At 35.1% G+C, this 139,718-nt stretch overlaps 4 protein-coding genes across 7 annotated transcripts; 1 reads left to right on the forward strand and 3 right to left on the reverse strand.

The window, feature by feature from the left end:
* Positions 1 to 48,384: 48,384 nt before the first annotated feature.
* On the reverse strand, positions 48,385 to 120,222 carry LOC120423486 (long-chain-fatty-acid--CoA ligase 6). 4 transcript variants are annotated; one of them, XM_039587320.2, is made up of 8 exons: positions 119,669 to 120,222; positions 108,589 to 109,150; positions 90,266 to 90,420; positions 60,208 to 60,381; positions 54,407 to 55,590; positions 54,118 to 54,346; positions 53,881 to 54,054; positions 48,385 to 50,302 (listed from the first exon to the last, which is right to left on the reverse strand). In XM_039587320.2, the coding sequence occupies exons 2-8, from the start codon at positions 108,677 to 108,679 to the stop codon at positions 50,165 to 50,167; spliced, it is 2,145 nt and encodes a 714-aa protein (XP_039443254.1). In that variant the 5' UTR covers positions 108,680 to 109,150; positions 119,669 to 120,222; the 3' UTR covers positions 48,385 to 50,164. The 4 variants fall into 4 exon arrangements, with proteins under 4 accessions (XP_039443254.1, XP_039443255.1, XP_039443256.1 ...); XM_039587321.2 differs by lacking the exon at positions 119,669 to 120,222 and adding an exon at positions 109,236 to 109,388; XM_039587322.2 differs by lacking the exons at positions 108,589 to 109,150; positions 119,669 to 120,222 and adding an exon at positions 99,093 to 99,264.
* A 3,685-nt stretch (positions 120,223 to 123,907) lies between these two features.
* LOC120423488 (gastrula zinc finger protein xFG20-1-like) lies at positions 123,908 to 126,126 on the reverse strand. The gene is made up of 4 exons (XM_039587325.2): positions 125,921 to 126,126; positions 124,717 to 125,819; positions 124,435 to 124,654; positions 123,908 to 124,371 (listed from the first exon to the last, which is right to left on the reverse strand). The coding sequence occupies exons 1-4, from the start codon at positions 126,037 to 126,039 to the stop codon at positions 123,963 to 123,965; spliced, it is 1,851 nt and encodes a 616-aa protein (XP_039443259.2). The 5' UTR covers positions 126,040 to 126,126; the 3' UTR covers positions 123,908 to 123,962.
* Positions 126,127 to 126,947: 821 nt separating this feature from the next.
* On the forward strand, positions 126,948 to 128,415 carry LOC120423489 (zinc finger protein 568-like). Its single transcript, XM_039587326.2, has 3 exons — positions 126,948 to 127,782; positions 127,841 to 128,060; positions 128,127 to 128,415. The coding sequence occupies exons 1-3, from the start codon at positions 127,056 to 127,058 to the stop codon at positions 128,254 to 128,256; spliced, it is 1,077 nt and encodes a 358-aa protein (XP_039443260.1). The 5' UTR covers positions 126,948 to 127,055; the 3' UTR covers positions 128,257 to 128,415.
* A 2,037-nt stretch (positions 128,416 to 130,452) lies between these two features.
* On the reverse strand, positions 130,453 to 135,290 carry LOC120423483 (zinc finger protein 234-like). The gene is made up of 5 exons (XM_052707059.1): positions 133,862 to 135,290; positions 133,266 to 133,803; positions 131,328 to 132,076; positions 131,042 to 131,264; positions 130,453 to 130,980 (listed from the first exon to the last, which is right to left on the reverse strand). The coding sequence occupies exons 1-5, from the start codon at positions 134,772 to 134,774 to the stop codon at positions 130,602 to 130,604; spliced, it is 2,802 nt and encodes a 933-aa protein (XP_052563019.1). The 5' UTR covers positions 134,775 to 135,290; the 3' UTR covers positions 130,453 to 130,601.
* Between the last annotated feature and the right edge of the window lie 4,428 nt (positions 135,291 to 139,718).

Below are 139,718 nucleotides of genomic sequence, written 5' to 3' on the forward strand. Positions count from 1 at the left end.
TTGAAACAGTTCGAACTTCAAAAAATAAAAAAAAGTCTAAATATACTATTAGAACAACCCCAACTTTTGCATGCTGGTCAAGAAGGGTGAACGGGATGAATCGCGAGACTTTTCTTTGTTGCCAACAGTTCTTTTTTGATTATTTTGCATTACAATTTGCTACCCAGTTTATTCTGACGACTGACCAGCTACATCCCCAGAGTCAGTGACGAGAGTTTTTTTCATCTTCTCTGATGTTCAGGTTGAAATTGACCAACACTGAGTTAAAAGTGGGAGTTGAGACAGGGAAAATTTGCATAAATAAATCAGCCGGTTAGAGCGTCAGGCGGAAAAATTAACCCACGTGAGTGATGTTCAGCGTACTCAGTTGGAGTTGGAAGCAAATGAAAGCTGGGGCACTAGTTTTGAGGTTAGTTTTTTTATTGTTCAGTGGTTTTAAAAGAAGATGATTGTTCTCTAGAGGGCACTAACAACTAGATAAGTAGTTTAATTGCCTTATTTATGATTATAATTTTTGAATACACAATCACAACGTGATTTTTTCACAAAGTTTGTTTATCGTAAGAACTAATTATGATTGATTCAACTCTGTGGTATTGCTTAAAAGTGACTTTTCCCATACAAAATTCGTATATTTTCACTCTTGTTTTAGTTCGAGAACATTCCAGAACCAGAAGTGACATGTCGTGTTTCAATGCACACAAAATTGAGTTTAACCACGACAAAACAAGATGGCTCTAGTTGAGAACAACATAAAAAACATAGCAAAAAAAACTAGCAAAGGTGAAAAACGCGGCCTGTCCCGGCCCTCGTCCGCACGGAGTAAATTATTTAGCAGATTAAATAATAATTTATGAACCTGGCTCGCGCGAGCATGCAAAACTTGCGCTTCACAATTTAGGCCTTCAAACATGCAAGCAACATGGGTTCTGTGCCGTCAGTCGTCAGCCTGTGAATTCTGTACGTGCGAGCAAGCAAGCATCAGAACATAAAACTAAACTAGTGTTGTGCACAACAAAAGCATTCGCGTTTTGCATTTAACAACTGCACGCCACCGGCAGAGAAAGAGATTCGTGTGATAAATGCATCGCGCGTTCACAATTTCTCGATTGCTGATCTGGGCAGGGGAAAAGTGGTGTAATGTTTTGCAAGTTTGAAGAAACTTCAAGCCAAATTTCAGAAATTTTGAAACAAAACACTTAACTAAATGCTTAGTTTATTGCAGGGGTGCCCAACTTTTTCTGATCTGATCTGATTTTTCTGAAGCAGTGGTGGGCCGGAATCAATATTTGATAAAAGTTGAAAAAATAAACACATTTTTTCAATTTTCTTATGATTGGGTTCTTTTAAAGCAAATACCTAAAAGAAATAGTGTTGCTTATATGATTCATATATAAGGCTACCAACTGTACGGATTTTTTCCTTACCATACGGATTTTCGAATCTCTTCGCGGATTTTTAACAGGCCGGAATTTTTGTAGGGAATTTTACGCATAATACGGATTTGTACGGAATTTTAACAAATATTTAATGATTGAATTGCTTTTTTGATTTGGTTGAAGCTTTTGTTAACTAGAAATTTGTATTTTTCTGTGAATTTGATTTAACAATGGAGTTTTCCTGGGTTTCCTCAATTCAAACTTGATTATCAATAATTCTAGAGTTTTTGAACTATTGTCTTTGATATGTTTATAGTACCTTTAAAAAAACTCTAGAATTGTTCGTTTAGAAATTCCTTACTAAATATATTTATCTATTTCAAAAGGCTTTCTAAAACTTCTAAAAACATTTGAACATTTGAATTAGCAAATCTAGAGTTTTTTTAAAGGTCCCATAAACTGTTGTGTTTCACATGTTATAGGACCTTTTCAATAAAAAAAACTCTGGAAAAGTGTTCGTGAAAACACTAAGAACGATATTATTCGTAAAAGCAAACTTGACATTTCGTAAACTTTTAAACGTTTAACAAAAAAAATGAAGAACATAATAATTTGATTCAAATCACGGTTTATTTTATGAATACTTTTAAACGTGCAAGTCATAAGCACTCTGATAGCATTTTGTGAAGTTTGTTAGCTTTAAAAACGACACAGTTTTATATTTTTAATTCTCAAATTTATTAAATTTAATTTATCTAAATAATTCATTGACAGTTTTTATTATACCATGGTGCCATATCGACAAAGTGTACGGATTTTTGCTCAGCAAGAGTTGGTAGCCTTATTCATATACCTTGATTTTAAAAATGATAAACATAGATTAGGGTAGAGTAGTCATCAATGAGACACGGGGAACAATGATAAAATGGCTCTCACAAGTCGTAGTTTCAACCAATCAGGCTCATATTTGGGGGAAAGGTGTGTCTACTGGATACACGTCTGCCATAATAGTGGCTTTGGTTATGGACGCTCCCTTGAAAAGTTATTCATAAATGTTTGATTCTGGGGTGTAAAAGTAAATTATGGACAAAAATTACTTTTTTGCTCGTAGGCTGCCATTAACACCAAAACTAATATTTCTTCAAATTTCTTTCGACGTTCCATAGGGATTGAGTTGGGCTACAATGTCCTTTCATTAGGTTTGGCAAAAATTTAGAATATACCCAGTATCCAGGACTGTCTCATTGTTCCCCACTCATTTCAGCTCATGGGTAACAATGAGACAATTTGATTTTTGTTCATTAAACTTTTCAAAATCTATGGAAATCTTTCAAAACATAAATTAAAAGTGATTTTTGGCATATTTATAGAGTTTTAACTTCATTTAACCAAAAATACAAAGTTATTTGGTATAAATATACGAATTTTACAAAATTTAAATACTTTTTAGTATAACTTTTGTTAATTAAAGTTTCATGTTGGCAAAATTGCTCTAAAATGTTCAAGGGAAGTTACCTGCAATGGAACGATACAAAAACATGACGTTTTACTAGAAAAATCTTGATTTTCGTAGTGTGTCTCATTGTTCCCCAGCTGTCTCATCCTGCCAAGTGCGTCTACAATGAGACAGTTGAATAACTCTGGCTGTAGATGTCGAATCGATCTCATATTTTGGTCAATGTTAGAAAACATTAAAAGAAAGAAAATGCAACAAAAAGCTCATTAAAACATGCTGATGAAAAAATTAGAAAAATCTTTGAAAGTTGAAAACCAAAAGTGTCTCATTGATGACTACCCTACCCTACATTCAAAAATGTGTTTATTTGACTTATTTTAATTTTTGCTTTTTTAAAATCGTATCGATATTGTTTTTGACGATTTAAATAAAATACCTTGATATATATATATATATATTTTTTTTATTAAAAAAAACATTCAAATTTAAATGATAGTTGCAATTTTTTGAAGTTTTTGATACATTTTTCAATATTTTAAAAATATTTTGAGCGATCTATTTAAAAAAAAACCAAAAGAAATAGCATTTAGTTTCTTTTTACATTTTAAGACAACAATCCAAGTTTTTTTTTCATAAATTTCACAATTTTACGGAATGTATAATTTTGTTTACCTGCACATTTTTTCAGTTCAAAAATATCAATATAAAAATTATAAGAATTAAATTCAAACATGAAGAATGTTTTTATAATATGTTAAAATTTGATCTCAAAAAATCAAAATTTATAAAGCCTTTTTTTGCAATACATGCTGAAATAATCCTTATATCAAGCCATGTTAATAGTCTACAATCAATTGAACAAGTTTTTAGAATGTAATGTTCAATTTTTATCAATGGTTTTTACCCCTGATATTTTAGGAAATTTCAAAAGAGAAGGACAACTTGGAATAAAATTATCATTGGCCTTAAAGTAAATAAATGAAAATATTTTTCTATGACATGACTACAGCAAATAATTATGAATATAATTAATTTATTCCACCCTTCTTCTTGATGTTTAAAAAACACAAGATAAAAATAATAATAAAACTTAAAATTGTGAATGTAAAAAAGGCTTGAATTAACAAATGATTTTCGTTTCCGAAAAAGATCATCTCAGTTCTGTTTGAAAAAAAAATAAAAATCAAAACAAAATGAAATTAGTTGAGGAAGAAAATTTAAAAAAAGCTCTTCAGAAACAATAATCATTTTCAAATTATTCAAAGAAAATATTTTAAAAGAAAATTTAAAAATAAATAATATTGAATTATTACTATGTCTTATTCTATGGAAACTGCAACAATTTTCTTGGAAGAAGTCTACAAATTTACCCTTTTGAAAAAAATAATACAACTTAAAAACATTGGAAAACATTGTATGTATTTATGACAAATATAAATAAAAAAATAAATTCAGTGTCTCATTGCTTATTTAAAAAAATACATTCTAAATTTTGTTTCTTTTTAAAACTATGGAAAATCCGAAAAAAAGCTTATTTTTAATTTGTAAGTCAAATTTTCAAAATGTCTTGTGTTCAATGTGTTATTGTCGAACGATGAAACGGTCATTTTTTTCTATTCAAAATTACAGAACTGAGAAGTAATACTACTTTTCTGCAAAAAAATGGGTGCTGAAAAATTTATCATTTTAGCACTTTCATCGTAGCTCTTTTCAATATTGGTTTATGATTTTAACGATGCATTGACTGTACAGAATCTGGTACATTTCGCCAAAAGTTATTTTGAAGAATTATACGCCACCACTTATAACCTTCAGACGCCTAGAAATGAGCAGAAACTTGCAACAGAGCCCACAAAAGACCCGGTGTCGTTAAAGTGCTTGCTTTTTTTACGTTTTGTCAAAAAGATATTTTGACGAAAGTGATTTTGCTTTAAAATTATAGGGATTACTCGTATTTTAATTTTTATTTGCATCGTCCTTTTTTGTACACAAAACAAATCTCACAGAAAGAAATGTAAAAATCACTAAATTTATAAATAATAAAATTGAATAAAACACAGAACTTCAAAATGTTTAAAAAATTGCAAAACCACCTGAGCAGTTCTCTCAGATTTCGGTCATTCGATTTTTTTTGTATTTTTTTAATCCGACTGAAATTTTTTTTGGTGCCTTCGGTATGCCCCACGAAGCCATTTTGCATCATTAGTTTGTCCATATAATTTTCCATACAAATTTGGCAGCGAAAATTCAAAAATCTGTATCTTTTCAAGGAATTTTTTGATCGATTTGGTGTCTTCAGCAAAGTTGTAGGTATGGACTACACTGAAAAAAATTATACACGGTAAAAAATAATTTGGTCATTTTATTTATTTAACTTTTTGTCACTAAAACTTGATTTGCAAAAAAACACTATTTTTATTTTTTTTTATTTTTTTGATATGTTTTAGAGGACATCAAATGCCAACATTTCAGAAATTTCCAGGTTGTGCAAAGAATCTTTGAGCGAGTTATGAATCTTTGAATCAATACTGTTTTTTTTTCAAAAAATCGAAAAATTAGTCGCAAAAATTTTTCAACTTCATTTTTTGATGTAAAATCAAATTTGCAATCAAAAAGTACTTCAGTGAAATTTTGATAAAGTGCACCGTTTTCAAGTTAAATCCATTTTTAGATAACTTTTTTGAAAATAGTCGAAGTTTTTCATTTTTTTAAATTATTGCACATGTTTGCCCACTTTTGACAAAAATATTTTTGAAAAGCTGAGAAAATTCTCTATATTTTGCATTTTTGAACTTTGTTGATACGACCCTTAGTTGCTGAGATATTGCCATGCAAAGGTTTAAAAACAGGAAAATTGATGTTTTCCAAGTCTCACCCAAACAACACACCATTTTCTGATATCGATATCTCAGCAACTGATGGTCCGATTTTCAATGTTAAAATATGAAACATTCGTGAAATTTGCCGATCTTTTCGAAAAAAATATTTTCAAATTTTTTAAACCAAGACTAACATTTCAATCAAATGGAAAACTTCGACTATTTTCAAAAAAGTCACCTAAAAATGGATTTAACTTGAAAACGGTGCACTTTATCAAAATTTCCCTGAAGTACTTTTTAAATGCAAATTTAATTTACCTTCAAAAAATGAAGTTCAAAAATTTTTGCGACCAATTTTAGGATTTTTTGCAAAAACAGTATAGATTAAAAAATTCATAACTCGCTCAAAGATTTTTTGCACAACCTGGAAATTTCTGAAAAGTTGGCATTTGATGTCCTCTAAAACATATCAAAAAATGAAAAAAATAAAAATAGTGCTTTTTTGCAAATCAAGTTTTAGTGACAAAAAGTTAAATTAAAAATCACCAATTTTTTTTACCAATTTTTTTTACCTACAACTTTGCCGAAGACACCAAATCGATCAAAAAAATCCTTCAAAAGATACAGATTTTTGAATTTTCATACATCATTTTTGTATGGCCAGCTGCCAAATTTGTATGGAAAATTATATGGACAAACTAATGATATTTAAAAAAAATCGAACTTGAATTTTGAAATTAATGCAAAAACTTTCAGAAAATAATAAAGTCATCTTTTTAATTGTTGGAAAACTGGTCATGTTTAAAATTATTCAAAAAATATAGCAAATACTGAACAATAAAAAGCATATTTTTTGTTGAATTGAAGATAACTCCGACTCCGGATTATCAGAAATTTGCGGCTCCGACTCCAGCTTATAAAATTTGGCTGACTCCGGCTCCGACTCCAACTCCACAGCCCTGGAAAAAACGTCCCATTCTTCGAAACGATCATCGGTGGAATGTCCATCGGTGAAAAGGCTTTGGTCGAAATATTCCGCACCGGACTCTTGACTTAAAACTCCTTTTAAAGGATGCTTTTCGAATTGCAAAAAATGTTTTTTTTTCGAACTTGTTGTATTCACTCGGTGGATTTCGTTGGATAAATGTACGACTCGTGCTGAAAAAACTTATTTTTACAAATTGATGGTCTTCTGAGATAAGTTTGTTTAATTTTTTGAAGCATATAATACATGCATTATAATACTGGAAATTTTCAAATAATGCTAGGTTTTTTTTAATAGAACTGATTAAAATATTCCTTCGTAAAGTGAATTACTTCAAGCCATTTTCATTAGACGAGGAAGGCGGGCAAGGTGTTTAGGCATAATTTTCCTCCCTCTTACTCTCCCCCTCACTCACCCTCAATCTCTTTCTGCCCCACTCTGTGTCGTGAGTGATTTGTAGTCATTTTCATAATAAATTTCGGGCTCACTCTAGTCTTGTGGCGTAGACGTTCTCGTGGTCTTCGTCGTCGTCGAGGTGCGCTGTTTTTCAGGTGAAATATGAACGAGAAATGCTCGGCTCTGCTGCCGTGAGGTGGAAGCAAATTAACTTTTAAATGGAGCTCACTTTGCACCGCTCCACCGTCGTGCAGCAGCAGCAGTTTTCTGTGGGGGGGGGGGGGGGGGTTGGGTACAGGCTTTGTTCTTGCCAGGGGTTTGAAAGTGCATGCTAAATTGGCACCAATTGAAGAATTTAACGATATCGCGAGGCTGCTGCCTGCAAGGGGTTTGGCGATGGCGTGCAGCAAACGTTTCAAGTGTGGATGGCAGACAATTTTGAAGAAATTTCAGGCATTTAGCACTTTTGCTAGGATTAGTGATTTTTTTATTTGTGAATTGTCTAAGATTTGTTTAAATTATGTTTTACTTTTGAAGATCTCTGATTAGGCTTTTGGTCATAATATTAGTAATTTAAATTTTATTTAAAATGTTTGTCTCTTGACTCTGATCAAAGTCTAAGGGAAGCGAGAAAATATTAATGTATCACTAAATGCTTTATACACGTAACATTTCTGGAAAAACATTTTAAAAGGCCGCAAAAAAAAATTGACAGCTAGAATTATTTCGCAAATTCCAAGACAACAGGTGAAAATTTAACAAAACCTGCAAATGGTGAGTATCAATTAATAAGATTCTGTTATATTTTTAATTTGTTTCATTAACTGAATATTAAGCACCTATGTCTCGAGCAAAATGTACAGGGAACTCATTTCTTAGAGAAAAATTTGCCCAATATTTGAAATTACATTTTTTATGTTGTATTCCAAATTTCAAGGCAATATGATCTCTTGACTGTGATCGCAGTCGAAGAGGGACGAGAATCTATTCGATTTAGATATTCAATTTGTGCCAACGTGAAAGTAAAATCTTAAAATTCCAATTTTAAAAATTAATAAGAACGCTACTTTAGCCATTTGCCAAAAGATTATTGATCAATTCTTTACGAAAACGGCCGATTCCGACCATTCTTATTTTTTGTTTATTTTGATTTGGCTCAAACTTTGTGGGGGCCTTCACTATAACCAAAAACGTCAACAATATTTTTTTTAAATTCAGTCAAGACTAACATTTCAAAGGGGCCAAACATTCAATTTTACGCCTTTTTTAAATATTAGTCCTGACTCAAAATTTTTAAAAATATTGTTTTCGAAAGGATCGGAAAATCATTTTTTTAGGAAATTTTGTGAGAAAAAAATGTTAATTAAAAAACCTATTTTTGTCTTAATAGTCCTCAACAATACCTACAACTTTGCCCAAGACACTAAATTGATCAAAAAAATCACTCAAAAGAAACAGATTTATGAATATACACGTACCATTTTTGTATGGACAGCTGCCAAAATTGCATGGAGACTAGTTTGGGTGAACCAATAGCACAAATTAGCTTTTTTGGTCATAGGGAAGGCCCTCACAAAGTTTGATCCAAATCAAAAAATACAAATAAAATCCATTTCCGGGTTTGGCAGAGAATTGCTTTATTAAACTTCTAGTTAGCTAGTTGAAAAAAATAAAATGTTGTCCCTCAGCTTCAATCAATTTCGTTTGCTGCACTACTTTTCAATCTCAGTTTTCAAAACTTGATGGCAAAAAGTATTCCAAATTGCTTTGTACATTGATATAGTTTTAGTTATTTAAAGAAAATCCTGATAAATCTAGTTCCATTTTTTGCTACAACAAATTCAAAATACAAAAAAAAACGTTTCATTAGAAAGAATTTCAAAAAAAAATTGTGAAGGGGCCACCCCCTGTCAAATATTTGAAATAAAATTAACTAATTATACTTGCAGTTATTTTAGTAATATGTCTTAATTTATAATTCGAAATGCCATTTTTCATTTTTTTTTCATATTCAATCTAGGTTACGTGTAAGACAGAATAATGACTTCATGAAATAACAACTAATTTCAAAAAAAAACACAAGAATTACAAGAATCGCTTTAAACATGTTTGTAAAAAAATTAAGAACATAAAAAAAAACCAAAAAAGTGTTTTAAAATATTTATGATCGCATTTTGATCACCTTGAAAAAAGTTGGAAATAGCAAGCTTTTTGAAATATAAATAAAAAATTAAATAACTCCACAAAATTTTCAGATGTTTTTCTATTTGAAAAAATGTACAAATATTTTAGAAAATATAAAACATTAGAAGCACTGTTAACTAGGGCGAATCAGAGCAATGTGACGAATCCTTACATCCACTATCGATTGTTTGATACCTTTTTTATTATTTCCCGGGAACTCTCAGAATAAAAAAAAATCATTTTTTTGGATTTCATATTTTTTTAGATTTCGGAAAACAACATCAACATGAAGTTCATTTGTTTGTCCATGTTTGATAATTTGAAAAAAATAGTTGAAAGATTGGCAAGTTAAAAGGTAACATAACAACCAAGGAAGTGTCTTCTTATTCCAAAATTGTTGAACTTACTAACTCAATCTTGAAATATTTTGATTGTAAAAAATTTCAAATATTGTTGTAAATCTTTTTGGAAATAGTAGCTTAGGGGATTAATACAAAATTATTGATAGTTCCCGTTGTTTCGAAAATACTAAAATGTTTGTAACAGTAATCGGGGTGCTAAAGCTCTGGTTGGTGTACACCGTTAATACTGTAAACTAAAAATAGGGGGTAAAACATTTAACATTCATACGGAAACAACAAAAACTTCGACTGAAATTGATCACCACATAGCGGTTTGCTATGATTGATTTTGAAATAATGAAAAAACGTCAATGTTTTATCTGTCATGTTATCTCAGAGTCAATTTTATTAACTGCAACCTCGATTCAATGGAAATATGATAGCCATCACAGGGAGAAATCGCTAAGTGAATAATGTACACACCAGAGCTTTTTTGTCTCTTCGTTTATAATTCTTTTGTTTTCTGTTGCTCTCTCTCTTACCTCCCTATCTCATCCCACTCTGGTACATGAATGTTTATGCTACATTGTGTATTTTCACAGCTCGCTCTCTCTCTCACACACACTACCATCTTCTTCCAGCTGAGCCGATATAACCAGGTCGATTCCCGGTGGCCGGCACCCGATCTTCCCGAGAACCCAACTTCAGAACTGTTTGACTGTGTGTTCGTGTGAATGCATACATAAACCGGTTTGAACCGGAGTTTCCACCTTGTCCTCCACCATCTTGACCCACCGATCGCTCGCCGGTACCTTGGATGTATATTTATGTGGTCGAAAGCCGGCTAAACCAACACAACCGAAGTGCAGGCCGCGAGGGGGGGTTGGGGAGACCCATCCAAGGTGTAGATGCGCACAAAACAGCCGATGCACCTCGCAGTTGCTAAGGGCACGTCGTTGCACCATCACTTCACCACCACCAATGTAGCTATGCTCACCATAGCGAGCGAGAGAGAGATGAGCATCATAGCGTTTTTCACCACATCGACCGGCTTCTGGCGAGAACAAAGAGGTGAAAATTTTGCAAAAAGTGGAGATTATTGGTAATTTTTGCATAGACTACAAACTTTGACCAAACTAACCTGAAACTGTCAAAAAATCCGAAAAAGTCTCACAGTTTCCACAATTTTCCACCGATTTTCCTGTTGCTATGCGGATGCATCGCTTTTCCCCGCTGGAAAACGCTATACCGGGCAAACATATGAGCGATGGCCCCCTTTTCCCCCTCTCGACTCACCACCCGGCAGCAACCACAGTTACCCACCTCGCCCCACCAGCTCGTCCACCGTGTATGTGCACAGCGACCTTCGAAAGCGAAGCCGATTTGTGCTGGTGTGTGCGCACGAACTGTTGCTTTGATCGTCGTGCCGAACTTCGTGCTTTTCTATGTGGCCCGAACAGCAGAGTTCATTGGGTGGTGGGTCCAAGCAGGCCGCGAGGAGAGGGGGTTTTCCTGGCGGTACATAAGCATCAGCTGAGAGCTGTCAAACCGGCAAACCGGCGAAAAGTGGGTTCGCCGATGGGTGTGTGAGTGTGAACGATTGCCGGCTTGTTTTTTTTCTCTCTCTCTCTCAAGTTGGTAGAGGGGTAGTGTGGGTTGATGGGTGGAAGTGGGGTTTTATGTATCGTTTTTGCTTGCTTTTGAAGCAGAAACGGGAGGCCTCCGGCGTTTTTCCAGCGAGGAGGGTTCTTGGGGGTGGAGGATTGGGGATGAAGGTGGTGGTGCCGGCTATTGTTTTATTATCTGTTAGGTAGATTAAGTGGCTAAATTTGTGACATTTAATGATTTTTTGAAGATGGAACAATATTGTTTTTGTCAAAACTAATGTTTGTATTTTTGTATTTTTGTATTTTTGTATTTTTGTATTTTTGTATTTTTGTATTTTTGTATTTTTGTATTTTTGTATTTTTGTATTTTTGTATTTTTGTATTTTTGTATTTTTGTATTTTTGTATTTTTGTATTTTTGTATTTTTGTATTTTTGTATTTTTGTATTTTTGTATTTTTGTATTTTTGTATTTTTGTATTTTTGTATTTTTGTATTTTTGTATTTTTGTATTTTTGTATTTTTGTATTTTTGTATTTTTGTATTTTTGTATTTCTGTATTTCTGTATTTTTGTATTTTTGTATTTTTGTATTTTTGTATTTTTGTATTTTTGTATTTTTGTATTTTTGTATTTTTGTATTTTTGTATTTTTGTATTTTTGTATTTTTGTATTTTTGTATTTTTGTATTTTTGTATTTTTGTATTTTTGTATTTTTGTATTTTTGTATTTTTGTATTTTTGTATTTTTGTATTTTTGTATTTTTGTATTTTTGTATTTTTGTATTTTTGTATTTTTGTATTTTTGTATTTTTGTATTTTTGTATTTTTGTATTTTTGTATTTTTGTATTTTTGTATTTTTGTATTTTTGTATTTTTGTATTTTTGTATTTTTGTATTTTTGTATTTTTGTATTTTTGTATTTTTGTATTTTTGTATTTTTGTATTTTTGTATTTTTGTATTTTTGTATTTTTGTATTTTTGTATTTTTGTATTTTTGTATTTTTGTATTTTTGTATTTTTGTATTTTTGTATTTTTGTATTTTTGTATTTTTGTATTTTTGTATTTTTGTATTTTTGTATTTTTGTATTTTTGTATTTTTGTATTTTTGTATTTTTGTATTTTTGTATTTTTGTATTTTTGTATTTTTGTATTTTTGTATTTTTGTATTTTTGTATTTTTGTATTTTTGTATTTTTGTATTTTTGTATTTTTGTATTTTTGTATTTTTGTATTTTTGTATTTTTTGTATTTTTGTATTTTTGTATTTTTGTATTTTTGTATTTTTGTATTTTTGTATTTTTGTATTTTTGTATTTTTGTATTTTTGTATTTTTGTATTTTTGTATTTTTGTATTTTTGTATTTTTGTATTTTTGTATTTTTGTATTTTTGTATTTTTGTATTTTTGTATTTTTGTATTTTTGTATTTTTGTATTTTTGTATTTTTGTATTTTTGTATTTTTGTATTTTTGTATTTTTGTATTTTTGTATTTTTGTATTTTTGTATTTTTGTATTTTTGTATTTTTGTATTTTTGTATTTTTGTATTTTTGTATTTTTGTATTTTTGTATTTTTGTATTTTTGTATTTTTGTATTTTTGTATTTTTGTATTTTTGTATTTTTGTATTTTTGTATTTTTGTATTTTTGTATTTTTGTATTTTTGTATTTTTGTATTTTTGTATTTTTGTATTTTTGTATTTTTGTATTTTTGTATTTTTGTATTTTTGTATTTTTGTATTTTTGTATTTTTGTATTTTTGTATTTTTGTATTTTTGTATTTTTGTATTTTTGTATTTTTGTATTTTTGTATTTTTGTATTTTTGTATTTTTGTATTTTTGTATTTTTGTATTTTTGTATTTTTGTATTTTTGTATTTTTGTATTTTTGTATTTTTGTATTTTTGTATTTTTGTATTTTTGTATTTTTGTATTTTTGTATTTTTGTATTTTTGTATTTTTGTATTTTTGTATTTTTGTATTTTTGTATTTTTGTATTTTTGTATTTTTGTATTTTTGTATTTTTGTATTTTTGTATTTTTGTATTTTTGTATTTTTGTATTTTTGTATTTTTGTATTTTTGTATTTTTGTATTTTTGTATTTTTGTATTTTTGTATTTTTGTATTTTTGTATTTTTGTATTTTTGTATTTTTGTATTTTTGTATTTTTGTATTTTTGTATTTTTGTATTTTTGTATTTTTGTATTTTTGTATTTTTGTATTTTTGTATTTTTGTATTTTTGTATTTTTGTATTTTTGTATTTTTGTATTTTTGTATTTTTGTATTTTTGTATTTTTGTATTTTTGTATTTTTGTATTTTTGTATTTTTGTATTTTTGTATTTTTGTATTTTTGTATTTTTGTATTTTTGTATTTTTGTATTTTTGTATTTTTGTATTTTTGTATTTTGTATTTTTGTATTTTTGTATTTTTGTATTTTTGTATTTTTGTATTTTTGTATTTTTGTATTTTTGTATTTTTGTATTTTTGTATTTTTGTATTTTTGTATTTTTGTATTTTTGTATTTTTGTATTTTGTATTTTTGTATTTTTGTATTTTTGTATTTTTGTATTTTTGTATTTTTGTATTTTTGTATTTTTGTATTTTTGTATTTTTGTATTTTTGTATTTTTGTATTTTTGTATTTTTGTATTTTTGTATTTTTGTATTTTTGTATTTTTGTATTTTTGTATTTTTGTATTTTTGTATTTTTGTATTTTTGTATTTTTGTATTTTTGTATTTTTGTATTTTTGTATTTTGTATTTTTGTATTTTTGTATTTTTGTATTTTTGTATTTTTGTATTTTTGTATTTTTGTATTTTTGTATTTTTGTATTTTTGTATTTTTGTATTTTGTATTTTTGTATTTTTGTATTTTTGTATTTTTGTATTTTTGTATTTTTGTATTTTTGTATTTTTGTATTTTTGTATTTTTGTATTTTTGTATTTTTGTATTTTTGTATTTTTGTATTTTTGTATTTTTGTATTTTTGTATTTTTGTATTTTTGTATTTTTGTATTTTTGTATTTTTGTATTTTTGTATTTTTGTATTTTTGTATTTTTTTATTTTTGTATTTTTGTATTTTTGTATTTTTGTATTTTTGTATTTTTGTATTTTTGTATTTTTGTATTTTTGTATTTTTGTATTTTTGTATTTTTGTATTTTTGTATTTTTGTATTTTTGTTTGTATTTTTGTATTTTTGTATTTTTGTATTTTTGTATTTTTGTATTTTTGTATTTTTGTATTTTTGTATTTTTGTATTTTTGTATTTTTGTATTTTTGTATTTTTGTATTTTTGTATTTTTATATTTTTGTATTTTTGTATTTTTGATTTTAAATTAAATTAAATCATTTGACCAATCTGATCTGGTATAAAAAAACCTAATTAAATGTCTGCCGAAGATATGAAAACAATATTGTTTTACTATTTAGTCTTAATTTATAATGCCACTTTTTAATATTAAATTTTGGTAACAAAAAAGTTATAAAATCCAAATACGCTGTTGCATTCAGTTGCATATCTCTCCTGCTTTAGTTGCAATAAAGTTCGCCTGCCGGTTTGTTGTATGTGCTCACAAGCTCTGCTAAATTTAAATTCATTACAAGCTAATTTATGCCGGCAATGTCATTGGACACATCGCCACAGCAGTGCTCAGAACCTTATAGAATATACAGCACCATCACCACCAACCAACCAACCAACCCGGGGCAGACAGTTTGTCACCGAGCTGGCCACAGTCGGTCGAAGCCGGTGCCGATGTTGGGCTTCTCGATGGGGTTAGGATGGCGTAAGGGACGAGGTCTTGGAGAAACTTGAAAAGGAAGATGAGTTCGCTGAATTATGGGCATGGTTTAGAATCGAGTAGGTATGAGCGGTTTTGTACGGGCAGTCGACAGCCGCGGTCGATTACAAATTGCATAATGTAGTGGGCACTGTGTACACTGTACATTACACACAGATGGCTGATCTGTACTGAAGAGAGGGGAATGAGGAGGGTGAGTTGTGGACATGAAGATTAATTTCTGTATGGAATATTAATTGGGTATTTATAATTTAGTGAGCAGCCATAAACTGAATCATGCGGTGTGTTGCCTTTTAAGTGAAATATATTGAATGTATCTGTAAGGTGAACTAGGGTCATGTCATACCAAGCGGAACATCAACGGTAAATAACTTTCTCTATTCAAGTCCAATATTTTATTTTTTTTGTTTCAAGACTTTTTTTTTCGTAAATTCGCCTTAACTCATGATGATTACAAAATACTAATATGCATAATTTTTTTTGTAATTGTCTGCTCCACAATTTTGTGAAACATTGCTACACTTTAAAAAAATAACTTTGCAAAATATGAAATAAATTTTAAAAAGAAACATCTTATTCAAATGTAAAAGCGCAACGTTTAAAAAATCAACTGTCAACAATACTTTTTCCAAAAAAAACTTGCTGATTGTACATTTTATCGACTTTAAAAAAAAAATCGAACAACACTAAAACAAAAAAACTTCTATCAAAACAACTAATCCAAGGCATGTGAAATAAGTTATTACGATTAAGCTAAATAAAAAATACCAATGAACAACTACTAGGTTTTGCGAATTGCAAAAAAATGCTATTCTTCTGAATTATTCGTTATAATTTTTTGTTTCAGAAAAACAACAAAATTTTTGCAAATTATTTTATTTAAGTGTTGATTTATCGAAAAAAAATGACAATGAACAATTTTGAAAGAAATGATAATTTTACCACAATTTTTAACAACAAAAAAATAAGCAAAAAACAAATCTTCCAAACAACACAACAATGTCAGTTTGTGTGACACTTGAAGCGCAAAATTTATGGGAATTGGAATCAGTGCAACGCAAGCAGCTACGTTCACGTCCTGGCAATAAACTGATCCCGACGAGATGAACCTGCCTTGACGACAGCGGGTTGACAGACAGAATGTGCATTTCTTTTTTTGCTTTTTCTTTTTTTTCTCCGTCACAATGAAAATGTATTGAAGTGAATCGAATTTCATGAAAGCCGAGGTTGTACGGTTAATGGAGTCGAGAGATGATTTCTGATTAAATGGTCATCTGGTTGGGAGATGAACTTGAGCTCTTTAGGAGATGAGAGAATATGGAAAAAAATGAAGTTTGCGAATAAAAGATATTTACAAAACAAAAAACAAATTAAATTAAAATATTCTCAACCACCTACAGCACCCACTGCCATGCCATGCCATGGTTGTTGTTGCGTTACACCAGCTGATGCAGGCAAAAATCGATAACTGCCTTCGCTCTCTTGTATACCAACGCCGGGTCTATGTAACAACCTACCGAGCTGCTGCCGAAAGCGTTCCGAATCCATCCTGGAAAAGGGAAGTCCTTCTGCCGCACCGCAGAGGAGGACCTCCGGGAGGAGGTCGCGGAGACAGCACAGCTGAAACACGAGCTAAATTTAGAACCCTGGAACGCTGATGCTTCAAGGATAAATTTGGCTAGCTTAGATTACAGAAAAAAAAGAACTGAAAATTGTCCGGAGGCGATTAGAGCTCAATTTGCAATGAAAAGCAATAAAAACGATAAGGAATTTTGAACAGATGCTGAGTTCTCAAAGAGTTGTGATTTTTATTATTTTATTCTGTAGTCTTTGTTTAGTCCTTGTCAAGATGTTGAAACTTTGCGTTGTAGTTTTGCTGTTTATAGCAATTCATTTCTGTTCTTCGAAAGAAATTTTGTTACAAACCTCTGTTAATTCTGAACCGAGAAACTTTGATCAACTACGATCTTACCTTCAAATTGTGATCCTCGATTTGCTGAAACAAAACCCTCAAACAACAGATTTGATCACTGTAAACTTGGGACAGACAAAATCAAGTTCCACGATAAGATCGATCGTAAGGAATGTTTCAACAGAAGTTAAAATTGCTAAAAGTGAGGGTACTTTTGGATTCAATGTTAAAAGAAGTTCGATAATTCTACTAGACGGAACAAATCCACTATCGCTATCCAAATACCTAAACCAATTTCTCGAAACGAACGACGAGGACGAATCCTACTTCCGGTACGTACTTCATCGTCCCCTTCAGTATTTCATTATCGTATCGGACCAACAACGGCTTGAATATTTCAACCTCCTACACAAACTGGGAGTTACCAACTGTCTCTACATTAGACCTATCAACAAACCCCCAGGATTCGAAATATGGGTCACCGATCTAGCTTACAAAAATGTCTACCCACTGAAACCACCTCCCAGGGCACCTTTTAGCCGCGTTGGACGTCCTTGGATCGACGCCTCCTACAAATTTGTCCACGCAGGTTACCCACCGTACGCAATCATTTCGCAAAGTGGCACCGAAATCAAAAGTTTCGATTTGGATTTGTTGCGAGAGATCGAATCACGCACAGGAGTCAATTTCACCCAGCGACGCCTTTTGGCGAATATGAAAGGGCTGATGGAGCAAAAGTTGCAGGACGAACTGGACGCTCCGTACTCGAACTTTGCGACACGATACGTGGGAGTTTTTCCGTCGTCGCGAAGGATTACGCTGCCTGAGGTAGGTTCAGTTGAATAGGTAAGATGCGTTCATCCATTCTTATTAAATTCGATTAAAACACGATTCTACACTCAATTTTTATTACCGAATTCAGTAGTAGAAAAATCATTAAAATAAGTATCCGTAAACCATCTAAAAGTTGGATTATGACTAAAAGAAATATTTTCTAACTATCGATATTTTTTTAATTTGTTTTAGGGGTTAAACAATATTTGTTTAGGTTTTCAAAAAATCTGTGTTTCGTTTTTCAAAATGTATTAAATTTTTATATATTTTTTTTTCTATAATTTTAATTTTTGTATTTTTTTTAATCCGGCTGAAACTTTTTTGGTGCCTTTGGTATGCCCAAAGAAGCCATATTGCCTCATTAGTTCGTTCATATAATTTTCCATACAAATTTGGCAGCTGTCCGTACAAAAATGACAAGTGAAAATTCAAAATTTTTGGTGATTTCTAATTTCACTTTTTGTCACTTAACTCTTTGCAAAAGAACACTATTTTTAATTTTTTGATATATTTTAGAGGACATTAAATGCCAACTATTCAGAAATTTCCAAAATGGGCGAAAAATCTTAGACCGAGTTATGATTTTTTGAATCTATACAGATTTTTTCAAAAAATCTAAATATTGGTCGCAAAAATTTTTCAACTTCAGTATTCAATGTAAAATCGAATTTACAATCAAAAAGTACCAGGGTGAATTTTTGATAAAGTGCACCGTTTTCAAGTTATAGCCATATTCAGGTAACTTTTTTGAAAAAAGTCACAGATTTTTATTTATTAAAATCAGTGCCCATGTTTGTTGAAAAACATATTTTGGAAAAGCTGAGAAAATTTTCTATATTTTGCTTTATTGAACTTTATTGATACGACCCTTATTTGCTGAGATATTGCCATGCAAAGGTTACAAAACAGGAATATTGTTGTTTTCTAAGTCTCACCCAAACAACTCACCATTTTCTAACGTCGATATCTCAGCAACTAATGGTCCAATTTTTGATGTTAAAATATGAAACATTTGTGAAATTTTCCGATGTCTTAGAAAAAATGTATTAAATACTCAAAAACAAAACAACGATTTTTTAAAAAAATGTTTAAGTTTTCTTCAAATGTATCAAATGATCGGAATTTTTGCATAGTTTTCGAAAGTTAATATGCTTTTTTGAGAGCGCTCAAAATCTTCGCAAAACTACGTAATTTTGGAAATAATGGGTTTGTACTATATAGGTATCAAATGACCAAGAACTTTTCATACATTTTTATAATAATGATATTTTTCATATACTGTAATTTTTCTCAAAGCTACATATTTTCGAAAAAAAAGATGTCTGTGCATTCCCCATATGCTGAGCTAAGCCAAGGTATGCTTGTACTTAAAAGTTGCTATAACTTAAAAACGAAACATTTTATAAACAAAATGTAAAGAACTTTTCGAATGCAAATTCGATGTTGCTTTAAAAAACCTTTTTGGAATTTTTTTGATATTTTCCAAAAAACACACGCGCACTTTGGCTCAAAAGATGTATTTCAGACATCAAAAATTTTGAATATTTATAAATACGTATTTTGGAAATGCATGTTTTAGTTATTAGAAGTTAAATAAAAAAAGGTAATTTTCCGTGCACCTGTTTTTTTCTGAAAAGTCCTAATCATAAACTACAACTTTTGATGCAAAATGGCTTCTTTTGGCTTTTGATACTTCTTTTGACATCGTTTTTATGGACAAAGTGTCAACCAGATAAAAAAATCAACAACTCAAATATTAAATAAAGGCATTATCACAAAATTAAGTTGTGTAAAACGAAACAAATACTGAATACATTTATAATTCCAGGAATCGAGCTGGTGCATTGTAATCAACTTCAAACCATCATGGAATTTCACAGAAATTCTGAACAATCCATTTGAATATGTCGTCTGGGTTTCAGTGCTAACCACGACAGCCATAATCGTCCTGTTAATCAAGCGCTTTGAGTTAACTTACCGCTTCCTCATACTACTAACGTTATCCATCGTCTACATAGCTACATCCGCCTCACATCTTTCGGTGGCCAAGTTCAACCCGGGTCCGCAAACTCTCGACGACTTTTTCAAAAGCGACATTGATATTTACGCCCATTCAGATAGTTTTGCAATATTTATGACCAAAAACCAGCTGAGACTCAAAACCTACGAGGCGTTTTCCAACGGTTCCAGCCAGTTTGCTGAACTGATGCTATGCTCCGAAGCTCACTGGAAACTACGACGAAGCAGCAACAGCGATCCCAAGTTTTACATACTTCGGCATCGAATCAATACAGCTATGGGAGGATATTCCACCATGAGAACGTTTATATTTCAAGCCCAGCTTGAGCAGTGCATTTGGGAGTTGTTTGAAGTTGGAATCTATCAAAAGCTTAGCGAATACTACGCGGAAACGTTGTCGGGAGGGATCATGCTTCGATTGCGTGCTGATCCGGTGTTACAACTTGAGGACGTGAAGCATTTTTGGGTATTTCTTGTTGGTGGTTGGTTTGTAGGATGTTTGATTTTTGCGGTTGAATTCACTGAATGGAAGACGTACCTTTGGACCGGATAGGTAACTCGAGATGAGAGGCGTCCAAAAGAGGCGTCAAATCGGCCATCTTCAATGGAACAAGCTGAAGCCACTGGGGTAATGGAGTTGATGTAAATCAGTGTTATTTTCTGACTAAAAAAATAATAAGGATGCGTTTTGAATCACAATTTGTTATAATAAATTTGGCATAAATAAATTTTTTATCAATTCTTTCCTTAAACTTCAAGTTTTCTTAATATATCTGCAAACCCTCGCCCTGCCATTCATCCTCAAATCAACAGTAAATTTTAATCCTTTCTCCCTTCGTACAGCTCAAAAACGTCGTAGAAAAGCCATCAAAAGTCGGTGGCTGGTCGAAACCCAACTCGAGTCAAACGATCACTTCAATTTATGAATCTGATGTTAATCACCTTGAATGTGGAAATCGTAAAAATAAGCTTCCACCCTCTCACTCAGCTCACTCACTTGCAATGCACTAAACTACACTCCCAACCTTTTTGCTGAGGAAAAGATAGCCACCCTCCCGGGGAAGGCAGCATTTATGACCATCGTCAGTAAGGTGGTTGGCGGTGGTATCTTTTCCCTTTCAGCAGCAGCACTTTAGTCCTTGACGACCAAGGTGGCAAAAGGGGTTTGCAGTTTACGACCGCAACAAAAGCTACCCCCTCCACTCACTGTTACCGTCCAGCCTGATAGTTGAGAACCTTTTTCGTGAGACTGGGCAGCGCCCTGCAAGCCAGCGAAGGAAACTGGAAAAATCATCATCATCATCTTAGGTTTCACCCCTCGTACCTGCGGTGTGCAGTCCAGCAAGTTTACGACCGATGTCGTTTTGAGGGTTTGACGATGGAGTCAATTTGTGGGGAATATGGGACAAAATTTGGAGCATTTTAGCAGGTCGTTTAAAATTTTTGATCGATAATAATTCAAAAATCACTACAGTTAACGTATTTTTTTACTACAACACGTTGAGCTTTAAAAGCCCTTAAAAATACTGATATTTATTGAACAAGCAAAGATACAACATCGATCAGTTGAAAAAATGTAATAAGAAAGAATTAAAACACAATTCCATAAAAAATATTGTTAAATAATTCACCTTGACTAAAGTTGAACCGATTTTTTCGAAAAATCTTTTTAAACACTTTTGAATCTAGCAAAATGATATACCTAAAACAAAGTTTGTTTAAAAAATATTGAATGACTTCACAAAAAAAATCAAGGAAGATTCAATTGATAAAAAAACTAAACTGCTTCAAAGTATGAACATATACCTATTTGATGGAAAACTTTATCAATGGATTGTTAACATTTCAGAATACATATAAAAAAATATTATTCAAAAAGTTTGTCTTTTTGTCAATGAAAATTATCTCAAATCTCAGTATTTTATAAATATTTTTGAATCCATTGCAAAATCAATGCAAGAACGTTTGCATCAATCGGATTTAAACGTTATTTAGAACATCCGAGCCCTTTTCAAAATGGACAAAGACCCAGCGCGTATAAAGTTGGTAGTAATAGTATTCCTAATTCCAGTTGAAGCTCATCAAGTCGCGATGGCCTAGTGGTTAGCATTTTTGCTTACCATTCTAAAAGACGGGGGATCGAACCCCACCTCTCGGGCGACTTTGATTTTTCGTTCATTTTCAGTATTTCAAATATTGTTAATTCTTAAACTTTCTCATTGGGAGCAGATGGGCATCGAACCCAGGACCATTTGCATACAAAGCGAACACCGTAACCAGTAAGCCACGGCCGCTCCCCTAAAACTTTTTCAACTGAGTATTTCATTGAAAATGAAAAATAGCATGTTTTCCTACCGATGGAATAGTAATAAAAGGAATGTTTTGAAGCTGAGACTTTGAACAACGAATGTTTCATGTAATTTAAATTTGCTTTAAACTTTGTTGGTACTTTCCATTTGGCAGAATAAAACTTTCTATGCCATTTGTTTGTCCATAAAAGCATGGATACAACAAACTTCGATTCAAGATAACAGTCGATACAAAAATGCTTAAAACATATTCGAAAGTCTGTATCTTAAGATCGATTTGGTGTCATCAATTTTGGAATCGATTTTTTTTTTGATAAAGTGAATCGATGCACAGTGGATCCTCTCCGAACAAAGGTGTGACAAAATTAAAAAAATGTCAGGTATTCTACCAAATATGTCATATTAGGGTAATTTTGGGCAGCTGAATTCAAAAAACACATTTATTTTTTCATGAAATAAAATCTAAGTACATTAGGGTTCAAATATTCAAATATTTTTAATTATTTTTCAAATATTTTTTTTTAATTGCTGAAATTGTATTTTTTTATATCAACAGTAGCTTGGAATTTTGATTGTGTGTGTGTGTGTGTAAATCTTAACAAAAAAATGTTAGGGTGGTACCATATCACATTGATCCATAACCGAAATTTTGTTAAATCAAATTCGTAGATACCACACTTTTAAATAACAGCTTTGTCATCTTCCGAAAAGTTGATCAGGATCAGTACAGTAGTAACGTTAGGGTGGTCCAGTTAATAGGGTGTTCCAAATTTTGTGTATTTGAGGAAAAGTGTTATTTGGCTTCTATGAGATTATCATAACATTTTAACTGTGCACATTTTAGTAGTATCTGTAGTTTAGGTAGAAAAAGATTAGAAGACATTTCTAGAGTTTTTTTAAAGGTCCTATAAACATATGAAACACAATAAATTAAAGGACCTTTAAAAAAACTCTAGACTTTTGTTGAGGCCAACAAAAACTTCATTTCAAGTTTTCATCTCGTTCCCCTTTCGAATATTCTCCAAATACTAGGGTGCAAAACAAAGATAAACCTACAAAATTAATAAATCATAAACTTTTTTTTGCATTAGAGTTATTAATTAGAGTAATTTGTGATACATTTTCATTAAAAAGGTTGAGAATAAGGTTTTGAATTTTATTTTTTTTAATTTCCTATCTTAAGATTCCCTCTTCTCTTCATCCACGACTAGAGCCAAGGTCTGCTCTGCTTTTTATGTACTAAGCTGCACATAAAAATATGTAAGGTAGAAACTGCTTTAAGGAAGACTTTTTGGAAGATTTTTTGGGACAGTTGAAAAAAAATCTTGCATGGTTAGGATTCCCACAAGAAAATCTATCGTACCAAAAAAAAGTATGTACCGTCATCAGGGGTGACATTAGGTCATACAAATTTTAGCAATTTTGTATGATTGTATCTCACCCACCAGACCCAATGTCACCCTGATGACGGTGCTCATTAAAATGTTTGCAATTGCTAATTAACTATGTTTATCACTGCTCGCATCACTTTGTTCCAATAATTCTCCACGCAAATACACATCGTAGCTTGTGTGCTATCTTGTGACACGTCCTTTCTTTTTCAGCAGACGGGTCACAAGATAGCACACAAGCCCATGTGAAATTTTACAATAAAAAGTATTTGCGCCGTTGAAGTTTTCAGTCATTCCAAGAGGAATATTTAACCAAGTCATAAAAAAGACGAGTGAGAGGGGGGGGGGAGGGGTTCTTGGTACACTAAGAAATCCAAAATCCAGTATTATTTAGTAAATTTGTTGCATTCTTGAATATAAAGAAAGATCAAAAGGCGATTGCCATATCTGACTTATTGATCCGATTCGTGAATAGAGTAGAGTACTTTGACTTTTTTTAGAAACATGCAAATTTTGATCTTTCGAGCAAGTATGAGCAAAATTTGCTATACACAGTCTGAAAGTACATTAAATTTCACGACAGAAACTGCATAGGAGACTTTGTTCACACCCGTACAAAATTGTTCCTGAAGGGTTGAAATTCGAAAAAATCTTGAAAATAGTTAATGCTATCTTTCCTTTGAATAGCTAAAAAGGGGGGAGGGGTCAATCAGAATTCCAAGAACAGTAAAATTAACAACTTTTAATTACCTTTTCAATGCAGCCAGAAGAATCAAATTTGGTTGAAAATTGGCTGAGTTATGCAAGTTTTAAGAAAAAATATTTTTGGCGAATTTTGAAGTTTCAGTTACTAGAAATAACAAAAATGTCTGCACTCTTAAAGCCGCCAAAAATTCAAATTCCATCCAATCTTGCTCAAAATTTGGGAAAGAGTTTTTGAAGGTATGAGAAAAAATAGAAACATACTAACACTACTGAAATTTAACTTTCATTTTTTGATTTTTGTCACACCTGGATCCACTGTGCGATGTCATGATATAGCCACTTAAAGTTTAATTTTAACTGAAAACTCCAGTTTATCAATTTTTTAAACAGTGTCCATGAATGTTTATTCCTAATACAGCGAATAATAGAAACAGAAACAAGAAAATTTAAGTTTTTTTTTAAGTTTTATTCAAACTGCCTTTTATTTCCAGTCTCAGAAAATAAAGGTTTTTTTTCGATGTTATAAATTAAACATTTGTGATCAGCGATGGAATAATCATCATCAAAAGAAAATCTCTGGACGTTCATCAAGAGAAAAAAATCTGAAAAGAGCATGGCTCTCCTGTCTCGCTCACGAAATATCGGTAAATAGAATCTAAAAAAATCATCATCTTGATTATTCGGTGGAATATCCTTTTCACTAATACACTTGCAAGTGTACCGTCACACGTCGAAAAATGACCTGTCACATTTTGTAGTGGGTCTCGTGGCGCAGGGGTAGCGGCTTTGGCTGCCGATCCCGATGATGCTATGAGACGCGGGTTCGATTCCCGCCTTATCCACTGAGCTTCTATCGGATGGTGAAGTAAAACGTCGGTCCCGGTTTCTCCTGTCTCGTCAGAGGCGCTGGAGCAGAAATCCCACGTTAGAGGAAGGCCATGCCCCGGGGGGCGTAGTGCCAATAGTTTCGTTTCGTTTTTTTTCATTTTGTAGATGGGCAATGTGTGTAAACAAAGTGAAATAAATATTATTAAGTGGTGCTGACAAGGAAATTCACAAAAAATAATCAGCAGATTGATTTTGTTGGAGATTTTCGGGAGCGATTTTCTTTTGCGTGATTTGCCTGCTCTCTCTTTCGCGGATGAAGAAATTTCGCAAGCGAAATTGATTTTTTTTTGCAATTTTTCCATCCCTGTTTGTGATATTTTCTGAGCTTTTCGAATTAAACTTTTTTTTTAATTTTGGAGTCATGACTAACATTTTCCCACATCTATTAGCTATTTCGAAGGTTATTTTTGCATTTTTCCTTCTCTGTCCAATTCGTTCTCCTTAGTACCAGTAAAATCTCTCCCCATTTTGAACAAATCAGCTGTTGAAAGGTAGTCCATATCTCAGCTCAAGATAACAACTGCACCAATGTGATTGTTAAAGCAACCTAATAAAATGAAATGAAATGAAACTAACACTTCGAAAAGGTTTAATATTCAATATTATAATCTTTTGAAATGTAAGAGTCCTTAAAAATAAAAAAAAAGTTTTTTATAGAAATCCAATCTGTAATGGCTCTAGGGCAATTCAATTGTGAATTGTATCAACATTTCAAATAAAATATTAGCTGGAATTGACCTTCTTGAAAACGGTGCACTTAACCAAAAACAATCTTTACAATATTTTTCGATTGAAAATTGCATTTTACATTTGAATTTGAATCCAGAAATAAATTACAAATAGTTTTTTTTAAACACTTTTTTTTGAAAATTTATATTAGGCAGAAACATTTTTATCCATACTTTTCTATGGCTCAAAAGTTGCAGTTATTTAGCAGAAAAACTCAAAAAATAAAAAATGTGGGTTTTAGGAAATGTGACTTTTGAGAAAAAAGTTAAACAAAAATTATAATTTTTTCAGTGTAAATTTCCTCATCGATACCTACAAGTTTGTCGAAGACACTTAACCGATCAGATTTTTTTTCAAAAGATAGAGATTTTTCAATATTTACTTACCATTTATGTATGAACAGCTGCCAGCAATGTATGGAGCCATGTACAAAAAATGGCTTTTTTGGTCATGGGAACGTCCTCAAAAAGTTTGAAAAAATTCTAAAAATATAAATAAAATCCATATACGGTTTTGGTGGAGAGTAATTGCTCTTCAGCTCAAAAATCCCACACAAAAATAAATAAGCAGAACATTTCTGGAAATCTTCTGTGTCAAGCTATATATCATGATGGGCAAAATTCATTTTGTTTAAATTAATAATTTTTCGGAAATAGTGAAAAATTGCTGGTTTCCATTCTTTGTACGTGACACTTATTTTCGTAAAAAAGACATAAAATAAAAAGCTACATAAAACTTGTCGTGACAAAATAACATTTTGGAATATCTCGATTCATAGGTTTAGTGCCCTAATGAAATGGAAAGCACGAATTGTTACTTTTTCAACGTGATAATTGGATATCACATATGTATTTTTTGAAATATTAATTTTATTGTTTCAAAAAACTTTTAAATTCAAGGAGCCTAAGAATCGATCTATAAAGCATTTTACAAAAAAATCAATAAAATGTCCATGGCTTATAACTCCATTTTTTTTTCATTGGTAATAATTTGGCGAAAATCAAGATATTCAAAAAACTACAACAAATTCATGTGCATAAATTCCGTCCTTCCAGATCTTCTCCCCAAATAAGGAATATTAAAGAATAATATTCAAATTATTTGCACCATTCTTAAGTTATTGAAATCAAGAGAATGATTTTGCTTTAAAATCTCAATAAATTAACCAATTTATGTCACTGTCCAGCTCGTCATCGCTCGTCTTGCTCAGGTCATAATCATCAATTCCAAGATAGAGGACTGGCCAGTTTGCTGAAACGAGCCAACCAGCACGGAGCGATTTAATTGAAAGGCTGTCATAAACACTTTTGCTGCACACGATTTGGCTGCTGAATGATGGCTGGCTGGCTGGCCTTACCTTTCCACAAGGACGACGATGAATGATGGCAAACAGGGTTGGGGAGGACGTGTCCTTTCGCCGCAGGACCTATTTTTTATGTGCACATTACATATACGTACATATTTCTTCCATCGGGAGCTTCCAGGTCGTAAAACAAACAGTTCCTCCCACCCACTCGCCTAATAAAAACGGTAAATACTAAGCTAATGGGTTCCGCCGAAAATCGACGAAATCGACGTTGACGGCGGCCGAGGCGACATTGGGTTGCGAGCCCGTGACACGCTTGATGAACTGATTAATTGAGTTAATGGGTGTAACGAACTGCGCGCTCCAGTTGGTTCCAGAAAACAGCTATGAGGCACCCGATGGCGCGCGGGATTTAATTAATTTATTGACTGGATGTGACACAAACACACACACACATAGCCGGGTAATACTGGAATTGGGAAATACAACCCCGTGAAAATTGATGAGATTCGACTGAAAGTGATAGATTTGATTAACTAGTAGCTAACTAATTTCGACGAAAAATTTGATTCATGATATCTATAAATGTAAAAAGAAATATTTATCATAAAAAAGCAAATTCAAATGAATCACTTAAAAGCAGCAATCCAAAGCAGATTACAACCAGTCGTAATCGATAAAATGCTAAAAATGTGCACCCCACAAGATAGACCCCAACGATTTCCGTCCGTCCAACCAGTAGTACTCTCCAAAGTAGACAAGATATTTGCAGTCCCAGATACTCACTCGTTTGATACCGCACAAGTGTACACTTTTCCTGGGTGACGACGGCGACGACGACAATCAGGGGAGATGCTTTCCAAGATTGCAAAATGTGAAGAAGGACGACCGACGACGACGATAAATGTTCATCGCCGGTCTGCTCGTCCTGATGGATGGGTGGTGCTGGAGAGCGACCGAATCGTCCCAAGCAACAACCTTGGGAAAGGTGTTTTTCCCGGGACTGTGGTGGATGGGAGTGATTCTCTGGAAAATTTAATAAAATACAGTCGACTCTCTGGCTTCAATTTTCTCGATATCAATATTGCTCCAGCTGTCAATACATTTTTCAATCCCTTAAAGAAGCATTCTTTGATTTTTCTTTTTATAATTTGGTAGGTACCTCTCGCTCTAGAGCTAGACGGTCCATTTAATATCGACAACAAGATAGTTCACTGTGTTTCGAAAACAGCCTAGATCATAAAATGTAAGTTTTTTTTCTAAAAATGTAGAACTAAATATTCTGTTTAAGTACAGTATGTTTGTGAAATAAAATGATAAAATTCTAAAAAATATCGAATTCTATTCCCAGCAATTTCATGCATTTTTTTTAATTCAGTTAAACTTTTTCCAAACGAACATTCTCGCTGTATAATGTATACATTAGGATGTAACAAAACGAGTCAATTTTACGGGCATTTCAGGGCATGATCCCCTAGGTGTACTGAGTCCCCCCCCTTCCCCCGCAGACCCAATGTCACCCCTGATGACGGTAATATCTTGACAATTTTTAGCCTATTTTTCAATAGTTATTTGGCAAATTTTATTCAACTATATTCCACACACTTTATTTGCTTTTTTTTGTTTTAAGCTAGCTCAATCCAGGAAATTTGTTAAGAGCAACATGCAATCTACGAAAAACAATTTAAAACTCACTTTCCAGCTTTACTATTATTCACAGAAAAAAATAATGTAAATTTGGAAGCTGTAATTTTGGAAGGTTGAATATTACCTCTTTTATGATGTAATTTTACCTCAATTTAGACTGAAAAAGTGACATTACACCAGAAAAGTGGTAAAATTACACATTTCCAGAGGTAAAATTACACATTTTTTCTGACATAAAAGATTCCCAGATGTAATATTACCATGATTTTTTTTTTCTATGTTCGATTGCAAATTTAATTTAACATGGAAACAATAAACTCGATACACATTTTTCACGTTTTTCACGCAACACTGTCAAATAAATTGTGATCAACTTGGGGGGGGGGAACTGGTAGAAGAAATTTTCTTCTTCTTTTCTTCTTCTTCCCTATTTTCCACATGTCTTCCAAAAACGGCTACGGGTCTGGCTCAAAATTAAATTAAAAGTATTGGTCATTTTTGTTCCGATTGTAAACATTGTTCGCTGAGAAATCCTAAACAATACCTACAATTTTGTAGAAGAGAGCTTATTGACGAGCAAATACAGATATTTTAATATTTAATAAGCTTTTTGTATGAACAGCTGTCAAAATTATTTTACAACAAACAAACTAGGACAAACTCATGATTCCAAAAAACTTCATTGGTCGCAGAAAAAGTGCACACAAAGTTTATCCCAAATAAATAAAAACAAATTTTTATTTTTATAAATTTACTTACTGTTGGTAGAATTGCCTTGCCACAAAATATTCGGAAATGATTTTCAACTGAATTATCAACATTTTAAAAATCAAAATCGGAGATTTTTTTATATGGAATCAACTTAGTCCGCTCTCATTAAATAGATGACTCTTAATGGGTTGCCAGATTTTAGAGCTTTAAGGGGTTACATATAACAGAAAAAAAATCATGGTAATATTACATCTGGGAAGGGGTACATCTTTTATGTCAGAAAAAATGTGTATTTTTACCTCTGAAAATGTGTAATTTTACCACTTTTCTGGTGTAATGCCACTTTTACAGTCTAAAATCTGGTAATATTACATTATAAAAGAGTTAATATTCAACCTTCCAAAATCACACTTTCCAAATTTCCACATTTTTTTTCTGTGATACACAGAAAAAAATAATGTAAATTTGGAAGCTGTAATTATTAAAGGTTAAATATTACCTATTTTATGATGTAATTTTACCTCAATTTAGACTGAAAAAGTGACATTACACCAGAAAAGTGGTAAAATTACACATTTTCAGAGGTAAAAATACACATTTTTTCTGACATAAAAGATGTACCCCTTCCCAGATGTAATATTACCATGATTTTTTTTTCTGTGTACATGTAGAAAATCACAAAATTTCATGTTTCAGAAAATGTATTCCATCAACTTAAAAGATGATGTTCAAACACTCCCGAATGTTTCATAAAGATATTCCATAACTAAACTGAGTAAGAGACGATTTACGCTCAAAATTTTGTCATAGGCAAAGCCAACTGTCAAAGTTTGTGAACGTTTTTCTCTGAACACCGAGTTGATTAACGGTTGCCACGATATCTCGAGATGGGATGGACCAAATTGACTGAAATTTGAGGTGAAGTCTTGCATGACGAAGCCCGCTTTTGAAATTTCGCATTTAAAAAAATAATACTAAAATCAAAAACTGGCGATTTTTTACATGAAAAACACAGATATATTTTTATCTGTTTTTCAAATAAACTTTTTGGTCAAAGCAGTGCACAGTGGTCCAGATCGCAAAATTAAGTGGAAAATGGATTTTCCGTAAAATGATGAAGTTTTGGAGCTTTGGTGTCTTCAGAAGAGTTGTTGCATATAGAAAGGGGCAACTTTTAGTTTGGTTGAAAATTAGGGTGGTTCACTATTAGGGTGATTTTGAAAATCTAACTTTTCAGGAATATTTTTGGGAATTTTTTGTCTTCTAGAAAGTTGTTGGGCTTGCCAATCCAAGCAACTTTGTCCAAGACACCAAAATTTTATCTCGTAATCTACGCCTTCTACGACCAAATTTATAGAAAGCATCTGAGCAAACCTTCAAATATCAGTTTTTTGAACGTGGCAATTCAGGGTTATGTTTTAGAGAAAAGTGGTATTCGTAGCACTTTTAGAGCTCTAAAAACCAAACATTTTTATTTTTTGACAAGTCAATTTGGACTTAAGGGTCAAAAGTTACAGCAGTTTTTAGGTAAAAAACTAACTTAATCCACCTATGTGGTTGATGCCTTCCTCACTTTTTACCAACAATGGGTAATATGAGTGGTTTGGACACATATTTCAGCTATTTTTTTAGGTCCAGAAAAATAAGTACACAGATATAACATAAATCAGGGGTGACCAAAGTATGGCCCGCGGGCCAAACGTGGCCCGCGAGGTGATTTTTTGTGGCCCGCGGACCCATTTTGAATGATCGTGTAAAATGGCCCGTCGACCACTTGTAAAGTGGGTTTATACTTTTTCAAAATTAAGGTTTATTTTAAACTTTTTTGTACTAATCTTTTTTTATAGTTTTGTAATTAAAAAACTAATGGATTATCAATATATTGATTCCTATTTTATTTTTTTTTCTTTGTCCTCTATCTTAACCTATACCCTAACTGGCTCAATCGGCCTTGCCATCACGGAGCCGTGCGTCTATTTATAGATCCGAGATCTATTGTTCTTCGTCTTGATGGTAGATGATGATCTCCTGGGGGTCTTGTTGGAAGAGTCTTCCTTCCTTCCTTCACTCGTTGTGGTGTGGTTGGTTGGTCATCTTCCCGGTCAATTATCCACTCAACCACCGCTATCTATTTCTAGCGGGGGGAGCGGCGTGCGTGTGTGTGGTAATTAATTACCGAGGTTCTGGTGCTCCCAGAGGGAGCAAGGGGGTTCAATTGCCATCGAAAAATCGGTGGCGAGGTGACCGGGCGGGATTCGATAATTCCTATTTTAGTTAGAACACAAATATTTTGTTCAAAAATTTAAATAAATTTTACGATTCCACACGTTTTAATGTGAGTAACTTGTAAATATCATCAAAACTCTTATCAAACATTTTTGGAAATATTGATAAAACGTTCAAACGTTGATTTTGGTAGAAATATGTAATAATTGCAAAAATATAAGTATTCTATATAAATTTGAAAGTCATAGTGACTCTTTTATCAACTGACCTTCAAACTTACTAAGCACTTAGAAACCTTCCTTCAGGATTCGAACTCAAATCTGATTGACTACCATCTGATTAAGGCAGACAAAATGTTGAAATCGGAGGATTAAGTCTGTTGCAAAAAATATTATAAAACTTTTGTCGACAATCCTTCCCCTCCCGCATTATTGAAAAAAATTGCTCGAAAAACCTGGAGCAAAAATATTTTTTATAAAACTTCAAAAAAATCAATGGAAATTTAAGTGCAATCGTTTGAAATCAATTAAAAATGCAATCCTCTGCGGTTAGAATCATTTGAGCATGTTTGAGTATAATAAACATAATGAATTTTGAATCAATAAATGTTTTTCCGCTAAAATGTATTTTTTTGGGAAACATTTTTTTTAAAAAAAGATTGCAGTTTAACTTAGAAATTCTGGCAAAATTCTACCTGAAACAATAAAATCAACAAAACCGATAGAAACTGCCATTTTGTGTTTCCTATTATTTTGAATTAACGGAAATGTAAAAAATTAATAGAAATTAAAATAAAACAAGTTATAGACTTTTTTTCAATTCTATTAAATAAAAAAAACTTAATTTTATTTTTTTAATAACTAATTTTGTGAATTTGGCCCGCAAGCTCATTTGAGCTTCAAATTTGGCCCAGTCTCCAAAAACTTTGAGCACCCCTGACTTAAATTGTCATAACTCGAGACAGGGTTGCCAGATTTTCAATTATATGGACTCGTTGGAAAGGTCTCTTGATTACCTAACCAACGATGGATCGGATGATGGTTCCGGACATCGTTTACATACAGTGAGATCCGGCTTCAAAAAAGTACATAAATATCCCTTAAGTGGTCATAACTCGAGGCAGGGTTGCCAGATCTTCAGTGTTGTGGACTCGTTGGAAAGATCTCTCAATTACCTAACCAATGATGGGTCGGATGATGGATCCGGACATCGTTTACATGCATTTAAGTGAGATCCGGCTTCAAAAAAGTACATAAATATCACTTAAGTGGTCATAACTCGAGACAGGGTTGCCAGATATTCGATTTTGTGGACTCGTTGGAAAGGTCTCTTGATTACCTAACCAACGATGGGTCGGATGATGGATCTGGACATCGTTTACATAGATTTAAGTGAGATCCGGCTTAAAAAAAGTACATAAATATCACTTAAGTGGTCATAACTCGAGACAGGGTTGCCAGATATTCGATTTTGTGGACTCGTTGGAAAGGTCTCTTGATTACCTAACCAACGATGGGTCGGATGATGGATCTGGACATCGTTTACATACATTTAAGTGAGATCCGGCTTAAAAAAAGTACATAAATATCACTTAAGTGGTCATAACTCGAGACAGGGTTGCCAGATTTTCAATTATGTGAACTCGTTGGAAAGGTCTCTCGATTACCTAACCAATGATGGGTCGGATGATGGATCTGGACATCGTTTACATGCATTTAAGTGAGATCCGGCTTCAGAAAAGTACATAAATATCACTTAAGTGGTCATAACTCGAGACAGGGTTGCCAGATCTTCAATGTTGTGGACTCGTTGGAAAGGTCTCTCAATTATCTAACCAATGATGGGTCGGATGATGGATCCGGACTTCGTTTACATGCATTTAAGTGAGATCCGGATATATGTGAAAACACATTTTTATACATAACATTTGAACTACTTATCGAAACTTCAAACAATTCAATAGCGATGTATGGGACCCTAAACCAAGTCGAATGCAACTGGTTCGATCAAAATCGGTTCAGCCAGTGCTGAGAAAACTTGGCAAGATTTTTGAACACATACATACATACACACACACACACATACACACACACAGACATTTGTTCTGTTTTCGATTCTGAGTCGATATGTATATATGAAGGTGAGTCTTCGAGCTTTTAATAAAAAGTTCCTTTTTAGAGCAGGATTATAGCCTTACCTCAGTGAGGAAGGCAAAAGATGAAAATTTAAAACTTTAAATTTAAAGAGAAGATTCAGCACTACAAACGTTAAAAATTCTCAGAGGTGTTTTTCTTTGAACTCTAGATATCTTCATTTGAAAAGTCTAATTTTCAAGGGAAAACCTTATGGGAACACCCTATCAATTTTCAAAAATTGTCCAAATATATGTTTTTCCATGTAATTTTGCTCGCTGAATCTGAATCAGCCCTCAGAATAGACCCAAAGTGTCGAAAAATCGATTTTTGGACATATTTTAGGTTTCCATGTAAAATTATCATTTAAACTCGCTGTAACTTTTGATTCTTAAGTGCCACGTTCAAAAAACTGATATTTCGTCGCCATCGTGCTAACTTGTCGTACGTGCATTTTGGGCCAAATTGAGTTAAGAACGCCATTTTGTGCAGCTCACAATGCCTCACCTTTTGACCTTCACAGATCCCCAAAATTCGATTTCAATCCTGAGATATTCAACAAAAACCGAAAAAACTCCGTGCATTTTTGTCACTTTACATATGAAAGTAGTTTCAATCTTATCGTGCTATCTTGTCACTCCATGAAAATTGATGTAAGTGCGACAAAAGGCCAAAGGGATTTCAGGCCAGGAAAGTCAGGATGCGTTTGTCGCACGTACAAGCTAGACTACCGTAAACATTTGTAATTATAACTCGGGACTCCAGCAACCAACTTCAACCAAACTTTGGGACAATGCACAGAATGGTGAGCCAAACAAAACGTGTTTGTTATTGTTTACATTGCGTGCTCTCGTTTTTTAATATTCAAGGTCAAACATTAAAACGCGTTTTTCTCGGAACGTCAAAATGGCGGGTGCGACAAGATAGCACGACGACGTCGATTTGAAGGTTTGCTCAGATGCTTTCTATAAACATGGTCGTAGAAGGCGTAGATTACGAGATAAAATGTTGGTGTCTTCCCAAAAATATTCCTGAAAAGTTAGATTTTCAAAGTCACCCTAATAGTGAACCACCCTAATTTTCTCTGCCTCTTTCCATATGCAACAACTCTTCTGAAGACACCAAAGCTCCAAAACTTCATCATTTTACGGAAAATCTATTTTCCACTTAATTTTGCGATCTGGACCACTGTGCAGTGTGGAGATATCATGACACCCGTTTTTTTAACTACTAACTTAAAATAGCTATATCTCGGCAATTGTACAACCAAATGTTTTCAAATTTATTTTGATAATAGTTAAAAATTAAAAAGATTAAATGATTTAAAAAAGGTTTAAGTGTGTGCTCAAACCAACCTCTGAAATTTTTGCCGATTTGCATGTATGTAATCCCTTAAGCCTGGATGGGCTTTTGACTACCTTTCCAATGATAGGTTGGATGATGGATCCGGACAAATTTTTGATATGGATTAGTAAGATCCTGTTTCAAAAGGTGAATAAATATCGCTTAAGTGCTCATAGCTTGAGACAGGGTTGCCAGATCTTGATTTTTTAAAAGATATGTCTTATCTAGATACTGGTTTTGATTAAACTGTTTACCAACTTATGACAAAGAAATTTTAGCTTTCATAAAAAACCGTTTTGTGGCATTTTATCATCAATATTTCGAAAATTATTCATGAGACATAATTATTCACCAGTTTTTTCCTAATATTTACTTTTGTCTCTGGGACGCGCAAAATGTGTTTTTTATATATATATTATCTTATATTTCATAATTTAAATATTATCCAAAGCATAAATCTTATTTCAGCATTCCCAGAGATTCCCTTCAAACGATGCTTTTATCAGTGCTTCTCCCGTGCTAAACATGCCCAGATTCCGGACCATCACGAGCGAGTCCTCTTGCCGAGTTGAGCCCGAGATAAAAGTTTGTGGGCATCAGGCGCCCAAGAATGGTGATGGTGTGCCATTTACAGCCTTCCAGAGCGGGCAGGATGTTGTTGAGGTTTGGTGCTAGTTTATGCACCAGACAACACCTTCCCCACCACCATCAACCCCGCCGGCTGGTTGGTGGAATTAGAACTGTACGAAAGTGTCATCTCTCGCTAGCATCGTCGTCGTTTGCCGGAAATCTGGCACTCGAAATGGAGAATCGAGCAATAAAACTAGCAACACTGGCAATTGGTAGGGGGGCAGGAAAAGCCTGTCTGTCGAGAGGCAAGACGTTGATAAATGAACGAAATTAAGGATCAAAGTTGTATCTCTCGATTTGAACTCGCAGGATTGGTGTGTCTTTTGAAGGGGAAAGCACAGAAATGCCAGGATGTAACGTGAGTTATTTTGGGAAATAAATTTTCGTGTTGTGGGGGTGGGTTTCGCACACTCACTCGCTGGCTTAGCAAGTGCCGGATGCTCCAGGGGTGATAGACTGCAACTATTTGCATCTGAATGTGCTACATGCGGTGAATGAACCAGGTTGAGCGCTTTCACGGATCAGAGAACTTGAATTTCATTGATTTTTGGTGTAGAACTCTGGTTGTACACTTAATCATTCTTTGTTGAAGATCAAAGCTGTATCATTGATTTTTTTTTTGTTTTGGTTATGTAAAAAGTGTTTACTACTAATTGATTACTTGAATTTTTCTGTTGGAATTATTCTGTCTTCAATCTCCAAGCAACCCTTTAAAAACGCTCTAACAACTCGCAATAAAAACGGAAACGCATCTCAAAGACTGGAAGAGGCAGGAAATGTACGCTGCAAAAAAAGAACCTCTCTCCTGAATGCATCCCATAATCTACAGCCCAAGTTGTTCTTACTACTTTGTTCAAACTCTTACGTCATTCGACTTCCTCTCGGGAACACGTGTCTGAGGAAAAGGTAAGAGCATGCATCTCCAGGATTGACTGAGCTGCAGGCGACGCAAAAAAGATGAGGTACGAACGAAGTAAGTTATCCTTTCAGGAGTTGCTGTGCTTGGTGAGAAAAGTTCTTGTACTTTGAGATTTCCTAGAATTCGATCATTGTCACAAGATTTGTAAAGATGCTCCAGTTAGTATAACTCTAGGCGCAATTCTGTAGTGACTCTAATGTAAACGAAGCGTTTGTCACCCCTCTAGGTGGATTCAGCTCAGCAACTCTTCTTCACACAAGTAAAAGCACAAAGTCAATATACATGAACCCCACCGGTGGATGTTCGCAAGAGACGAAGTTGAGGACGCTCAACTTTTTCCCTTTCTATTTTTTCCCCTCTACCAAGTTCTGTACCATTTTCCGATTACGTGTACTTTCTTTTCCTGTTCCACTCAGGGCAAGCCAGCTCTCCCGTACGAACTCACCTGAGCTAAGCCGAGAAAGAAGCAAGGGTGGAAGCAGTCCTTAAGTCCCGGTTCCACTCGTACGAGCAGCGGAAAACGAAAGGAACAAGAAAAGATTTTCCTTTCAAGCATGAAAGTACTTTTCCTCCAACTTGGCGGCTAGGTTTTCCAGCGTGAAGAAGTTCCTTCGTTCGGTTTGTTCTTAGCTCCGGAAAATCTGCATGTTATAACCCGAGTCATGTCCGTGTCCTTTCTTTTTGTGCAGGACGAGGCAGCTCTTGCGGGAGTAAATGTTGCATAAGTAACGGACGAATTCATTCTTTGGCTAAAGCGGAAAAATGTTTGGAGCGTGGGTGGCTGCTCTGGCTTTGAAGCAGTTTCAACTTTTGCCAGGGATGGACTAACTAGTGGTTTTATTGTTTTGATGTTTGTTCGATGGATATTTAAATATTTTTTTAATTGCCTATTGCTCTAAATTATTTATTGAAAAATGTCTCCTAGGGAACATTAGTTGGTCAAGTTTGTTTTATAACAAGGGAATTTTCAAACAATATTTTTACCAATTCATACAAAAGTTACCTATATATTTTTCTCAAGTTCCACTGAAAAATGGTGACGAATGATCACATTTTTATTGAAGTCACTTCAATAAAATAAACAACAACTTTTTTCAAATCACAAAGGATTTTCAATGATCTTTCAATATTTTATATTTTTTTTCAAACAATGCATCAATGCATGTGGAATAAATTCCATTGATTAGTGAATTATTGAAAAAAATGTAAATAATATTTGGAAAAAATAAAATTGCACCAACAATTTTTGTTCGCCATTTTTTGTGCATTTAAGAGTGCATGGGATTTTAAATAAAGCCTCTTGAAGCATGATTTTGAAGACAAATCATCAGTTTTTCGATTTTAAAAGTAGTGCTTTTGCTGATCAATTTAAAAAAAAACAATGATTTCACCAAAAAGGTTGGAAAGGTCTGCCCTTAAACACATAATATCACATCAAATTTTATCAATAACTAACATGCCATCAAAGCTTAATAAAAAAAACATCATTTTATTTATATTCAGTTGAAATCATGAAAAAATTATAAATAGAGCAATTCCAGCTCAAATCAGGATTTTTTCTGGTACTTTTGTACCCGACCTTCTCCGATTTCAATGAAACTTTGTAGACATGTTATCCTAGGCCTATATAAGTCATTTTTATGTATATGGAGCCAATAGTATTCGAGAATAACATTTGAGAAGGGCGTAAGAGTTTTAAATATTTTTGTATTTTGCAATTTAAAAATTACTGTATCTCAAAGCCGTTGCATCGTATCAAAAAGTGGTCAAAGACAAACTTGTAGGAAATTGGACGGGCTTTCTGATAAAAATACACTGAAACAAAAATACACGCCACTTTTATGTCATTTTTCAATTTTTAAGTTTAAAAGTTAAATTTGAAGGTGATGTCACGATTTTTTTCGCTCAAAATTTTTGAGGAAATACCCTAAGATGTTATCAAAAGACTGACGAAAAATGCAGGATGGTATGTCTCTCGTAAAAAAATACAAAAATCATTTACTAAAACTATTTTTTTTGAAAAGTGGTCTAAACGTCGAAATTTTCAAAAACCGGTAGTGGGAATCGATTCTGCAGACAATTTTACATAAAAGTCTCCATATTGACCATTGTCCTATGTGCAATCCTTGGGAAGATACAGTGGTTTTAAAAATAAAAATGTTGAAAAAACGGGATTTTTTGTGGTTTTTGGCATTTTCTATATGACAGACTTGGTTTTTCAGTCTCGTAAATATTTTTACCGGAAAGCTTGTCCAATTTCCCATAAGTTTGTCTTTGACAGCTTTTTGATTTATATCGTTTTTATATTTACGTAATCAAATTTACTATCCTGGTTTCTACCACACTGAAAAAAATATTCTATATTCAGTTATAAGCAATGTAATTATGCTTATATCTGTATGCCCTTACATCCAATTAAAATGCTGTCAAAGGCAAACTTATGGGAAATTGGACGAGCTTTCCGTTAAAAATATTTACGAGACTGAAAAACCAAGTCTGTCATATAGAAATTGTCAAAAACCACAAAAAATCCCGTTTTTTCAACATTTTTATTTTTAAAACCGCTGTATCTTCCCAAGGATTGGACATAGGACAATGGTCAATACGGAGACTTTTATGTAAAATTGTCTGGAGAATCGATTCCCCCTACCGGTTTTCAAAAATTTTGACGTTTAGACCACTTTTCAAAAAAAATAGTTTTAGTAAATGATTTTTGTATTTTTTTTTAGGAGAGACATACCATCCTGCATTTTTCGTCAGTCTTTTAGTAACATTTTAGGCTATTTCCTAAAAAATTTTGAACGAAAAAAAATTGTGACATTACCTTCAAATTTAAGTTTTAGACTTAAAAATCAAAAAATCTCATAGATGTGGCGTGTATTTTTGTTTCAGTGTATTTTTTTCAGAAAGCCCGTCCAATTTCCTACAAGTTTGTCTTTGACCACTTTTTGATACGACGTAACGGCTTTGAGATATATATACAAAATACAAAAATATTTAAAACTCTTACGCCCTTCTCAAATGTTATTTTCGAGTACTTTTGGCTCCATATACACAAAAATGGCTTATATAGGCCTAGGATAACATGTCTACAAAGTTTCATTGAAATCGGAGAGGGTCGGGTACAAAAGTACCAGAAAAAATCCTGATTTGAGCTGGAATTGCTCTATGTCAAATTTATGAAGAGCTTTGAACATATTTATGTAAGTGCAATGTATAAAAAAAATTTGGAAGTTTTTTTTGCGTAAGTCGAAGAAAATTGAAAGGATGAAAAAAATAGGAACCAAATACAAACTATTAATAAAAATAAGTTACCTATAATTATGAAAACATTGATAAACAAGACTATTTAAATACTCATAAAATCTCATGTTTTTCAAAACAAATCAAAATGAGTTCAAACCGGATAATGGACTGTCCTATCTGATTCATTGGCTATTTTTATACTAATAATAGCTAAAATTAGTTTCTAGGTTACAAGTTTTGAATGTTATTTAAACAAATATCGAAAATATTTTCAGATTTATAGGCATTTTCAGTAGAGTTTTTTTCTACTAGGCATACTGTTATTCTTTTTATAAAACTTGGAACATTTTTTCTACTTAACCACAAATTTATCTGAACTTAATTAAAAGTTCATAACCTTAGTTAAATAAACATTAAATTGAGTGTTTTTTTTAGCAAAACATTAAAGGAAACCTTACTAATGATCAATTTGACGGAATTGATTCAATTTGCCCACATTTAGCAAGAAATTTTTAATAAACATGGTGACACTCAAAGTCAAACCAGTTCTTAATAACAATTTTTAACAAAACTATTGAAAACATCCTTTAAAAAAATCATGGATACTGTGTAATCTAGCTCATTACATGATTTAAATATAAAAATCATAAGAAAAGTCTCATTGGTTGAAAAATATTTGAAATATACAATGAAATCCTATCAATAAGCTGAACAAATCAAATTTTGCAACGAGTTGACCACAATATTTTTCTGAAATTCCGGAAAACACTCTTTGAATGGGTTTTTTTCGGTGAAACATTTGTGCCGAACTCCAACATAATATAGAGCAATTTCAGCTCAAATCAGAAATTAAGGTACTTTTTTCTAGACCCTCTCCGATTTCTATGAAACTTTTTATACATTTTTGTGTATATGGGGCCAATTTAGACATTTTTGTGTATATGGAGCCAATTGTACTCAAACAAGACATTTGAGAAGAGCGTACAGTATGTAAAAAAAAGTATTTACACCCCTTGGACACTATGCACATTTTGTGATGAAACAGTGAAAAATTTAAAGTTTGACAGGAACCTAGTACTACGTTTTGTTCAGAAACTCATACCAAACATTTTGCTACAAAAAGCTCATGAAAAGATGATTTCTATAAAAAGTTATATAACAAATACTATTACGAAAATAAAAAAGGTGCAAAAAAAGTTTTTACACCTTTCGAAAAATTAACATAAATAATGTTATTTGTTGACAAATCACCATAAATCCAGTCTCCCAACTCCAAATAGGCATCCTTGACTGATTAAAAAAATAATTTGGATTGAATATAAAGTTTACTAACTACTTAGTATAAAAGTTCATACAACTCTGGAAATTCTATATAAAACGTATCTAAACTTAATTTTGCAAACTTTTAAGAGCGAGTCCACGAACAGGGCATACCCCTTTGTATGGGGCGTCGTTTGGACCTCAACAAACTGCCTGAAATTTTCAGGGGTTGTTTGTACATATAAAACTAGCATCTGGTTTGTACATATAAAACAAATATGAGCACTCTAGGTCAACGGGAAGTGGGGCAAATCGGGACACAAAGTTTGAAGGTTCAAAAACGTCAAAAATCTTAAAAAGGCTATAACTTAGGCAAAATTAAATTTATTTTCAAAATTCAACATGCATCTGAAAGGGCTTAAAAAATGCAACAAAATGCAGGATAGAGCATCCCAATTGGTTAAATCAAAAGGGAGTTATTGGCATATTAGTGAAAAAATAGCATAATTTTCAATCTCAAATAAAAAAGTGTTCCAGCCAGATATCAACTCGGTTCGACCTGCAGCTTGTAGAGGACATCTGGAACTACCATCTGAGACAGAGAACGCTTTGGGTAAGGCTGTTTAACCTATTAAATAGACACTTTTACTTTTAGTGAATTTTTTGGTTGTAAATTTTTGCTCGGGGGACCCCTTAGATCCCATTTTCTGTTGATAATTTTATCATATTCGTGTTTCTGAGACAATTTCACAATAGAAACATGCATAAAAATGTATATTTTGATCCATTTTAACCCTTTAAAATTAAAGTGGAATTTCGTACCAACCCGGAATTACGTCGTAGGAAAATCCGCCGGCATCCGAACCGGTCCACGATTCACAAGTCAACCTATGTGGAATCGGAAAGGGCATAAAATTTCCGATCTTTTGATACCCATACCACTAGGTTTTCTATAAAACCTACGTTTTTAAATACCTGGGCAAAAACGTTGTTTGGCTTAAGTTTCATTGAAATCGGTGAGGGACGGGTGGAATTGCTCTATAGAATAGTTTAACTTTTTGATAGAGGTGGTGAATATTTGAAATTTTCAGCACTTAAATCGATGCTTAAAAGTACTTTTCAGTTCTGTTATTTATGGCGACGGAAAATAGATTGTTTAAACGTGCGAGAATGTTAGGAAAATAAGTATGTAGTTCCACAGTAGAATGCGAGATTTCACTTAATCAAAAAACTTCCTACCTTAAATCCAGCCCTGCCAAAGGTACACACAAAACATTTCAAAAGTCAAAGGTAAGCCCGTCCAGCGATCTGAATAGGACATGTTAATGGCAAGGGAATGGTGGAAAGAGAGGAATCACAAATCCGTATAAATAATTTCAAGATTTTTCAGGTGTAAACCGAAAACGCGATCAAAAATTAAAATGGAAGAATAAGGCTTATAACTGCTTATTTAATTGTCGGTGTACAGGACGCCGCACTGTTTAATCATTTTCTGACGTCCATTCAATTTTGCAGTCCAAACCCAGTCATTGAATTGGAAAAATAAAATCTTTTTCAAATTTTCTTTAGTTGATATGTGTGCACCTACGTCGAAGACCAAGATTGTTTACTTTTTGCTCTTTGGTCTGACAGATTTGGTCTGTCAGCTTTATCATGGATTTTGGTCTGGTCTAGGCGAGGGATAGGACACAGCACCTTCCTGGTTAATGGTTGTCAACTTATCCCCCTCAGAATGGAGCGAGAGAACCCTTTTGACCCAGAGCTTGCCTTTGACTTTCACTGTGGGGGATTGCAATTTTCCGGAAAAACTGAAAACCATTCACTGACGCAAATCTTCCTCTCTCTCTCTCATTTGTGGCGTGTTTCCCCTAGCCATGTCCTATCAATTCCAGAGACCGGCCGATGCTCGAACGATGCAAGTTCTAATTGATGACAGGTATTCGCTAACGAGGGTGCTAATGGAAAACCAAGCGCATTTCGATTAGAACCCACAGCGTACTAACGAGCGTACTAAGTCGCTGCTAATTACTATCGACTAGAGGTGAGGTATCGTGATTTTCCACGACCGTCGTGCGGGCGAAAACAACAAAACGTTGCTACTACTGCCTCTGCTATGCCGGTGCAGTTGGAAGGTGTTTGGTCAGCCGATCTTGCTCCAGGTATTGATTGATTGGGACGACGAAAGGTCAGAAAGTGGCGTGATTCGGATGGGATGAGTGCATTCGGAAGTGTGATGCAAGACAGGTGCTAATTTCAAGTGACTAGAAGAGATGGGATTATAGAATGGAATTGTACTGGAGATTTGGGCAAATTAGAGATTTTTTAAATGTGTCTGAACAAAAATGGTATTTATTTAAGAAGATAAAGCTGTTAAGAATAAACTTATTAACAAGAGATGTATAAGAGATATGTATAAGACATATTTAAGAAATCAACAAAAGGTTGTTTAATAATGCTCAATCATTTTGAACAAATAGAACTTTTAAATCAAATAAAACTAATAACACTGTTTATTACCCATTCCAAACACATTTTAATCATATTCCAATACAAACCCGTTAAAATCAGCTGTGTTGGTGAATCGATAAACTCAAACTAGTACTGCAACCGCCATCTGTACGTCAAATGCGCCGATTGCATTGAAATCATCGCCATAACTTATCAAACACACCAATCTCTCTGGCGATGATTTTAGCTAAGACACGCACCATGGTGGTTGTGCTAGGCAACGGTAAAAGAGCCGGCCGAAAAGCGTTCGCAACCAAACGCTTGGAGAATGTTTTGAAAAGAACCATGCGTCTCCTTGAACAGTACGCACACTAAATGATTTTATGGAGACGTCAGGTGCTTCAAACTTTTTACGCATGCTTTTGTGGAAGAAAATTTTAGGAGCGTATGTACATAGCTGAGCAATTCTCTCAGTTTTCGGTAATTCGATTTTTTTGTATTGTTTAATCAGGCTGACACTTTTTTGGTGCCTTTGGTATGCCCAAAGAAGCCATGTTGCATCATTAGTTGGTCCATATAATTATCCATACAAAACTGACAGCTGTCCATACAAAAATGATGTATGAAAATTCAAAAATCTGTAATTTTGAAGGAATTTTTGGATCGATTTGATGTCTTCGGCAAAGTTGCAGGTATGGATAAGGACTACACTGAAAGAATGATACACGGTAAAAAATGGGTGATTTTTGATTCCACTTTTTGTCACTTAAACTTGATTTGCAAAAAAAAAAACAAATAATATTGAATGTTTGGCCCTTTTGAAATGTTAGTCCTGATTTAAAAAATTTGAAAATATTGTTTATTTTCATTAAATTTTGAAATATTAATATTTTCAAGCCTTTTCGATCCCAAAAATCACATAAATCTGTATAAACAGATTTTTTTTAAATGATTGTATTTGAAAATTTCAACAATTTAGTGATTGAATTATCCTTTTTATGATTGAAAAGCCGAAATCTACTGTTAAAAATTTAAAAATGTCTTCCATGGCTCCGAATTCAACATGAAACAGATAAAATATAGATTTATTTTTAACCAAATACAGATCTGTCATAAAATAATCTGACATCGTTGGTCCTATCCCTCGCCTAGTCCAGACCAAAATCCATGATAAAGCTGTCAGACCAAATCTGTCAGACCAAGACTGTCAGACCAAAGAGTAAAAATTAAACAATATTGGTCTTTGACGAAGGTGCACACAAATCAAGAAAAGAAAATTTGAAAAAGAATTTTATTTTTTCAGTTCAATAACTGGTTTTGGCTTGCAAAATTAAATATACGCCAGAAAATGATTAAATAGTGCGGCGTCCTGTACACCGACAATTTAATAAGCAGTTAAGAGCCCTATTCGTGCACTTTAATTTTTGATCACGTTTTCGGTTTACACCTGAGCAATCTTGAAATTATTTATGCAGATTTGTGATTTTTCTCGTTCAATCATTCCCTTGGTATATTCAAAGAAATTTCGATTTTTTCCGTGTTTCTACAGATTATCAATGAGTTTTCGAAAATTTAAAGATCAAAAAAGGTGTAAAATATTTTCATAAATTCATTAAATTTTACAATGGGTAACTAACGTTGAAAATCTCGATTATGCTATGTGTGATGCATCTCATGAAATAAAGTTTGGAGAGATTTAAATGAGCAATTCTCTACCAAAACCGGAAATGGATTTTATTTGTATTTTTTAATTTGGCTCAAACTTTGTGGGGGCCTTCCCTATGACCAAATATGCTATTTTGTGTCATTGGTTCACCCATACAAGTCTCCATACAATTTTGGCAGCTGTCCATACAAAAATGGTATGTAAATATTCAAACAGCTGTAACTTTTGAGTGAATTTTTTGATCAATTTGGTGTCTTCGGCAAAGTTGTAGGTATTGTTGAACACTTTTGAGAAAAAAAATAGGTACACGGAAAAAAAATTGCAGATTTTTTGATCAACTTTTTTTTCACTAAAACTCAATTTCCCAAAATACATATTTTTTTGATTTTCGAGATTTTTTGATATGTTTTAGGGGACAAACATCCGCAACTTTTGAGCCATAGAGAAACATGGTCCAAAAATCTGCCGCCGAGTTATGAATTTTTGAAAAAATAGTTATTTTTGGAAAAAAATTAAGTTTTATGCAAAAACAAGTTTGACATTACTTTTTAATGCAAAATTGAATTTGCAATCGAAAAGTACTGTACAGATTTTTTGATAAAGGGCTCCGTTTTCAAGATATAGCCACCGAAAGTTTGATTTTAGCGAAATATTTGCAGTTTTTCAATTTTTAAAAATAGTGACCATGAGTGACCATTTCTAAAAATATTTTTTTTGAAAAGTTCAGAAAATTTGCTATAAAATTGTCTAAGAGGCATTGAAGATTGGACCTCTGGTTGCTGAAATACAGCGGCTTAAAGAAAAAGAAACACGAAAATTTAAGTTTTCTAAGTCTCACCCAATCAGCCCACCATTTTCTAATGACGATATCTCAGCAATTAATGGTCCGATTTTCAATGTTTATACATTAAACATTCGTGAAATTTTCCGATCTTTTCGAAAAAAATATTTTGAAAATTTTTAAATCAAGACTAGCATTTTAAATGGGCAAAATATTCAATATTTGGCCCTAGTGGGGCAAGACGAACAACCCGTTGGGGCAAGAGGAACAACGTATGAAATAACATGTTAATTTACTAACAATTGAACTGTTATCACTTAGATGTATCAGATTAGAATGTAACGTTTCAACGTTTCTTTCATTTTTAGATTAAATAATAATATTTTACTATAAATTTGATTATTTTTTACGAAAAAAAGATGATAAATAGTAAATTTTCATTATATTTCTCACTATATTTTGTGTGGACAATTTTTTTAACAACTGTTTATCAGTTTTTAAGTATTTTTAAGTATTTATTTCCCAATAAAATATCTTGATACAGCAATTCGATATTTTTTTTCATACCGTAAACTGGGGTGAATTTGATAGCCCGGGGTGACTTTGATAGGTTTTTAAAATGCCCATCAAATTAATATCTAAACATTTTTGAGAATCATGAGTATGCAAGCATTAAGGGACAGCTTATTAACGAACATATAAGCAAAAATGTGACTGTTACATTGGATGTATCAAAATTAGTGGCCAAATCAGATTTCTATCAATGTCACCCCGGGCTATCAAAGTCACCCCAGTTTACGGTACTAAAAAACCCATATGGTACAGTTGTCCACCTGAACAATATTTTTTAAAAGCTCTCAACAAAAATAACTAAAAGATAAATCATACTTCATAATAGATGCAAGTCATTAGTAGGGACACTACTGATCTAGGAAAAATAGCATTTTGATAAAATGAGCCTTAAAACGAACCCTAAGCCTTATTTTGCACTTTCCAAAAATTAGAAGAAGAATATGGTTTTGAAAAAAAAAACTTCATTCAATCTTATGTCCAGTGGCGTTTACGTCGTTTTGGCGTTTATGTGGTAGTAGAATCAGCTGATTGCATTGCTAGCAACAATTCCTCATACTGAAAATAATCAAAATTGTAAAAATTACGGCCGTACGAGCGATTGTTCCTTTTGCCCCACCTTCCCCTACGATTCCAGAAGTGCTCTACAGTAATTAACAAATTATAGATTCAAGATAGCGGACTAAATGGCATTGATTGAATGTTGAGGAAATGGATTTTCGATGAACTCGAATTTAATTCTTTATTTGACAATAGGATGCCTTTGTGCTTTCTTGTACTAAGCTTGCTGGTTTTCCTATTTTGTTAGCATAAGAGAGCAACGAGAGCCGTTCACGTCGAATAGTTATTTATCAGAAATGACTTTAAAACATTCGGATAATCGAGGCTCCGGATAATCCATAATTTTTATTTTGGGAAGGTCTTTTTTTAGCAGCTTTGAATAATTTTGGTGTTTAAAACATGTGTTTTTCTAAATTGCAATTCTTTGCAAATGCTGTATTTCAGGAATAAAGGAAACAGGACTAGCAATAACCTTAACTCTATTATTATGAACAATGCAAATGAGATTTTTCTGAGCGAAAAAATCAAATCAGTGTCAGAAGTCTCGACGGCTAATACGACGTGTTGCAAACAAATTAGAAAAATTAAAATTGTTTCCACTTAAATCCAAACCAATAAAATTTGTGTTACTTAAAAACGGTCTATTTTATCAAAAAAAAAAGTACTTTTCAATGCAAGTTTTATCTATAAAAATACATTTTTCAGAGTACAGAGTACTATTTCTGCAAAATCTCCTTCAATTATTTTTTTTTAATGCGAAAAAACTGTACATACTCTTTTGTGGCATTCAAGTAAGGTGTTTGAGAATTCAAAATAATTGAAAAATCCTTTTGTTTCGCAGATAAATTCTCAGTAAAATAACTATAACAATGTATAAAGCATTTTATGATAACTTTCAATGCATTTAATAACTTTTAATCAATTTTTATATATATTTTTAAGCTTGAAATTGTTTTTTAAGACTTGACCAAGTTTTGCCAAAGGACAAAAACATTAATAAAATTTATACTAGCTACATAGACACAAATATTTTTTGATGTAAATTTTCTTTGAAAATGTGAAATTCAACAAAAACTGATTAACCAGCTTCAGATGTAAAATTACACATTTTATCATCTTTTTTTCGGTGAGCCTCATTCATTTTCTCAATTTTTCCATTTTTAAATAAAACCAACAACTCACGTGTCTAATTTTGACCATCACTGTTTTTTCTTCTTCAACTAACTACATATTGCATTTATTCTAAGATTAAATAGGCGCCCAGTAAAAAGTATTTTTTTTTGTTTTGTTTTGTTTTACTTATTTTTTCCATTCTTCTTGTAGTGTGTGTTTGTTTGTAGGTGTTGTGTTGCCTCAGAGCTTGTTCGTTCTATCAAGTATTTTTTTCTTTCTTGTTTGTTAATAATAATATCCCTTTAATCGTTTTCTTTTGCTTTTCTTGTTTAAGATGAGAGTGTTTTGCTTTATCAAGAGTGTTTGTGTTCTAACGATTTTTATCTAGTCGCGTCCTGTTTTTTTTTTTGAGTAAAAATGGGTCAGTTAAATTGAAAATCAATCGGTTTCGTGATGATTTTTTTTTTGTTTGTTTTTCAGAGTTAAACGCGCACTTTAATGGAAATGCCTTCTCATGGTTTTCAAGGGGGAGGAAAAAACGTTCGCCTCTATTTGATCAATTATACTATCCAACTGCCTTTTTTAAAGATTTTCTTGCCTTTTCTCTCTCTCTTTTTCCTTCAAATTCGATACTTCAAACCACTACTAATGTGTAAAATTCAGTTAATGATCATCGTAATAATCGTAATATTGTCGCATTACCTAGACTGTTGTGTGAGTTGTATAAAACGAGCCTAACTTACTGGAGAGGAAACAAAAAAGGGGGTTCGCTCTCAGCAGGAAACAAAAAAAAAACACTTGACTAGAGCTTATCAACTGGAAAATAAAAGTTTGCTACTTGGTTCAAATCACACACGTGAAATGAAGGGGGTAATTTAAGTTACGAAAAAAGGAATTTGCACCGCAACATTGCCGCTATCGTTTCGCTCATTCTAGGTTCCACTCTCACACGTTCCTCTTCTTCTTCTTTTAAGTAGTTTTTAATTTCTTCTCAATAATCAGTAAGTAACGTCATAAGAATTTGAAATTGACTCAAATGTCTACGCGACGCGCGACGCAGATTTGTGTCTACCTTTGTATGTGTGTGTGTTGTTGTCAAGTGTGAAGATTAGCTTACCTTTTTTTGATTTTTTTTTCTTTCACTTGTTTTATTCGATATTGGTTCCTACTACTGTACAATTGCCATGCCATTTTTTCTTGGGTTTGCTTCTTTTCCTTAGTTAAGAATAATTTAATTTTCCTACGATTTGCAACTTTTGGGTTTTTTCTTAAGTTTTTGATCCGTTTGATTGGTAATAATTTATTAAGTAACAACTAAGTAAATTTTGGTATCGCTGTCAATAATTCTACGAACGAGTGTGTGTGTGTTTTTGTTTAGTTGGTTTTGTTTTACTTGAATTAGTTAAGAATGGTAGCCCCTAACTGGTCACTAGCCAACGCGTTTGGAGAAAGAATAAAAAGTAAGTTGGTGTCGCTAGTGTTGCGTAGTTTGGTTTTAGTGTGATCGCGACGGAGCAAATCTGCTGTTTTTAAGCACATTAGTTTCATAATATTATCATAACCTTCCTGCCTGCCTATCTGCGTTTGCCTCCCTTAAAATCTGTGTAGTCCATTTAATTCTGGGGTTAATAATATCTGTACAAAGCACAATGAACGCAGCAGCATCAGCAACCTCCCGTCTTCGTCTCAAGATATTCCCCGCGTAGCCTTGAGGTGATAAACTACGCGTGTTTTCGCGCACACACACACATTCACGCACACATTCACTCGAGGAAAACAAACGGAAAATAAACGAAAAAACCTTGCAGGCAAAACCGCGGACAGACTCTGATCACTGACGGAGCGTTTCTGTTTAGTCCAGATGTTTGTACATGTCGTCCAGCTGGGGCGCGAAGTAGCTCTTGATCTGCGGCCGCCGGCTCTTGAACGTGGGCGTCAGCAGGCCGTTCTGCACCGAGAACGGGTCCGGGTGGAGGTAAATGTCTTTGACCTGGGGGGCGACGGGGAGAGAGAAGACGTAGAACAATAAAATGTAATGTTTTAGATGACAGAGAAATTTTAAATATACAGTCTAGACTCGATTATCCGAAAGCCTTGGCGAAAATTTATTTCGGATAATCGAAACTTCCAATTCGAATCATGAAAAAAAGTTTTTTTTTCATTGTCTTGTTTTTGATAATTGAGCCTCTGAACTGCCGTTCTACGCATAATTGTCCCATGTAATTTTAGTAGATTTTTACTTTTTGTCATTTTACGTTTAGTTTGACGTTTACTTTTTGAAAAACAAATAAAATCTAGTACATACTTTGTTCGGAAACTCATTGAAAACAACACCAAGTCTGTCTTTCCCATCGTTACGCATAATGGTCCCACCAAGGTTTTTTTTTCACGAAATTATCAATTTTACGAAATATTGTGTCTTGTTTGCCTATTGTATAGCAAGAAGATTCCAAATAAGAGTGATAAACTGCTAGCTTGGATGATAAGGGACTTATGGGGTGAATAGGGACTCACGGGACAATTATGCGTAGAAACACAAAAAACGATCGAATATTGAAAAGCATTTTTCTCAGTTGCACTTTCTTGAACATGGGACAGTTATGCGTAGAACGGCAGTAAACAACCCTAAAGTGATTTAAAATTTGTAAATCCAAGTTGGCGGCAAAAATGGCGATGATGAAATATTGAAAAGAATCATTTTTCAATTTAAGACGCAATCAACCATTCAAATATTGACTAAAATGGGGTCGCAGAACACGAATTTGATGTTAAAAGCAAGAAAATATTATTTTTTCGTGATTCGATTATCCGAAGTCTCTTACAAACAGAACAACGGATTATCGAAAGTTCGGATAATCGAAAGTTCGTATAATCGAGTCTGGCTTGTATTTGAACAACACAAAAAAACATATTCCATTTTTTTTCGAAAAGGTCCAATAAACCAAATTTCCAATTTTTGCTGGAAATGCAAGAGAGCGTTCTTTTATTACGTAACGCAAAAATCGAATTTTTAGACCCCCTCCCCCCCTCGAAACAAAATTTCCATCAAAATTTTGTATTTTTGCGTAACACGGCCTCCGACCCCCCCCCCCTGCTTTATTACGGAACATAAAAAAACGCTCCCCAAGTTTTCAAATTTGCCTGTTGATTTTCCTGATTCTCAAAGGGAAGCGATATATTCAAGATGGCGTCAAATATGGTGGCTGAATGGAAAAATCAAGGTGTTTATAATTTTTTTTAAATAAATTTAAAAAAGTGACGTTTATTTTTAACTATTTTTAAGAAATAATTTCCATTTCCATCCAATGATTTTATTTTTTCAAAAAATAATGGCCTTTAAATGAACTTTGACTTGCAATGATTGGGATAGTAGAACAAAACAATCAGAAGGCAACATTTATTAAAACATTTAAAACGATAATCTTTCCTCACCATATTGAGAAAATTTAGATGTTGTTTATCGGGCCAGCTGGTTGCTTAGATACAGCCTCTTGAAATTTAATTTTTTTTTTCAGTGTCATCTAATTAGCCCCTTTTTAAACTATTGTTATCTTGGAAACTATGGGATCGATTTTCATGATTAAAAAAGAGTTTTTGTGAAATTTGCTACTCTTTTCTTTAAAAATCATTTCTCATTTTAAGAATGTTTTTATTTTGAAAGGGCCTTCAATACTTATTATGGAAATTTCCATTGATTTTTTAACTTCGCAATTATTGTCATTTGTATTTTTTTCCAATTTTAGATTAAATTTTCAAAAGGTTCTATCTGCATAGGAAACCCATGACGGATAGATTGTTTTGAAAATTAAATCTAGAATTCAAATCAAACGAATAGCTTGTGGGTTGAAAAAAGAGAGCTTTTTAAATGACACTAAGAGAAAGCTCAAAAATCAAAATCAAATTGTTCGCTATACAGCATTGCCTTGGCATTCTCGATTGCTAGATTCCTACTCGAAACTAGGTGTCCGAAGGTTTGATTGTTGAGGCAATTGCAAACCTCTCCACCCCGGGATTCGAACTAACGACCTTTGGATTGTTAGTCCAACTGCCTACCAGCGACTCCACCGAGGCAGGACCCAAGGAGACGACTCCTAGACCTGGGACTGAGCTAGCGACCTAACCTCTAGGCTAGACCGGGGCCAACATTTACTTCCCCGTCCGACGGAAGGCGTGATCAGACAAATCTCGTCTCGAAAAGCCACCGGGACCTTCTAGGATCGAACCCAGGCCGACTGGGTGTTTCAGTTCTCCTAAAAATATTTAAAAAATGTAGAAGTTTAAAAAATCTCTTGGGAATTGAAATTTAAGTGACAATTTTTTTTTCTAGAAAACCCCAATTACCCACAACTTTGCCAAAGACACCAAAGCGATTAGAAATCCCTTCGAAGGTATGGATTTTTAAATAATCAAATGTCCATTTTGTATAACAATCGTTGGTTAGGTAATTGAAAGACCTTTCCAACGAGTCCAAAACATTGATGATCTGGCAACCCTGTCTCAAGTTATGACCACGTCAGTGATATTTGTGTACTGTTTTATTCCGGATCTAAAAGAATAGATGAAATTTGTTTTCAAATGTGTGTGTCCCATCATGTCACCCACTGTTTGTATAGAGTGAGGAAGGCGCCAACTATATAGGTAGATTAAGTTAGTTTTTTTGGTATAATGCTGTAAATTACTGACAAGCAATTTAATAGGCATTAAATTAATTAATAAAAGATTATTTTTCAACAATTATCTTTTTTGGTTTTACCATTTTCTGTAGTAAGTTTTCACAAAAAAGAATCATGGAACTACCGTTGATTACTATAATTACCAGGAACTATTGGAATTACTCTGAAATTACTGGGTAATCCGGAATTACTTGTCACGATGGTGGAAATAGTGATGGTGAATCGATCAATTCATTGATTAATCATTTGAATATAATTATTATACAAGATGGTTAAATTATGTTTCTATTCGTGATAAAATCAGTGTTTTAAATATTTTCCTGAAAATCTCCTGATTCTTCGAGAAATAAGATCAAATTATCATTCTGTTGAATGCATTATGTAGGTTTAAAATGTACTAAACGGAAATGTCAAAGATTAAAAGTTTAACTTATGCCAAATTTTGTTTTCAAACAAGTGTAAGTTTACCCATTTCTTGCACTGTGCAACGTCACGAATATCATTTTGATATTTCGGATGCTTTTTGTACTTGGAAAGACCCTTCAAATGCAACATGGAGCGACTAAATTGGTTGTCTAGAACTAAAGTTACAACTGGTTGAAATTTGCGTTGCAACGTCACGAAATTTAAAATCATGTTGGGAAAAAAGGCATTTGCGTAGGTTGATTGTTGAAGATAGATGGCACCGAGAAAAAGCTCAAAAATCAAATTGTTCGCCCTTCAGCATTGACTTGGCGTTCTGGAACCTGCCCAACATACGAGAATTACCCCTATATTAAAATACCAAGCGTTTCCTTCAATGTCTACTAACCAAGATTATTTGCATGGGGACGCATGGCACCTCATGGTTCTCAAAGCGAATTTGGCCCCAAGAATAATAGTAAAAGACTCTTACCTGTTCGAATGATTTGAGTCCCACCACCTTGCCCTGGGCGATCATGTCGTTGAAGATGAGCTGCTTGACGTCGGGGTTGCTGCACAGCACGCTCAGCGTTCCCGGAATGTGGTTCTGTACGGCCCAGCCCTTGACCACCTCGACGTCCGGGACGACGATCGCCACGACGCAACTCTACACAGATGAAATTTCAATTTAGATTTTCAACCATTTCAATGTAATTATAAACATTCTCACCTTCAAGCTCTCGCCGTGCACAAACACCTGCTCCACGTACTGGCTGCGGATGTACGCGTTCTCGATCTTCTCCGGCACGATGTACTCGCCCTGGCTCAGCTTGAAGATGTGCTTCTTGCGGTCGATCACCTTGAGCGTGCCGTTCGGCTGCCACTGGCCAATGTCGCCGGTGTGGTGCCAGCCGTCCTCGTCGATCGTCTCCGCCGTCCGGATCGGGTCCTTGTAGTAGCTGTGGAGGAGAGGAAGGCAATGTAATGGCTTGAACTCAGTGTGATGGAGTCTTTCTTACCCGATAAACACGTTGCTACCCTTGACGCAGATCTCGCCCTGCTGCTGGGACGCGTAGTACTCCATCTCGGGCACGTCCACCAGCTTGATGGCGTTGCACGCGACCGGTGGTCCGACGTGGCCGGGCACAAAGTCACCCTGGACGGTCAGTGTGATCGGGGCGGTACACTCGGTTTGGCCGTACCCTTCGCAAATCAGACAGCCGAGGGCCGCCCGGCAGAAGGTTAGCACTGTGGGCGAAAGCGGCGCCGAACCGACGACCATGAGTCGAAGCCGGCCGCCGAAGCCCTCCTGGATCTTCCGGAACACGACCTTGTCCCAAATGCTGGTCCGCCGGACGACTCCGCGCTTAATTTCCGCCTCCTTCGCGTTCAACGCCATCCTCAGCAGCAGCTTCTTCACGCCCGAACGCGAAACTTCGCTGTAGATTTTGTCGTACACCCGGTTCAGTAACCGCGGAACCGCCGGCATCAGCGTCGGTCTTAGCGCCTTCATGTCGTTTGTGAGCTCCTTAATGTCACCCGAGTAGAACCCAACGGCACCACCGTTATAATAAACGCCGTTTTCGCAGCACCTCTCCAGCATGTGCGCCAACGGAAGGAACGAAATCATGACATCTCCCACGCGTGGCTTGTGAGCACCCAGCTGAAGCAGCACTCCGGCCACCCCAGAAACCACGTTCATGTGCGAAAGCATCACCCCCTTGGGATTCCCGGTCGTCCCCGAAGTGTAACAAACCGTACACAAATCCGACGGCTTTGGCTCAACCTCCGGAACGTCCCGCGCCGCCCCCATCTTCTCCACCTCGTCAAACATGTGAATATCGATGCCCTGATTGCGGGCTCGCTGCAGCGTCGCCGGTCGCACATCCTTCATGACCACCAGCTTGCGCAGCGCCTTCGGGGCCTTGTCCAGCAGCAAATTCACCTTCTTGTCGTCCTCCACCACGACCAGCGCAATCTCCGTCTGGTTAATGATGAACGCACAGGCGTCCGGTCCGAGTGTGTCGTACAGTGGAACCACCACCAGCGAGTAGCAGTAGCAGCCCTGCTCGAACAGGATCCACTCGGGCCGGTTCTGGGAGTAGATGCCGACGAAGGTGCTCGGACCGGGACGGAGGCCCAGCGCGACTAGGCCGGAGCCGAAGTTTTTGGCGCGCAGCAGGGCCTCGTTGTAGTTCATCCACTGGAAATAGAAACGAAAAAAAAAAAAACGATAATCTCTGGACGTAATATTTGAACAAAAAAAAAAAAAGGTTTTCAAAATAAGTCACCAAACTGGATGGAGCATTGACTTCACCAATTTTTTATTGTCGTTTTTGAGGATTTCGAAAAAAAAAATTCAAGGTTGGCAACAATGCCTGATGAATGTAATCCATCTCATGTTAAAGCTCAAAAGATTACTATTTTGGTTATCTGAAACATACCCAATTAACGGAACAAATACAGAACACCAAAAGGAGATGGGCGGTAATCGAACCCAGATTACCAGATTCTCTCACTTCTAAATTCCCAAATTTTCTTTCATTCTTTTCTTAAATTAGCAGATTGCAAAATTTCAAACAACCAAATTTTAAAATTCTCAAATTCTAAAATCCCAAATTGCCTCTCAGATTCCAAAAACGTTCCCAGATTCCCAAAATTCCAAATACCCAAATTCTCAGATTCACATAATCCCGTATTCCCAAATCCCAAGTTCCTAAAATGCCTGATTTATAGATTCTCAAGTTACCTCATCCCTAAAATTAAAAGTCTTTGAATTTCAGATTCCTAAATTCTCACATTACAGAAATCCCGAATTCTTAAATTTGCAAATACTCAAATTCCAAGTTCCCTGATTCATAAAATCCTTTTATCTCAAATCTCGAATTCCCCCAGGTTTCTGAATTTCTAAAATCTAGGTTTCCAATATCCTTTTTCCCAAATAACCAGATTGAAAAATTACAAATACTCAAATTTTAAAATTCCCAAATTCCCTAAATCCCAAATTATCAAATACTCAGATTCCAATAATGCCAAATTTCAAAATTTCTTAGTTCCTGAAATTCCGAATACCCAAAGTTTTAGATTCACAAAAATCCCATGAGATTCCCATGCAGATTCTAACATTATTAAATTCTTAAAATCTTAAGTTCTTAATATGCTTCAAAATTCCCTCATTCCTGAAATTCGAATTACTTAAATTTTCAATATCCTTAAATCCTCATTCTATAAATCCCGCATCCCTAAATTTCCAAATCCTCAAACACCATATTCCCTGATTCCTAAAATCACATTTTACCAAATTCCCAAGTTTCAAAATTATCCGATTTTCATCAAATTTTCAAATTCTCAAATTCCTAAAATTCCCAAATTGGCAGATTCTAAGATAAAAAATCCCAAAATCCCAAATAAGTTTCAAAATTGCCTGGTTCCTAGATACCATGATATCAAGATTCCAAAAATCTCTAGTTCCTAAAATTGCAAAAGCCCAGATTCCCTTAAGTTTCTAAATATCCAGATTCCGAAAAAAAATCCCGAATTCCTAGATTGAAAAATTTCAAATGCTCAGAGTTTTAAATTTCCCATATGCTCTAATTCTTACATTCCAAAAATCCCGAATCCTTAAATAATCAATTTCCATATTCTTAGATTCCTAAAATCATATTCCAGCAAATTTCCAAGTTTCAAAATTACCAGATTCTCAAATTTCCGGATTCCCAGATTCCTAAAATCCTTTTTTCTCAAATTACCAGATTGAAAAATCCACCCAAATTTTAAAATTTTCAAATTCTCTAAATTCCAAATTGCAAGATTCGCAAAATACCACGTTCCATGATTCTAAATCTTGAAAATTCCTGAAATCCCAATTTTTTTAAATTGCCTAAGCTTTAGATTCCCAAATTCCCACTTTCCTAAAATTTGAAATCCTTAAATATTCAAATTCCTTAAATGCAAATTCCCTGATTCCTATAATCAAATTTCAGTTAATTCCCATGTATCAAAATTACAGGATTCTCAAATTTCCAAATAACAGATACCTAAAGTCCTTCTTCTCAAATTCCCAGATTAAAAAATTCCAACCACCCAAATTTTCTAATTCTCAAATTCCTAAAATACCAAATTGCCAGATTCTCAGATTTGCAAATCCCAAATTCCTAAATTGAAAACTCCAAGATTTACAAAATCCCAAATTCATAAAATCCCAGTTTCCTAAATTCCAAGATAGCCTGATTTCAAGATTCCCAAATTCCTAAAATCTTAAAAGCCCAGATTCACTAAATCTCGAATTCCCAGATTCCTAAATTTCCTAATTCCTGGAATTCTAAGCTTCTTAATTGCCTGATTCCCAAATTCCCTCATCCCAAAAATCCCAAATCCTCAAATTTGCAAACTCTGAGTTTTCCAAAATCACAGTCTCCCAAATTTCAAAATTCCCATTTTCCCAAACTCTCCAAACATTTTTTCGCAAATTCCCAGATTTCAAAAATTCCAATTCCAAAATTCCCGGATTCCCAACGTTTCTCGATTCTTAGATACTCAAAATACCAATTTCCCAAATTTTCAGACTCCTAAATTTCTAGATTTTTGGATTACCAAATCCTTAATTCACCAATTCTCGAATTTCTTAATCCTAAAAAATCCAAATTCCTGAAATTCCAAATTCTCAAGTTCCCAGATCCCAAATTATTCAAATATCCAGGTTTTCTCCAAATTTCAATGTTCCTTAAATTCCAAATTCTTAAATATCACAAATTTACAAATTCCCAGATTCCTTAAATTCACAGATTCCAGATTTCAAAAATCCCAAATTCACAGAAATCAAAGATTCTTAAAATTCGAAATTTTTAAATTCTCAAAATTCCATGTTCCTAAATCTCTAGAATCCCAAATTTGTAGATTCCCAAAATTCCAATTGAGCAATTCTCTACTAAACCGGATATGGATTTTATCTGTTTTGCCTTCCTCACTGAGGTAAGGCTATAATCCTGCTCTAAAATTGAACTTTTTATTTAAAGCTCGAAAACCCACCTTGATGTATACATATCGACTCAGAATCGAAAACTGAACAAATGTCTGTGTGTATGTGTGTATGTATGTGTGTGTGTATGTGTGTGTGTATGTGTGTGTGTGTGTGTGTGTGTGTGTATGTGTGTGTGTATGTGTGTGTGTATGTGACCAATAATGTCACGCAGTTTTCTCAGCACTGGCTGAACCGATTTTGACCAAACCAGTCGCATTCGACTTGGTTTAGGGTCCCATACGGTGCTATTGAATTGTTTGAAGTTTCGATAAGTAATTTAAAAAGTTATGTATAAAAATGTGTTTTCGCATATTTTCGGAAGTTGAATAAATGGCAGTAAACTGAACCAAATATCATCATCGTTAGTTAAGTAATTGAAAGACCTTTCCAACGAGTCTAAAACATTGAAGATCTGGCAACCCTGTCTCAAGCTATGACCACTTAAGATGCCACTTATGAGTCCTTGAGTGATATGTGTGTTTTTTGTATTCCGGAACTTAACGAAATCAGACGAAATTTGTGTCCAAACCCATCATATCACATATCACCCATTGTTGGAAAAGAGTTTTTGACTGTTCCAAAGAAATAAATAGCTCAAATAATAGTGAGCAAGCAACTCTCGATTGTTGATACATCTGAAAATATTGATCTAATAGCGGAAAACGGCAAAAGTGATGAGAATTGGTCGAACGGCTTAGAGTGATTAAAATGGGTATATTTCCCCTAGGTGGATTAAGTTAGTTTTTTTTTATTTGGCTCAAACTTTGTGGGGCCCTTTCTATGACCAAAAAAGCCATTTTGTGTCTTTGATACTACCATGCAATTTTGGCAGCTGTCTATACAAAAATGGTACGTTAATATTTGAAAATCTGTAACTTTTGAATGCATTTTCTGATCAATTTTGTGTTTTCGGCAAAGTTGTAGGTATTGTTGAAGACTATTGAGAAAAAATAGGTACGCGGAAAAAAATTACTCAAATTCCCAAAATACGTATTTTTTGATTTACGAGATTTTTTGATATGTTTTAGGGGACAAAACTCGCAACTTTTGAGCCATAGAGAAGTATGGTCAAAAAGTTTTCCGCCGACTTTTTTGAAAAATAGTGATTTTTGTGAAAAATTTAAATTTTATGCATACATTTTTTTGACGAATTGTTTTTTTCAGAGTTGGTATTCTCGCGATCTCACGAGAAAAAATCCTCTCTCATGAGCTCTCGCCGCGAGTCTCGAGCTGCCGAGAGAAACTCACCGATTGCCCGTGCCCCCGCTCGCGAACGGGCTTTCTCGCGAGCCAGAATTGCCTGTTCGCAAGAAGTTGAACGTGTTAGAAACGAACAAAAAACAACACAGCGATTGAAGTTACACCTCTATACCATCGCCTGGTTAGCATTTATAAGCCTGATAAACATATTGCTAGCTAGGGACGAACAGCTGAGCGCGAGCGAGACGAGAAGAGAAAAGTACTACAAGTTCTCTCCCCCGTTCGCGGGCGAGAAATGCTTTCCTTCTTCTCGCTCGAATTCCAACACTAGTTTTTTTGTATGTGGCCACCAAAAGCTTGGTTTCAGCGAAATATTTGCAGTTTTTCGATTTCTAAACAAAGTGAACATTAGTGAACATTTCTGAAAATATATATTTAGGTTTAATTTTCGCATGGCTCAAAAGGTGCGAGCTTTTGTACCCTGAAACGTGCTGAAAAAACGAAAACAAAGAATCTACGTAGGTATTTTGCGAAATTCAATTGTTGTAAAAAAATATTAAAGATTAGTGAAAATATATGAAATTCTAAAAAACAACTTACCAAATACGGCGAGTGCAGGTTCTCTCGCCAGCCCAGGCACGGCCCATTGTTGGACTCTATCACGCCCTTCCGGAACGTCTGGTACAGCGTGCGGGCGTCGTCCTGCAGGCAGCTGACGAACTTGCCATCCTTGGCTTCCTTGTAGAACTTGGACACGTGAACCTGTTCGGGGCCCTAGAAGGAAACAGAAAAAGAAGAAGAATTTTAATCAGCTGATTCTGGCCCGACTGAGCTGAGCTGGTCACTTTTGAGAGAAAGAGTAGGTCGCTCAGAATTTATTTCCGTCCAATTCAGACGAAAACATCGAAAGATTCATGTGATGAAATATTCCGACAGGTGCACTTTCTTCCCGCGTGTTTTTCTTCTAACCTCATTAAAGTGTGATTTGTGAACCGACACGAAGTGACTTCCATCGAACATAAAAATGGCTGGTTTTGATTTATTATAATTTGTTGCGAAATAATGTGAAGAGAAACAAGTAGAAAGGAGTTTGAAAGTCAGGACAGATTATTAAATATTATTCATAAAAAAATGTGTGAATGAAAAATAAATCAAGTTATAGACTTAAAAAAACCAAAAACGATTACCTCAAAAAGGCAACTACGCATCGTCGTCTTTCTACACTCAAAAAAAGCACACACGTTCATCAAATTAGGAGGCAAAAAATAAACACACTTCCTCGCCGTTGTCGTCGTTGAGCAGAAGGTGTCGACGAACGAGTTGTGACGTCAATTTGACTTTTTCTTACACCTTTCCTGTTTTTCCACCCACCACCCCCTGAGAATAGAAAAACTAAAAATCAACGTCTTCGGTGGACGCCGACTGATTTGTGTAATGTTTTTGTTTCCCCCTTTCGTGTGATGGCGCGGACCTTTGAGTTGTAGTTCACGATCAATGCCAAAATGCCGCGCCACAACTACGCTGATGATGTGACGCTGATGTGATTTGATTCTTTCTCCGAGATTTATGGTCGCTGTCAGCACCTTTTTGGCCCGACCAGTGTGGGTTTTCTTACCGGGATGCAATTTATCCGCAATTGACGGGTGATTGTCAGGGTGGGTCAGGAGATTCTTTAAGTTTTGTTTTTGTTTTTATTGAACTGATTCCAATTGAAGGTTCCAACTTTGGTGGATGTCAACAGCAAGATTGAGAGCTTCTATTGAATCAGGGATAATAAATTCATCACACTGTCACAGAAACATGCTTCGATGAAAATATATTTCGACGATTTCATTACATTACTTTGTAATAAATCATTGCCTTGTAGAACAAAAAAATAATCTTTTTTGAAAAAAAGAAACTCGTATCTTTTTTATGTTTTTTCTTCTTCAAATCCTCAAAATGATTAAGAAATTCCGAGATATTCAAGGTGTATTTTTTCGAAACTTTAAATATAAAAAATCGGCATTTCTGATATTTGGCACCTTGAAAGAAGGGGTATACCGAAATATTTTTTCACGATTTTAAGGGATATCAGAATCAGAAAAGTGATGCATTCATGTTGAAATCACTCAAATTTCTTATGAATATTCCTTGGGAGACTCTAAGTAAATATATTTGACCAATATTTGACATCTAATAAAAAGTTTTCGAACCAAATTTACCAGATTTCAAGCATTGCTTTGAAATTAATTATCTCAATATCCAAGCTGGAAACCCCAATACGACCGAATATAAATCTTTTCTTTGTACAATTTGTCTTGAAAATATACAGCTATTCCCCACGAAAACAGCATGATTAAAAAAAAAGTTGTACGATCGGGCTGATTTTTTTTCTGGTTGTTCCCTGGCCGAAATAATTAGACCCGTATTTTTTATTTGGCCATTCGGGTGAGATACGCCGTGCTAGGGTGGCAATTTTCGTCGATTTTCGCAAAAAACTATGGCGCGTCAAAATACAGAGTTTTTAATTTGAAAAAATCGTATCTAGGAATATTTAAAACTTAAATGTATAATATGTAAAATTTTCCGAGGAATTCGATAAAAATATTTTCAGACATAGGCCCTTTGGTCCCGAGACCATTGAAACAGCATCTATGTTTTCATTTGTCCTAAAATGCTAAGCTAAATATTTGAAACTTCTTACTATTTTTCCTTAAAAGCCCATCTAGTACCCTTTCGTTTGCGTCTAAAACAGCTTAAATTGGTTGAAATTGTGCAGAGTTGAAAGATTTTTTGAAAAATGTAGTTAAGCTAAAATTGAAAAAAATGTCGTTTTTGGTTCCACCCTACCACTAGGTCACCCTAACGGTCAAACAAAAAATACGGGTTTAATTATTTCGGAATTCCCAGAAAATTTTGAGCCCGATTGGACAACTTTTTTTTCGCATCATGCTGTTTTCGTGGGGAATTGCTCGGATACAAATTTGAGCATAAAATAGTGCTAAACATAGAGAATCTGAGAAGGCAGAGTTTGGAGAAACAAACCATGAAAAATGACAGTTTTGGAAATTGGAAGATCCTCCCACAAAGATTCATCTGAATAAAAAATTCAAGGATTAAACTTTCCTGTGTACTTGCAAAGATATTTTGATATTCGATTTAAAAAAACTCAGGAAAAATTTAGGTTAAAAGCAGTGTTGCAAATGAGTGATAAAAAAGCTATCAATAGATTATCTCTGCACCAAAAATATCCAAGAGTATAGTGGCCGTCACTATAGCTTGTGAGATCTCTTCTTGTGTCTCGTGATTTCCAGCGATGTCATTCTCTCTCTATCACTCTTCCCCTTTTCCTCGACTATGCGCTCTCACCACTGAGTCTCTCAATCTCTCCAAAAACTGCATTGAGGGAACGCGAGATGGCGACTAGGAGCCGACTACGCATGACGTCCCGTCAAACTGCGTTTACGAAATTGGTTTTGTGGCGGCTGTGGTGGTTAAATGCTTTTGCGGTAGGATGATCGTGGAAGCGGGAATGAGAGAGAAAAGGAAAATGTCAATCGCGAATGGGCAAACACGAAAACGTGTTCGGCTATGTTCGACGCTGAGAGTTTCAATGAAGAGAGAAGAGCAGTTGTATTTGAGGCATGAATATTCAGGTGGGATAATTGTAGTTGCTGAAAGCTGATATTTTGATATTTTAACAACCCTGGTTAAAAGGTTAAAATAGAATCATTACAAAATTTACTTTCGGTAATTTATTCCCTTTAAATTATTTTTATTAAAATTTAGAACTGAAAAAAAAAATGCAGAAGTTTTTTTAAACGTTCCATCATAAGAACCAAGCTTCCCTGCACCGTGCGGTACACGCGATTCACTTGTCCCTCGGGTTTGCTTTGCGCCTGCTTTGTTCGGTTTACACTGTACCCGACTCTCTCGAGCCGAGGGTATTTTGGTTCAACGTACCAGCGCACCACGACACTCTCGGTTCGTCGCCTCGGTTGTGTGTCTGGCACTCACCCGAGGCATGAACCCAGCGTATAAACCAAGGTGCTTCACTCGGCACGAGCCGAGGTACGTGCCGTGGTACGCGCTGGCGGTACATGGGTTCATGCCTCGGGTGAGTGCCAGACACACAACCGAGGCGACGAGCCGAGATTCTCGTGGTGCGCTGGTACGATGAACCAAAATACCAACACACAATGGGTTCAGGCTCGTGCCGAAGCTAGAAAACCAAACCCGCGGTGTGCGTTGGCACTGGCGCACGGGAAGCTTGATAAGAACCATGCCAAAAAAATAAACAAAATTTTAAAGATTTTTTTTAGCTTAGACCAGCGATTCTCAACGGGGGTACCGGGCCTACTTGATTTACATGGCAGGGGGTACCAGCCTAGAAGAAGGTTGAGAATCGCTGGCTTAGACCATTGCAAATTTTTATTCAAGTTTTGTTCTCCACCCCCTTTAAAACTGTAAAAAAAACACGAAGCAAATAAAAGCAATTTTGAAATATTTAAAATGCATTGTATAACGTATGCTTTTGTAATTTAGACTATTTGCAAATTTGGGATCACAGATCATGAAAAGACATAAAGTTTAGGAATTTTATTTGCCGATTTTTAAAGTAGCTTTTTTATTAAAATATCGATGCCTGTGTGCTCTCTTGTACTATCGAGATAGAAATCCCAGCAAGCTAAGCAAAAGAGGGCACACCGGCATCGATATTTTAATTATTGATTTTTTTATTTTTTTCTAGGAGACAAAACACATCAAATTTTTAGCCATAGAGTTGGGCCATTGCAAATATTGTTTTGAAGTTTGTGTCCATCGACTCAGGCAAAGATAAAGGGTATGGAATCAACAGTTGAACGAAAAAAAGTGTTTAAAAAAGTATTGTACACTTGTCAAGTTGTTTTTCAATCAATAGTTTTCAAAATATCGAAGTATCGACGATTTTTTTTTTCACCATAAAAAAATTGTTGCAGTACAACGAAATTCCACAAAAAATCAAAATAGCTTTGATCGATCCCAGACATGTTGAATATGATTTTTAGCGCAGTAAAAATGCACTTCAAATAGTTTTCAGTTTTCAGACTTCTATTTCCATTGAAATTTCTAGGTTTTATGTATAACTTATGTTTCCTCTTGGGGGCTACATAAACTTCGAAAATAGACGGCCTCATATTTTTTTGAAAAAAAAAAATGTTTTTTCGAAAAAAAATAAAAGTTTAAGTATTTTTTTCAGTTTTGAATGTAAAATCAAACTTGCTAAGGAAAAGTACTTCACAGCTATTTTGATAAAGTTCACAGTTTTCAGGATATAGCCACTTAAGTTTTAATATCAACTGAAAAAATCAAGTTGAGCAGTTCTCTACGAAATCGATAATTTTTTTTTTGAATTTTAATTTTTGTAGTTTTAATCCGGCTGAAACTTTTTTGGTGCCTTCGGTATGCTCAAAAAAGCCATTTTGCATCATTAGTTTGTCCATATAATTTTCCATACAAATTTGGAAGCTGTCCATACAAAAATGATATATGAAAATTCAAAAATCTGTATCTTTTGAAGGAATATTTTGAATGATTTGGTGTCTTCGGGAAAGTTGTAGGTATGGATAAGGACTACACTGAAAAAAATGATACACGTTTAAAATAATTGGTGATTTTAAATTTAACTTTTTACTTGATTTGCAAAAAACGCTATTTTTTATATGTTTTAGGGGACATAAAATGCCAACTTTTCAGAAGTTTCCAGGTTGTGCAAAAAATCATTGGCCGAGTTATGAATTTTCGAATCAACACTATTTTTTTCAAAAAATCTAAAAATTGGTCGCGAATAAATTTCAACTTCATTTTTCGATGTAAATTTTTTTTTTGTTTGCCCGCTTCTGAAAAAATATTTTTGAAAAGCTGAGAAAATTCTCTAAATTTTGCTTTTTTGAACTTTGTTGATACGACCTTTAGTAGCTGAGATATTGCCATGCAAAGGTTTAAAAAGCAGGAAAATTGATGTTTTCTAAGTCTCACCCAAACAACCCACCATTTTTCAATGTCGATATCTCAGCAACTAATGGTCCGATTTTCAATGTTAAAACATGAAACATTCGTAAAACTTTCCGATCTTTTCGAATACAATGTTTTCAAAAATTTAAAATCAAGACAAACATTTAAAATGGGCGAAATATTGAATGTTTGGCCCGTTTGAATTGTTGGTCTTGATTTAAAAAAATTAAAAATATTTTTTTCGGAAAGATCGGAAAATTTCACCATTGAAAATCGGACCATTAGTTGCTGAGATATCGACATTCGAAAATGGTGGGTTGTTTGGGTGAGACTTAAAAAACATCAATTTTCCTGCTTTTTAAACCTTTGCATGGCAATATCTCAGCTACTAAAGGTCGTATCAACAAAGTTCAAAAAAGCAAAATTTAGAGAATTTTCTCAGCTTTTCAAAAATATTTTTTCAGAAGTGGGCAAACATGTGCACTAATTTAAAAAAAATGGAAAACTGCGACTATTTTCAAAAAAGTTACCTAAAAATGGCTTTATGAAAATTTCACTAAAGTACTATTTGATTGCAAATTTGATTTTACATCGAAAAATGAAGTTGAAATTTTTTTTGCGACCAATATTTTGATTTTTTGAAAAAAATAGTGTTGATTTGAAAATTCAGAACTCGGTCAAAGATTTTTTGCACAACCTGGAAATTTCAGAAAAGTTGACATTTTATGTCCCCTAAAACATATAAAAAATAGTGTTTTTTTGGAAATCAAGTTATAGTGACTTAAAGTTAAATTAAAAATCACCATTTTTTTAACGTGTATCATTTTTTTTCAGTGTAGTCCTTATCCATACCTACAACTTTGCCGAAAACACCAAATCGATCAAAAAATTCCTTCAAAAGATACAGATTTTTGAATTTTCATATATCATTTTTGTATGGACAGCTGCCAAATTTGTATGGAAAATTATATGGACAAACTAATGATGCAAAATGGCTTCTTTGGGCATACCGAAGTCACCAAAAAAGTTTCAGCCGGATTAAAAAAAAAAATACAAAAAAAATCGAATGACCGAAATCTCAGAGAATTGCTCAGTTTTTAAATTTTTTTTTAATATAGTGCTCATGATTGTCCATTCCTGAAAAATGAAAATAAAATTGCCTGAGAGGGTATACCGGTTCTATTCAGCAACGGATGAAGAACCATGGTTGGTCTCTCATGCTCATGGTGCATTTTTTAACCGTTCACTTTTAAATGTGTATTTAAAAAAAAACAAAATCACAACCCTTTCTCTAGCCAGCCTGTCACCCGACTTGATGCCAACTGTCTCCCAAATGACAGCCTCGTGCCTTCCCGCGACTGCCAAATGTCACGGCCAACCCAGTCGGAAGTAACAAGCGAGTGGCATGATGTGGCACGATCCGTGACGATCTTGCGAAACCGCGATCCCACACCTGTCAAGCGTGATGCCAGTTTTTTTTATTGTTGTGAGTCTTTCTTCAACTAAGTAACAAACAATTTCGAAGCAACAAAATAGAATAATCGCAGCCAATTAAAATTTAGCCAAAGTGAAATTCTTTCTGACTCACGAGTACTTAAAATCTCGCGAAAATTTTCCCCCATTTCACAAGAACGCTGATTTACAGCGTTCGTTAAAAGCAGCACCACACACAAAGTGCGCGTAAAAATCAGCTTGAAAATCAGTGAATGGATTTGCAAAAAAAACCCTCCTCGAAGGTGACGATGACTAAAAGTGCGAAAATTTTGCGCAGGTTTCTCTTAAATGTTTTGATTTATCAATGAGCGTGTTCCGCTGGGACGTTTTTTCAGGAGGGATGCTATTTTTTAGTTTATATGTTTTTCCACTCCCGCCGTGATGCGAAATTTAGTGCTGTTTTTATTGGTTGTGGTTCGAAAAACAAATTGGACACAATTTACGAGCTGGCGGGAGGGAGTTTTTTTTCTCTCGCAGCCAAAAAGTTATAGATTTGATGAAAAATTTGTTGTTTTTTTGCAATTAGTGAGTTTGGAAGCAACACTTGAAATTTTACGATTTTATGAAGTTGCGAATAAAAAATCGTGCGCCAAGTTTATCTCAAACTAATCATAGCGATGATGTGATCCTTCAAGATTTGCAGGAAAAAGTGGGATTATTTTTCTCTTTTCCCACCAAGCAATTTTGGAACATCTGGTTCCATTTGACCGGCGGTATCTGTTTGTTGTTTCGGTCGGCACTTTCACCGTTCAGTTTGAAATGTAGTCCTCCAGCGAATTACGGTCGTAATTTTGAGATACAGGAAAATATTGTTTCTATCCCATGTGTGTGTTTCGGAAAAGCTTTTGCGATTACCTATAAAATTTTGCTAGCTGTTTGTTGCTTCTTGATGCAAAGTGGGCGTTTTTGTTGTTTGGAAAGAAACTGTTTGTTTGGATTATTTTGGCGATCAGGAAAGTTGCATAAACAAAACAAGGGGGGAATTTTTGGCTGAAGAATGTGAGCAGTTCTCTCAGATTTCGGTTATTCGATTTTTTTTTGTATTTTTCAATCCGACTGAAACTGTTTTGGTGCCTTCGGTATGCCCAAAGAAGCCATTTTGCACCATTAGTTTGTTCATATAATTTTCCATACAAATTTGGCAGCTGTCCATACAAAAATGATATGTGATAATTCCAAAATCTGTGCCTTTTGAAGGAATTAATTGATCGATTTGGTGTCTTCGGCAAAGTTGTAGGTATGGATACGGACTACACTGGAAAATATTATACACGGTAAAAAATTGTTTGGTGATTTTTTATTTAACTTTTTGTCACTTTTGTTGATTTGCATTTTCTGATATGTTTTAGAGGACATCATCAAATGCCAACTTTTCAGAAATTTCCAGGTTGTGTAAAAAAGCTTTGACCGAATTCTATATATTTTGCATTATTGAACTTTGTTGATACGGCCCTTAGTTGCTGAGATATTTTCATGCAAGTGTTTAAAGATAGGAAAATTGAAGTTTTCTAAGTTTCACCCAAACGACCCACCGTTTTCTAATGTCGATACAGTATGTAAAAAAAGTATTTACACCCCTTGGGCACTATGCACATTTTGTGATGAAACATGTAAAAAATTTAAAGTTTGACAGAAACCTAGTACTACGTTTTGTTCAGAAACTCATGCCAAACATTTTGCTACAAACAGCTCATGAAAAGATGATTTCTATAAAAAGTTATATAACAAATACTATTACGAAAATAAAAAAGGTGCAAAAAAAGTTTGTACACCTTTCGAAAAATTAACATAAATAATGTTATTTGTTGACAAATCACCATAAATCCAGTCTCTCAACTCCAAATAGGCATCCTTGACTGATTAAAAAAATAATTTGGATTGAATATAAAGTTTACTAACTACTTAGTATAAAAGTTTATATAACTCTGGAAATTCTATATAAAACTTATCTAAACTTAATTTTGCAAACTTTTAATTCAACTATATGTCAATATATTACCATAGAATTGCTAAATAAACATTTTGGAGTGGGTATAACACCGTTTTGGGGGTATTTGTATCGAAAGAATAGATTTTTCGTTGGAATTTCGTACCAACCCGGAATTACGTCGTCGGAAAATTCGCCGGCATCCGAACCGGTCCACAATTCTTAAGTCAACCTATGTGGCATCGGAAAGGGCATAAAATTTCCGATCTTTTGATACCCATACATCTAGGTTTTCTATAAAACCCACGTTTTTAAATACCTGGGCAAAAAGTAAGTTTGATCCACGAGAACAAAAATTACGAAATTCCATACATTTTTGGCAGATTGCTCAAACAAAACCATAACAATGTTTTTACCTAGGTATTTAAAATCGTGGGTTTTATAGAAAACCTAGATGTATGGGTATCAAAAGATCGGAAATTTTATGCCCTTTCCGATGCCACATAGGTTGACTTAAGAATTGTGGACCGATTCGGATGCCGGCGGATTTTCCGACGACGTAATTCCGGGTTGGTACGAAATTCCAACGAAAAATCTATTCTATCGATACAAATACCCCCAAAACGGTGTTATACCCACTCCAGAATGTTTATTTAGCAATTCTATGGTAATATATTGACATTTAGTTGAATTAAAAGTTTGCAAAATTAAGTTTAGATAAGTTTTATATAGAATTTCCAGAGTTATATAAACTTTTATACTAAGTAGTTAGTAAACTTTATATTCAATCCAAATTATTTTTTTAATCAGTCAAGGATGCCTATTTGAAGTTGGGAGACTGGATTTATGGTGATTTGTCAACAAATAACATTATTTATGTTAATTTTTCGAAAGGTGTACAAACTTTTTTTGCACCTTTTTAGTTTCGTAATAGTATTTGTTATATAACTTTTTATAGAAATCATCTTTTCATGAGTTTTTTTGTAGCAAAATGTCTGGCATGAGTTTCTGAACAAAACGTAGTACTAGGTTTCTGTCAACATTAAATTGTTTAGATGTTTCATCACAAGATGTGCATATTGCCCAAGGGGTGTAAATACTTTTTTTACATACTGTATCTCAGCAACTAATGGTCCGATTTACAATGTTAAAATATAAAACATTCGTGAAATTTTCCAATCTTTTCGAAAAAAATATTTTCAAAATTTTTAAACCAAGACTAATATTCTAAAAGGGCGTAACATTGAATATTTGGCCCTTTTGAAATGTTAGTCTTGATTTATTTTTTTTGATAATATTGTTTTTGAAGAGATCGGAAAATTTCACGAATGATTCATGTTTCAACATTAGCTTCTGAGATAACGACGTTAGAAAATGGTGGGTTGTTTGGGTGAGACTTGGAAAACATCAATTTTCATGTTTTCAACCATGTTTTTTTTGCGAATACTTCGATTTTTTTTTGAAAAAATCAGTATTGATAATTCGGTCAACGATTTTTTGCACAACCTGGAAATTTCTGAAAAATTGGCATTTGATGTCCTCTAAAAAATATCAAACAATAAAAAAATAATAAAAATAGTGTTTTTTTTTGCAAATCAAGTTTTAGTGACAAAAAGTTAAATAAAAAATCACATTTTTTTACCAATTATCTTTTTTTTTTTTCAGTGTAGTCCGTATCCATGCCTACAACTTTGCCGAAGACACCAAATCGACCAAAAAATTCCTTCACAAAATACAGATTTTTAAATTTTCATACAAAAACGATGTATGGACAGCTGCCAAATTTGTATGGAAAATTATATGGACAAACTAATGACAAACTAAAGGCACCAAAAAAGTTTCAGTCTGATTATAAAATGTAAAAATCAAAATTGTAAAAGAAAGACCGATTTCGTAGAGAATTGCTCATCTGTTTTCTGAAGCCTGTGTTGAAAAATACTTTTATTTTTATTTTATGTTGTTTACCCTTAATTTTTAATTATCCTGCAAAAAGCATGAAAAAATTACAAATATTTTTGACTCAGACCGATAGAAAAACATTTTTAAAGGTTCAAATATATCATAATTATTGTAAAGTTACAGCTCAGTATCACCGAATTAGAAGTTATCAGATTTTTTTTTTCTAAAATCATCGAATCTGCAAGTTAACTTTCTGCAAGATAACTTCAGCTGGTTTTATAGAATCAGGATTATTTCGGTTGTGATTAAACTAATTGATCGAATATTTTTATGAATGAATTAAACTTAATAAATTCCGTTCCGAAAATCATCACTAGCAAAATTAAATAAAGTTTAATATATTCATGAAAATATTTTAATTTCCCCCAAAAGTCCCTCCAAATGTTGGATGCGAACACATTAAAATTAGTATTGGGGGCTCTGTTTTTACAATTCTGTCCACATTTTTAGCACACTTATAATTTGGTTATTTAAATAATATTGAAACTAACGCTTATGCAACAATTTTTTTGTTAAGAAGTGTATTTTGCTACGTTTGTTTTTATTACTATACAGAAAATTCTAGACTCATTACTTCTAAAATTTTTACATCTTTGATTAGAAACTGTGCAACAATTTTAAAGCATGATTTTTATTTTATTTTCTTGCCCTAAAAATGAATTAAATTATCTTACAGTTAAGATTCCCATAAAATCTGCAAGATAGAAACCACTTACATATTCTATTTTGAAAGTTACAATGAAATTTGATATTGCCGATGCAATAATCGTTAAAAAATCATCTTAAATACAATTTTGACCAGTTTATTACTTTTTGAAGCGAATCTATTTTCGTGAACCACCTGGCAAAGTTCAAAGCAACACGAAACGATCGTTTTACCGAGCAGAAAACATGACGTTCCAGATAATTAATACTTTGCTGGACAGCAAAAATTACTGTTTGCGCTTCACTGAGGTCACTTTCAACAACCATTAGTGTCACTCTAATTTACATCAAACTTGAAATAAATTTTTGGCATACAATGTATTCTTGTTATTCTCTTTTTACAAGAAAAAAAAATTACACGAAACCTTCACACTTGAATCCAGCTCAAAAATACGCATCACGTACGAAAATAGTCCAAATCCCTTAAACTTAGGCCTCCACTTCTGACACCACCATGAAAAATTGCACATTTCCTCACTCTCGCCAAACTATGCTTGCCGTTTGAATTTTCCGCATTTTTTCCCGCACCGCACCATCCAGTGTCGATGAAATGTCTGTTGTCGACGACATTGAACTGTCGGGGAAAAAATAATTTTCAAATTAGCTTACGTCTCGGACATCAGTCATCGGGAACTAAGCGCACCCTTTTTACAAAAATAACACCTTGGCGGTCGTCGGCGTCCAAGTCTGGGGAGCTTGAACTTGTTCGTCGGATCACCTTAACAATTTTAGCTCGTAAACAAAAATTGGGTGCACGGAAAGAAATAATTCGAAACTTCGACTTTGACTTTTTGACTATATAAAATGAAGTTTGAATTACCAATATTTTTTTTAGGAAAATAGAAAGTGTTTATGATTTTTATTTTTGCTGTGTCAAACAAACTTATAATGTGGGTGCATCTTGTAGGTATTTGCTTTGGCTAGTAGTTCGAGTAGTGAAATTCTTTACCCAGTGGAAAAATACTACGACAAAGAATTTCAACGGACTGACAGAAGTAGAAGTTGGCGATTTATAATTAGATGTCGAGCGTTTTGTCGCCTTTGATCGTAACCAAAATAAAAAGGGAAACAATTGTCTCGTGGCAACGTTTAAAAATAATTTGATTTCAAATTTAGCACTAGAATAAATCTCGAAATTTGTCCACCCCTGAAAAGAACCCATCAGGAAAATTGTAAAATTTAGATCACGATCGCATCGAAATTGCTTCTGGCAGCCGACCACGCAAATTGTTACGCTGAATGCGCCCGCAAATGATTCGTGCAGACATTTCCTGATTAAGTAAGCCCCACGAATGCACACTAGCCGATGATGGGATTTAGTTGGCAGTGTGTACTATTAAAATGACACAGTCAATGATGCTCGGCGAAAATGTTTACAGTAATGTACAGGCCCGGTAGTGGCGTGAGTAAATAAATCATGTTCAAAATTTAATTCGGTATGGTTGGCGTTCAAAATCTGTTGAAAGATGACCAATTTTATCCAGTAAAGCAGTAAAGGAGTTATCTCCATCCTTCAAAATTCCTATTTCTCGAAAATCGAGAGTTTTATTTAGCAAATTCTTGGGAAGTCCCGGTTCCAAGAATATTAATATTCCTACAAACTTTTTATACATTGAAAACATTTTGAATGTAATGGATATTTTTTCATTTGAATTAATTAATAACACAGCAAAAAACTTACTTAATCCACCTTAAGGTGGTTGGTGCCTTCCTCACATTATTATACTATAGATAGGGTTGCCAGATTTTCAATCTTTTGTACTCATTAGGTACGCATCCAATGACCATAGATATCGGATATCGGACCACGTTTTAATCAAAATATCTGAAAATTGGCCTCAAAAAAAGTATAAATGACACTTAAATACTTATAACTTTTAACAGAGTAGTCAGATCTTCGATGTTTTCGGCTCGTTTGAAAGATCTTTCAATTACCTAACGTCACATGACAGATCCGGACAACGTTTTTGACAAAATATCTGAGATCCGGCCTCAAAAAAGTGTGCAAATAACACTTAAGTGCTCATAACTTTTGATAGGGTTGTCAGATTTTCAATGTTTTGGCTCGTTGGAAAGCTCTTTTGAAAACCTTTCTAAAAATGTATAACATGACATGTTTTCTTACAAAACCTTTAGAACTTTAGTCAGAATCCCTTTTCAGCATAACTTTTGAAATACTTTACAAAACTTAATAATATTAACTAGAGTCTTACGGGACCCCAAGACGGATCGAATGAGACCAACACGGTCCAAATCGGTTCAGCCCGTCCGGAGATAATCGTGTGCATTTTTTTCGGTGCACGGACTTACAGACATACACACGCACAGACATTTGTTCAGAATTTGATTCTGAGTCGATACACGGAGAAAAAAGAGTTCCCAAAATCGTGAACAAGCGTTCATGAAAATGAGAACCTCGAACAAAGTGTTCAAATCCTATGGTACGATTTTGAAAAACGTACCATGAAATTTGAACACTTTGTTCGTGGTTCTCATTTTCATGAACGCTTGTTCATGATTTTGGGAACTCTTTTTTCTCCGTGTAGGTATACGTGAAGGTGAGTATACGTGGTCGAATTAAGAAGTTCCTTTTTCAAGTGATTTTATAGCCTTTCCTTAGTTAGGTGAGGGAGGCAAAAATCATATTAATATTACATCTAGGAAAAGGTACAAATTTTATGTCAGAAAAAATGTATAATTTTACCACTTTTCTGGTGTATGAAATTTTTTCAATTTAAGTTGAGGTAAAATTACATAATAAAAGAGGTAATATTAAACCTTCAACTCAATTAGGTAATAATTTTAAGATTTTCATTTCCACTAATAAAAAGTATTCCGACTATGAAAAAAAAATCTCTGCAGGACTTTTTGGGGTTGGGGCTCACAACTTTATAGTTGTTTTATTTTTATTTTATGAGAAGGTTTCTTGTTAAATTGTTCAAAAAAAAAATCACTAAATCGGGTTTTCTTTTGTATTGTAGCAAATCAATCTCAGTTCCCAAAAAATTTTAATCTTTTCGCACATAAACTGAGTTGCGCAAAAGAATCATTTTTGAATATTCTCGATTTTGGATTTTTTTTTAAAGACTGTTCATGCCTTCTACAAATAAAAACAACCTAATATTTGACCAATAAAAAATAATTCTTAGTGGCTGAAAGGTGCAGTATTTTGCAATTACTGTAAAGTAATATTCAATTGCAAATTTGATTTTAAATTTTATAATAAAGGTTAAAAATCGAGTTTTTCCACAGATATTCGAAATATCATGTTCTCTTGCGGTGAATTGGCAGCATTGCAAAATAAATTTGAACTTATTTGTGTCACAGCTGATCTAGAATATATTCAAAAATGATAATTAAAAAAATATAGATTTTAAAATTATTCAATAATTCGTCGCCATCGTGCTAACTTGTCGTACGTGCATTTTGGGCCAAATTGAGTTAAGAACGCCATTTTGTGCAGCTCACAATGCCTCACCTTTTGACCTTCACAGATCCCCAAAATTCGATTTCAATCCTGAGATATTCAATAAAAACCGAAAAAACTCCATGCATTTTTGTCACTTTACATATGAAAGTAGTTTCAATCTTGTCGTGCTATGTTGTCACTCCATGAAAATTGATGTAAGTGCGACAAAAGGCCAAAGGGATTTCAGGCCAGGAAAGTCAGGATGCGTTTGTCGCACGTACAAGCTAGACTATCGTAAACATTTTTAATTATAACTCGGGACTCCAGCAACCAACTTCAACCAAACTTCGGGACAATGCACAGAATGGTCAGCCAAACAAAACGTGTTTGTTATTGTTTACATTGCGTGCTCTCGTTTTTGTATATTCAAGGTCAAACATTAAAACCCGTTTTTCTCGGAACGTCAAAATGGCGGGTACGACAAGATAGCACGACGACGTCGAATTGGCTCTCAAGGTCGTTCAACGAGATTTTTCGAACTCTGTACTAGTTTTCCTTGAAAGTCCAATTATCTTTTTTTTGCGTCCTAGAGTATTGAAATCGGTTGTTCAATGGCGCAAAATTATGATTTTTTGAAAATTGTGTTATTTTGTTGTAAAAATAATTATTTAGCGGACCACCCTATTACAGCGAAGGTCTCCGAAAGGCTAAACAAAAAAATACATTTCTAATTATTTGGGTCAAAAAACCTTTACTCCGATTTTTAGCGAAATCGAAGCACTTTATTTTTATATTTTGTTGAACTTTCATATGGAACTTGTGTATAATGATATTTCAATTCCATGAAAACATATTTTTATTTTTTTTGTACTCCTAATTTTTATTTTAAATTAATTATTTGATAGAAAACATAAAATGTTAGTTGCATTTATGCATAAAAGAAACTAAAATTGAAATTTTATCATTTTTGAAAAAAATATGATTTAAACTAATTTAGGCAAACATAAAGCGAGGATATGAAAAAAAATAAAATATTTTTCCAGAATAACTTTTTAGATTTCATGATAAGCAAATATTTTTCAAAGTTTATGTCGCTCCTTCTCCCTTCAAAATTGGTTTGAAAAATCAGGGGGGAAAATATTTTTGCATAAAACTGGAAAAATTTCCATGGAAATAGAAGTCTTATCAACTCTAAACAATCTAAAATGCCTTTTTCTGCATTGATAATAATATTTAGCTTGTTTGTGCTTGTTTAAAAATATTTTGAACTTTTATGAAATTTAAATGTTCAGCACCGCAAAAATAAAAATAAAATTTTCATAAATACTTTGAAATTTTGGAAAATTATTATTGCAAAACAACTAGACAGGTGCTATAATTTCAGTTTTTTTGCAAACATTGATCAAAGCTAAAAATGTCTCAAAAACATGGAGCAAACATTTTCTACATTTTTTGTGTAGAAGAAAGTGGGGCAAGTGTAACAAGCTAAGAAAATGCTCGTTATAACCCATTAAAAAGTTAAACAAATCTGTCGGATTTTATTATAATCATTTTTTTACGTCTTGATTAAGACTTTGTTTGAACAAGTTTTTGAAAAATCCAGTTTTTTAATGTAAAAAATTGATTTTTCGTACGTTCTACTCAGCTAGTGGGGCAAGACGAACAACCCGTTGGGGAACAACAATGCAATGCATAAAAAAAACATGTTAATTTGCTAACAATTGAACTGTTATCACTTAGATACATCAGATTAGAATGTATTTGAAAGGTTTCTTCCATTTTTAGATCAAATAATAAAATTTTACTAAAAATTTTATCGTTTTTTACGAAAAAATATTACTTAGATGATAGATAGTAAATTTTCATAATATCACTATATTTTGCATGGACATTTTTTTTAAACAATTGTTTATCAGTTTTTAAGTACTTTCATGTATTTATTTCCCAATGAAATATGTTGTTGCAGCAATTCGTATTTTTTTCCATACTAAAAATCCATATGGTACACTTTCCCCACCTGAACAAGATTTTTTAAAAGCTCTCAACAAAAATAACCAAAAATTAAATCATACTTTGTAATACGTGCATGTCATTGGTAGGGACACTACTGATCTAGGAAAAATAGCATTTGGATAAAATGAGCCTTAAAACGAACCCTAAGCCTTATTTTGTACTTTCCAAATATTATAAGAAAACAAAGGTTTTGAAAAAACTTCATTAAATCTTATGCCCCGTGGCGTTTACGTCGTTTTGGCGGTTATGTGGTAGTAGAATCAGCTTATTGCATTGCTAGCAACAATTCCTCATACTGAAATAATCAAAATTGTAAAAATTACGGCCGTACGAGCGATTGTTCCTCTTGCCCCATATGGTCGTCTTGCCCCATCTTCCTCTACATGTGGACTTCAACACTATAACGAGCATAAAATTTTCTCAAAAAAATAATCATGGGGCGAGTTTCTCCCACACGAAGGGTTACAAGACAAGGTTTAGTTTTAAAAAAAATGAAATTCCTCCAGATTTAAAAAAACAAAGACTGCATATATATTTTTTTTCTTTTTTTTTAGAAAAAGCACATAATTTTGAACAAAACTGTATCAATAACTCAATGTGGTGAAAATGCATTTGGGACATTTATTGGTAAAGGTATAGAATTTTGGCAGTATTGATCTTGAAATTCTCGAATACATATAAATCTGCTGAATTTCCCGGAATTTCTCGCTCATCATCCTATGTTGATAACGTTCATATTTCAAAATTTTAATCACAATGGACTCTTTGAGGATTTTACGCATTATAAAACTATTTGAATTTTTGTTTCATATGCAGCATTTGCATGCATCTAAAAAAAATTTTAAAAGTTCTGTTCTGCAACCCAAACGAATTACTCATTTCTTTAAGTTTATTTTTGAAAAACATTTATTGATTTTTAAAAATCTACAAGTTTAATACATTAACCAATCTAATATTGTTTAGTTATGTTGAACCAAGAATTCAACCAAGGATATCGACAACAATAAGGAAACCTTGCGTCTCCACTAAATAAAACGTATCAATTATTTTAATGAGGACGCATGTTCGCATTTAAATCAGAAAATGTTTGCCGTGTACAAAATTGGCAATCAAGCAGACAAATCATAACATTTTGCACTTGACTTTCTGCACCGATTCACGTGATGATTCACCTTTATCTTTACTCTCCTCTATCTTTGAGTGTGTTCCGAGAACCCCTGCCATCTGCGCGTTTGAAAAAAAATGCCAAAAATATTTCAAGTGTTTGTAACTCATCATCGAACCATCATCCCCGTCAAGAACCATCATTCTCTAGCCCCTCGCCGTCGCCATTTCTCTTCCCCCCTCTCTAGTCAAATTTCAATTTTTCAACAATATCGCGATCGCACTCATCTGACGCCGCATCGTTTAGAAAGCTGTTTATTCCTCAAATTGACCATGACCAACTGTCACCGCAACGCGGCGGTTCTGGTTCATGTCGATGTCGATTACCTTGAGCACGTCACTCTGGAAGCTGGGATTTATGGGCGGCCGAACCGGGTCCTGCGAACCGCAGCAAGACATTTTGGTGCCAAGTTTGAACTGTTTGGATCACTTCTTTTTATTTTATTTTTTTCAAATTTTAGTATTCTGCACTTTTCACTCACACTCGCACACACCCTTGGGGTGGGGTGTTGCAATTCTAGATAATGAAAATCACAATTGTACTATTGGCTGACACGCCAAACGACAATCCTTAATCTCGTACAACATTTATTCTTCTTTTGAGCGCAGTTGAGTCGCGCGGGGACATGATTTATGGCTTCTTCTCGCTTCTGGGTTCGGCGTGACTGACTTTACTCTATTTTTTCTCAGAGTGTATATTTTTTTTCGCGCAAGGACAGCCCGATTTGACGGTTCGTTTGGACTTTACTTTTTCAAAACACACACACTCACACACTTTGTTTTCTCTGAAATCTTTCGCGAATGTTCTTCTTTCGAAAACTTTTTTCCTTAGCAGCACAGAAAAAAATCGATTTTCAACAAATTCGTCACTTTGGCGGGACCCTTCTCGAGTGGGTTTTCAACGGTGACTGCTCCCCTCCTCTCTCACACAAGCGAGGTAATTAACTCGTTTTTCGCAAAGTAAGCCCCGTTCTAATTATAGGCTGCTTTTTAGAAAATTTATTATTTTATTTATTCCCCCACATCTTGCTGCCGTCGATTCACAATCCGTACGTGCGAGCGCGCCCGTAGAGTCCTCTCGAGAACAACAACCGCCGACTGACTGACCGAGAAAACAACCACCTATTGGCCCCCCTTCAGCTGTTTGAGAGAGAGAATGCGCAATCCCGTGACTTGGATTTTTCACGACGATCGTGGCACACACGTCTGCAACACTCAATGGGGGGAAAAGCTGCCCGCTTCTTCTTGTTCTGTATCAAAAAAGGAACATCCGCGACGACGACGTGCGTCCACTCCGAAAGACACCGCTCAGTTCACTGATCCTCCCTGGTTGGGAAATCTGTCTGCCAAGTCCTCTCTGGTCTCTGCTGGGGGGTGATCATGACCGCCGATCATGACGATGATGATCCTGCGCGCCACGCCAAGCTAGAGATCCTGCATGGAAGAGGTGCAAGCTGTGGCAAGAAATCAAGACTTTCTTGTGGTCTCAATGCTGACGAAAGTGAATACTAACATCCCCTACTAATATTCTTTCTACTGAAATGCTTTCAGAACTAACATAATCTTCTTTTTCACATAAAACTGTCAGACGATACCTAGTCAAGATATTCGCTTCCCTCTTGCAGGTTCCCCACCATTCTTTACGCTTACTAACATTCATTTGCGAATACCTCGAACGATTCAGCGAAAATTTCTTCAGCCTGAATTGGGAAGGATCATCATCGTTGTCGTGTTCCCAACAAGTGTTTGAATGTAGCTGTGGAATTGTGAATTTGGGAAACTTCATGCCAGTGTACACGTATGTGCGAATAATGCCAGAATGTCAATAGTTGGCAGGGATTTGGATGCTGTGTTTTGCGACAGACATGAGCGAGAGCGGGCATTTAGTGTAGTGGTCAGGTTTTATACTGCGTTGTCACGAGATTTGCAGTTGCCTTATTTTGGATTGGAATGTTGGTAGCAGCTTTGTATAGAAGAAGCGCATAATAGTGAGACATTTTTTATCCTCGTTGAAAAATTTCCCGAGAACAACCGTGATTTCCCAAAAAAAAATATATAATAAGTGAGAAAATTTTGTATCAAGATTAATTTCTGACATATTAATTTCTGATGTTTCTGTAAATAAATCTAGATTCATGAAAATAATCTATTACAGTTTAGGTAAGCTTTTAGAAAAAATAAATGGTATTATGTAATTTGAAAACAAACAATAAAATCGAGATTTTTTACGTTTTCGTTTAGCATGATCAAATGAAATGAAAATTGAATTGGTATTGTAGTGAATGAATTATGAAACACCTGTGCAACCGAAGTCATTTATAATCCTGAAAACTATGTGGCATAATAAAACCATTAAAAAAATTGAAAATCATTCAAAAGCTGAAACTAGTATGAGTTGTTTTAGAAAAGTTATTTGGCATGAAAAACATGAGTTTTGCATGTTTTTTTTTTATTTTCATTTCAACTTTATGTGTCAAACCACACTCTCTCAAATTGGTCACAGAGCCAAGTTTAAAAGAAATTGTATGATTGTGGAGTATGGATTTATTTACCCACTATCCAAACACTTTGATGAAAAAAACACTTCTCAACCAAAAATACCATAGATCATTATCGATCATTTCGATTTATTGTACGATTTGATCTTATAAATTTAGAAAAAAATATACATTTACTTGAACTTGTATGATTTGTTACATGCAGTCAAGCGATTAATTGATCTTCACACTACACAGAAAAAAAAATGTGAATTTACTCGACACGGAAAAAATGAATCGCATGTAATCTCAGTTGATGTAAACGTGAGATTCGACGTAAACGGTTGTATCATACGTAAAATCATGTTTTTACGTATAATTTGTCGCAAATTTACATCAAATTGCATTTAAATTTAAATGTTTAATGACGTGCAAAAGTGTTACATCATAAATGATGTAACATTCGGAAATATTTTTTTGTGTGTAATTATAACTATTAAAGTCGCTGAGCCAAGATCAGAACAGCTTTCAATAAATTAAAAAAAGGTTAAAAACTTCCCGTATCCCGGGAAATTTGTAACGCCAGAAAATTGGACGCCCTACCTATTCCTCACAAGTTATTATCATCAAAAATCGATAAGCAGAACAAATATAACCTGTTTAACGACCTGTGTGTGTGTGTGTGCAACCAACCAAACGGGACCACGCGGTCGCATCTTACAAATTGAGTTGTTTCCATGTGTTTTAGATTTCCATTCTATACATGCAAATAACTCGCATAGGCATTTGGAGGGTGTTAGCTCTGCCGAGCTTCGGTGACCCATTTCTACGTAGGCTAGCCGTACGCGAGGTACCTCAGCTTGAACCGACAAGCCCCGCTCTAAAGAACGTTTGTATCAATCGGATACAAACGTTATTAAGAACTTCCGGGTCCTTGCCAAATGGACAAAGACCCAGCACGTATTTAGTTGGTAGTAATAGTATTCTTAATTCCAGTCAAAGCTCACTAAGCCGTGATGGCACAGTGGTTAGCATTTTTGCTTACCAATCCATAGAACGGGGGATCGAACCCCGGCTCGAGCGACTTTGATTTTTAGTTCATATTACATATTTCAAGTATTATAAGTCTTAAACTTTCTCGTTGGATGATGAGATGGGCATCGAACCCAGGACCATTCGCTTACAAAGCGAACACCGTTACCAGTCAGCCACGGCACTCCCATATTTTTTTCCGTTATGTAATACATGAAAATTAAACGTAGATCCAAAAAGGAAAGAGCTCACCGGGATGGGACAACACGATTTTGACTCGATCATCTCGATCACCATTCAGCATGAATCGATCCCGACAGCACCGAAATTTCCACCAGCAGGTTCAAAAGGTTCTGCTTCTAGCTAGGGCAAGCTCACCCTTGAAGGTCCCTGTCTTCGGATTTGCTTGCCAAACAAAACTGCCACCGTATTTCCAGTTTACGAATCATATTTCTCTTTGACCTCCAATTTGAAAATTCGTCGCTCAGCATTCGTAATCCGACTCTGAACCTCCCGGGCAATCAAAATATTAAAGTTAAAATTCACATAGAAAACTATAACAATCAAATCAAGAAACGAAAAAAATCGCGGAGCAAAAATTGAAAACGTCACGACACGCGCACGGCTTGCTTCGATCCCAATATAACCTGTTTATAACCTGTTTAACGACCTCGACTAAAAATTTGAATTAATTTGATTTAAATAGGGATCGAATGCCTAGATTTTTCCACCATAAAATGTATATTAAAATGTTATATTTAAAAAAATGTATTTTCACGAGATCCGGATACTCACTTAAATGTATATAAACTATGCCCGGATCCATTATCCAACCCATCGTTGGTTAGGTAATCGAAAGACCTGTCCAACGAGTCCAAAACATTGGTCTTAATCTGGCAACCTTGTCTCAAGTTATGACCACTTCAGTGATATTTGTGTACTTTTTTATTCCGCATCTGAAAGAATAGATGAAATTTGTGTTCAAATGTGTGTGTTCCATCACCCACTGTTTGTAAAGATTGAGGCAGGCACCAACCACATAGGTGGATTAAGTTAGTTTTTTACTTGAAATCATTTTTTTCTTAAATTAATTGAACCTGAGTCAGTCTTGTAAAAAAAATGTATAAGTGACTGTTATCACAGCCATAAACTAAACAAGGTAAATGAAAATAAAAAAAGAATGGTAAAGTTTATTTTTGTAGTAGCTCAAAATTACGACCAGAACACAGGAAAATATTAAAACAAAAATTAGGCAAGAGAAGGTTAACCGAAAATAAAAAAAAAAATATTTTGGAAATTTAACTTGTGATATAAAGTGAAATGAAAAACTAACTTAATCCACCTATGTGGTTGGAGCCTTCCTCACTTATTACCAACAATGGCTGATATGATGGAATTGTACAAAAATTTCATCTATTTTTAAGATCCGGAATAAAAAGTACATAAATATCACTTAAGTGGCCATATCTCGAGACAGGGTTGCCAGATCTTTAATGTTTTAGACTCGTTGGAAAGGTCTTTTGATAACCCAACCAACGATGGGTTGGATGGTGGATCCGAACATAGTTTACATACATTTAAGTGAGATCCGGCATCCAAAAAGTACATCAATATCACTTAAGTGGGCATATCTCGAGACAGGGTTGCCAGATCTTCAATGTTTTAGGCTCTTTGGAAAGATCTTCTGATAACCTAACCAACGATGGGTCGGATGGTGGATTCGGACATAGTTTACATACATTTAAGTGAGATCCGGCATCCATAAAGTACATAAATATCACTTAAGTGGCCATATCTCGAGACAAGGTTGCCAGATCTTTAATATTTTAGACTCGTTGGAAAGGTCTTTTGATAACCCAGCCAGCGATGGGTTGAATGGTGGATCCGGACATAGTTTACATACATTTAAGTGAGATCCGGCTGCCAAAAAGTACATCAATATCACTTAAGTTGGGATATCTCGAGACAGGGTTGCCAGATCTTCAATGCTTTGGACTCGTTGGAAAGGTCTTCTGATAACCTAACCAACGATGGGTCGGATGATGGACCCGGACATAGTTTACATACATTTAAGTGAGATCCGGATATATGTGAAAACACATTTTTATACATAACTTTTGAGCTACTTATCGAAACTTCAATCTGTATAAAACTCGATCTATGGAACCCTAAACCAAGTCGAATGCAACAGGTTCGGGTCAAATCGGTTCAGCCAGTGCCGAGAAACATGAGCTAGTTTGTTGGTCACATACATACATACACACACACATACACACACATACACACACACATACACACACACATTCACACACACATTTGTTCAGTTTTTGATTCTGAGTCGATATGTATACATGAAGGTGGGTCTACGACGTTTTTATGCAAAGTTCATTTTTAGAGCAGGATTATAGCCTTACCTCAGTGAGGAAGGCAAAACCGTTAAAAAGTTTCCATGAATCATTTTATCTGAAAAGTGTTTATCTATTCTCATGAAACATATTTTCATAATTTACACACTGATTTTGTATGAACAGGTCTCAAAACTTTACGGGAAAACATATGGTAGTTTGTCTTTCAAAACAAAACAGGAAATGTTTTTTAATTGGTTATTTTTCACAATGCAATTTGATAGGAAATTTTGAATTTGGCCATGACCGTGGTGTAGGGGAAGCGTGGTTGCCTCTCACCCAGTCGGCTTGGGTTCGATCCCAGACGGTCCCGGTGGCATTTTCCGAGACGAGAATTATATGACCACGCCTTCCGTCGGATGGGGAAGTAAATGTTGGCCCCGGTCTAACCTAGATGGTTAGGTCGTTAGCTCAATCCAGGTGTAGGAGTCGTCTCCCTGGGTCCTGTCTCGGTGGAGTCACTGGTAGGCAGTTGGACTCACAATCCATTGGTCATCAGTTCGAATCCTGGGGTGGATGGAAGCTAAGGTGAAACAGAGGTTTGCAATTTCCTCAACAATCAACTTGTTATTGTTGTTATTGTCCAGAATATGATGAAACTAACTACAACCACATTCATCTGTGAATTTGGTGCAGTGCTAGTGTTCAAGGAATGTAAGCAGAAGATCGATGGTTCTGATCCCTTCAAGGTGAACTTTTTTTTTGCTTTGGCAAAAATCGTAACATTTTTTTTAAATCAATGCAGATTATTGTCCTAAAAAAAATAAGCTTCATGGAATGGACGTGACAAGGCTGGCATTTGAATGGGTACAACATTTGAATTTAAACATTCTGAAGATTTTGCGGACCCTGAGATTTATTTTTTATGGAAGAATCTAGAATAAGGTATGTTGCAGTTGTAATAGATTCCCGTTGGCCATTAATCAAATTTGCTTGAGGCCCCTAAAAAGGAAAAAAAATCAATGAGTGCTAAATGAGAGTGCTAAATAATAGCACTAGCACTGGGCTGGAGTAGCATGCTTTGAACTTGGTGTAAGTGCTAAATTTGAAGTGCCAGTGCAGAGCGTGCCAATGCACGTCTGCAATCAAGCCTTCGGACACCTAGTTTCGAATAGAAATCTCGCAAGGCAAATGCTATAGAACGAATAATTTGATTTTTGATTTTGATAGATGTGGATGATAAAATAGCCTCTTATATTAAGACAATTCTTATAAAGTTTTAGATGATTCAAAAACGATATCCTCAATTTGACTTTGCATTTTGTTTATTATAAAATAGTAGTTTATGCAACAAGTAGCAAAAAAAAAGATTTTTTCTGCTCGATCCGTACGTATCCAACGAAGATCACCGAGTTGGATAAATACAATGAGTTCTGAGAAAAAAATAGTTTTGTAGCGAGTTCCATACAACATTTTCTGCAATTCCGAAAAACACCCTTTGATAGGAATAATAGGGGAACGGCATCTAATTCCAGCGTGCCTCTAATGTTGGCAGGTCAGAACTATGACATTCAATTAAAGCTAATTAAAAGCGTTTTCAACTGAAATCGAGTGATAAATAGCTCAAAGAGAAGTGAGCAAGCAAGTTTCTATCAAAAGTTTTGCAAAATTAGTTGTTTAAATAGTGAAAATCAGCAAATTGGATGGAATTAGGAGCGAGTGCTTAACCTGCCAAACATACGAGAATTTCCCCTAAGTCGAATAATCATGTATTTTTCAATTATGCGTTTAGATAAATAAAAAAGTTAGAAGTATTACCTTTCAAAATAAATAAATAACCTTTTTCAGTGCTGAAAAGTTAAGCTTTTAAACATTTATTTTGAAAAATAATACTTCTTACTTCTAAGTGGTACTATTCGATACTCCTTGTTTTGGTACAGAAAAGTAGGTTTTTTCGTCGTTTGAGAATTACAGGAAAAGTAAGTATGTAGTTTCACGACAGAATTGCACAAAATAAATAAATAAATTTAATGCAGCAAAACATCAATGCACGTCAATCGAAATTTTATGAAAATTCGTTGTGACCTAACATCTCGGTCCCATTTCCAATCGGATAAAACTGCCAAAATATCCACCACCGTCACTGTGGCGCGCTAACTCATCGACAAAGTGGACACATTTACGGCTCATCTTTGGCGGCCGCGGCGGCGCGAAACCGCTCATGTGGATTAATTAATGTTTACTTTAGCTACTACTACTACTACTTGCTCACATCACATCAACGTCCGATCGCACCTGTTTGGATGATCTTTTATTTGCGGGGTTGATCGACTTTGTAGACATTTTTCCCTTAAATTCAGCTTGAACCAAGCGAGTGAGTTCGAGCCAACAGTCAATTAATTTCACACTTCGTTAGCACTCCGAAGGGCCAATGGGATGACCAAAGGACCCCTCTCGGGGTGATTTATTTGGTCGAACAAGATCGTTAAACTAAGGGTAAATCACTAACATCATTGATATAGAATTTAAACATAGTTGAAAATAGACTTGATTCTCAACGAATTTTTCCCATATCCAGCAGCTCGCTCCTGGTGGGCGGTAGCCCAGCAAATTTTCGCACAAATAGTATCGTATAATTTGTTTACAAGCCGAGGCATAAACAAACGATTTAACAATAAACAGACACAGGGGAAATTCCAGCGGGAAAGCGCATGTTTGTAGGTAACGACAATCAGAATCAATAACTTTCACTCTCCCTGATTCATTTAGCTGATCGATTCGCAATTAAGCACCATGTGTTTGTAAACCGACTCCACGGGCCAGAACTCGATATTTACGTTTGTTTAGGCGGCGAGGTCACGATGAATGGTTCAAGGTTTTTGGGGGGGTTTCTTTCCAGCCAGGATACCTAATTGCTGCGCGAACGGATTTGTGGCCCTGGTCGTTAAAGTTTAATGATGCGTCGGAAGGAAAATTATGGCATTTGAATCATTTCTTGAATCATTCGACACCTGTTTTCGATCAGCAAACTGGTGAGCATGTTGGAAATGTTGATAATTTTAAAACAATGAAACCATTCTTGGTTTTCTATTTTTCATGCAAAAATAATTGCATAGAATTTGAGTTGAATAATTCAATTTAGTTTCATTTGTGAATAATCAAGGTTAAAAATAGTTAATGTTGCGTTGCGTTTTTGTATTCCTGAAGCTAAGTCAAAGTTATTTCTTTCAACGAAACTTTAAGTAATGGTTCAAACAATTTAACAATTTTAGGTTGACTTATGAATCGAAGACCGGTTCGGATGCCGACGGATTTTCCGACGACGTAATTCCGGGTTGGGACGAAATTCCAACGAAAAATCTATTCTATCGATACAAAGACCCCCAAAAAGATGTTATACCCACTCCAGAATGTTTATTTAGCAATTCTATGGTAATATATTGACATTTAGTTAAATTAAAAGTTTGCAAAATTAAGTTTAGAAAAGTTTTATAAAGAACTTTTATACTAAGTAGTTTGTAAACTTTATATGCAATCCAAATTATTTTTTCAATCAGTGAAGGATGCCTATTTGGAGTTGGGAGACTGGATTTATGGTGATTTGTCAACAAATAATTTTATTTATGTTAATTTTTCGAAAGGTGTAAAAACTTTTTTTGCTCATTTTTTGATTTTTGTAATTGTATTTGTAATATAACTTTTTATATAAATCATCTTTTCATGAGCTTTTTGTAACAAAATGTTTGGCATGAGTTTCTGAACAAAACGTAGCACTAGGTTTCTGTCAAATTTTAAATTGTTTACATGTTTTATCACAATATGTGCATAGTGCCCCAAGGGGTGTAAATACTTTTTTCACATACCGTATATTTTTTTTTTAATTTAAGTTTAAAAACCTTGCCTAATATCTTAAAAAAATTGTTTTTAATAATATCAAATTTAATAGTAAATAACACAACTCAACATTTTCAAAGCTTCGTCAAGGTAAAATAGATTTATTCTCGCTGAACATGCTCTAATCAACAGAATTAAATTTTTGTTACTGTGAAACTTGTCAAACTTGTAAGTTTGAAATCGTGTTTTATGCTCAAAAATATTGTAGAGTCATTCTAACCTTGTTCTTGCATGGTCTTGCCGCTCGATTGGAACTCAGAATTTATTTATAACTGGAGTATTGAAGTACACAGTAAAAAAAATGGTAATATTACATCTGGAAAGGGGTACATCTTTTATTCCAGAAAAATGAGTAATTTTACCACTGAAAATGTGAAATTTAACCACTTTTCTGATGTAATTTCACTTTTTCAGTCCAAGTTGAGGTAAAACTACACCATAAAAGAGTTATGATTTTTTTACAAATACAGTCCGGACTCGATCATCCGAAGGCCTCGGAAAAGTTTCACTTCGGATTATCGAATCACAATCTTCTTTTCGTTGTCTCATTTTTGATTGTTGAGCTACACTAAAGTAATTTAGAGTTTTTAAATCCAAGATAGCAGCCAAAATGGCGGTAATGAAATATAAAAAAATGCATTTGGTGTTTAATATGCAATCAAATATTCAAATTTGACTAAAAAGGGGTCGCAGAACTCGAATTTGATGTTTAATACAAGAAAATCAACAAACACGGTTTTTTCTTGATTCGATTATTCGAAGTCCCATACAAAACTTCGGATAATCAAAACTTTGGATAATCGCGTCTAGACTGTACCCATTTTAGAAAATTTTCATTTTCGGAGATGTTTTTACTGGCAAAAACAATTTTTTTTAGGTTTGGCACAAAAATGACAAAATTCATATTGCAATGCTGCCAATTTTTCGAAAAACATGAATTTCATATTCATATTGAGAAAACTGTTAAAAAAAAGTTTTGACAATATTTTTAACATATAATTAACGAAACAAAATCGAAAAGTACTTCAAAGAAATTTTCAAGTCTATGGTTAAAGAAATGTTTTTACAAAGTGGTTGGTTCATCCAATAAATACTATTTTTTTGAGAGAAATGCTTTAATATGAAAATATATTCGATAAACTAAAAAATATTTAGAATTGTTTTCTGTTTGCGTAAAAGAAATAAAAACAAACAGAACAAAATATAAATTTAAACTTTCATTTAAAAAACCATTGATTTTTGGTAATGTTATTGAAACTGAAAAAAATGCGTTTAAATTTCAAAAATACTTGTGGGGTGATATTAAAAAAAAAAACAATGAATAAAAAAACAGTTTAAATTACATTTAAATACTTTGCACGTAGGATTGTTCTAAAAAAATCCACCAATAGCTTCTCAAAATATGTTGGAATTCGATGAACCCTACCTTAGATCCCACTCGTTTGCAAACTGACCCAATCTCACCCCATCTCATGCTGCAATTTAGAAACATTAAGGTACTTTTGGAATATTTTTTTAAATTATATTAAATCGTTTATTTTTCCAAAGGATTTTTTTGACTAAAATACCTGAGAAATTGCAAAATCTGTTAAATAATCCCTTTGACTAAATCATACTCTCAGACACAATGTCACACCCACTCACGGTACAAGATTGACAATCAGATTGAAAGTTTTTCTATCGATCTATCTCAAACAGATATTCTTTTAATATGTTGACATTTAAAGACGCAGTTCAAGTGCAATATAATTTAAAAAAAAAATCCGTTTGTATCACACCCAATCGTTATATCACGCAATCAGTACTCTCGCCAATTTCCCCCTTCCCCTCCCCCTCCCTTACTCGCACGATTTCGTAATCCCACATCATTAGTGAAGCATGTTTCACTTGACGTTCACGACGTGTTATTTGCTCATCTGCTATTTTCCCCCAAACCGCACTACAGACGGCAACAACGATGAGAGCAAAAATATCCCTCCCTGAAACTCCTTGAATGCTGCTGCTGAGCTAATAATACGCAAATTTGGTGAAATCATCGAAACGGCTCTAAACCGTGCGTGGTAGTGGAAAGGTCGTTCCGCGTGGCCTAGTGAAACAATTCATGATTTGGTTTCACGACGCCGCTGAACTTGATCGACTTGCGTCGTGACGCTGCCAAACGAACGTCATACCGAAAGCGTCACATCCTGATCTATCATGTGACTTGGTGACGCGATCATCTCTCTTGCTCTCTCTCTACACCAAATACATCAACAGTACTTACATCCTCGATCGGACACTGGTTATCTAGAGGCACTAGTGGTTTCTCCGGCGTAGGTCGTGTGGCGTAGTAGAGGGCCGTGGCGGCGGCCACCCCGGTCAGGGCGATGGCGCCACCCGTGCCGCCGACGTACTGCAGACATCCGTCCAGGTCGTCAACTGAGAGAGAAAAAGAGAAGAAAGCTGAGTTAGTACACAGTTTAGTGGTTGCGCAGAAGCTGAGCATTTTCCTCCTGCAAGTAGTGGCAATTAGCCTGTGGTTAGGCTACTGGATGCCCCAAGAAAGCTCGTTGTGCTTAACTTTTTTATGGCGGTAAGATACCGTACTTTGTATTAGGGTGGTTCTTCAGCAATTTCTTCAACTTTAAAATCTTCAACGGAAACGCAAAAAAAATATGTTTATTTGTATGAAAGATTGTTCAACTGATACTAACATCCAAAAGAGTCATTTTTATAGCTTGATTATCCCGTAATGACAATTACAAATAATTGGTTTCTTCAATACATCTTAACAAAAAAACCCATGTCATTTTTCCGCCTTTACACATGAGTTATCGATTCATTTCCATGCCGACACCAACACCGAACGACAGTCACACACTTTTTATGACTTTGACTTTGGCTTCATTCAAGCAATTGCAACTCTTAATCAAAGTGCAACCTCCACCGGCCGGGTGTGCCAGTGGCATGTACTAATAACACAACACTTCCCCACTTGGCTTCCTGACGACCTCCTGCCACACTTTTCAGCTGAGTTCCAGGGAACGCCAACGGAATGGCGCTAGCGAGTTCCAAGTCTAACCGTTCAATTTCCGCGAGTATGGGGAGCAATTATTATTATTATTGTTATTAATAGATCGTAGCACGTGGAGAATATTTACCAGCCAGACGACGACTCAAGCGGTGCTCAGCTGATCGGGCAAAGTTTAGACGCTCTGGGAAACACTTAGACATGGGCAGAAGAGGATTTCTCCTTTGCAAACTGGCACGCAGCTAAAAATATGCTTTGGGACACTGATCTACACCACTCTACGATAAATCAAAATTTTGCTGCTCTCTCAAGAGTGGAGATTCTCTTCTTCGCAGAAATTAACCCTCAGTTGCACTTAATTTTGATTGTCAAAGTCTTTATTTCAGATTTCTAAGCATCCAGACCACTGACCTTTTTTTCTCTCTGAAACCTTTTAATATTTTTTTCCACTAATACATATTTTAGATTCCTCGTAACATTTTAGAACTTTTTCCATCAATATCAACTTCAGTAAAAACATCTGCTACTCAAAAGTGTTAGCCCGCAAAATGTTGGCTTGCAATTTTTAATCTTATCCATTGTGACTTTTCACAAAAAATTAAGCTAAAAAAAGGATGTCGGCTAAAGTGATGAGAATTGGTCAAACGGCTTAGAGTGATCAAAATGGGTATATTTCCCTTAAATCAGAGTTGAATTCCCAAATTAAGTATTTTTGATATTTTTGGCTTTTTTGTGATTTTTTTAAACTGCTAGTCCGAACAACAGAAGTTTTGATGCTCCGGGACCCTCGTGGATGGGACATTGTATTACCACAAATGCCCTGGGCACTATTTGCCGTGGTTATAGTGTCACATATTCAAATCAACGAAAAATATTGTTTTTGCATGTCGATTGCTGTTATAAAAAAAACATAGGTGGGAAACATACCCATGCTGAAAGTATTTGAAACAGTGATGTCAGTGACAAAATTAAGTCTTCACAAGGAATTCTGAAAATTAGCAATTTATATTTTACCAAAATGACTGTATCTTGGCACTAAAGAACTAAATAATCAAAAAGCAAAATTTTTCAGAAAGAAGCTGCCTCAAATATAATGGTATTGGTGAAAATTTCAGGCAATTTCATTTAAAAATGTATCATGTTGTCAATGAAAAATGACGACTCTCTTGATTAGTATGAATACAGAACATTATTGATAGGACCCCTAACTAAGATTCGATGTAAAAACGGAGCAATTTAAACAAATTTTGTTCTAAAACACAAAATATGATATTTTTATAAAATAATTAACTAATGAAACAATAAAAATGGCAGTATTAAGTGAAAATCAATAAAAAAAAAGATATTTTATAAAAAATATAGTATTTTATACTGAAAATTGTGATACAGCGAAAATCTATGGCAAAGGAGAATGGGCAAATTTGTATGGGAGCTGGTCCAAGGATGTACACGAACGGGACCAACTTTTTTCGAAAGATCTCGCCGAGACATGAAAAAAAGTCTTCTGGACCAACTCTCTAAACCCCGGGGTTCAAAAGTTACATGCTGTTGAAGTTTGAGCATTTTGAGTAAAAATATACAAAAAATCGTATTTTTGCTATTTCTAAAATCATTCATAAAATCTCTGTTTCGTTATGGATTTCGATTTTCTTAACTTCATTCGACGCGTATCAGCAAAAACTTTGAGTTTTGATTTGTCTTAGCATGATTGAAACATGATTTCTCTTGTTTTTATCCGTTTGAACCGTTTGTGCAAGAGGCATCCCATAGAAACAAGTTGAAACTTCAAGGTTTTGAAACCGGATCCAACCCAGACTGCTTCAGTGAGTATGGAAGGCTTCAGTGCAATGTTGTAACAACTTATTGGGATGGTCTGAGTCATCCGAGAACTCCTTGGAGTTAAGACCGGTGAGTCTACCGCCGTAACAAGCAAGATGTCGGCGGTTTTTGACCACGGATGATACCCGCATGGCTTCAGTGAGTATGGTAGACTACTATGCTGATGTGTTGGAGTATCCTGGGTTCTCCTAGGACTCCCTGGAGTTAAGATCTGTGGGTATCCTACCGTAACGAGCAAAATGTCGACCGGTTTTGACAACGGAACATACCCGCATAGCTTCAGTGAGTGTGGTAGACTACTTTGCTAATGTGTTAGGATGGCCTGCGTCATCCTAGGACTCCCTGGAGTTTAGATATTTGGGTCACTGTAACAAGAAAAAGGTCAATGATTTTTAACCGCGCATCATAACCGCAAAGATTCAGTGAGTATGGCAAACTGTATTGCTGTTATGTTGGGATGTTCTGGACCATTCGAGGGAGTCCTTGTAACAGCCGTAGACCTACAGATCATAACTCCAGGGAGTCCTAGGATGGCCAGAGACATCTGAACACATTAACAAAGCAGTCTACCATACTGACTGAAGCTATGCGGGTATGTTCCGGGGTCAAAAACCGTCGACCTCTTGCTTGTTACGGCTGTAGCTCCACAGATCATAACTCCAGGGAGTCCTTGGATGACCCAGGACACTCCAACACATCAGCATAGTAGTCTACCATACTCACTGAAGCCATGCGGGTATGATCCGTGGTCAAAAACCGCCGACATCTTGCTTGTTACGGCGGTAGACTCACCGGTCTTAACTCCAAGGGGTTCTCGGATGACTCAGACCATTCCAATAAGTTGTTACAACATTGCACTGAATCCTTCCATACTCACTGAAGCAGTCTGAGTTGGATCCGGTTTCAAAACCTTGAAGTTTCAACTTGTTTCTATGGGATGCCTCTTGCACAAACGGTTCAAACGGATAAAAACAAGAGAAATCATGTTTCAATCATGCTAAGACAAATCAGAACTCAAAGTTTTTGCTGATACGCGTCGAATGAAGTCAAGAAAATCGAAATCCATAACGAAACAGAGATTTTGTAAATGAGTTTAGAAATAGCAAAAATACGATTGTTTGTATATTTTTACTCAAAATGCTCAAACTTCAACAGCATGTAACTTTTGAACCCCGGGGTTTAGAGAGTTGGTCCAGAAGACTTTTTTTTATGTCTCGGCGAGATCTTTCGAAAAAAGTTGGTCCCGTTCGTGTACATCCTTGGACCAATTTTGCCCATTCTCCTTTAAACACATTCACATTTTGCAAATTTGAATTTAGCATTAAGGAATTTTTCAATTTGGAAAATAAAACATGTATGGAAAATATTAACTTCGAACTTTATTTAAAAAAAAACTAAATTAATCCACCTATGTGGTTGATGGATCCGGACATTGTTTGCATACATTTAATTGAGATCCGGCTTCAAAAAAGTACATAAATATCACTTAAGTGATCATAACTCGAGACAGGGTTGCCAGATCTTCAATGATGTGGACTCGTTGGAAAGGTCTCTCGATTACCTAATCAACGATGGGTCGGATGATGGATCCGGACATCGTTTACATGCATATAAATGAGATCCGGATATATGTGAAAACACATTTTATACATAACTTTTGAACTAGTTATCGAAACTTCAAACAATTCAATAGCGATGTATGGGACCCTATACCAAGTCGATTGCAAATGGTTTGGTCAAAATCGGTTCAACCAGTGCTGAGAAAACTCAGTGAGAATGTTGGTCACATACATACATACTAAGGTGTTTCATCCAAAACCAAAAGTTCTCAGAATCAGGCAAACCGAGGTTCCCCTAGTAGAGGATACCCATAGGGACTCTCATGCCAAATATCAGCCCATTTGGTTGAGAATTGGCCTGTCCCCAGCGGTTCAAAGTTTACATGTAAATTACTATGGGATTTTTATGCTTTTCGTTCAATCGTTCCTACAGGTCTGGGGACAACATGGATACACTCGGAATAAAGACAGGTGTGTAGGGGATGGTCCACATTCCAGAAGGAATTAGGCTTGTCCATTCTGTCCCCAAGGTGCGCATTGGATCGACGTCCGGTGTCTCCAAAACCAACGATTCATCCTTCAAAAGCATCGCATTTCCTTAGTATGCTATGACGGCTAGGAGGAAACCACGACGCCCCATATGAGACGGTGAGCACGTGGAGAGGCATCGATTGCATTATTAACACAAAATCATCATTTTACTTTATTTATAATAGTTGAAATTCTTCCAGGAACATCAATAATTATAATTTTAGTACTTTAAAGAATGTTTCTGAGCCAAAACTCGAGTAGATGCTCTGCCACGTGTTCACCGTCTGACATGTTGTTGTTGTTGTTGTTGTTGATTTTATTGAGGGAACTTTAACCCTATGGGTCATTCGCTCCCGTTGGTAAAAATTAAATAAAATTTGTTATTCTAGGCCTAAAAAACACAATTGTGTTTTGTCCGTCTGACATGGGGCGTCGTAATTTTCTCCTACTAAGGAAATGCGATGCTTTTGAAGGATGAATCGATGATTCTGGAGACACCGGACGTCGATCCAATGCGCACCTTGGGGACAGAACGGACAACCCTAATTCCTTCTGGAATTTGTTCATTGGACCATCCCCTACACACCTGTCTTTATTCCGAGTGTATCCATGTTGTCCCCAGACCTGTAGGAACGATTGAACGAAAAGCATAAAAATCCCATAGTAATTTACATGTAAAGTTATAATTGCTGGGGACAGGCCAATTCTCAACCAACTGGGCTAATATTTGGCATGAGAGTCCCTATGGGTATCCTCTACTAGGGGAACCTCGGTTTGCCTGATTCTGAGAACTTTTTTGTTTGGCTGAAACACCCTAATACATACATACATACACACACACATACACACACAGATATTTGTTCAGTTTTCGATTCTGAGTCCATATGTATACATGAAGGTGGTTCTTAGAGTTTTTAATAAAAAGTTCATTTTTAGAGCAGGATTATAGCCTTACCTCAGTGAGGAAGGCAAAAACTGAATTTCTGTAATTTTTGAATTTATAAGCATAAGCATAAGCATAGGTGCCCACCCGCAGTTGCTACTCCGTTATTGACCAGGACCTCCAGAAGTTACATCCACGAGCCGTGGAAGATAAGTGGGAGCTATCTTTCCTCGCTTCGCAACTTCTCAAAGGCCCCTATCATGCTGATCAATACCGGCGCCGGCCACGACCAGTGGTAGGGTCACGGGGAAGTGGATGGGAATGTTAGTCCGATACTTGAGTGATAGAGACCGCCCAATCGACTGCATCTCCGACAAATTATCACATTAGCTTTGAGGGGGTTAGTAGATGGGTATGAGGTCAGGATTCACGAGTGGCAGTGATGTGACCATGAGCATTTTGTTTATCGGTTGAAAATTTTAAATCTTAGGCAGCCGGCTGTGGAAAGATAGATAATTGATTATTTAAAAAGTTTTTTTATCGCGTGCCAGCCGAGCAGTATTGCTATGGGCTGGACTTATCAGTATATTTTTACTGTTTTTACAATTTAGATAACGCGAGCAAATTTCAAAAATAGTAAATAAATGACGCTTTACTCTTCATAAAATCGATAGTTTGATGAGTTAATACTAAAACTGCCAGTTGGAATAATTTTTTACGATCATTTACGACGAAAATTATCGCGAAAAAACAGGACTGCGCGTTCCCAGAAGCACTGCACTTATGATGTCATTATTCAATTATAATAACCAATCACCCCATGCACACAAACAGCGACACAAAAGAAATGAAAATGAGCATGCAAAAACAAGACAGCGCGTCCCCGTGGTCAGCGCACTAATCATTCTGTAATTTTTGAATTTATAATTGAAGAATTTTTAAAAAAATCTCGGGAATTCCCGGGACGAAATTTCCGGGATTTTTACAAACCCGGGAATTCACGATTCCCGGGATTTTTTTTCATTTGTCCCGGGAATTCCCAAAATAGAAAAAAAAAATATCGTTGGTTAGATCTGGAAATTGAGATATGAATGTGGAAATATAAGTGAAAAGTTGGATACTTAATAATCAATACAAACTTTATAGCATTACAATTTTAGTGTGCAGATCCGCAAAATGCCTGGAGCTTGAAATAGTTTCTATTGTATTATTTATATTTTTAAAAGCCTTTTTTTATTAACGTATATTTTTGATTTTAAATTTGGAAAAAATATCATATTCAATTATTTTTCTATCAAACACTGGGCAAATCACGACAAATGTACCGAAATAAGACAACTGATTAAGCAAAATTTTTCGCAACAATTTTTGCATGACTTAGGTTAAAACAGGAGCAGAACAAAACAATAAGTACACCAATTTCCAAATTTATTGTTCTGAAATCTTCTGTAGCTATTCAGACTATATTCCTGATTTTCCACAGTTGACGGTAATAACTTATAGATAATTTGTATAATATGTTTTATATAAAACATAAAATTCCAAAATTATATAAAATTTTACATTTACTGGTTTCATTTTATTTGTTGTCCCTTTTGTTTTTTAAAGACATTTTCAAAGAAATTTTTCGAGCTTTTCTAGACATGTCATATTAAAATATATGAATAAAATATATTTTAAAAGGCTTATTTAATTTGAACCACATTGGATAAAAAATTGTAGTTCATTTAAAATCCTAAACACAACAAAGAACACAAAAAATCTATTTTTAATTTCTTTTAAGCTATTTAAAAATCGTTGTCCTTGTTTAGATTGAAGTGTTGATTATCACCAATTAATATTATTGAGGTAATTCTATGAGTTTAAGTTTGAAAAGATTAACAAATTTAATGAAAATATAGATTTCATGACTGTTTCAAAGATTTCCCGGGATTCCATTTTTTTTTTCTTCATTTCTGGGAAATTCAAAACCCCTGAAAATTGGACGCCATACTTGGACCTTAACAATTTTGGAACTTCAGTACTTTATAATTTTGTAATTTGAAAGATTGAGAATCTTAATATTTTAGGATTTCCTATTGAGCAATACTCCACAAAATCGACCGATTTGTTGAATTTGAAATATGGTTTTTTTTAATTATGACTGAAACTATGTAAGGGAATTCCGTATGACCTAAAAAGGTACCTTCTGTGCATTAATTGGTTTGTTTATGCTGAATATTGTTCTTTGGCTTATTTTAGGACTCTGGGTCAAATATGAGAAAAATCAGTCATCATTTACCCATTGATACTTGAAGGTGATGTTTGCATGGGAAAAAATCGAAAAAATGTATGGAAAATTCAATTTGCTTACGGTTTGGTCTGCATGGTGCGTTACTTCCATCCAAATATTCCCAAAAGTGAGATTCTTATTGAAAGTTAAATACTCTTTAACTTTGTAGAATATATCAAAGCTGTAAAACTCGAACCTGAAAAGTTATTAGCGATTAAAAAAGTCATTTTTGTATGAAAATAATTTTTTTCACCAGCTTTAGGCTCGGGGGTTAATCTCAGCCAATTTCGCTCAAAATTTACACAGATGCTTAAAATAACCCAAAAATCCGTTTTCCGCTTGTGGAGCAGGGGTCATTTTTCTGGGCATCTATGCATCCAATTGTATGTAAATATTCGAAAATCTGTACCTATCCTAGTTGTAGGTATTGGTCAGGATTATGTGTAAATTTTGAGCGAATTTGGTTGAGGTTAACCCATTGATACCTGAGCCTCATGTTGGTGAAAAAGTTTAATTCTCAAACATAACTGGAAACGCTCTCAGATTTAGTTTTTAACAATTATGTTGCAATGACACAATGTGACACAAACGTCAAATTGAGTAAAAAATAAAACTCAATTTTTATAAACTCCAGATTATAATCTAGTTTTTTTAAGTTTTGTAGACACATTTGTTTGAATGTTTGGCATATTTTCAAACTAGATACTTTAGGGTTATTATTTTTGGCAAGAGCGCGATTTACCGTCAGCTGAGCGCTGCGCTGTGCGTACTTCATCAATTACGTCGTTTGAGCATCAGCTCAACAACTCCGTCGGCTCTAAACAACGCGTTGGATAACCTGCCTCGCAGCATACCCCCTTCTTAGGAAAACCTGCTCTTGCGCAAGTCCCGTAGTAAACTGTACTGTAGCGCACTTGTGTTTCGGTTTTTTTTTGTTGGTGCGTACTAACACGTGCCAATAAATTCGCGCACACACGCACACCTAGCCATAATTACCTAAACTTTTCAGCGAACTTTTCATCTCTTTACTTTTAATCTCTTCTTCACCTATGAGATGATTCTCCTCAATGATCCTCGAAAGTGGCCACTTTGAAGACGCACTTTGAATCGGTCAATCACGCTGTCAACGACCGCGACACCAACGTAAATAAAGCACACACACAAACACACACCCACGGTAAGTGATTAGACACATAAACAATAACAAAAACAACAACTACGACGGCGCTACTCTTTCTCTTCTTATTTTTTCTCCCGCTCTTTTTTCTCACAGCGCAAAAGTTGGTTCTACGACCTTTTTTTTGCAAACGACGCGACGCGACTTAACCTGACCCCGTAGTAAACAGTACTAAACCGTGGGGAGTGTGAGAAGCAGACAGGACTGCCGCCGGTCAGTTGGCAGCATATTTAGCCGGTCAAACCTCAACAACGCAACGGTGTGTTTGTGCGCGCACAAAATTTATAAACGTGTTTGACGAGTAATTCACGCGAATGTGCGTTTGCAGAGAGCAAAACTTCTTGTGAGCTCCCCATTGTGTGTTTTGGGTTCGGTGGCGAAGAATTTAAACTGCGAGTAAACATCAAAACATCGCGAAAAAAAATTGTTTCGTTGTCTTATTTTCGATGGTCGAGCTTAAGTACACAGAAAAAAATCAATTCCCGTAATCGTGAATTAAGTTCACGAATGTGAGATCCACGAAGGAATTTATTCATGAGTATGGTGCATTTGCACCATAAACGTGAATATATTCCTTCGTGGTTCTCATAATCGTGAACTGACTTCACGGTTTCGAGAATTGATTTTTTTCTGTGTATGACCCATAAACTACTCTAAAATGATTTTTTAAATCTAAGATGGCGGAGTAAAAGGCGATGATAACATAATGGAAAAATGCTTTTTCTTAATTAAAAGGCAATCAAATATTCAAATTTGACGCAGAAATTGATTTTGATGTTAAAAGTAAGATAAAAAAAAAAATGATTTTGGTCATGATTCGATTAACCGAAGTCCCATACAAACCTTGGTATAATCGAAACTTCGGATAATCGCGGCTTCGGATAATCGAGTCTCGACTGTTCAAAATTATTTGCCTATCAACATATTTTTAATTCAATATTCAACGTACATTCGTTTATAAAGATGTTCAATATGAGCAATTCTCTATGGGCCGATTTCCACCATTGTTTTTTTAGCTCAAACTTTTTGGGGGCTTCCCTATCACCAAAGAAGCCATTGTGTGTCATTGTCTCACCCATACAAATCTCCATACAATGTTGGCAGCTGTTCATCCCAGATCTTCAATGTTTTGGTCGCGTTGGAAAGGACTTTCAAATACATTTCTAAAATGTTTAACATGACGGGTTTTCTCACAAAACCACCCTTTTTACAATCTTCCGAACTTTATTCATAATCGTTTTTTTAGCATAACTTTTGAAGTAATTAACAAAACTGCATAATTTTTAATAGCGACTTATGGGACCCCAACACGGATCGAATGAGGCTAAAACGGACAAAATCGGTTCAGCCAATGTCGAGATAATCGAGTGACAATTCTTTGAAAAACATCCCACCACACACACAGACATTTGCTCAGAATTTGATTCTGAGATAGGTATGCATGAAGGTGGGTCTAATTAAGAAGTTCATTTTTCGAGTGATTTTATAGCCTTTCCACCAGTGTTGGAATTCGATTGAGGAGAAGGAAAGCATTTCGCGAGCTAGGGAGAGAATTGTAGTACGCGTGAAAGCCGCTCGTCCCAAGCTAGCAATTTCTTTATTAGGCTTATGAATGCGAACCAGGCGATGGTATAGAAGTGTAACTTCAATCGCTCTATTGTTTTTTGTTCGTTTCTAACACGTTCAACTTCTCGCGAACGGGCAATTCTGGCTCGAGAGAAAGCCCGTTCGCGAGCGGGGGAGAGCACGGGCAATCGGTGAATTTCTCTCGGCAGCTCGAGACTCGCGGCGAGAACTCGACAGAGGGGAATTTTTCTCACGAGAGCACGAGAATACCAACACTGCTTTCCTCAGTAAGATGGTAAGACAAAATTTGGTCCATATTTCCGAATGGCTTGAAAGATTCGTGGTTTTGTCCTCTAAATTATATATAAAAAAATCAAAAATTAAAAATATACGGATTTTGGGAAATTATTTTTTGTGCAAAAAAAGTTAATTAAAAAATCATCATTATTTCCGTGTATCTTTTTTTCTGGATAGTCCTCATCAATACCTACAGCTTTGCCGGAGACACCAAATCAATCAAAAAATTCATTGAAAAGTTACAGATTTTCGAATATTCACGTACCAATTTTGTATGAACAGCTGCCAAAATTGTATAGAGACTTTTATGGGTAAACCAATGACACAAAATTACTTCTTTGGTCACAGGGAGGGCCTCACAAAGTTTGAACCAAATAAAAAATATAAGTAAAATCCATTTCCGGGTTTGGTGGAGAATGGCTCATATGTTTTAATTTGATAGGGATTCATCCATAAAGTACGTCACGCTAAAATCAGCCAAAAGTAACCCCCTCCCCCCTTTGTCACGCCTTTCCTATACTTATAATACACAATGTCACACTTGCTCAGCCATGAAAAACTTAAATAAAATAAGGCACTACAACAGTTTTCATTTTTAGAATTTATATTAGACAGAGATTTTCAAAATGTTTATGGTTTGACACCAGTTTTGCCTGATTCAACTGAAATCATTTTAAGATAGTTTAGTTTTTAGCTGATCTACTTTAGCCATTTTTTGAGCAAAGACTTATCATAATTGCAAAAATAAACTAATCTGTGCGTACAAAACCTTAGAAAAACATTGTTACTTAAAAAACGCATTATGAAATTCGACTTTTCACATCCAAAAAAATTATGCAGAATAACAATTTTTGAAAATTCTCGTCGTCTTTTGAGCTGTGGCACAAGATGTTCAAAATTCTTTTGACATTGTTACCAATTTTTCGGAAAAATCAAGGATAACTCCCAAAACTGAGGATAACTCCCGGGTCAAAATGCAACCCTGCTTGCTCGTTGTAGGGTAGAATTTTTGGGAAAAAAATAACGTCATGATGCGAAATCCAGACACTTAGGAGCACATCATTTTTGTTATAACTGGCATTAAATCATTTAATAAGTTGGAAATGTAGAAATATCAGTCAATTTTAAGTGAATAAATGCAAAATATGCCTTTTCCAACAATTTTTCATATAAATTTTAAAATTAAAATGACTTGTTGTTAGAGGGTGACGATTCTCGAGATTTTGAATTTCCCGGGAATCGAGAGTTGAATTTGACTATTTCCCGGGAATTCCCGGGACCCGGGAGTTTTTTTTACTATGACAATAGTGCCAATAATTTTAAATGGATTAAAATTTCTGCGACCGAAAACATCGTTCCAACTTTTTTTAAACGACTGCCTCCGCGGAATTTTCGGCGATTTATTGTTAACACGCGAAAAAAAAGTTGGAACGATGTTTTTGATCGCAAAAATTACAGATTTGATTAAATTAAGTTCTGCAAAGGTCTAGAATCACCTAGTCATCCTAACAAATCACTGGAAAGAAGAATCATCTTGATTGGTTGAGTTATGCCCGAGAACCATTGAGTTGAAGTTACCGTTCCAACTTTTTTTGAGCCTTGGGCGTTGGAATGTTAACATTTATCAGGAAACCCCGAATGTTCACAAGTAGCGGACCTTAACAAAGATTAAGGCAATCTTTACAGATTGCCAACCAAATTTCTTCCAAGATATATCCAAATATTGAGATTGAGGCGAAACACAAAATGACTTATTGACATCAAAAATAAAATTGCTATGCTCGAGAGAGGGTATGGAAATTTATTTTTTTGAAAAGAGGTTTCCCTATAAGAAAAGATAAAAAAAAAACTAAAAAAAATATATTTTATTTCTGGGATGTAACTGCTAAGGCCGATGCAAATATTTTAAAAAGTTTTTGTCCCTCGGCCCTGGCCGAGGTCAAGGGGGGGGCAAAAAAATAAAAAAATATAAAAATTTAAATAACAAGCCATAGTCTTCACATTTAAATGAAAAAAGTGTTTTAAAAGGCATTTTACACTAGTTCAGTTGTTTTGCAATCATTAGTTTTCAAAAAATCTAAGATCTGACAAAAACAAAAATTGTATCGAAAAAAAAGATTTTGCATCGAAAATTTTCAAAAAATCTTAAGATTTTTTAATAAACCCAAACATGCTAAAAATGATTTTAAACGCAGAAGAATGTATTTTAATTTGATTTCAGCTGGTTGCACTTGAATTTTCATTGAAATTTTGAAGTTTATTGTAAAAATATTTTTTTTGCCCCCTGATTTTTCGGGCCGATTTTGAAGGGGGGGGGGGGGGGTGACAAAAACTTTTAAAAATATTTGTACCAGCCTAAGTATGCTATAAAAAAATGATGGGTTCCACATTATTTAAGCTTCTCTCAATTATAATTATTGGAATTTTCGACAAGTTAACATCCAATGTGCTAAACCATTTCGAGTTTTTCAAATGTTTTTCTGATTATTTTATAAAATTTTGCTTCGATATTTATAAGTATAAAATTTCCCGGGACTCTCGACCAAATTTCCCGGGAATCGAGAGGTCCAAAAATGGTCGATTTCCAGGGATTTTTTCCCGGGAATTCCCGCTCGTCACCCTCTACTTGTTGTGCTTCGAATCCCGAACACTGACAAAAGCTGATTCGAAATCCGGACACTCGTTTTTGCTTATGAATTGCACAAATTCGGATTGAAATTTTTTTATGGCAATCTTTAAGTCTCAAATAATCTGTAAACATCAAAACAATCGCTATTTTGTATGAAATTCCGCTTGAATTTAAGGAAATCAGAAATATAATTTTCTGCTTTGCCTTCCCGGTGCTTTGAACGCCTATGAAATATTTCAGTGAAATGTTTCACATTTTATTGTAAACACATATTTTTCTTTTGTTTGATTGTTTTTGCATTGGATACAGCGCCCAAAAAAAATTGAAATTAATGTTGATGTTAGAAATCATCAAATAACACAGTTTTGACAGTTATTATGCGGCCTTATATCCGAATAATTGAGAAAACAAGATGAGGTGTCCGGGTATCGAAGCGTCCGGGAATTCGAATCATGACGTTATGGAAACTTTTTTTTTAAATTATGAGGTTTTTGAAGATTTTTACACATGTTTTAGAACATCTGACAAATATCTTCCACAGTTTTCTCTAAGGGGGTGCTTATTAACCCCTCTCTCCCTACAAGTTGTTTTAGAAAGACATATTCAAGAGATAAGCGAAATTTTAGTTTGTTTGGCCCCGTAAAATTTGCTGATTCTCACTATTTATACAACTTATTTTATAAAATTGTTGGTAGAAACTTGCTTGCTCACTTCCTATTGAGCTATTTATCACTAGATTTCAGTTGAAAATGCTTTTATGAGCTGTAATTGAACGTCAAAGCACTGAGAGAGGTTAACATTAGAGGCACGATGGAATTAGATGCTGTTCCCCTAGTTTTTTACAATAGATCAAAATCAGCAAGAAATTATATCAAATCTAACATTTATCACAATTTCCCAATGATTTCACGTGCAATTACCCCCACTATTTCACACATCACGATCACTAAACAATGTAAGCATGCACGATTTAAATTATGTCCCACTACTGTCAGTGTGGGTACGTGTTCAAAATGGTTAGTAAATACACTGCAGTGTGATAAGAGAAAATCCCCCCTCCACCTCCTCGCCAACTTCTGTACCGGGTTTTTCCTATACCCAAGTACACCCACGCAACCATCCAAACGATGATGTTTGATGTTATAATTATTTTTGAATTCCCTCGCAACGCTTTTCCGCCGCCGTTCATCAGCTTAATTGTTGTCGTGCAAAGAGCGAATGTGTGGCCCGTCCACTTGCAGCCGTGTTTCGCACGGTCAACGCTGTTAATGACCTTTCGGCGACAGTGGATGACACTTTTAGATATTCTGAAGAGGAACATTGTATGACTTTGTAATCGAAAAGAGTAAATATTAAGCTATGGTTCATCGATTTCAAAGCACGAAGTTCAAAGACTATCATTACCAATCTGATACGCCTATCGTTTGATTCATGATATTGAAAGGAACAAAAGATGGCGGGAAATCAGCAATACCTCTTAGCTGGTCAGTGAACTTAACTGTGGACAACTAACTGATACCTTGCTAAAAGCTCTTCATAACGGGCTGTTATTATTGGCTTCTTTTCAAGTACTTGAAGAGCACAACAAAAGAAATCTCACTACAGCAGTGATAAATCGTTTATGACAGTGTTACATCGTGTGCCACAAAGTCTAAATCCCTGAAGAAGTAGGATTTATCGAATGGCGTTACCAGCTGGGACTTCCGACCATTGTTGTAAAGTCAATTCATGATAAGTGCGATAAAAATATCTTTAAAATATATCATAAAGATATAAAGCAAGTCATATTATGTAAGGCCAACAGCAGCAGCTTGGTAACCGAAAACACTCTATAAATACAGTGCAAAAATATCGGACGATAAAACTCAATCCGTTTCATTGATAAAAAGCACGATAACGGAATGGCTTCACGAACTTCAAAGAGTTTCACCAACGTCACAGTAGGGTAAGCTTCATGAAGATAGCATCAATTTGCAAACGGATTCGATAATCCTTAAAAGTGCAAGTCAATGTGGGAGACCATTGTCCTGACCTTGATTTATTTTAAATCTTGATAAAGTCAGACAATTGCAAAACAGGAAAAAATTAGTTGGGCAGACATAGGGAAAATGTAGAGCATTTTTAATTTTTGATACCAGATGAATTACGTTAATTTCAGAATCTGGACCACTGATAAACGTACAAAATATGTTGGAATAATTTGCGTCAACATTTAGAGCTAGATTACGCAGTAACGATAAAATTTCCCAGTGATTCATGGCAATACAATTGAGTGCTTTTTAATAAATGGAGAAGATGTCAGGGTCGTTATGACATTTTCCCACATCGATTGATATATCAATGTTGGAGCTTTACTAAGAGTTTTGGTATTTTAATAAGGGGTTCCGAGTTTGTGGGAGAGTCAAGTTCAACAAAACTAAGAAATATTATTAAAAAAAACCTTGCAATTTAGAAAAAAATCACAAAACTTTTTAGCCAGTTGAACAGCCAGCCAGCTTAAACAACCCTGAAAATATTTCTTTTCACAAACACTATTAATTTGGAAAAAAAGTTGTTTTGTTTATTGTACTGTGCGAGAAAAACGGGTTTCAATGTTTGAACTTGAATAAACAAAAACTAGAGTTCGCAACGTAAACAAAAATAAACACGTTTTGTTTGGTTGAACATTCTGTGCATTGTCCCGAAGGTTGGTTGCACTTGGTTGCCAAAGTCCCAAGTTATTATTACAAATGTTTGTGGAATAATGCTGGTACCGTATTTTTCGAAAATACTCAAATTTTAAAAATTTACAGTCAAGCGAAAGAAATTCGGTATCCTTTTTAACCATATTTACATTATTTTGAAAAATGCTTAAATGCTCGAAAATACTCAAGTTTTCAAAATTTTCAATATGAGCAATTTGGCATACTCCAAACATGCATTCAAATTTTGTATGCTTCATATAAAATTTTGTTTCGTTTGGTATCCATATCGCAAATCTTTAAAATTTTAATACTTTCGAACAAATACGGAATTTTGTAACAATTTCAATATACTTAGAATAAATAAATAAATAACTGCATACCAAATTTCGCTTCGTTTGATACCCATATTGCAAAGAATGAAAATTTTAGTACTTTCGAAAAAATATGGTATTTTGTGAAAATTTTAGTACTTCACAAAAAAGGCCCTAATAATTTGAAAATGCACAACGAATTTCGCTTCGTTTGATGCCCAAATTGCATTATTTTTTTTAAATTTTGAGTGTATTCGAAAAATTACGGAACTTTGTGAAAATTTTAGTTTTCAACAAAACAAAACACAAATAAAGTGAAAACGCATATAAAATATGACTTCGTTTGCTCAATTTGCAGATTTTGAATGTCTGAAATGAGGTATTTTGTAAAAATGAGGTGTTTTGGAAAAAATTTAGTATATTTAAAAAAGCCATGAATTTTTTAAAATGCATTCAAACATTCGCTTTGTTCGATACCCGTATTGAAAATTTGAAAAATTGAGAATTTTTGAAAAATGCAATATTTTGTAAAAAAAATAGTTTTCAACAAAAAAGTCTCTAATAATTTGAAAATGCACAACAAATTTCGCACTTTTTTTATTTTGAGTGTTTTTGAAAAATACAGAATTTTGGGAAAATTTCAGTTTTTAACAAAAAAAAAACTGTAATAAAGTGAAAACGAATACAAAATTTCGTTTCGTTTGATACCCCTATTTAACTTTTTTTTTGTATTTTCAGCGGTATTTTGTATAAAAAATAGTATTTGAAAAAAAACTTTAAAAAATGAAAAGGCATGCAAAACATGATTCAAAATTTCGCTTCGTTTGATACCCATATTGAAAATTATGAAAAGTTTTCGTACTTTCGAAGAAAAAACGATATTTTTAGAAAATTTTGAGTATTTATACTTTGGAAATTCTCGTACTTTTGGCATGTTGAGCAGTTGCTCCTAACTCAATCCAATTTGCTAATTTTCACTACTTAAAAAACTAATTTTGCAAAACTTTTGATAGAAACTTGCTTGCTCACTTCTAATTGAGCTATTCATCGCTCGTTTTCAGTTGAAAACGCTTTTAATAAGCTGTTATTGAATGTCAAAGTGCTGATATGGCAACATTAGAGGAACGCTAAAATTAGATGCAGTTCTCCTACATCTTAAAAAATATATTCTTAGTGAGAGCATTAAAAATGTATCATGATATTATTGAATTAGGTTGATTTTCGGAAGATTAAAAAAGTTATCGTCCATTTTCGGCAATAAGGTTATCGCCGAAAAAAAAAAACACAAAAAATAGTTGCAAGCGACGGGATTCAAACCCTGCACCAACAGCGCCTTAGCCCACTGGGCCATCAGGCCGATGAAAACTGGGAAAGATTAAACGCATATACGAGCTTGACATTTCGTTCAAGTAGGTTTCCCATGCTGATGGGCTATATATTTCAGGGTGTAATATTACATACGATTTCATAAAATAATGCAAACAAAATTTTACACGCCGGCCTTTTACACGCAGCTGAATTACTACTTTTTTGATGTTTTACATCTACATATTGTTCCCGAATTAAATTAAACATTTAGAATTTTTAGAATAATATTCTTATAGAAAAAGGCATTTAGAAGAAATTTGTTGAATTTACGTGCGTAATTTTGTTTAAATTTTTTGTCGTGAAAATTTCTTTTAAAAAATATGGAAAGTATGCTACTTATAAAAAGTAAAGCGATTTTTGTGAAATCGTCGAGAATTACCATTTTTTTAAGACCACCGTAATAAAATAACCTAATCTTTGTCAATGTTTTAATACTATATACTCTCGGTAGTTTACTCACTCAATCCGGTCGAGTTGCTGTTCATGGTAGTTACAATCTGCTGCACTTTGCTCTTAATCCAACGTAGAAAATCCACAACGTCAATCTGCATTCACCGGGCAAGCACACACACGGAACACCGTCGACAACTTCTGCGCTGCCGCGTTGCTGTCGATTCCAGCTCTCTTTGTTGACTGCTGCTGCCGCACGGCTCTTTCTTCACAACTCTTGCTGTTTTTTTTTCTTCTCTTGCTTCCTTTCGCTCAAACAGCTGACGCTCGCGAATTGTTAAACTCTTGATTCATGCAGCACAGTTACAGATTCACAGATACACACACACACACACTGCCTTTGCGTTGACTTATCACTTGAAATTCCACGCTTCGTTAATTTATCACATTTATTGCACTTTTTTCCGCGCGATTTTACTTTTAAGTACAGTAGATTAGCGTAATCCTTAGTTGAGTCGCCGTCCAAGTCCAAGAATCCTTGAGGCTCGGCGCTGCAGTAGTAGGCTCTGGTAACGCGGTTGGCTGCCTGTTACATTCACCTCCAGGTCGCCTACTTAGCACACCCTGATCAGCTGATTAAAAAAAGAGAAGAAAAACAAAAACATTACTTTAATAACGATCGCTTTTGACACAAAATGATAACTGTCAAAGGCCTACTTTGTTCATCAACGCGCGATCAACAAAGCAAACGCGCTGAACCACGAGTTCGCGACTTAATCAAGGCTCAAAACGATGCACTTTTAACATCCGCACAAGAAGATTCGCCAGTTATCGCGCATCAAAGCTTTGTTTGCGATTGAACCCAAAACTACTACGCCTTTCAACGGAGTAAGTTTTGAGTTGACGAGACGGCTCTCATTCGATCGTTCGCTCTCTTTGAAATTCTCTCAATACCACATGGAGAATTGCAACTGCAGGCCAGCAGTCGTTGCAACTGTTGCACTTTGGGCGGGCAAATCGGCACGGCGACTTCCTTTTTGCAAAAGGCCTTGCAAGCCCCTCTGTACATGTGCGAAGAATGGAGAGAGAGAGAGTAAGAATGGATAAAGTGGGGGTGTGATGGAAAGAGAAAATTACGGGGAGCGTCCATAAATGATGGAATGATTTGATTCTAATTGTTTTACAAAAGCAATTGACAGTTTTTTTATGGCATTAAATTAAAATTGTTTGATCGTGTCGAATTTATTCAAAATCAACATTCGAAAAATCCTCATCCAATAGTTTCACTGAGAACTCACTGAGAGAATAATCATAATATTGAATGTTTGACCCTTTTGAAATGTTAATGTTGATTTTTTTTTTTTTTTTTTTTTTGGGAGGGTGATCCAGCCGCACATCGTTGATGTTGAAACCTCTAAACTGGGCCCTCGTCCTGTCACGTCCGTCAGTAGTCTTGTCGTACATTACAACTAGAATCAGATCTGCCAATGAATTAGTACACTTCGACCAAATAAACACTGACGCTGTATGGATCTGACTCTAGAATAAATGCACAGTTGTGTGTTATTCATAAGTCCAAAATGTTCAATTATTCATATAAGTCCAAATATTCATTTGCTAACTACTTTGGATTGAAAATCTAAATTTTAATCTAAAATCCTCTAAACTTAATGTTCAAAACTAAACGTTCCTTTAACTGTTGCAGTACTACTTCTATCAAAAAACAATAAAAAACTTGTGAACTGATATACAAATAGGATAGAAATCGCGATTTGAAAAAGAAATGACCATTTACGTCAAAAGATCCGTAGTTCCTCGATTCGCAACAATGGTCAATACAACCATAATCCGAAAACCGTTAGTTCAACAGATCAACGAATTTTGTCCGATATCATTACATTATTGATTGATCGAGACTCTATGGACAATTTGACATAAAAGAATGCCTAGTATTCTACATCAATCAAAGTTTATTGACAGCATTACTCTAACTTAACAATTGCAACTAAATTTATCATCAAATAGATTTGGAAAGCATACATATTTATTTTAAATGCTAATGCTAAGCAAAAAATCAATTATCTATCCTAAATTCCCACCTAAATCCCACATTGTGATAGTGAAAAAGTCACAGAAGCAGCGGTGTCTTGTGCAATTGTGATATTTTCACTATCGGAGAACTACCTAGTTCACGAAGACAGCTTATCGGTCAACGCTTAAGCCCTGGGGCTGCGACAAAGCGAGTTCTCGTAGTATGAAGTGGTGTCCATAGTGCTTATAAAAAAGAATGTATACCCAAATTTTAACTAATGCACTAGGATCAAATCATGCCCCTTGATTTTACAAGGCCCAGGGGAAATGTTAATGTTGATTTAAAACAAAATGTAAATATAGTTTTCGAAAAGATTTCCACGAATGTTTCATATTTTAACATTGAAAATCGGACCATTAGTTGCTGAGATATCGACATGAGAAAATGGGGGGTGTTTGGGTGAGACTCAGAAAACATCAATTTTCCTGTTTTTAAACACTTGCATGGTAATATCTCAGCAACTAAGGGTCGTATCAACAAAGTTGAAAAAAGAAAAATATAGAGAATTTTCTCAGTTTTTCAAAAATATTTTGTTTATAAGTGAACAAACATGGAAACTATTTTTAAAAAATTAATAACTGCGACTATTTTCAAACAAGCTACCAACAAATGGCTATAACTTGAAAACGGTGCACTTTATAAAAAAATTACTTAAGTACATTTTGATTGCAAATTCAATTTTACATGGAAAAATGAAGTTGGAAATTTGTTGCGACCATATTGCGAATTTTTGAAAGAATCAGTATTGATTCCAAAATTCATAACTCGGTCCAAGATATTTTTGCACATTCTGGAATTTCTGAAAAGTTGGCATTTGATGTTATCTAAAACATATCAGAAAAAAAGTTATTCTTTGCAAATCAAGTTTTCATAACAAAAAGTGAAATTTAAAATCATAAAATAAAATTCACCGTGTATTATTTATTTTTTCAGTGTAGTCCTTATACCTACGACTTTGCCGAAGACACCAAGTCGATCAAAAAATTCCTTCAAGAGATAAAGATTTCTGAATTTTTATATATCATTTTTGTATGGAAAATTAAACTAATGATGCAAAATGGTATCTTTGGGCATACCAAAGGCACCAAAAAGTTTCAGCCAGATTAAAAGATACAAAAATTAAAATAAAAAAATGATTTTGTAGAGTAGTTTTTAGTGTTTAGTTTTTAGTTTTTAGTTTTTAGTTTTTAGTTTTTAGTTTTTAGTTTTTAGTTTTTAGTTTTTAGTTTTTAGTTTTTAGTTTTTAGTTTTTAGTTTTTAGTTTTTAGTTTTTAGTTTTTAGTTTTTAGTTTTTAGTTTTTAGTTTTTAGTTTTTAGTTTTTAGTTTTTAGTTTTTAGTTTTTAGTTTTTAGTTTTTAGTTTTTTGTTTTTAGTTTTTAGTTTTTAGTTTTTAGTTTTTAGTTTTTAGTTTTTAGTTTTTAGTTTTTAGTTTTTAGTTTTTAGTTTTTAGTTTTTAGTTTTTAGTTTTTAGTTTTTAGTTTTTAGTTTTTAGTTTTTAGTTTTTAGTTTTTAGTTTTTAGTTTTTAGTTAGTTTTTTTTAATAAAGAAAATAATTAGGAAACAATTATTACTAGTTTTTAATGTGCCAATTTTGTATAATTTTGCAAATACTTCTACCTTGTATGACTAAATCTTTTGCTCCGATCCGTAATAAAATTTCAAATTTTCATTTTTGAATGTTTGATGGCAATAAAAATAATTGTAGTCTCACTTGGTTACACCCTTTTCGACCACTCCCCAACCGTATTCTCTCGTTCCAGAGCGCCTCTCCTGACTTCATAAAATACACGCGGATAGAGGTAACCGGCGGCTGCTGGCGTCTACGGAACCTGCTAATTGCGCTGTATGCTGGCCAGATCGTACGATACTTTGTCCCCACACGTTGCCACCCAATCGTCGTCATAACCATTGCCTCTAGGCAATGTTACGACGTCCGACGTCGTCAATTCATAATTCAAACATTCCCGGCACGTTCTTCTAGTACCTCACCAATCCGGCAATTTGATTGATTCAGGGTTGTTACGGGAGAGTCGAAAAAAAATCCGCGCCAAATCCGCGCCGACCTAAAATCCGAAACCGCGCGAAATCCACGCCATATAAAAAAATATCGCGACCAACATTTAAGAAATTTTATTTTTTAATGAAGAAAACTAATTCCAAAAGAATGAAAGCAATAAATCCAATAAAAAAAATCCTCAAGAGACGGTTAAGGCAAGGGTCATGAAAAAAAAAATCTTCAAAATAGAAAATACAATATTTAAAAAATTAACTTCAAAAATATAACATCAAAATTAAATCAAAATCTAAAATTTTAATATGATAAAATTTTAAATTTTGAAAGTCTAAGTATTCAAAATCTGAGAATTTTTATACAGTTTATAATCTAAAATTCTTGCTAAAATTTCACTCCGAAAGAAATTTAATTTTCGATATTTAAAATAATGTCTTCTCATAATTTCAAAATCTCTTACATAAAAATGACTTCAAAAATTGTGGAATTCAAGAATTTAAGAGTTTAAGAATTTAAGAATTTAAGAATTTAAGAATTTAAGAATTTAAGAATTTAAGAATTTAAGAATTTAAGAATGTAAGAATTTAAGAATTTAAGAATTTAAGAATTTAAGAATTTAAGAATTTAAGAATTTAAGAATTTAAGAATTTAAGAATTTAAGAATTTAAGAATTAAAGAATTTAAGAATTTAAGAATTAAAGAATTTAAGAATTTAAGAATTTAAGAATTTAAGAATTTAAGAATTTAAGAATTTAAGAATTTAAGAATTTAAGTATTTAAGAATTTAAGAATTTAAGAATTTAAGAATTTATAAATTTAAGAATTTAAGAATTTAAGAATTTAAGAATTTAAGAATTTAAGAATTTAAGAATTTAAGAATTTAAGAATTTAAGAATTTAAGAATTTAAGAATTTAAGAATTTAAGAATTTAAGAATTTAAGAATTTAAGAATTTAAGAATTTAAGAATTTAAGAATTTAAGAATTTAAGAATTTAAGAATTTAAGAATTTAAGAATTTAAGAATTTAAGAATTTAAGAATTTAAGAATTTAAGAATTTAAGAATTTAAGAATTTAAGAATTTAAGAATTTAAGAATTTAAGAATTTAAGAATTTAAGAATTTAAGAATTTAAGAATTTAAGAATTTAAGAATTTAAGAATTTAAGAATTTAAGAATTTAAGAATTTAAGAATTTAAGAATTTAAGAATTTAAGAATTTAAGAATTTAAGAATTTAAGAATTTCAGTATGTATTATTTTTTATTCTCTTGGTCTTTTTAATTTTTAATTTTTAGAATTTATCATTTTTGACTCTTTAAATTTTTAAATTCTTAAATTAAATTTGAATTAATTTGTTTGAATTTTGAATTCCAAAATTTTTCTAGTTTTGAATTTAGTTTTTTTTTAATTATAAATTTATAAAATTTCAAATATTTGTATTCTTATTTTTTTTTAATTTTCAGTAAAAAAGGCTATAAAAATCAAAAATATTTTTAATTTCTGAATCTTCGAGTTTTGAATATTGTAGCTTTCATTTTTGAATGTTTTGATCTTTTATTTTTTCCCCAAGAAATCTAGAAAAAAATCTTTCTATGGGGTGGGTTTTACTACAATTCAACGGCGAAGAGCCAGCATCCGCATTTGAGCACAGTACGGCCACGGAAACAAGCCCCAATAATCATTTTTCTTTCATCCTGGTATAAAATTTCGAGAAAAGTGATTCACATGATTGAAATCCTTTATAAAATAAACAATAAATAAGGTTAAAAAGAACGATACTCAAAACTCAAAAGATATTAAAAATATTCAAAGCCGGTAAAAATTAGTTGAGTGTAGTAATAAATTTGTTTAAGAAATCCTCATCAATACATTAAAAAATAATCTCTTCATGAAGATTTTTTTGACGTTTTTTATTAAGAAAATACAAACAAACATTTTCGGAAGAAAACTCAATTTTGTTTCAGTAACAGAAATCGAAGCAAATTAAAAAAAAATCCCTGATTCCCTGATAATACTTTTCTTTATTACTTGAAAGTAATTTTATCTCTCTCAATTATTTTAAATATTAACCAAATTTCACATCCGCGCGAAATCCGCGCCTAAGCAAAATTAGCCAGCAAATCCGCGCCAAATCCGCGCTATCCGCGCGAAACGCGCCATCCGCGCGATCCGCGCCGTCCGTAACAACCCTGTTGATTTAATACTCCTTAAAAATAGGATTGATTTGAATACAAGACGGAATTTGATGACTGTCAAAATTCCACGCAAGGTAATTCTCCAAGTACGATACGAGGAACTCAAAACGGTAAGATTCTCAAATTATAAGACCAGCGTAAACGGTCACTAAATTATTCAAAGCCCAACCTCTTCTTCCTTTTAGCACCTGTCCAGTGGGGATTTTTGTCTCACGAGTGCAACTATTGTTGTCGAGGCACCAGTTTGCAAGAAATCCAGAACACACTACAATATCGATTTGTTCCAGACCGGCAGCGTGGTTGGGACAGAAAACAGACCTGGTAAATAAGCCAAAGGCCTCGTTGCTACTGCTCGTCGCCGGAGAGGTATGACGTGACTGATAGGTGTTTATTTACCAGCCGCAGACTGAATTAGACATGGCGTGATTCTGCGTTTTAATGTGAAGGCCTCTCTTGCGTGGAGATCTTGGCGCAGCATCATGTGGTGGAACTTGAAGAATGGTGATAACAAAAAACTCACGACGACGATCTTGGGACATGCTTCTGGGACGAGTAATTCAAGGGGCGAAGGTCATGTGACGCAAATAGTTGGTGCCCTAAGTTGGGAGCTCTTGTGTATCGCACGCACAAAACAACTGGTTAAACACTTTGAATTCTTCGTACCAGGGTAAATTTAGAAGGCAATTTCATGCTTCAAGCCTGGTTAGTTGATGCAAATAAGACTAGCTACGGTATTGACAAGATAACATGTTAAGGACAGATCTCTCAAACCTCCTGAACACTCTGAACTAAGGCTGAATATTGTTTACATATAAAATGAAACAGAATTTGGATATCACAATGAGAAACCCATTACATGTCACCTTAACCAGTGCAGACACCGCAAAGCGGACAATCTTGTCGTGCTCCCTCCGATGTGTGTATCCCCATTCTGTGTGCATTTCGCACGCAAATAGCTCAAACTCATGAATATATTTATACCATCGTTCAAAATGCCACTCTCTCGAAAGACGCTGGGCTGATATCAGAATCCACTTCATTTCGTATGGGTTTTTATTTTCTGTCCACCCCAGGTCTGTCTGGCCGCCGCGAATTCTGTGTCGCATCGCAACACGACTCGACGCAAGATGTCGATTTAACTCGGCAGGATTATTCCGATGAACGGGGTTTGGGATATTCGGGGAAAGAGAACGCTCTTTGCGACCCTTGAAGTTGGTTGAATTGAGAGATGAAGAGTAGTCTTTCATAAGTGCAATAGAATGAAAACAATAAAAGCGATACCAATTCTCTTAAATAAGCCAATTTAAATCGCTTACTTTTTCAAAAGGATCTATGTTTATAGGAAACCCATGGTGCATTGGTTGTTTTGAAGAAGTAATCTAGAATCAACCTTCAAATTTAACATAAGAAAATGAAAAAATAAATAAAAACTTTTTTTGATCGTTATTCGATTAACCAAAGTCCCATACAAACTTTCGGATAATCGAAACTTCGTATAATCGAGGTTACAGATAATCGAGTCTGGGCTGCATTGAAAAACAAAACTTGTATAATCGATTGTAAGCTATTAAGAACAAAGTTGTACGTTATTTTATAAATATTTTAACAAATGAGACACTTGAAATAAGATGAAAACTAAATTACGATTTCAAAATTTATGTAATGTTTTTTTTATATTTTCTTAAAAATCCATCTTCAAAAATTTTCTTTAAAAAACCATGAAAGAAAATTTTGTTGCTATTGATTTTAGTTATTCTTCCAACTGGGACGATGTATTTTTTAAATCATGAACGCATAGATTAAAAATTTTAAAATATAATACTTTCAACATGGAAGAACCCGGAATGAATCGGAATGGCAAAAAGTGAAAATTATTAATTTGATTCTTGGAATTATTTGTTTTTTTTTATCAAAAAATCTATGAATTTTCAAAATAAGTCTATATCAAGTTTTCTTTTTATTTATTTTTCATATTCAATTCTTATAGTCAAAGTTGCCAAAATGGATTTTTAAGGCGTTTAATTTTCCCGGGTTTTGAATTTCCTGGGAAACGGGTAAAACATGCTTTGAGTCCCGGGAATTCCCGGGATCCTGCAATATTTCTGAAAACTCATAAAATCTATGTTTTCATTTTATTTGTATATTTTGCAAGCTTAAAATCGTATAATCAGATCAGTACTATTGATTGGTGATAATCTTCACTTTAATCTAAACAAGGATAACAGTTATAAATTAGCTTAAAATAAATTAAAAATGTTTTTTTTTGTTCTTTGCTGTGACTTGGATGAACTGAACCACAATTTTTAATCCAATGTGAATTGAATGAAATAAGTATTTTATAAACACATTTTTTTAAATTAGTTTTTTTAAGACATAACTAGGCAAGCTTCAAAAAAATTTTGAAGCAAATTATTTATTTTTATTTCACTTCCGCCGACTGAGGAAATTCTGGACTACAGTCTGAAAAGGTAGAGGTGAATTTAGAGCAATAAATTTGGAAATCGGTGTACCAATTGATTTGTCCTGTTCCTGTTTATAAATCAATGACAATAAAACAAAATATAATGCAAAATTTTTCGCTTTAACAGCTGGTTAATTCGTTACATTTGTCCTGATTTGCCCCAGATGCCAGTGCTTGCTGAAAATTATTGAATATGACATTTATTCAAGTTTCAATTGTAAAATTTAAAACCCAGTCTTTTTAAAAATATATAAACTTAAAAAGAAAATATTTAAAGGCTATTTGCGGATCTATAAACTAAAATTTTACCATTTTACCGTAATAAGTCTAATAAATGCTGATATATGCCGAATAGAAATGTTTTGAAAATCTTATCGATTACGATAAGTGTTCATCTATTTCCACAAACAAACCTGAATTTCCAGACCAAAATTTGATATTTTTCTATTTCAGAAATTCCCGGGACAGAATATAACAAATTTCTGGGATTCAGGAATTCCAGGTTTTGGAAAAAAAATCTCGAGTATTTTGTCCCGGGATGCATGCACAATGGGTTTTTATTTTCAAATAATTCAAAAAAACATTTAAAATTTTATAAAATATTACAAAAACATGGAAAGGTAACAAAAATATATTTCGAACTAGTATTCATTTCGAACCTTTTAACAACTTTTTTTTAATAGTTTCCAAACGGGACCACGCGGTCGCTTCTTACAAATTGAGTTGTTGCCATGTATTTTAGATTTTACATTCTATACATGCAAATAACTCGCATAGGCATTTGGAAGGTGTTAGCTCTGCCGAGCTTCGGTGACCCATTTCTACGCTGGATAGCCGAGCGCGAGGTACTTCTGCTTTATCGACAAGCTCCGCCCTGAAAAACGTTTGCACCAATCGGATTCAAACGTTATTTAGAACTTCCGAACCCTTGTCAAATGGACAAGGACCCAGCGCGTAAATAGTTGATAGTAACAGTATTCCTGATTCCAATCATAGCTCACCAAGCGCTGGGGCCTAGTGGTTAGCATTTTTGCTTACCAATCCTAAGGACGGGGGATCGAACCCCGATTCGAGCGACTTTGATTTTTCGTTCATGTTCAGAGTTTCAAGATAAATATTTCCTATACTTTCTCGATGGGAGCAGATGGGAATCGAACCCAGAACCATTCGCTTACAAAGCGAACACCGTAACCAGTCAGCCACGGCCGCTCCCATTACGAACATTTTGACAACTGATCACAAATTCTTTCCCGACTTGAGTGGCCACCCTATTTACGGATCCTTATCCAGGTTTTTAAGCGAGAATGGCGTTCGAAAGGTGAACGCCCGAAATGTCAAAATCACGCAGTGGTACCAACATTACGAAAAAAGTGTGCCATGGCATGACAGCCACATTTTTTTTCTAATGTTGGTGCTACTGCGCGATTTTGACATTTCGAACGTTTACCATTTGAACGCCATCTTCGCTTAAAAACCTGAATTAATTTTGAATGGTTGAACCTCACATCAAAAAAGATTCAAACTCAAAATAACTTAATAGAATGAAATCATTTTTTTTTTTAGTTTTTGCGACGATTTCGAGTTTGGATTGTACAGTTGCCCAGAAAAATGCCATGAAAGCCAATAATGTTTTATTGAGATAATTCGCATTTGACAAGCAGTTCATAAAAAAAGAAATCAAATTCAAAGCATTTTAGAACACCTTTTATGTGAAAATGTTTTTGAAATTTTGATAAAAATCTAAAATCTTATCAAAAAATACTTTCAACCATTCTGAAAAATGGGTCTGATTGTTTTTCTTCCCCCTCAAATTTCTCCACCCAAGGCCGCAACGTGCCACCCCGCTGCTGCGTCTCCAGAACATTGAAAGTGAACGTGGTGGTGGTCTGATGTGTGGCCTGATCTTTTTGGAGCCTCCCGGCGCATGGCGGCTGAATTTCAAATTCCAGTCCATCATGCCACGTCCCCAGTTATTCGGGAGAAAGGAACACTCCAACGGGACTCGTGGCCACAACCAAAAGTGGAACAATGTGTCGATTATCGATTTTTACTGGCCCCCACTAAAAGTGTTTTACTGTTTACTGGTTAAGTTATGACTGACGCAAAAAGGTACCGATTTGTTTTTAGGGTTGAGTTTTTTTTATCGAGGATAGGAACCATAAGTCCACTTACATAATTGGGTTTGATGTTTTGTGAGCGTTTTGTTTGGGTTTTCTAATTAAATTACCACATGAGTATTGGTTACAATTCGTCTTCAACATTTCCTTTGCATACGAAATGGACGTTACTGTGGAAATTATCAATGAATCGCACACACCTGACACGAGGTTGCCGCCGTACAACTGTTCGAATTAATCAATGTGCGAGATGCACCAACACTCACTCAAACTCACCTGCTCACCAACACCAACGCCCGTACACACTCACACGCCAAGAGCAAGTCAGCCCGAATGTATGCTACTGTCGCAGCAGCCGCAGCAGGAGCACCCGACGAAGAAAATCGATAATCCCAGCCCGGGTTACATAAAATTCACTTTTCCCTAGTCGATCCGGATCCAGTTGAACCAACTTCGAACTGGTTCCGCTGCAGGACAGTCGTCGCCACCGGAAGTGCACAAAACCGAACAGAATCCGTCACTTTTAACACATTTTCGGCGCGACACAAACTTTCGTCACGAGGCTCAACTTGTCCGACGTACGGTTGCAGCAGTGTGTATAACAGTTTGGGAAACCCCACACTCGCCCAACTAACGCACTGGTGTTGAGTGTATCGAGCATGTGTTTCAAGCGTTCTCACTCTCCCACCACTTTTCGCTCCAACTCTCTCTCTGCAGAAATCACGATATCAGGCCACCCCGCGTTGCAAAAGGTGAACCACGTTGCACCCAATTCACGCACACTTTTCTAACCGGGATGCACCGTCGTACTGTCACGCCGCACAGACAGGCAAAAGACAGCTGTCAATTTGCCGCAAACGCGCGTTTGACACCTTTTCCTACTTTATCACACGGCACTTTAGCCTAATTTTAGCAAAACACTCGCATAGAACCAAAATAGGGGCTTGTCGGACGAAATTGGGATCACTTGTGATGTCGGCGAAGGTGCGTTGCAAACTAACCGAGAAATGCTTTGGAAAAAATGTACGCGGACAAGAGAAGTGATGTTTCAGCACTGTTCTCTGCACTTGGATTGTTAGACATAAGGAAACCGACGATAATTGTTATGGCCAGGTTTTTCTGAACTGCGCATTGAATCGTCCATGTAGGAGAACTTGTCTACATTTAGATTAAATTGAATTAAATTTTAGATGAAAAAGAAACAAGAATTATAAGAAACACATTTGAAAAAGCAAAACACTTCCTTGAATATCTCAAAAATTAATGCCACACTTAAAAAATCATTCACTTTGAGAAAACCATCCACGCCAAGAAATCACATAATTTTGTTTATTTTACGATAAAAAGACCATCATTCAAACAAACTTCAAACTATACACAACCCTCTCGTACGAGACTCATTTTCCGTCTGCTTTTATCTATGTTTGCTGGTTTTTTCGTCATGTTCGCGGTTCAAATATCCAGACGTATGTGATCTTCAGTGGTGAGCAGGAAAAGAGCAGAGAGGGAGAGAGCGAGTAAGGTTCACTCACCACCGGTAAAGGTGAATCACACCACCCGGCAGCTCTCTGTTTGAGAAATCATAATCAACTTTTCGGCTGACGAAAAGTAACTGTTTCAAGTGTACGTACACAGAGAGGTGCAGATTCTATGTTTAGAGTACGAATGAAATAATGAAAGATGGGTTTAGATTTGTGTTGAACATACAATTGCATTATCTATTATTTGATTTTTTTCTGTAAACATTCAAAATTTTCAAAAAATGTGTTGAACTCAATGATTGAACGTATTGTTTTAAAATTAAATTGTGCACTTCTTTGATGTAGATTACACTCAGTGTACCCTTGTAATGTTCATAATTAATTTTTTAATTTCTGCTACCCATCTCCGTATTTAAGCAGGAATCAATCTAAATTATAGTCAATATACATTTTACCAACCAATATCAGCAATCCTCAACGTTTTCGTAAATAGACTTTTCATTGTATATTAGAGCTGGGACTACGGATATCCGGATAATTTGTAGAATTAATAACTCTATCAGATAATGTCCTAACTTATACAAGCCAGCTTTGTCTCACGACTGTGGGGTGACAGAGAGTTTGTATGGGACTTCAAATAATCCCCTTCCATACAAATCGAATACTACCCCATTTAAGTCAAATTTGTATAGAATGCATTTTTTTTTAATATTTCTTCACCGCCATTTTGGCCGTCATCTTGAATTTAAAAATTCTAAATCAATCAAGAGTAGTGCAGGGGTCATACATATCCTCGAAATCCAAAATAAGACAACGAGGAAAAAAACATTTTTTTGTGATTCGAAGTTTTGATTATCCGAAGTGAAATTTTGCCAAGGACTTCGGATAATCGAGTCTGTACTGTATTGAAATTCGGACTATTTTTTCTTAAAATTTATATAAATATTTTTTTAATTGTATGCCAATAAATAAATACAAAACTTCAGAAGTAAATTTTTGCCATATCTCCAACTAAATTTGTGTATCTAACTATTTAAATAAACTTTTTTTTACAAAAATCTATTTGAAAATTATCTACTTTTAAATTTTTGATTTTTCGTTCAATTTTTGAGCTCGGTTAAAAATGTTGCCAACGAGCTATGATTTTTTTTTCGAAAAAATAGTGTTTTTTAAACTATTTTTTAATATTAGTTTTGATAAACAATCAAATTTGAAAACAAAAGAGATTTTGAGTTTAACTAAAAATTTGCATTTATTTTGCTTTTTTCAAAAGCGCTTATGGGTGACCATTTCTGTATTTTATTTTTTTTTTTTTTTTTTCAAAATGATAACAAAGTTTCCTTAAATATCGTCTGAGAAATATTGAAGCCGGGACCGTGGTGTAGGGGTAAGCGTGATTGCCTCTCACCCAGTCGGCCTGGGTTCGATCCCAGACGGTCCCGGTGGCATTTTTCGAGACGAGATTTGTCTGATCACGCCTTCCGTCGGAAGGGAAGTAAATGTTGGTCCCGGACTAACCTAAAAAGGTTAGGTCGTTAGCTCAGTCCAGGTGTAGGAGTCGTCTCCCTGGGTCCTGCCTCGGTGGAGTCGCTGGTAGGCAGTTGGACTAACAATCCAAAGGTCGTCAGTTCGAATCCCGGGGTGGATGGAAGCTAAGGTGTAAAAAGAGGTTTGCAATTGCCTCAACAATCAAGCCTTCGAACACCTAGTTTCGAGTAGGAATCTCGCAATCGAGAACGCCAAGGCAATGCTGTAGAGCGAATAATTTGATTTGATTTTGAAATATTGAAGATTAGACCAATTGTTGAGATACAGCAGATAAAAGAAAATGAAATGGCAAAATTCAAGTTTTCGAAGTCTCACCCATACAGGTCCTTAATACTTAACGTCAGCTAATGATCCGGTTTTAATGATAAAAAATGTAACATTTGTGAATAACAAACATTTTGACAGTGTCAATTACTATTTAAAAAAGCGCAATTTTTTATTCTTGAAGAGTCAAATCTGAAAACGATGCGCTTTATCAAAATATCTGTGAAGTACCTAGTTACTTTTGGATATATAATTCAATTTAGCTATAACAACTGTAACTGTAAAAATACCTTAATGGCAACATTTTTGACAGTACTTCTTTATGGCTCAATAATATTTCAGTCCAAAATTGTGTGATTCATAAGTAAAATCGAGTGTCCGGAATTCGAAGCAAAAGTGTCCGGATTTCGAATCAGCTTTTATCAGTGTCCGGGATTCGAAGCACAACAAGTCATTTTATTTTGAAAATTCTGATGAAAAATTGTTAGAAAAGACATATTTTGCATGCATTTTCTTGAAACTGATTGTTTATACTACATTCTGATGATATTTCTACATTTCAAACTTATTACATGATTTTTTGCCAGCTATAACAAAAATGATATGCTACTAAGTGTCCGGATTTCGAATCATGACGTTATTTAAATGTTTTGGCATTAACTACAGCGTTCAAACAAACTTTAGATGAATGTTGATGTTGGAATTCATCAAATAACACAGTTTTGACATTCATAATGCGAACTTGTATCCAAATAATTGATAAAACAAGTTGAAGTGTCCGGGTTTCGAAGCGTCCGGGAATTCGAATCATGACGTTAGTTGTGCGTTTATGTTCGCAGGAAAATGTAGAAATAAAAAAATTTGATTTTGTAAAAAAGATTTTTTGAAAAAACTACAACTTTGCCAAAGACACCAAAACTACTAGAAAATTTCTTCAAGAAATGCTGATTTTATAATATTTGCTCACCATTTTTGTATGGACAGCTGTTAAAAATTGTATGGATTCTTGTATGAGTGAACCAATGACACATTTTTTTTTGTCATAAAGAACCCCCACAATGTTTGAGCCAGAATATACGAAAAATCAAAAACACACCTAATTGTGACCCACAGAAATACAAATGATTCAAAGTTGGTTTATAAAGGGATTTTTGGCAAAATCTCAGATCGAATCCCTTCTAGATGCGGTGTTGTGTAGTGGGTAAATCAAACAAACTTCTGATAATGTAAATAAACGCCTTTATTAAACCCGCTTTAAGCAACACCAACAGAATAAATCACTCGGTTTCCGATTCCTCCGTGTAATCCTCAGAAGACTCCGTTTCCGACTCCGACGACTCTTGCTTCCGTTTCTTCGGCTTCGGTCCCCTCTTTTTCAGCACCCTGTTTTCCTGCTTCCGCTTGCTGGAAATTTCCTTGTATCGCTGCTGCATCCGGGCCAATGCTTTCAGCCCGTACTCCGATGCCAGCTCCGGATGCTTGGACGCCATGTGCAGGTCCAGCGAGTGCTTAGCTTTGAGCTGTTTGCCACACTGATCGCACTGGTACGGTTTCTCGTCCGAGTGCACCTTCATGTGGACCTGCAAGTTTTGCTTTTCCACAAACGCCTTGTCGCACACTTTGCAAACCAATTCCCGGGGACGTTCGCTCGAGTGCATCCGTTTCTCGTGACATTGTAGGTGCTCTCTGGAAGGGGGAAAGATTGATCGATTAGTGTTAGAAATTAAAATAGCAGCCGATCGAACTTACTTCCGTTTGAATCGTTTATCACACTGCGAGCAGCCAAACTTGGGCTCTCCGGGATGCTCGAGTCTGTAGTGCTCGTACAAGCGCAGCCGGTTGTCCAGCTGTTTTTCGCAAAACATACATTTCTGAACGTCTATCCCGCATCTGATTTCGTGACGGTTTCGAACCGCCGCAGAAGCGAATCCTCTCTCGCAATTCCTGCGGCATTGGTACGGGGTTATGCCTGAAAATATGATTTTAAAATTAGTTACTGAAACTTTGTTCGACAATTTAATCGTTTAATACCTGCATGTCTGTTCTTGTGGGCTACCAACTTATGATGCTTCGTAAACGTAATCGGACACTCCGGACATTTGTAAATTCGCGCAGGTTGCTTTCCCGTACAAATCAGCACGTGTAGTTTGTACCCGGTTGGTTCGAACATTCGATGGCACTTTTTACACTGCAACAAGCCAGATTCGTCGGCTTTGGTAGATGCGTCACTTATCTCGTCTTCCCAGTCATCCGATTCCACTTCCGTTTCAAAGTCCTTCGAAGGACTTGTCGGTTGCTCGAGTTCTACGGACAGGATCAAGTAATCTGGTTCAACCTTTACTTCACCAACATCCATCGTCGTCTCGAGGTGCTCTTGAACTCCATTGGTGGTGGTTGTTGCTTCCGCTGTGTCCGACTCTTCCGAATCGAGACTTATGCATTCTATAAACCCTTTCCGTTTGTTGTCGATCACTACATCCGGTTCGACCTTAATTTTGACAACATCCAATGCCGGCTTCTGCGTGGGTTTGACAGATGAATCGTTCTGAACGCACTGCTGTTCCGGTTCTACTCGTTCTATTTTCACCACGTGTGTCGTTGAGACGTCCACATCCACCGGTTCAACTTTTACTTCACCAACTTTCAATCTACTCTCGCGAGCGTCTTCAGATGCACTCTTAGCATCGCTTTGTTGCCGTTCGCGACCCGCTTCCGACACAACCGGCACCACCACCATCACATCCACCTTCTCGATCTGCAGCAGCTGATCTTTGACCACCATCCGGAGGCTCTCAATGGTCGCCAGATTGCGCGCGGAAAACCACCCATCTTCGCTGCCCAAACCCTGGCTAAAGCGCCGCTCCGCCAGTTTGTTCGCCTTCATGCAGCGCAACCGGAAGTCCTGGTTCAGCTGCATGATCTTCCAGCAGGGCTTGCAGATGGCAAAGTTTTCCAGCCGGAACTCGTACCCGAGCAGGGCCTGGAGCGACTTTCGCAGCTCGACGGTACTGCCCACGATGTGCTTGTAGAACTCGACATTTGGAAGTCGGGCACGCAGGCAGAAGGCACAAAACTGTTGAGAAGGTGCGGTGGACAATTGGCTCTGGTTGCAGGACTCCATCTCTCTGATGATCCTACGAAACAAGTGTTTTGAGTGAGAGGTTAAAATCGAACGTTTATGGTACCACATAAGTCTTAGGTAACAGAATTAAAAACTAGGCACAACAATACTTACCTATTTATCAAAACATTATTTTCGCCCGCCAATCGGTCCAAATTGTAAGACACTGTTGGAATGACACGGAATTTAGGAATAAACACCATCTTTCGTTCCTTTCCGGCACCGATATTCATTTCCGTTTCGTTTAAGGAGTTCTGAGCCGGTTTCTTTGAAACAAAAAAAAAAAACTAAAAAAAAAATGCGCGGTCTTTCGTTACCACACTGTAAACATTATCAAAATTATGCTTATCTGTCATTAAGACCGCAAACCGTACGTACAGACATGTTTGTTTATTACAGATTTTTCATTCCTAGGCTCGTTGGATTATTATTTTTACGCAGATTTTGTCAAAGCTGAGCCCTCTCAGAAAAGAGTACTTAAATTTTTTATGCAATGCTTTTTTTGTGAATCTAATTTCATCGGAACCTAATTAATGAAGGCATGTTAAGAAGGAATTTTCTGATCTATTTGGTGTTTTAAGCTTTTTAATTGAACAGTTACACTTTGAAATAAAAAAGGCAATTTTGTTATTCGGCATTTGTGCGTGCTGGAAGATAGATTAGGTTATTTTTCTCAAAAAAGTTGCATGCCTTTTTGTCAGTCTGTGGTCCCAAAATTCAAAATTAGTTTTGCTAAAAAAAAGTTATATTGTATTCGGGGAATGACATCTAATTCCATCGTGCACCCAATGTTGGCATATCAGCACTTTGGCATTCAAAATGAGTTTTCACCTGAAATAGAATGATAAACTGCACACCTGCACAGTAGGAAGTGAACAAACAAGTTTTTTTTAATAGTTTTGCGAAATATATTTTAAAAATAGTAAAAATCATCAAATTGCACGGATTTTTTTTTAGAAAATTTGAAATATTTATAATTTGCATCGGCCATATCAATTTGCTCCAATCTTAAAATCTGATTGAAGCGAAAGTTCAGTGTTGCCAGCTAGACCGCTTCAAAGCTTGTTCGGTTTTAATCAGAGTGTAGCCGGCATTGAACTCGTTTCATGGTTTGTTATTGTTTGATGTTTTCAAAACATAAAAAAAAACATCTAAGGTAGTAATTTAACTTGAATCGAAGTTGCGGTTATATCGTATCAATCGACACTAATGTCTGAACTTGTTTCATCTGATTAATCTAAAACAGTTTATGATGGACACCTTCAACCCAGAAAGTCAACCCATTTCGATTTCACAACAGTTCTGTTCATTCTGTCTACGTGCAAGGCATCCAAACAAAGAGTTCTTCAACGATGGAAGTTCCGATAAACTACAGCTTCAACACCTTCTCGGGTACGACTTCCGGCTGGAAAACTACTTCATCTGCAAACCATGCTGGAAGATGTCACAGTTGCTTCAGGACTTCCGGTTACGGTGCGTGAAAGCATACAGTCTGGTCGAACGCGTTGACCAAGGATTGAAAGCGGAGGACGATTGGTTCAGTGAAAGGAATATAACAAAAATCGAGAGCTTCCGGATGGTGATCAAGGATCAGCTGCAGGAGATCGAGAAGCTGAATGAGAGTACATCTGGGGATGTTTTAGCGATGAAAACAGAGTTAATTGGTGTTAAAACTGAACCCATTGACGAAGGTTCGATCAAGAGCGACGAAGAAAATATGAGCTGGCAATTTGATCAATATGCGGTAAAGGATGTAGTCGAAGACGCTTTAGAAACGGCTTTCGATTTCAGTGAGATTAAGATTGAACCAAATGAAGCGTACATTACTCACGATTCGCGATCGGATGCAGCGGAAGACAAGCAACATGATTCAATCAACAACGGATCGCAACCTCGCAATACCTATCAATGTCCAGAATGCCCAACGAAATTTACAAGTCATCAAAGGCTAGCAGCTCATGTGATAAAACATGCTGGTAAATAATAAAAAAAAGACATTTTCATAGCTAAGACTAAAATAAATCTAAATTTCAGGAAACAAACCCTACAAATGTCGCAATAGTTGCGAAAAGGAGTTCGCTACGACAAAGAACCGAAGAAAACACGAGCAGCGGTGTGGCAACGAAGTGTACCAGTGCAACCTGTGCGAGGTCCAGCTGGACCGCCGGCGCAGCCTGTTCGACCACTACAACGCTGTCCACCCGGGGGAGCCGAAGCACCCGTGCGCGCACTGCGAGAAACGGTTCAAGAAAAAGTATGCCCTGCTTGTTTCTAAAAGATTTTTAGTGATTAATACAACATACCAAATTCTTTCGATCAGAGAACAACTCCAGCGACACGAGAAGAGGATTCATTCGGGGGATCGAGTAAGAGAATTTTCCTGCCAGCAGTGTGGGAGGACGTTTGCAGAAAACGGCACTTTGAAAAAGCATATGAAGATACACATTTAAGGAACAACCTGAGAGGTCATCGTCAAGCCGCCCTGGCATCGAAGTGGAAACGGAGTTGGACAAAACTTAGTTCAGAAAACTTGTTGTTCATCGGAATCAGGCACGATAGTTTGTACAGATCTCATGTTAATAAACAGCCACATTATTAATTCATAAAAACGAAACTATTGGCACTACGCCCCCCGGGGCATGGCCTTCCTCTAACGTGGGATTTCTGCTCCAGCGCCTCTGACGAGACAGGAGAAACCGGGACCGACGTTTTACTTCACCATCCGATAGAAGCTCAGTGGATAAGGCGGGAATCGAACCCGCGTCTCATAGCATCATCGGGATCGGCAGCCGAAGCCGCTACCCCTGCGCCACGAGACCCACAAATTCATATAAAATTTAAAAAAATCTCATAAGAATTTGATTTAGTATTTTGATTGCCGTTTTTTAGATTTACCGTAAGGTATTCTTTCTCATTCTTTTCTACTCATTCTTCACAAACGGGATTTCTATTCGAATTGGAGTCTTTGCGAAATAACCACTAAGCAAAAATTAATTTGTCTGGACAAATTAAGGGAGAGAAGGTCTATACGCTTCTTACATTTTATTTGTTTTGGGAATCAGTTACAAATAAGAAAAAAATTGAGAATACCTATAGGGAAATACTTCGACATCGACATTAGAAAACGGTGAGTTGTTGGTGAGCAACTAAGGGTCGTATCAACAATGTTAAAAAAAGCAAAAAAAAAAAGATTAGTTACCTAAAATAGCTATACACTCAACCCCCGGTGGTTGGTCACTTTTTCGTTTGACACTTTTATAGTTTGTACCCCGTTGGTTGGTCAAAGTCAAACTAAAAAGTGACGAACTGTCAATTTTTATAAGGCGCTCACGCACACTACCAAAACAAACGTTCAGTAGTGTGTGTGAACTCCGTGTAAAAGGGGTGTCAAACTAAAAAGTGACCCCGTTCGTTTGACAACAATTGGTGTCAAACCACCGGGGTTTGAGTGTAACTTGAAAACGGTGCACTTTATGAAATTTTTTCCAAAATACTATTTGATTGAAAATTTGATCTTGCATCGAAAAATGAAGTTGATTTTTTTTTGTGACCAATATTTCGATTTTTTGAAAAAAATCAGTATTGATTCAAAAATTTATCACTTGGTCAAAGATTTTTTGTACAATCTCGAGATTTCTGAAAATTTGGCATTTTATGTCCCCTAAAACATATAAAAAATAAAAATAGTAAAAAAGTGACACTTTTTGTCATTGAAATTATATGAAAATCACCAATTTTTTTGACCGTGTATCATTTTTTTCAGTGTAGTCCTTATCCAAACTACAACTTTGCCGAAAACACCAAATCGATCAAAACATTCTTTCAAAGGATACAGATTTTTGAATTCTCACATTTAATTTTTGTATGGACAGCTGTCAAATTTATATGGACAAACTAATGATGCAAAATGGCTTCTTTGGGCATACCGTAGGGATTAAAAAATACAAAAATTTAAATTAAAAAAAGGATCGATTTCGTAGAGAACTGCTCATATACTACTTCAATATTGACGGTTTTGGCCGTCATCTGCATGGATCCATAGGTTTAAAATTTCCATATCATTTATGATCATTTTTTGGGGTCATATTTGAGGTCATTTTGGTTCAATGCCCAAAACAAGATAAAGAAAAATATTGGAACAATGGAAATTTTATTTTCACCTTTTTTTAAATTAGGCTATAAAACAATTCATAACATCCTTTTTCTCCTAGGATTTTTTCGAAGAAGATTTTCAAGGCAAGGACCTGTGGAATTAAAAAAGTTGAATATTTTTGAGACTGGAAACCTTGGTGGTTACCAACAACAGAACCGGTACCAACCTGGAGGCCCACTCCTGTCAGCATGCGTGACAACACGCAGAAAATAAGGCATGTTTGAATCGATAAAATATTTTGTTGATTCGAAAATCATCATTTTTGTTCAATCAAAGCTAAACGTCAAAGCAACGTTTTCAAAACAATAAAAGACTTTTATGGAATTGAGAAATTCAAGGTTTGTTTCTACGCAAAATTTGTGTTTAAACAAGCTTCATAAATGCTGATTCTACAAAACATTTTTCTGCGTGAAGAGGCCTAAGCTAAACATCCTAGGTTTTGGTGTAATTCGGATTTGTGAACTCGTACAATAAAGTATTATTTTAATTCGTATCGTTTGTTAACTGCGCGTGTCCTTTTATTTCCTTCTGCGGTGGCCCAACTGTGCGAGTTTTCTCCGATACAACAAACATCTTAAGAAAAGTTTATATTTTTATTCAAATAGGAATGTAATGAATATTCGACTCGACCTTTTCCAACAGTCACGGACTAATGATTTGAAAAGATCTTAACTTTAATCCCTTAAACGGCGGCTCTTTTGAAGCACTCGAACCACCCGATTCCTTATCCACAGCCCTTTTCGGATTAGCTTTTCGTTCACACATCCGGACCACAGTTGGCGTCGCCGCTGTTTCCGGTGCCAGCTTCGCGTGATCTTCGGCCATGTGCGTCACTAGCGACTGCTTATCACGGTGTCGTTTCCCACACTGGTCACACTGAAAGAGCCACAGTTCGCTGTGGATTCGCTTGGTGTGTACGATCAGATCTTTGGCCTCGGCAAACATGATTCCGCACTCCGGACAGGGCACGTTGATGCGCCCCTCGGCGTGAGTTACTTTTTCGTGAGATTTGACTTGTTCTCTGCAGGGATGAATAACAAATTGAGGTTATGGGTTTTTTTGTTGATATTGAACTGACTTACTGGTTTAGAAAGCGTTTGTCACATTTCGTGCATGGATGTTTCAGTTCTGCTGGATGTACAAGACTATAGTGCTCGTGCAGGGGTTCTTGTCCGAGATCCAGATGCGCTTCGCACAGAGGACACTTTTGATAAACTTTGTCGCAAGTTTTCTCATGTCTCAAGCGATTAGATTTTGAACTAAATGTTTTGGCACATTTAATTCGGCATTTGACAACATTTTGGGCTGAAAGAATGTTTAAAAATACATATATTTAAAATGTGCGTGATATGATGTGTGAGAGCTTACCTCTAGAATGAAATACCAAGTGAGTTATCAGTTGTTTGTGTTCTGTAAACGTCGCTTCACACAAATTGCAAGCTAAGGGATTAAAAGTTCCATCACAGTTCAGCAAATGCTGCATTACCCTTTCGTTAGTTATGAAACTCTGGTCACATTTCTTGCATTTGAATAAACCAGTTGAATTCTTTTCTATTGCGGGTTCATCACAAGTTAGATTGCTGTCAACACTGGATTCGAACTCCATCACGCTATTGCGTTGAAGAGTTTCCTCACATTCCAGATCTGATTCGACGACTTCGTCTTGAATTTCCACCGGTTCAATCTTTATTTCATCATACTCTTCCGTTGATTCACCATTGCAATCGGATTCTCCCGCAGTCGCCTCCATCTTCTCAATCTGCACGATCTGCTGTTGGATAACGGCCCGGAAGCTTTCGATTTTGGCCCAAGTATTATCCGAAAACCAACCATCGTCCTCGTATATTCCCGGAAGCATCCCTCGGCTGATCCTCTCCACCAGGTTGTTTGCTTTCAAGCAGCGCAGCCGGAAGTCCTGCAGCAGCTCCATCAGCTTCCAGCAGGGTCGGCAGACGGCAAAGCTCTCCAGCTGGAAGTCGTATCCGAGTATCAGCGCGAAGCACTGCCGCTGCTCGTCCGAACATCCGGCGACTTGTTTGTGCAGCTTCATGTGCGAAATTCTTGTCCGGAGACAGAACGCGCAGAATGATGGGGCGTTCATTATCTGGGGAATTGAATTTTACGTAAATTCTGACCGAATTGAATTTTTGTTGGGCACGAAACAAATTTTAGGTTTGAATTAATTATTACACTTTTATAAATGAAAACTCATAGCACATTATGTATAATCGATTGAATTTTAAAAATTATGTTTTAATCATTCAGGTGGGTTTGTTTGTAAATAAACTTTGACATTGGAACTAGTGTTGTCAGATTTGTTTTTTTTAATCTTTCTTTGCAGGTTTTCCATGTTGATAAGCAGGTAATCAGAGGGAACGTACAGACTTTCACAAGCATGTTTACAGAGAAATGGTTGACTTGGCTGAGCCGTTGTCTCCATCGTTGTTAAATGTTTGTCGTCGTCCATTTCCTTTTAACAGTCTGAGTATCAACCAAGTGGATTATCTCTTAACATTTCTAAAAATCCAATTATTCTAAACAAGAATTTAATGCTTGGAGCCAGAAGTTGCGATGGACTCTAAAATACAGTTCTGTGATACCCTGGCCCCATCTCAACAAGCCTCTGGCCTTGATGGCATTCATTCTGAATTCTACAAATAAGCTGATCAACAAACCCTCAAAGACCTGCACCAGAATTTGTGTTTTAACCCGGGTGATAGAATGCTTTCAAAACGAAGAACAGCAGGTACTTTGGCAGGGATAGCTGTCCGTCGTGCGGAAACGTGGCATTAAACAAGGGTGTCCTTTTTCGCCCTAAATCTTCAACTTGCTAATGGAACCGTCTCTAGTCCGTGGAAGATGAAGTTTCTCAACTAAGACATAATGAAAATTCATCTGTTTCACCTCATAGATGGCGTGCCGTTGTGCACAGACGATATCATGGTTTTGTTGAAAACGCTGCCTGACATGAAAATTTCGCTTGAGAAGTTGGTGCAATACCTTGATTGTGATTGGCTGAACCTCAACGAAGATAAATGTCAAGTTCTAAAACGACAACCCACTTGAAACGCTGTGCCGGTAGTGACCATATTAGAACAAAGTTACAAGACTTTGGACACAACACGGTATCTGGGTACTTTGAACAGGTTATAAGTTCAATTTGAGGTGTCAATTCAAAATTTACTCATACGCAGTTTAGGTACTTGAATCTTACGTCCCAAGTGGAGATGAATTTATTTTTTAAATCAACAAAAATAAGCACTAATACCACAACTGGGGCTAAAAATCCGCCGACTCTATCCCTGCTCCACCAACTTCTTCCTCCGCTTCCGCTCCATATTCAGCACACACCTCCGCCTATACGCTTCCAGGTTTGCATGCGTCGTCTGCTCCGGATGTGCCGCGGCCATGTGCATGTTCAGCGAGTTCTGCTTGCTGCACCGCTTACCGCACACTTCACACTGAGCCGGCTTGGCGCGCGTTCCGCCCGGATTCTCGTGCATCAGCTTGACGTGCCCCTTGAGATCGTTCAGCTCGGCGAACATCTTGCCGCAGATTTGGCAGGCTTCGGTTTTCGGGCGACTTTCGGAGTGGAGTCTGCGCTCGTGGGACGCGAGGGCGTCTCTGCGTTTGAAGCGTTTGTGGCAGGTCGGGCACGGATAGCGGAGCTCTCCCGGATGCGCGAGCCTGTAGTGCGCAAACAGGCGCATCTGGTCGGGCAGGACTTCCTCGCACAGCGTGCACTTGCGGCGATCGTTGCAGCAGGTGAGCTCGTGCCGGTTGCGGATCTGGGCGGAAATGAAGGACGCTTTGCAGAGCTTGCGACATGGGAATGGAGTTTTGCCTGGAAGAAAAGTATTTTTGGGACGCTGTAAATATTTTTGAATCTCGTACAAACTTACCTTCATGTTTGTTCATGTGCGTGTTCAAAAGACGGCGGTCGAGAAATGAGGCTTTACACAGCTCGCAAGTTAAAAGTCGGGTCGGTAATGTTCCATCACAGTTCATAGAGTGCAGCTTCATGCTTTTCAATTTGTCGAACTTTCTGCCGCATTTATCACATTCCACGAGCTCTGAGGGTTCATTACATTCTGGGTTGCCTTCTTCCGCTGGTTCAACTTCCATTTCTTTGTCCTCTTTAGCTGATTCAACTGACGAATTTGGACTTGGTTGAGTTGTTTGTTCCATTTTCTCTGGTACCTCGTCCTTTGGTTCCGCTGCAGATTTAGACGCTTCGTCACTCTCTTCAGAGTCCACTTCATCGTGATGTTCAACCTTAATTTCTACCATATGGAATGCTGGTGCAGGAACGTCCTTGTTCTTGTCCTGACTCAACTGTTGACTAGATTCTGTTGGCTTCAGCTCATCACTCGAGCACTGCTCGACGTCAATCGGTTCTGTCTTAATCATCCGAACATCTTCCCCCTTTGCATCAACCCTCTCAATCTGTGCCAACTGGTCCTGAATCACCTTCTGGATGCCCTCGATGGTCGCAAGGTTCTGCTCCCCAAACCAACCGTCATCTCCCTCCCCCCTCAGCCCATGACCTATCCGCTCCAGCAACCCGTTGGCCCTCTGACACCGTGTTCGGAAGTCCTGGAACAGTTGTGCTAAGCTCCAGCACGGCTTACAGATGGCAAAGCTGTCCAGGTGGAACTCGTACCCGAGTATCGACTCAAACGACAGCCGCAGCTCGACGAACCCACCCGTGATGTACTTGTACAGCTGCACGTTTGGCGGGCTTGCCCGCAGACAGAACGTGCAGAACGGCTCCGACGATAGAGTTAGGCTAAACTGCTGTTCCGTCTGGTCCATTTTTGTTGACACTTCAGGGCACAAATCTTCGAACGATCATGTACTCACTTAAAATTTGTTTTCCTTTTCTTGCTGTCTGTCAGATCGCTCAATGTTTATGATCTGCACAGAAAACTGTCAGATTTTCACTGAAACTGCAACATTTTTCTCTCAAAATCACTCTCGCGACTCAGTTTTTAAAGAGAGTGAGAGCGATCGCTCACTACCACCACCGTGGACCGCGTGGTATGAACGGGCTCACCGAACTCACACACGTGTTCTGCCTGAATGTTTTTCGCGAGAAATTAGGTTTAATTTAAAACATCAGGTAAACTACACACAATCCGGCTTCTCTCGAAAAACGGAACGCGCATGAGCTCGACGGCATCGTACGGTACCATCGGAAGATCTCCCAGACATCGTCCAATCAGCCGATGTAAACAGAGTGGTTGATGTTTTCCAGCGGAAAGTGGCATTGAGTTGGAAAACATTTTAAAAATAAACAAATATGAAACAATCCTAACAAAACATTGTAATAGGGCCAAAGCCGAAGTGTAAACAAAGTGTCTGTCCTGCTCGTTCCGAATGTAAACATCAACTAACGTGAGTAGGATAGACTCTTTTTTTACACTTCGGCCCTTTTAAATTGTTTTGCTTGAATCATGTTTTGCCTTCCTGACTGAGGACAGGCTATAAATCACTCGGAAAATGAACTTCTTAATTGTACCTCCTAGACCCACCATCGCGTTTATAGATCGTTTTTTAAAGAAAATCCTTCATGTTATACATTTAGCTTACTTTTTCAAAGGGTCCTAACCCTAGCGCATTGGTTGTTTTGAAAAATAGTAATCTAGATATTTTTAAAAAGGATTCTGAAAGAACGTTCCGGTTATTCAAAAAGATTGAAAATCTGACTACCCTATCAAACGTAACGCAAAACATCGGATTTTAAGACCCCCCCCCCCCCTTGTAACAAAATTTCTTTACAAATTTCAAAAAAATTGTATGGAGCGTAACACGGCCTCTGACCCCCCCTCCACCCATCTGCGTTACGTTATAAAAGAACGCTCCCTTAAGTGTTATTTATACACATTTTGAGACCGGATCGTAGATATGAAAATTATTCCCGGCTTTACTTTGTGACGCATTGTTAGTTAGGTTTTCTAAAGGCTTTTCCGATGAGTCAAAAAGATTGAATATCTGACAGCCCTATCAAAAGTTATGTTCATTTAAGTGTTATTTTTATTTTAAGCTTGAACTCAGATATTTTGGCGAAAATGATGTCCGGATCTACTTTCCAATCCATTGCATTGCACTGTTATGCTAAGAACGAGATAGTCCGTTCGACGCAGTGGTGAACGCAGAACGCTGTGCCAGTTCGATTTTTCCATCAACTGTCAGTCGAACAATCTGCAGGGGTTGCTTTGTTCAATGGTCGATGACTGGCAGGCTATGATGACAGGCGCAAAATTTTGCGTTTGCGTTCAGGCCTGACGGACAATCTTGTTCTTACCTTTAGATTGGTTATCAAACGGCCTTTCTGATAACCCTATTAAAAGTTATGGATACTTAAGTGTTATTTATATACTTTTTTGAGGTAGGATTTCATTTCTATTTTGAATCACGAAATAGTAGTTTATGCAACAAGTTGCAAAAAGAGGATTTTTTCAGCACGAGTCGTACATTTATCCAACGAGGTTCACCGAGTTGGATAAATACGAAGAGTGCTGAAAAAATCAAGTTTTGCAACGAGTTCCATACAACATTTTTTGCAATTCCAAAAAACACACACTGAGTGAAATTTTAAGTCAAATTTTCATGTATTTTGTCAATAAATCGTTTAAATAAAAAAAAAATGTTGAAAAGTGTTACTTTTCGAAACAAGTGCTGAAAAGTTCAACTTTTCAGCACCCATTTGAGTGCTGAAAAGTAGAACTTTTCAGCATTTATTTTGAAAAGTGTTGCTATTCGATTCTGTTATTTTTGGTACAGAAAAGTAGGCTATTTCGTCGTTCAAGAATGACAGGAAAAGTAAGTAGTTTCACGACGGAATTGCAAAAAGTATTTTTTTCCTGTCCTGGTGATCTACGAAAAAACTTAACAATGCTTGACATGTGATCCTACTTTCTTTGCCAAAAGTTTCACAACTAAATTTTAAACAGCAATATTTAATCTAAAAAAATTAACACATTTATTCTTGATAGTTTTAGAATTTAACTGTTCAAATTATGCAAAACAGATGCAGGAATTTGATCTTAACCAATATTATGATTTGAGCACAAAATCTCGAAATATTTTGATTCAAAATTAAATTTAACTCTAAAAATTAACTTTTGAACCACTTAATAAAATGCATTAATCAAATAATCGATGAGGTTTAAAAACAATATTTTGGGAAGCTGAAAATTTGAAATTGTTTCCAGATGTCGACAATTTTTTTTCCATGTATTTTAGCTTTTCAAAATCAAATCGATTTTGAACACGAATCCACAAATCAACGGAACCAACATAATGAGTATAGAAATTCCTCCCTTTGAATGCCAAGATCAAAGTCGAGGCAGGAGGACGTGATCACTGACCGTCAACGCACCCACAACACTAGCGCTAACGATGACGTCAAGGAAACTAACCTGGAACGGGGGAGCCGGGAAACGGCAGGAAAATCCGGCACACTTGGCCAACTCTAACAGAAACAGCGTTACACAGCTGTAAATCACTTTTCACTGTTTTTCTCACTTTATGACCTTTGGTCACACTTTTACACAGACTTTTCTTACGCGGATAAAACGAATCACTTTTCACACGCGAACGCGACTTTGAACGTCTGTTTATATCACGAGTTTGGGAGAAAATTGCGTTGGAAAACAACATAAACCGCCTGTCTGTCTGTTTGACCAACTCTGTTTTCTGTATGGGTGTCGGTTCTCTCTGTGTGAGTTACTCTCTCCGAATGTTATTTTCTCTCGCATGTGAATGTATGAGAGTGTGTGTTTCCAAGAAGTTGAGAGAAGCCGGGCTCAATTTGCGAATATTTCTCTCTCCCAATAACTGTTATACTACCTTTCTCTCACTCATTCGCACACCCATACACGAGTAGCATGAATGCACTTTCTTTCTGTACATGTGTGTGCGTAAGTTTGTATCAACATTGTGTGTGGCATGATGTATCCTTTTTCCAGGGTGATTATCACCAACACTTTCACCCACGGAAAGTGGCGTGATTGCCGCTTGTCAGGACATCGTGAGTGTCTGGTGATGTATGACGTCACGACGCTTTTCTCTTTCCGTTGGGAATAGTGGAGCATGCAGAGAGCAGAGAAATTAGAAGCATTAAAACTGTTCAAGTATAGGTACCAAATTGCCACCTGCCATAATGATCAAGGCCTTGCGAATGGAAGGGGACAGATAGCATAAAAAGATTACGCCGAGCCGAGGTTGTTACACTTTGGTGAGCATGTGGTACGTTATGCTTCCAAGGGGAACATTATAACACGGAAAGGTTGATCAAGTTAAAACAAATACTTCAGTTAATTTTTGATATGATTTATTGAAAAAAAAAAAAATATTTAAATGATTTATTTCGTAATAATATTCATATGAAGTATTTTCGCACTTAATTACCTTTTGTAAATTAATAAATTCATTGAACTAAATTTAGTTCAAGTCTTTCCGTGTTACATGAACGATTTTCTCAAGCAGCTCCGGAAGAACGTGGCGTTGAATAATGTTCGACCTGGTAATAATGGGTTCTTTTATGTTCGCGGGACCACAATACGGAAGACAATTGGTTTGAGGTAGAAAGAGCACATGGGTGAACGCCTTGAACCTGCTATCCGGAGAATGCAGAAGAATTGGCCATGCGTGGGTTTGGTGGCTTTATTCAGCTTTTCTTAAACCAGTAAAGTGCATTGTGATCGACATGGGAAATGTTTGTCCAATTTTGCTAATTTATGTATTAAACTCAAACTATAATGATAACCATAAGATTCTAGATTTGTATGATGCGTTTTAATTAATTTATTGCAGTATTTCTTTTCTAGAATAATTGCGAGTTATTATATGTCTGTAGTTTTTCTTAAAAGTACAATAAACTTTTTTTTTGTTTTTTGGGTGTTTTGAATACCTCTGACTTAAAGCAGCTTCAAATACACCCAAAATAAAAATAAAAATTATGTTTATTGTTTTTTTTTTAGAAAAAAAAATCTAGATTTTATTTCGTCTTTTTTGCTGTGTGCTTGCAGTGCTAAACTTTAGAAGTGGGTTTATTTCATGACTGTATAAGGTTTGTGTACATGATAGATGAAACATTGAATGCATGGTTCGAGCAGTTTTCGAGTCTGCGCGGTATTTTGAATTTGAACACGTTGGAAGCCGTTGTTCGGAAAGGGTTATTAAATGGTTTCAATATAATTAAATATTAAATAAACAATTGAAAAGCTAAGAAATGTTTTTCATAATCTTCAATTAACCCTCGCAACCCAACACCTCTAGATGAGATTTGATCTTGAAAATTTGCCATGAAAAATTTTTCCAACCAATTTTTGATCTACAAAAAGAATTGGAATTATCAATTTCAGAAATTGTTTGATTATTAACAAATGAGCAATTATCCCTAAAATTTGGAAATAGATTTTCTTTGGATATTGTTTGTATTTTTAAACGTAGCTAAAACTTTTTAGGGGCCTTCCTATGACTTTTAAAGCCAATTTGTGTAACTGGTCTATCCATACAAAACTCCATGCAATTTTTGCAGCTTTCCATACAAAAAAATAGTACAAATATTCGAAAACCAGATTCTTTTGGAGACATTTTCTGATCGATTTGATTTCTTCCGCAAAATTGCAAGGATTAATGAAGAAAATTTAGAAAATATAGGTACATGGATTTTTTTTGCCTATTTTTGAACTCACTTTTATACACAAAAAAACAGTTTTCAAAAATCTGTAATTTAAAAAATATTATGTT

The sequence above is a fragment of the Culex pipiens genome, chromosome 2, assembly GCF_016801865.2.
Source record: "Culex pipiens pallens isolate TS chromosome 2, TS_CPP_V2, whole genome shotgun sequence".
Classification (NCBI taxonomy): domain Eukaryota; kingdom Metazoa; phylum Arthropoda; class Insecta; order Diptera; family Culicidae; genus Culex; species Culex pipiens.

What these genes read in the sequence shown, in the direction of transcription:
- LOC120423486 (XM_039587320.2), bottom strand. Translation starts at nt 108,679, where the DNA reads ATGCAGATTGACGTTGTGGATTTTCTACGTTGGATTAAGAGCAAAGTG. An exon ending in ACCAGTGTCCGATCGAGGAT is followed by an intron (nt 60,382 to 90,265) that starts GTAAGTACTGTT and finishes GTTTCCTTCTAG; the next exon opens with GGCCCCGAACAGGTTCACGT. An exon ending in ACCTGCACTCGCCGTATTTG is followed by an intron (nt 55,591 to 60,207) that starts GTAAGTTGTTTT and finishes TTCTATTTCCAG; the next exon opens with TGGATGAACTACAACGAGGC.
- LOC120423488 (XM_039587325.2), bottom strand. Translation starts at nt 126,039, where the DNA reads ATGAATATCGGTGCCGGAAAGGAACGAAAGATGGTGTTTATTCCTAAA. An exon ending in AATAATGTTTTGATAAATAG is followed by an intron (nt 125,820 to 125,920) that starts GTAAGTATTGTT and finishes CTTGTTTCGTAG; the next exon opens with GATCATCAGAGAGATGGAGT. An exon ending in CCACAAGAACAGACATGCAG is followed by an intron (nt 124,655 to 124,716) that starts GTATTAAACGAT and finishes TCATATTTTCAG; the next exon opens with GCATAACCCCGTACCAATGC.
- LOC120423489 (XM_039587326.2), top strand. Translation starts at nt 127,056, where the DNA reads ATGATGGACACCTTCAACCCAGAAAGTCAACCCATTTCGATTTCACAA. An exon ending in TCATGTGATAAAACATGCTG is followed by an intron (nt 127,783 to 127,840) that starts GTAAATAATAAA and finishes TCTAAATTTCAG; the next exon opens with GAAACAAACCCTACAAATGT. An exon ending in GAGAAACGGTTCAAGAAAAA is followed by an intron (nt 128,061 to 128,126) that starts GTATGCCCTGCT and finishes TCTTTCGATCAG; the next exon opens with AGAACAACTCCAGCGACACG.
- LOC120423483 (XM_052707059.1), bottom strand. Translation starts at nt 134,774, where the DNA reads ATGGACCAGACGGAACAGCAGTTTAGCCTAACTCTATCGTCGGAGCCG. An exon ending in GCACATGAACAAACATGAAG is followed by an intron (nt 133,804 to 133,861) that starts GTAAGTTTGTAC and finishes CTTTTCTTCCAG; the next exon opens with GCAAAACTCCATTCCCATGT. An exon ending in CTTGGTATTTCATTCTAGAG is followed by an intron (nt 131,265 to 131,327) that starts GTAAGCTCTCAC and finishes ACATTCTTTCAG; the next exon opens with CCCAAAATGTTGTCAAATGC.